Here is a 108,813-nt window from a genome sequence, read left to right on the forward strand (position 1 = left end):
TTATTTAATTTTTATGTGGTGCTAAGGATTCAACCCAGTGCCTCTTGTGCTCTACCACTGAGCCCCATCCCCATCCCCTCGTGTGTCTTTTTTTTGCACCGGGGATTGAACTCAGGGGCACTCGACCACTGAGCCACATCCCCAGCCCTATTGTGTATTTTATTTAGAGACAGGGTCTCACTGAGTTGCCATTGCTGAAGCTGGCTTTGGACTTGCGTAGCACCTGTGGCCTCTACTCACTAGACACCAGTAGTCATTTCCATCTCAGTTGCGACAACCAAAAATGTCCCAGGACATTGCCACATCCCATTTGTCCCGAGCCACTAGGATTACAGGCATGTGCCACCACGCCTGGCTTCATGTGTATTTCTTAATCAAGATAAATTCTTTAAGCAAACTTGAATTAGGTTTATGAAGGGAAGATTGCAAAAGCTTTAAGCAAGGACTGGCAGTTTCTAGGAGATGGAAATTGACTCATATAAAAAATATCTTCAAGGGCTCAATCTTCAGTTGAGCACTAGATAACGGCAGCTCGCGTCAGGAGACAGGCACTTTTTACAATACTAAAATCACTTTTGGCAGAATCCTTCACATTCCTTCTCCTCCTTCTTTTGCTGTGGACATTCCAGGAACAATTTAGATTCCCTTTCTTTTCTTTCGTCCTTTTCCTTTCCCTCCTACCCTCTTTATTTTTCGTGTGTGTGGGGGCTTGATGAGGATGAACCCCATCCTTGTGCATGCTGTGAGCATGTGTCCCATCACGGAGCTACACCTCAGCTCTCCGCAAACTTCTGAAATTCAAAAGCAGGCATACTACACGTTTGTCAAATTCAATGAACCATCCTGGTCTTCTGAAGAAATAAAATTTTGTCTGAAACATATTCTAGTTTGTTGCCAGGGTACAAATGCCGTCTAATACTGAAATCACCTTTCAAAATGCTAAATTGGCAGTTTCCTAAACAAGGCGGAGCTGGCCCTTTCTTAGCCAGAAATCCTGGGATAGTCTCCTTCGTAAGATGGCTAAGCTGATCTTTTTTTTTTAATAGGTAAGTCAAAGAAAGCAGGAAGTACCTGCCACAGACTGACTCTGGGCCCACCTCTGCTGCCAAGATGAACGCAGCCTTCTGTAAGGGTTTAGTCTGTTTAGTTCGGGGTTTCTCAGCCTCTGCACCCTGACATTTGGGCTCTAGAAATTCCTTGCTTGGGGGTTGTTTAGTAGCATCTGTGGCCTCTACCCACTAGATTAAAAACCACTGTTGTTGGCAGCAGGTTGAAGAACACTGCTCTAGACAAAACCCTGGCAATGCCTGCTCTGAAGACAGGGACTCTCTGCTGACCCTCCCAGGAGGGAGGACTTTTGTTCTGGAGAACAGTCCAGCAGAGATGAGCAGTTTTACTTCAAGGAATTAATAAAGATGACAATCAGTTGCAACAGTGCATTTTTTTTTTTTCTTTTTTTGGTACTAGGGATTGAACCCAGGGGCACTCAACCACCGATCCACACCCCCATCTGTTTTTTATTTTTTATTTAGAGACTGATTCTCACTATACTGCTTTGGGCCTTGCTAAATTGCTGAGTCTGACTTTGAACTTGCGATCCCCTTGCCTCAGCCTCCTGAGCCACTGGGATTACATGCGTGGGCCATCACACCTGGCAACAGTGGAATATTTTCAGTACAATAATGATTTACATATATATTTTTACATATATATATATATTTGGAATATTTTGGAAAGAATGAGTTCTGAATTCTAAGGCAGACAATCTGAGCCTTGATTTTACTGTCCTTATCTGTGTGAACCACAGAATTGCTCATCAGGGCCCTGCTGGCTCCCGTGCCAGGCTGCTGTCATCCACCTTCGTGCCAGTGGGGGGTTTGTTCTCGTGGACACCAAACACTGGTCAAACTAACTAATAAAGTGGATTCAAGCCATGACGGGGTTTTCTACCTCTTTTTTTTTTTTTTTAATGAAACTTAAGACCTTCAATTAATATTCTCCCATTAATAATTACATTTGTTAAACACACAGGCCAAATTTTACCTCCACCTGAAAACTACAAGCTTGTATCTCGAATGAGGTCAGACTCAAGCTAATCCAAAACTGTGGTTTGGTGTATATTTTTAATCACTACATTAAAAACAGGTTTACTTTTTAAAACTTTATTGATTTACCACCTGATCAAAGCATGGGATATTTTAACAGTATTATACATAATATTTTTACATAGAAAACTTTACATAGCATTTCATATTATATAATTCTGCTTTATTCTTTCAAAAATGTATACATCCACTGGGCAAGGAATGCTTTTCATTAAATTACCAATATTAAATGCACTTAATCATTGTGTATAGATTAACCAAAGTAGCTATTAACTAACTTTTAGGCATTTTAAGGAGGTAAAACATACATTTTGCACATAAAGAAATATTTGATGTAAATATGCAGATAATTTTTTTAAAAAATTAGAATACTGAGAAAAACTACACCTTTGATGAGTGTCATTTTTTTGAGAGCAAGGATTTCCAGATATATTCATTCTTTTAAAATAATTCAGTTTTGGTTTCTTTGTTTTCCAAACTGCAAAGCTACTGGTAGCAGAACTCCAGGGTTTCGTGTGAGTTCAAGCTGTGTCTACCTTAACAAAGGTACTAAAACAGAATTCAGAAGGAACCAGCTTCTATTGAAACCAATACCCGTTTGCATCATAACAACAAACGTCTGGATGCGAGGGCCATACTTGCATTTATTAGCAGATCACTGAAATAACCATAAAGACTATTAAACGTAGAGCCATAATCACCACAGAATAACAAAAAAGGTTTGGTTTTTTTATTTGTTTGTTTTTGCGTTTTGTACAAAAGTTACCTGTCAGAGGAAAATGTTGTTTCCAGATAATATTATACAATTTTTATAATGTATGTTCTTTGGTTGTACATGAAGAGTACAAGGAAAAGGTATACTTGACACTAAAGGTGCATATTAGAAATAAAATTTACCATCCACCGTTTGTCGTTAAGATGCCAAAGCTGGTGATTTCCCTAACAGACAATGAAGAAAAACAAAATTGCTCAAGCAGCAGTATTATAACAAAAACTTTTCTCTAGAGACCCAGCACAAATAACCAACACTTAATAAAGCATTCTGAGAAAGAAATAAGGCCTTGGAAATGCTTTGCTCTCCTCCGTGACTTTTTAAATACTAATAGCATCCTGGCCGATGCTGATGACTGCACACGCCCTTTTCACTAGTGTTTGTGTGGCCCAAGCCACATTCACCACGAGAGGACAGACTTATTCACAGAAAGGAACTTAGGCTGAATGGCTTGTTACTGGAGGTAAGGGATTTCCTCTGTTTGTCATTGTCCAGTGACAAGAAAAACTACCCTGAATGGTTTTACATCTAGTCTTTAAAAGGTCCATTGCTGGTACAATTTAAAGGATTCGTTCTGAAAATTAATTTTTTTTCTTGTGGTGCTGGGGATTGAACCCAGGGCCTTGTGCACGCAAGGCAAGCACTCTAACAAGTGAGCTGTATCCCCAGCCCCCAAATCTTTTAAATTAAAAAGAAATGCAAGCCTAAACGTTTCAGCAAGTCATAAAACACAATGACATATTTCCTAACCTGTGAGAGGCAAAAGTTAAAGAGAAGGCAGGAGGACCCTGGAGAAATTCTGACAAACAAAATGCCACCTGAGAGCCTCAGAAGGAAAGGAAAGCCACCTGTCGGGGTGGAGCTGTGGGCAGGACACAGTGACGAGCAAACACACAGATTCCCACCTACACCTCAGCACAAACGTCAGTGGGGACAAGTGACTTGCGGAGGTTGTGACGAGCAACACCGCGTGGCGCAGGTTTCCAAGTGCAGCATCAAGATGCAGCAGATCCCAGGACCAGTCAGTCGCGCTGCTCACGCCTCCCCGCACAGGCAAACCTCCCACAGTCCCTCCCTGCTCCACTGCTCAGCTCCTCCTACCTACGGACGGAAATAAGGTGAAAACCTAAGCCTGCTTTTGTTCTTTGGTAGAGAAATCAAAACACTTTTTGGGAAAGAAAAAAGTAGGTAAGAGTACTGCCGGCCAAAATCAGGACATTTCTCAAGGCTGTTAAAAACAACAACAAGAAACTTAAGAAATCGGTCTCTTAGTAATAAGCAAAAGCACCAGAAATCCTTCTCTAGAAAGAAAAAAATATCTGATTTTACAGATAAGATTCCCAAACAACTAACTTCTAAGGCACCAGAGTTGACATCGACACACCCCGATTTTCAGGACTAGAGTGCAGGTGGAAGCCTGAATGTCCCCAGCCACGCTGGAGACCCTTCTGCACTCCGCGCTGCCCAGGCCGAGAGTGAGCAGAGTTCTCTTCTCACAGTGCAGCGCGCTGCCCCTGCCACGGCGCTGCTCGACCCCCTTGCCATGCTGCGCACACAGGAGCCGGAAGCTCTCCTCGCAAAGGCATGCAGCTCCTCACGGAGAGCAGCCGGTGCCAGGCCTGCCGCCTGCGGCCACTGTCCCAGTTCACCTATGCTGGCCCCAGCTGCTCTGGTCCCACCGTGATGTCAGCTGAGGAAGCTCATGGCAGCAACCCTTCTCATGCACCGTTACTGTCCCTCTGTCTCAAGGTCCCTCTGATGAGGACCGTGCAAGGCAGCAACACGAACCATCAGTACACTCACTCTCCTGAGGTAAAAATAAAAGGTTTACTCAAAGGTAAATGAACTCTGGGTCAATTACTACTTCATATATTAGATTTCAGTGTGTGTGAGATGGACAATGTATTCTGGAAACTTTAACTGAACACCCATCCACAAATACTTACACCAAGGAAGGTCAACCATTTCATTAAATTGTTCACTTTTTCCCTAAAGACTTTTTCTCCCCACGTTACTAAAACAGAGAGCCACGAGGCACAACATTTTTTTTAACCTTGCAAGCTCTTAATTCTAAATAAACTCTGCCTTCAATCAAATCTTCAATAATATCTCTTTGTAAAATACTTTAAAAAATCACTCAGACACAAAACAAAACATAAAAACAATCCTCCTCTCCTACCTTTCCCCAGACTAAGCAAACGACAGCTGACTGGCACTGACAAGAGCACTCAGACTTATCTGACACACTCAAACACAACAAAGAACCCAGCGTATTTTAGGTGGCCGTTAGCCGTTACAAGAAATTTTATTAATATACTCTCTAATAGTCACGAACCTATACAGCTATGTTCAGTATTTTCAAGGAGAGTGACTTCCTCTGACAAAACATTGACAGCCAGTCATGGGACTTGGCTAGGAAATAATGGCATTTGCAGTGACAGATTTGACAGTTTGATCAGTAAAATGGAATGACCCACGAAACAGAATCCCCACCAACTGTGCTACCTGGGTATACAAGAACTTAATGAAATGCCACAAGCCTTAGTTGGGGACTTTGATAGGGCCAGCAGAGAGGCCATCCTTCTCCAGGCCATCTGAGACCCAAGGCGGCAGCTCCTTGTTTCCGTGTGACTCTTCACAAGCTGTGCCAGTCAGAGGTGGCTTGACGGATGTTCTGCAGAGCTGCAGCAGTGGCCTGCAGGGGTCAGGGCTACCACACTGGTGACAGTGTCGCTGCTACCTGCGATGGCTCTTCCGGGATCCATATTTTATACACGACACCTATCCGTAGGAAGAACTTTCGCAGAACTGCTCGGAGCTCAGGGATCAGGTCAAACTGCATAATCTCACACAAGTAGGGATAGTACATTGAAGCATGTGCTTTGAACTTGAGGTGGGAGAGAAGAGAGAAAATTAGACATAGGGCCTTTTTCTTTTTTTGCACCAAAGATGTAAAAGTACTCTAATAACACTAATATAACAATCACTATTATTATTAGTTTGTGGTACTGGGGATTGAATCCAGGGATACTCTGCTCTACCACTGAGTGCATTTTTAAATTTTAACTATTGGGTATCCTTTTTTGGTACCAGGAATTGAACCCAGGGGCACTCAACTACTCACATCCCCAGCCCTTTTTCGTATTTTATTTTGAGACAGGTCTCACTGAGTTGTTTAGGGCCTCAGTAAGTTGCTAAGGCTGGCTTTGAAGCCATAATCCTCCTGCCTCAGTCTCCTGAGCCACTGAGATTACAAGCTGCACCACTATGCCTGGCTTTTTATTTTAATTTGAGACAGAGCCTCACTAAATTGCCCCGACTGGTCTCAAACCCCTGTGATCCTCCTATCTCAACCTCCCAAATTGCTGGGATTACAGGTTGCACCACCATGTCTCACTTATAATTAACTTCTTTTAATTATATTAGTATAGTTTTGCTACCAAAAGTCAACAGCCCTGTCATTTTGTAAAGCAGGTTCCTAGGTTTAAACCAAGATCTCACAATCTGAACCCTCTCTTCCTGCACTGAGAATCACTGTGCTGTTCCCAACAGCCATACGTGTGACTTGAACCTTAGCCTTTCTAAACTGGGGTTCTTCCAGAGAAAAAGCCCTTCTGTCTGAAGGCATCAATGGTTTGTAATGAGTTAATTTCCCCTCAGTGCATCTAGAATGGTGTTGGTTATGTAGCCATTACTGGGAGAATTCAGAAAACAGCAACTTCAATTCGGAATGAAAAGCCACCCAGCCAGGTACAGTGGTGCACACCCATAACCCCAGACGCTTGGGAGGCTGAGGCAGGAGGATGGCAAGTTTGAGGCCCACAGCAGCAACTCAGTAGGACCCTGTCTCAAAATAAAAAGGGCTGTGGATGAGGCTTAGTAGTAAAGTGGCCCTAGGTTCAATCCCCAGTACCACACAAAACAAAAAAAGCCCCAAAGCCTCCCAAACTTCCCATCCTAGAGGAGCTATCAAGTTCACTTGTTTATTGTACCTTTTCATCATTTATTTTGAGGGTCTTGGTCAGAAGTAACAACAGGAGGCTTGTCCAGGCCTCCCGATGGCTTTCAGAATTCACCGTGATGAAATAGGCCAGCGCTTCGCTGCACACACTGGAGTGAGAAAGGAGAGGCGCACACCTGGTTAGCATCTCTCGGCTGGGAGGACCCCCCAGTGCCTGCAATGAGTGTTCCCTGAGCACCCACTCTGGCTGTGCCCTCAGGGGCAAATCACTGAGTCCTAGTTTCTTCAGCTGCAAACTGGGAGAAAGTGACTGTACCAAACCCAAGGGGTTGCTGCAGGGATGAACAGATACCTGTCAAGAAACAGCTCAGCTCTGGCTGGCACCCGGCAAGGGCTGGGATCCGGCAATGCTTGTAGCGCAATAAGTACAAGAACTGATTATTCCTAGTTTATTACATGATTGTCTTTCCTCTCAAAGCACATATAGTTTTTTTTTCTTTTTTAGCATGTTAGAAGTAGAAAACCCCGTCATGGCTTGAATCCACTTTATTAGCTAGTTTGACCAGTGTTTGGTGTCCACGAGAACAGACCCTCTCTCTTTTTTTTTTTTTTTTTTTAATGAAAATTAAGACCCTTTATCTCCTTTAGGGAAACTTTTATGAGCCTATATAGGTAATTCTCTTTTGGATTTGATTTAAGAAATGAACCAATAGTGTTTTCTTTAATTAATTCTTTTTTCAGCAATAGCTTATTAGTTGGTACTCTCATTGTAAGACAGTTGGGAAATGCATAAAGTTAGACAGGAGCAAAAAATTATAAAACAGAAAAAAAGTTCTGTCATTCTAAGGGATATATGACAATATTTTGGCATACTTCTGTTTGTTTGTTTTTTCCCTTGGGTCTGGTGCTAGGGATCGAACCTAGGGCCTCATGCATGCTGGGCAAGTGCTCTACCACTGAGCTTCTTCCCTAGTCCTGAGAAATTTCACTTTTACTGGCTGTAAGTATCCCATCAGAGGTTATACTGTAATTTAGTTATTCATTCCATTGTTTAAATTTTTTTCCTAAATTACACCTACAGTAAGTATTCTCTGTGGGAATCCTGGTTCATATTTCTAAAATAAAGAGATTCTATAATAATAGAACTACTGAATCAAGGAGAGTAAACATTTTAGGGCTCTTGGTATATAATCCCACTGCTTTTCAGAAAGATCATGTCACTGTGCACCCCCACCAGCTGTGCATTGGACTGTGGGCATCACCGACCCTGTGGTTCCAGTGCTTCACGTCATCATTTTTAAATCTTAAAGAGGCAAAGTGAGGCTGTGAGCCAGGGGGTGTCCGGCAGTGGAGTATGCTTTGCATGCACAAGGCCTTGGGTTCAAAGAGGCGCAGACATCATCATTTTGCTGATGGACAGGAAGTGGGTTACAAAACTGTACTTTTCTGTCTGGGCTTTTTTCTCTGGGGTGCCACTGTCTCCCCACAGGTGCATATCTACATTGAACGACTAGGCATCTCCTGGTATCCATGTGATTCATTTTTCTTGGAAAGGAGGAATGATGGGATGTGGGCTGACAACAACTCTAAAGAGGACCTAGTCCCAAGAGGGCACTGACCTGGCCAAGGCTAAAGGGCTCCAGCCAGAGTCGGGAACTCATTCCTGCCTGCAGAGCTTCTTGTTGCTCATGATTCTGTGCCTGAGGGAGGTCTGTGAGTGAAACAGGGGAGGCCCTGACCTCTCTTCAGGACACCAACAGAAGGACAGAGTGTGGGAACACCAGCCTATAGGTATCTTTCCCCTGCTCTTCAATTCACAGTGCTGTGTCATGTGTTCTGTACATGACAGATACAAATGCAATGGGAAATCAATCTTCTTACGTTAAAAGTCGCTGCTGTATTTCACCCCAGGAATCCCTGCGGTTCTCATCGACATACATCCGAAACAGGATCCTCAGACAACAGGCCAGGCTGCTGGTTTCTTGTTTGAGAAGGTTAGGTTTTGACTTGCCCTTAAAACCTAGAGATCAGACAGTCATATAAGCAGTGTAAACAAAAGGCAATGCTGAGAATCCTGTGAGCGCCGGTCAGCTATTCCCTTTAGGAAATACTGAAGCATCCCATGGCCTCAGTGTAGCTCAGGTGTGATCTTGGATGAAAGCAGTCACGACTCTCCAGAAGTCGTCCTCTGTAGGAATACCCTGCCTTGCTTGTTTGATGGTAAAACCATTGGCTACTTCTTCAAGTGTAACAGCTTGGAAGAACTCTAGCATTTTTCTAAGTTGCAAGATCCACGCCCCTGCCCCCGCCCCACTAAAGCACATATAAGAGGAGTTTTCTAGGGCTGGGGCTGGGGCTCAGAGAAAGAGCGCTCGCATAGCATGTGTGAGGCCCTGGGCTCGATCCTCAGCACCACATAAAAATAAAATAAAGGTATTGTATCTACCCACAACTAAAAGACAAAAATGTTTAAAAAACCCCAAAAAACAGTTTTCTAAACAAAGTAATACCAATCTGCCAAAGAGACACGTGCACACCAGTCTTAAAAGCAAAACCTCATTACAGACTAAGACATAAAACACCTGGATATTTTAGAATGACACTCCTTAATTGTGGATTAAAATAGCCATTTGGGGAAATTTTAAGTAATGGTAATATTACCCAAAAAAAGTGTCACTTTTGTGCAAATAATGAGACTATTCAAAAAAATGAGAATCTCACCACGGGGGGCGGGGGGGGGCAATGGGTTTAATATATATATTTAGGGGCTGGGGCTGGGGCTTGGTGGTAGTGCACTTGCCTGGCATGTGTGAGGTACTGAGTTCGATTCTCAGCACCACATATAAATATATAAATAAAATAAAGGTCTATCAACAAATTATATATATATATATATATTTTACCCTGGGATTTATGCGTTTATTTTTGGAGGCAAGATTTAGAGAGAAACTCTAAAGCCTCAGAAAACTGTATGAATACTGTTTCTTAAGACACCACACTTTTCATATCATAACTATTTAAAAATTTTTTTTGGTGTAGATGGACAGAATGCCTTTATTTTATTTGTTTATTTTTATGTGGTGCTGAGGATCAAACCCAGTACCTAATGCATGCTAGGCAAGTGCTCTGCCACTGAGCTACAGCCCCAGCCCATGTCATAATCAACTTTTAATGTAAAATTTATGACCACCAAGAGCAATTAAATTCTCCAACTTTCATTTTGTTTTTCCATCAAATACTTCCTGAGAATCTATCATGTGCCAGGCAGTGTTTTGGTACTGGGATGAAATCTACCCAATATCTAACATAAAAATATCTAAATTATTTGAGCTACATTTAAAATACCAGAAATATCTGGAAGGCTTTAATGTTTTAATTTGGTAACCAGCGTGGCCTCACCTGCTCGCCACAAGACAGTCCGCTGCTCATAGTTGGAGTTGAAGGCCTTTGAGAATGAATGGGACTCCTGCAAGCAGTCCAAGAGCTTGAAGAGGTGCTGGGAAGACATGTACTTGTACATGCCCTGATCCTCCGTGGCGATGTGGATATCTGCATCCAGTGTGTCTTGCTGAAGAGAGATGACAGAAGAACTCAGTGAAGTCAATGCAGTGGTTCTGGACATAGTGAGAGTGGACAAAGGCAGTGGGGACTGTCCAAAGGTGATCTTCTTGCAAGATGCCCTCTAGTCCTCAATGCCCCAACCATTTCCATCTGAAGCTTGCTCACAGGTAGGCGAAGGCATGTCCTGTGCTACTGAGTGATGGGTGACTGGCTGGCCAATTTTTTGGTTTTTTCAGTACTGCCTTTATTGAATGACCAGCGGTGTTGTGTCTCTAGATATTTCACTACAGTGTTGTATTTTTTCATTGCATGAAGAAAGTGAAAAATAAGAAAATAAAAGTGTAATAAATATACAAAAAGGCTTGCGTTTCAAAGCACAGTAACCAAAAGATAGAAACTGGTAAGCAAATCCAAGGGACATCCTGACCTTCAGTCAGATGATATATAACCAGTAAGCTCGATGACTGTATTTTTCAACTGTGAAAGAAAAAAACTACAAAACATGGATGAAATGCTCAAAAATTTTATTGAACATGTTGCCTAAAATCTGAGACATAATTAGGGTGGTTTTTTTTTATAATTTCTTGATATTTCTAGAAACAAACCCATCTTCCTTATAAGCCAGGAGTCACAAAAATGGACTGTGTAATACTTCCCAAACTGATCTGTTAGGTTCAATGTAATCCTTATCGAGATCCCAGATGATTCCATTGCAGACACTGACAAGCTGATTCTAAAATTCATATGAAAGTGCAAGTGACCCAGCACAGCCAAAACAATCTTGAAAAAGACCACCACTACATGAGAGCTCACATTCCCCAACCTGCAAACTCACTTGGAAGCAACAGCAATCAGGACAGTATGGCACGGGCATACAGACAGGGGTGCACCCACAGAACAGATGGAGAGGCCAGGAGCAAAACCTTACAGTTTATAGATCAAGTGGTTTCTAACCCAAGTGCCAAGAAAATTCACTGGGGAAAGAACAGACATTTCAATAAATGGTGTTGAGACAACTGAACATCACAGATGAAGAAAGCTGGATCCTTGCCGTGATTAGCAAGGATAAGCTAAATGCATCAGAGATCTAAAAGAGCCAAAGTTGTAAAAGTCTTAGAACACAGCCTCAAGTGTGACTCTGATTAGGCAATGCTTTCTTAGAACTGACACCAAAGCACAAGGGACTAAAGAAAAATAGATAAGGTGAAAGACTTTTGTGCTTCAAAGGACACCAGAAATTGAAAAGACAACACATGAAATGGGAGAAAATAGTTGCAAATCACACACCTGACAAGGGACTATTATGTTAGCATATATAAAAACTTAAAATCAACAGGAGGTAAGTTTAAAAATGAGCAAAGGATTTGAGTAGACATTTTCAAAGATACAGAGATGACCACATAAGTTGCCCGACATCATTAGTCATTAGGGCAATGCCAATCATCCACAATGAGACACCATTCCACATGCACCAGGACGGCTCTGGTCATAACTTTGTTGTTTTTTTTTTTGAGAGAGAGAGAGAGAGAATTTTTAACATTTATTTTTTCGTTTTCGGCGGACACAACATCTTTGTTTGTATGTGGTGCTGAGGATCGAACCTGGGCCGCACGCATGCCAGGTGAGCGTGCTACCGCTTGAGCCACACCCCCAGCCCCTGGTCATAACTTTAAAAGGGAGACAACCACCACCGAGGGGATGTGGAAAAACAGACCCTCACACACTGCTGGTGGTGATGTAAACGGTGTGGTTGCTGGCACAGCAAACTGGCAATTTCTCAAAAAGGCAAAGAACATGGCCAGACACCTGCACTCAGGATATACCTAAGACACACGTGTCCTTCGAGAACTTGTGCACAGTGCTCGTGATGGTACCATTTGCAACAACCACAGTGGAATCCACCCAGAGGTCTATTAACTGATGAGTCGATGAGCAAAAGGTGGCACAGACACGGAAGGTTGGTGCCCAGCCAGACATAAAAGAATGAGGTGCTGATACATGGAGACTGTGTAACGTGAATGAACCCAGAAACATTCTGCCAAGTAGGAAGCCAGACACAGATTGTATGGTTCTGAAAGTCCAGAAGAGGCAAATCTATCGAGACAGAAAGCAGCCAAGCAGGGGCTGGAAGGAGAGGGACTGGCCAGGACTGCTGGTGTGCACAGCATCTCTTCTTACAGCGATCAAAATATCCTCAAATCAGACAGTGGCAATGTCTGTACAACTTGTAAATATGCAAAAAACATGGGATTATACACCTAAAAAAGGGCCGACCTGGGTGTGGAGGGCCTGTGGTACAGCAGCTGCCCCCTCCTCTGTGGCAACAGGGCAGACCGGGAGGTGGCTGCTGCTCTGCCTGGTCTAGGAACTTGTGTGGCCCACCATCTCCACCCTGCCCACCTCCCCAGTCACAGGGTCTACTGCCCCTGAGGACGTTAAGGTATAATGTCCCATGGCATGAGGTTACTGTCCAACTTCTGGACTCTCCTCCTGTTTCAAGAGTCCCTTCTATAGAGAAAGCTGCATATACAAAACAGAAACACACTTTCTGAAGGAAAAACTGGGATCTTTATGTACAAATCTTCCCTCTCAATTATTTATGGTGAAACTGTATACCAAAGGTACAGAATAATGACAAGTAACACTTTCCTGTAAGCACCTAAGTAGGGGTGGCAACTAGGCAGAGATATGCTGGTAAACAGGCTTTAGGGGCATAAAAAAAGAAGTGTTTGCTGGTATCTGTGGTGTCAATAAGTTCCATTATGGCCAATTTCAAGTGACCGATAGGACATTTTTGAATGTAGGCCTGGAAAGAGATGAGGGGTATGGGGGTGGGAAGGCTGATGGATAGCCAGCCAGGCTGCTCCAGCACGCCACTGCCCCTGAGCAACCCCAGGGACAGTGTGCCCAGGGCCGCGGTGTTACCTGGGCAGCGACCATGTGCTCGGCGTCCTCCTTCTTGCTGGTGGCGGGGTAGAACACAATGTTGTCAATGGTCTGAATCAGTTCCAGCTGGACCACACACTTGATGAGGAGACTGGCAAACAGCTTCTGATCTACATCAGATGGTGAAGAGTAATAAAGACCCAGCCCAAACCACACGAGCAGTCAGCACGGCAGTCCCACCATGTGCCTGGCATAATTCTTGAGGCGGTGGCCAGCAATGAATGAAGTGGACAAACCCCCAGCTCCCACAGCACTGACTGACAGGTAAGATTTAAGGTGAAAAAGAGCATCAAATGATACTGTGAGGGAGAGGCGGTAGGAAGCAGCAGGGCCAGGCTGCAAGTTTAAATAAGCAGAAGTTTCAATAGCTTCAAATCTCCCTCTAAGACGTGGTCCCTGAGCAAAGACCTGAAGAAGAGGAGGCAATTAGCTCTGCAGGCTGTGTGTCCTCCAGCAAGTTTCTATCACCCCGGGGCCACCCCTATGAGCAGCTTTGGATTGTGCCCTGATCACATGGGTTTCAGGTCCCTGCAGTGACTAGCCTCTTTTGAGGACAAAACCTTAGCTCTGCACAGGTATGGGGACAGCTCTTCTGAGTTTTTAGTTTCTGGATCACTTTCTGTCCAACTAGAAGCAGGAGCAGCTTTTTCTGCACTTTCTATTTATTTTTTTGGTGGGGGGAGGTGGTTACCAGGGTTTGAACTCAGGGGCCCTTGACCACTGAGCCACACCCCCAGCCCTATTTTGTTTTTATTTAGAGACAGGGTCTCACTGAGTTGCTTAGGGCCTTGCCGCTGCTGAGGCTGGCTTTGATCTCGTGATCCCCCTGAGCTGCTGGGATTACGGTGTGTGTGGCTGCACTTTCTACTTCTGTATACTTCACAACTTTCACCACCTGGAGTGGTTAGCAACCTTGACTAGTCAATAATTCTCCATTCTGAATCTCCCCTGTTCAAATCAGCAGTGCAGTTTCTGCCTACTGACTAGACTCTGACCACTCATCTTTGCGTTCTCGATTGCCTGGGGATCAAGGGTATCCTATGTAGAGATCTTCCCAAGTGTTGGTTGACTTGACTACAGTAAAAGCAAGGGTTCCTTCTCACTTATTGTTATAGAATCAGAATATGGGAAAAGTTAAAAGTTTACGTGAAAGAAAACAAGATGGCTAAGCTGTTTTCAAGTTTTTGACAGTGATTATGAAATTACTTAAACATAACAATTCTCCTTGCAGAATGTTTTAACTTCTGAGAGGCTGGGGATGTAGCTCAGTGGTACAGTGCTTGCCTAGCATGTACAAGGCCCTAGTTCATTCTCTAATAGTGTAAAAGAAAATAACAACAAAAAAAAAGTGGGTTTTTTTTTTTTTTTTGTATTGGCTATTGAACTCAGGGGTGCTTTACCTCTGAGCTACATCCTCAATCCTTTTTTCTTTTGAAATGGGGTCTCACGAAGTTGCTGAGGATCTCATTAAATTGTGAGGCTGGCTTTGAACCTGTGATCCTCCTGCCTTAGCCTCCCAAGTTGCTGGGATTACAGGTGAGTGCCACTGTGCCCGGCTTAAGGGAAAAATGTTTTAACTTTATTTATATATATATATATGGTGAAACTACAGATGTTAAAAAGGAAGAAAATATGAACAGTGCAAAATTTCACCTACCTGAGCTCACACCCAGAAGGGAGCCCGAGATGGGAGTGAGAACAAAATGCCCATTCCCTGCACAGGAGGTGGGGCTTGAGTCTCAGCCCCGCCCCCCAACACGTGCAGACATCTTGCTGCATTGACAATGGCTGTCCTGTGAAAGACAGGCCTACCTGGCTCCACCCAAAAACTCACCACTTCATCTGGAGCTGACCATGAGATAGGCCATCCACCATTGGACCCCGGAGGGGACTGCTATGAAGCAGTTCCTAAGTGACAGTACTGCCATCCCAACACGGTGCCTTTTAAATGGTTTTCAAAGGTGACTACTTTACTCTAAAGGAAAACCTTAGAAGAGAACAGTGACCACATGCTGCTTTTGTATTGTGTGCTGCTTCAGAAATTAACTTCAATGTCATCACCTATAGCCTGGTGTGATAAGGATGGGGAAGGACCACTATGAAGACAAAATATGGGGCATGCAGCCTCGAAAAGACCAGCAGAATGCTTTAAAAGTTCTGCTTCCTCACAATGCCAAAGGGTGTCCGAGTACTTCACGTTGGCAAGTCACATTATCTAAATCCTGGTTCACTCTTCCAAGGCTAGTGTAAGGATTAAATGAGACACACATAGGAAACAGGGCACAGTGCCCGGCACACTGTCACTGTCTTCAGAGCTGTTGATACTATTTTTAAAAATAAGATACAGTAAAATACATCATAAGCTGTAACATTAAGAGAGACAAATTGCCTAAAGTAATTTCAAAATGTGTATGCAGAAAAAGGAGTTCCTCCAAACCACTAAGGATTAACAACCACTCCACTACAAAATGAGCAAAGATGAACAGAAAAAGAAATGTCTTTTTTTTTTTTTTTTAAGTGGTATTGGAGACTAAACCAAGGGGTGCTCTATCACTAGGCTCACACAGTTGCCCAGGCTGGCCTTGAACTTGCCACAGCCTCCTCAGCTGCTGAAACTACAGGCATGAGCCAACATGCCTGGCTAGAAGTGGTTCAAAAACATATTAAAAAACCCACTCTTATTTCAATCATAATTAAAAAATTGTAAATCCAGGTATTCACAAAGATAATGTAAGCAGGTATAGCCTTAATGAATGGCAATCTAGAAATACCTATCAAAATGACAAACATGCTTATCCACTAACCCTACAATTCTAAGAATTTACTATATAAACTAATAAGCAAAGCAGTATTATTTGTAACAGAAAAAACTATAAATGAAACAATAATAATATAAATGTCCACTATTAGGGATCTAATTTAATAGACACACCTACATACCAGAATAACAACAGTAAAAACTCTTTTAAGTACTGATTTTGAACGAGCTCTAAAGTATATTAAAGCAAAAACAGAATAATTCATGTATTTCATGATTTGCATAAGCAGGAGAGAAGAATTCAGATGGGCACCTATGGGCATGGGCCAATGTATATGTGTATATACTTTTTGGCATGTGAATAAAATGACCGCAGAAGGCACATGAGAAACTGGCAGCACTGCCAACACGGGGAAGGGCACAGGTCATCCACCATTGGACCCCGGAGGGGACTGCTATGAAGCAGTTCCTAAGTGACAGTACTGCCATCCCAACATGGTTCCTTTTAAATGGTTTTCCAAGGTGAAGGCCTAACGGGGAAAGAGGTTTACCCTGTTTAAATTTCTGAATCACACAAATGTGTTACCTGCTTCAAATAAAGAACAAATGAAAACAAACCAACATGGGAAGGGCCTTACTTGCGTATGGTCTGCCCTTCCAGCTGTCGTCAGTCGGGTTGGAGAGCTGGCTCTGGCCTCGCTCTGAGGCATTTTTATCTATGCTGCTTAAAGACTGGCGGTCCAGGTCCACATCCTACAGGTAAACCAGAGAAAAGCACCGGGTTCACTTCTCTTCCTACCTGGGCAGATGTGAGTTTCTGACACTGGAGGCCTGGCCTGAATTTCAGTGCCTTCTGGACAAATGAATTATGCTGCATGTTTCACCCAGACTCCTCAAGGCTGCCGGAAGTGGAGACTCAACTGTGCCCCCTGCCACTGAAGTTTCACGTTTTCCTGTTCTAATTCAGGACACTTCGCTACACACTGTGACGTAACAAGTGGGACAAATTTCCAATATGCTCAAATTCAAAACTTAGTGAACACTAGCTAGGTTTTGTTCTGTGTTGTGTTTTGACAGCAGAAAAGAATTTAAAAAACAGAAAATGTTAAAATAGTATGCTTCACTTTTAAGTCATTGCATCCTAAATGCCTTTTAAAATCTATGGGAATTTTATCAGTTATCTGGGAATAAAAGTTAATAAGTCAATTTTTAAAAAAAATTAATTATCTATTTAGTTGTTGATGGACCTTTATTCTTTATTTATATGCAGTGCTGAGAATCGAATCCAGTGCGTCACACAATCAAGGCAAGCGCTCTACCACTGTGTCACAACCCCAGCCCCGTTAATTCAATTTTTACCCCCCACAACTGCCCAGTAAAGAAAAATATCCTGTCTTTGTAGTCTCACATAAAAAGCAAGAACTACTATTTTCTTTGGTGGCAAGAAAAGCACTATTAATTTAGAAGGGCAATAAGCAAGGCTAGTCACACCAAGGAGCTATTTATTTATTTATTTAAATATTTATTTTGCAGTTGTAGATGGACACAATACCTTTATTTTATTTTATTTTTTACAAGGTGCTGAGGATCGAACCCAGGGCCTCACACGTGCTAGGTGAGCACTCTACCGCTGAGCCACAATCCAGCGCCAAGGTGCTATTCGTAACAGTGAAACATAAGAAGTTACCCAGAGTCCATCTTTTTAGGGAAAATCAAGGAATTATGACAACATGCAGCCATTGAAAAGACTATTCTCGAAGAACATAGAAAAATGCTCCCAATGTTATTAATGTTGTGTGCCTAGTGATCCCTTGCAATTGTGTGTGGGTCTATTAGGTGTGCATAGTGCACAGACACCCAAAGATAAAACCAGAAATGTAAGTTGTGCTTTCTTCAGTGTTGGGCCTTCTACATACTAGGCAAGTGCTCTACCAGTAAGCGCAACCTCAGCCCTAACCTGTACTTTTTGTTGGGTTAGAAGACTTATTTTTTAAAATACTTTCCTCTTCTTCATTTTTGAAATATGGAACACTTTATGAATTTGCATATGATCCTTGCATGGGGCCATGCTAATCTTCACTGTATCATTCCAACTTTCAGTATCTGTGTTGCCAGGGCGAGCACTACTTTCCTATTTTTTTAAGAAATAAGAAGAAGGAAAAGATACCAACAACAACAAAATCCTACCAAATGTTTTTCTGATGTGTCTTCCTCCATTCCTGCAGGTTTCCATGTCAGCAAACTGAAGGGAATGGAAGAGATGGAAAATGGTCAACCTCAAAGGAAACGAGGAGCTTTACGACACCAACCGAGTGTGTGAAATAAAGTGTAGCAACTGCATCAACACTTACACATGTGGGATGGTGGTTTTGAAAATATCCAACATACAGGTGCATGTTTCATCCCAGACGTCAGGACTGAATTTTTCCCCATTGGAAATTACTAAGTTTTCTAAGCAATTCGTACCTGATCGAGCCAACTGTTCATTATCTACAAAATAAATATTATCTGTCATTACACTTGAACTGCTGTTTGGATGCCAACCAGGTCCCAGATGCTTTTTATAGTGAAGTAAGAGACTGCAGCTGGAGGGTTTGTAGGATTTTAATTAATGAAACAATGCTATAGAGAGCATTAAAAGTTTTATAGCTTAATTATGCTACGAAGATATAAAATGATTTAAGCCGGGCATGATGGTGCACACCTATAAACCCAGTAACTTGGGAGGCTGAAGCCCTAAGTAACTTAGCAACACCCTGTCTTAAAATAAAAATGGGCTGGGAATGTATGTAGCCCAGTGGTAGAGCGCCCTGGTTTGAATCCCCAATACTGAGGAACTGGTGCGGGTGGGGGGGGGAGGTAAAATGATTTATCATAGTTTTTTTTTGTTTGTTTGTGTGATACTGGGGTTTGAACCCAGGGCCTCATGTATGCTAACCAAGTTCTCTATCTTTGAGCTATATCCCCATCCCTTTTTGAATTTTATGTTGAGACAGGATCTTACTAGGTTGTCAGGGTTGGCTTCAAACTCACAATTCTCCTGCCTGAGACTCCCAAGGAGTGACCATTGTGCCCAGCTTGACTTATCATAGTTTTATTGCTAGGAATAGAAGAAAGCAATCTTGTCACTTTAACTGACTCACATATGGAAAATAGTAAAAGAAAATGGAACAGCCAGGTGCGTAGCACACACCTGCATCCCAGAGACTCAGGGGTCTGAGGCAGGAAAATAACAAGTTTGAGGCTAGCCTCAGCAACTTAGTGAGATCCTGTATCAAAATAAAAATGGGCTGGGGGAGTTATTCAATGGTAAAGTACCTTTGGGTTCAATCCCCAGTAACACACCCTTCACCATAAGATGGAACACAGTCGACCAGTGTTTCTGAAAACTCAGTCACTTACACACAACATCTCCAATTTTTGTCATCTAAATAGTATCCATTAAACTGGGCGCAGTGGCACATGCCTAGGTGGGCTAAGGGAGGAAGACTGCAAATTCAAGGCCAGCCTCAGCAACTTGGCAAGGCCCTAACACACACACACACACACACACACACACACACACACACACTCCACTGTTTTTTGTCACGTATTTAAAATTTGAGTCACTTTTTGAAAGCCTTCTAAATTTAGCCTTGCCCTATACCAAAATTATCTATAGAATTCAGGTCTTCTTTTTATGATACACATTAAAACACACAACTACTCAGACCAAAAAAAAAAAAAAAAAGTTTACTGATGCAGGCTGTTGATCTTGACTCCAAAGTTAAAAAGCTTCTTTAATGTATATTTCTTCACCAGTCCTCAAGCAAATTAGTAAAATTACAAATAGAAAATCAAAACATAATCATCATATTATACAAGATATTTCATTTTCCTTCAATAACAATCTGTTTCAAAGCACTTCTTTCCAGAATGTGTAGATGCAACAAATGTGCATTTTAAAAAGTTATTTTAATACAGAAAATTTCAAACATAAAATTTTAAATTTACTAATATGTAAATTTGCTTTTTTTTTTTTTTTTTTGGTACCAGGGTTTGAACCTAGGGATGTTTAACCACTAAACACATCCCCAGACCTTTTAATTTTATTTATTTATTTTTGTGGTGCTGGGGATTGAACCCAGGGCCTTGAGCATGCAAGGCAAATACTCTACCAACTGAGCTATATCTCCAGCCCTTATTTTTTTATTTATTTTTAAAAATATCTATTTTATTTAATTATTTTATGTGGTGCTGATGATCGAATTCAGTGCCTCACGCATGCAAGGCAAGCGCTCAACCACTAAGCTACAACCCCTCAACCACTAAGCTACAACCCCAGCCCCTTATTTTTTTATTTTTGAGATAGGGTCTCGCTGAGTTGCTTAGGGTCTCGAAAAGTTGCTGAGGCTGGCTTTGAACTCATGGTCCACTTGCCCCAATCTCCCAAGCCATTGGGATTACAGGTATGCATGACCCCCACCCCTAGCTAAAGGTACATTTTTAAAAATGCAATAACTACATCACATTTTAAGTGCTTTACAAACTGCTTGAGAGGACTGTTTTATGTTCTAATTAAATTTAAAAACATACATTTTCACCAAATTATATTGTTCACTGGATTCCTTGGCATTACACCCACGCTTTTATGTACTGAAAAAAGTAACCTCTCATGAGGACTATGTAAAACGATACCTAAAGACTTAAAGAATACCTTGTTTAACACACCACTGCAATTGTGCAAATACATCAGAAAGAAGCACTTCATTCAAAGCTTCATAGAACTGGGTAAATACGTCACAAATAGCATAAAGTGCATGATTGCAGGTTGTTGTCATCCACTCAGATTTCTGGAAGAACAATAAAAAAGATAATTCTTAAAGCCACTCTCTCAGCAACAAGAACAGTATTCTTGTATCCCACTGGCAAAACTACCCTGGAAAGTGATTTAGCAATACTTATCCGTAGTCTTAAAAATGTCCACACCCACTCACTTAGTGACACTGCTTCCAGGAATCCATCCTAAAGAAATAATAGCACTTGCCTCGAATGTGCAAGGCCCTGGGTGCAATCCTTGGTGCCACCAAAAAGAAACAAGAAGAAGAAGAAGTGAAGATTTGTGGGTAAAAGTCTATGAAGAAAGGTGTTTACTGCAATGGCATCCCGAGACTGAAAACATGGTACACTTGACACCTTGCAATGTGGGCATTAAACTAAGTAGACCAACATGAAAGAATATTAAACAGTCATTCAAAATGGTAGTTTTAATGATCAGTAAAAAGTGAACAAGAGATTATACTGAACACTTACACCTGACACCAAATATCTAAATATTAAAAATGATGCCATGAATTTACCAGAAAAATATACAGGGATATTTATGAAGACATGGTAAAGGGAAGGGCCTCTAAGTGTGATTCCAAAAGTGGGAGCCAGAAAGGAAAAGCTGGGAGAATTGGTTATTTAAAAACTAAATTTTTTTCCAAGTAAAAAGGAAATAAGAAAAAGTGAGCAAAGTCAGTTGCAGTTTATAGAAGCATATTACGACTTTCTTAGAAACCAACCAGTGGGCGGACTCATAAAAGAAGGAGAAATAAACACTCAATGATACAAGGAGAAATATGAAGCTTGCTAACAACTAAGAAAACTTTTCAGTGTGATGTCTTGGCCTATCAGTTAACCATAATGGAACAAATGAGAAGCTGGAGTGGGTGTGGAGAAATAGGAGCGCTCGACTTTGCTGGACAAGTGCAATCAGCTAGATTTATTTGGAGGTCAGTTTAGAAGAACATATCAAAAGGCTTAGTACATTCATGCACAAACCTGGCAGTGAGGCTACCTGTCCTAAGGAAAAAGAACTAAAGAACACAAATACGAGCATCGCTGCAAAACATGTTCCTTTTAAGGGCTGGGCGTGGAGGCATGCACTTATATCCCAGAGACTCTGAAGGATGAGGCAGGAGAATCTAAAGTTTGAGGCCAGCTTCAGTTACTTAGCAAGACCCTGTCTCAAAATAAAAAGGGCTGGGGGTATGGCTCTGAGGCCCTGGGTTAATCCCTGGCACTGCCATAAAAAGTTCATTTCAGTGCTATCTAAAAGAAAAACTAGAAACAACCTAAAAGCCATGGAATATTTATAACTTGGAATATTTTGTAGCCACAACACAGTCAGAGGGCTGGGAATGTAGCTCAGTGTGCTTTTCCAGCGTGAGACCGTGGGCCCAGGGTTCAATTCCTAGTACTGTCAAAAGGAAAAAAAAGTTACAGTTGCAGGAAAACTCTCATGTATTAAGAAAGCAGAGTACACAGGGGTGCTGGGAAATTGCTTTTGTAAAATGAAAAAAAGGTGTCTGTCTCACACAAACACAGCATCTGGAGGAGTTAATAAGGGTTGCCCACAGAAGTGGGACTGCGGGTGTTTTATTTTTTCTATTTTCTGTAATGAATATTATTTGTTTTATAATGGGGAAAAACTTTATATTTTAAAACTAAAGAAGATCAGCTGGGCAGTGGTGGTGCATGCCTGTAGTCCCACTGACCCAGGAGGCAGAGGCAAGAGATCACAAGTTTAATGCCAGTCTCAGCAACTTGTCAAGGTCCTAAGCAACTTAGCAAGATCCTGTCTCAAAATAAAAAATAAAAAGGGCTGGGGATGTGGCTCCCCGGTTAAGCATCCCTGAGTTCAATCTCTGATACCAAAAAAGGAGGGGGGAGGTGAGATTAGAAAACTCCGTACTATGATTTCAACCATATTTTAGACCATGTAGAAGATGGAGCAAATTTGCCAAAACGTTAATTCTAGTGTCTGGATGGCAGAAGCATGAATTCTTTCATATACCCAATATTCCATGTTATGCACATACTACTTTCATATTGGGGTGAGGGAGAGAAGGTGTTCTTGAAAGAATGGTTCAGAGAGCCTTATATCTTCTCCATCTTTAAATTCATGACAAACAGAGGGGCCAAATATACCCCCTCTCTACTGGTGGCCCAGAAGTCTGTGAAGGAACAAAACAACTAAGACAACCTGCTAGGAGCTGCTGAGCTGGCAGACAGTGTCCACAGGCCAAGTGGCAGACTGTGTGATGTCCCTCCCAGGTGGGGAGTCTCTCGCGACTAGCTGACGCTGTCCAGGAGGGCCAGGAGGGGAGGCTTCTGTTTTTAGAACCCCTTGAGAAGCCCAGTACTTCAAAGGCAGAGGACAATGCAACCCCATGAAGGGGACAGCCCTCCAACCCTCAGTCCCCAGGCCCACAGTGCTGTCGCTGTCACCTACCTCTGACTGTTGTTCAGGCAGCTTCATGTTGTCAAAAATCCGAAACACAATTCTGAACAGGTCCTGCCACCAGTGCTTTTCAAAGGTGTGGCCATAGCTCTTCATGATCTCAAACATGACCGTGAGCCCCCTGGGGAAGCAAGCCAGGCACAGAGGATGGGCAAGGGGAGAGCAGGAGGAAACAGGGTCAGGAGGGTGGGCCAGGCGCACCTCACGCCCACGCTGGGGACCTGCTCACCTTGTCCGCACATCCAACTTGCACCTATTGATGATGCAGGAGAGCTCAAATAAGATGGGGAACCAGCCTCGGACCCAGACTCTGTCACCAGGAGCAACATTCATGTCGTCGCTTGTATATTCTTGTAGCACCTACAGTGACAGTCACATCTTAGATGTGAAGCAAACAGGAAGAAGGAACCGAAGGGGACTGCACCAAAACTGAGGGTCCACACATTTTCCTCTCCTAGAATTTCCCACTCAGCAGGGTACCATGGGGAATCCCAGAGACAGTGACAGTCACCTGTCTGAAGGAGAAGTTTTCCCAATGAACCTATGGATCTCTGTGAGTTTTAGAACAAGTCAAGGGGGGCAGACCCCAAGACCCCTGGGGACGGGAGGTGTTTCACAGGAAGATCACTAAAATCAAATAGTATCAGTAAAATATCCAGGATGATGCAATACTGTAGGTCTTCTGCACAGAGTTTTAAAATAATAGCAGCAGGGTTGGGCGTACCCCTATAATCCCAGCAGCTTGGGAGGCTAAGGCAGGAGGACCATGAGTTCAAAGCCAGCCTTAGCAACTTAGTAAGGCCCTAAGCAACTCAGTGAAACCCTGTCTCTAAATAAAATACAAAAAAAGGACTGGGGACGTGGCTCAGTGGTAAAGCGCCCTTGGGTTCAATCTGTGGTACTGGGAAAAAACAAACAAATAAATAAAATAATAGCAGCAGTAGCTACTATTTACTAAGTGCTTATTATGGGCCAGGAACTGCTCAAGGGCTTTTCGTGGGTTAACAATTCTCAACAATCCCCAACAGGCAGATAAAAATAATGTCCCCACTTCACAGGTGACTCAACAGGGGTTCCAAAAGCTTAAGTAAGATGCCCAAGATTCTGCCACCAGGGCCTGCAGTCTTTCCGCATTCTAGATGCAAACCCCTACTTTCCCTGTCTCTGGGATTCAATTACTCTGCTCTGTAACTGTTCTTAAAATGGTATTGGAATTTCTTTCATCCCTCTTCTTTTTCTTTTTTTCCCTCTAGTACTGGGCATTGAATCCAGGGCCTCTCACGTGCTAGGTAAATATGCTCTACCACTGAGCTACAGAACTAATCCTTTTATTTTTTATTTTGAGACAGGGTCTTGCTAATTTGCTGAGGCTGAATTCCTGCCTCAGCCTCTGGGTTGCTGGGACCACAGGTGTGCACCACCACTGCGGCAGGTGCCACCCTTGGTCTTTAAGACAACATCTTGCTTCTGTTCTCTGGTCCCAATTTAATCACCTGTATAATGGGAACACTGGCAAAGTAATACGTAGAAGAGCTCCAAGTCCCCCGACCCTACTGCTGGGGACTGAACACAGGGGTGCTCTACCACTGAGCCACATCCCAGCACTTTTTGAGACAGGGACTAAATGAATCAACCCACAGGATGCATCCAGAATGGTGCCCGACAGGTACCAAGCACTCAGTCACCACTGCCTCTCACTGTAACCACATCTTACTAAGTGGCTATCGGGACTGGACAGGGTGGACAGTTCTGTACAGAATTCTTAGGGGAGCTCTGCACAGGCCAGCGGAGTTCAGGTGTGTTTTCCACCCAGTCTCCTTGCTTTAGGCTGTTGCTTAAGCCAAACCATTCAGAAAGCTGAGACAGGACAGAAAAGCCCCAGACATTTTCAGGAGAAAGTGCAAGGTGATTTTTGTTGTTGTCCTCGACATCGGGAATGGAAACCAGGGCCTTGGTCATGTTAAGCAGGTGCTCTGCCACTGAACCCCCGACCCAGCCCTAAAGGCAGGAGGCTTGTTTTCTTTCAAAAGAAAGGTGAGCTTCAAAGCTGTTACGAAATACAAAACTCAAAGTATTATTATCTTCTATAACTTGCAATGCTACATAAAACTTTGGTATGAATAAAATACTTTCACATACAAACTATATTGAAAGGCATAACCATGCAATAGCAGCGTTTGAAACAACACCTAGCCCAGGGCTAACACGCCTTCTAAAGCTGTCCAGGAAGCGCTCTGCCAGGAGAATGGGGTTTGCCCCGACCTGCACCCCACCCAGAAGCTAGGAGGGGACGCACTCGCGGCCTCTCAGAGACGTATTTCCCGCAGGAGCGGATGAGCCGGATAGCCTCCATGCTGGTGTCGGGGAAGGCGGCGTTGCAGGCGAACTCCGACAAGCACTTCACGGCGTCCTGGAAGGAGTCGATGGCTGCCGGGAAATGGTGTTGGAAAATGGTTGCTGGGGAGACACAAGGCACAATTGTTTGTTTTTTTAAAGAAGCACAAGATTTAGAAATGGAAATTAAAACACACACACACACACACACACACACACAATCAGAGACTCACCTATGTAGAAATCTAAGAAAAGCATGTCAGTATCCTAGAAGACAACTTTTCTTCCTAAATTACTCAAGAATGCAGTGCTGATTCAACTTGGGTTAAACTATGTCCTGAACTGGAGCAGAGATGGAAAGGCCCAAGTAGCCACTCACTCAACACCTACTGAGCACCAACTATGCACAAAGCTGACAAGAGGGCCGAACGATTTCCAAGTGAACTTTGGTAACGTGATCAAAGGCAGGCCAGGGCCTCCCGGGCAGTCCACAGTGAGTGACACTGTGACACTGCACTCACCCTCACTCCAGGCTGATTGCTGGGTGGGAGCCCTGGCTCCATCCCTTCCAGATGTGTGACTTGGGCAAGCAGTTCTGCTTTAATTTTCTGTGCCCTAGTTTCCTCTTTGGTAAAGTGGGGGAAACACGGTACAGTTGGTCCCTGTTAGTCACAGTAGCTGTGATCTTTACAGCTGTCATGAACACTGAATTAGGAAGTACTAACCTCTGTCCCCAGGAGAAATATGGGTTCCTCCAGGTCTCTGGTTGTATTTTCATCAACCAATCACTATACAGCTTTGTTGCAGGTGTTTCTCTTTAAAGACACCTTCCTGAATAGGTGCTGTTGATGCAGTAACTAAACTCACAGCCAGTGGCACCGCAGGCCTGAAGGGAGCACATCTAACGCAAGCATTCTCTCCGAGACACACTGCAGCCCCTCTGTGCTCAGAACACTAGTTGGCACCCAGCACTGTTCTCAGGGGCCAATGTAAACAGTGAAATCGCCAACAAAAAGCAGGAGAATCTGGGAAACTCGCACTCAACAGACTGCAGAAAGGACCCTGGCTCCTGCGTGACTGCTGAAAACAGAAGGCCTTGCTCCTCCTCAGCGGGAACACACAACGCGGGGGCTATGTCCTCTGCTGCTCTGTGTATGAATGCCTTTGGAGACGACCACAAAAGCACCATGAGCACTGGTTTTGGGGTTACTCGAACACTTTGGTGAGGCAGCAGATTCCTAAAGATGGGATCTGCCAGCAACGAGGCCTGAGTTTCCTTGCAGGGCTGCCATGAAGCACCCAGAACATGGCCCAGCTCCCATACACCACCCAGAGGCAAAGCTGGGAAGCCCCTGCAGGTAGCAGACAGCACACTGTGGGGACCTGCAGTGGACATCTGAGGAGGAAACAGGAGCACTCACTGACGATGTGGCCTGTAGTCTGGAAAGCCAGCTCCACGATGTTCCCGTCGTGGTCAGAGGCTGCCTGGTGGAACACGGCAAAGATGTTCTTCCAGCCTGAGCGGATGTTGGCTGCCTGGGAATTCACCATCTGGGCGACACAGCGGATCACCATGTCCCGGATGGTCGGAGACCTGAGGGAGAAACGGGACGGCCATGTCATCTGTGCTAAAGGAGGGGCTGTGGGAAGAGAACTGGGCACAGCTCGTCGCTCACAGGCAGCATGGGTAAAAGCACATCTGGAAGCAGATGGTGATCACACTCCTTTAGGCTCTGCCCCTTTCCTCTTGCTCCATCCTGAATCCAGCAAGATGTCAGCACCAGTGCTACTGTCCTGCCACCAGGACACACTTGACGAAAAGCCGACCCTGTGGATGGCTGAAGTAAGCCTGGTTTGCAAAGGCCACCAGGGCTTAGGAACCAGAGCTGGGACTGCCTGCCTGACTTTGTGAGTCAACAGTGTACAGCCTGTGGCTGAAGCCACTATTGGTTGGGTTTTCTGGTCCAAAGCATTAAAGCTAATGTACTTAGAGTTCTGCCACCCAGAGAGAACTGTTACTAAATTCTTGGTCTCTATTCTCCAAGATTTTTTGGGCAGGGATATCATCAACATATAAACATGGATTGGAGCACACATATACATAATTTAAGATGCAATATTTTAAATTATTACCAAACAACACCTGAACATTGAAAAATGGCCCATATCCTCAAACAGTGGCAAGTTAAACACAGTGTGGCCTGAAGACACGCCGCAGATTGGCATGTACATGTACGTTCTATTTTATTTTTGTGTAGTGCTGGAACTGAACCCAGGATTTGCATAAGCTATGTCCCCAGCCCTTAAACGACATATATGTTATAGCAGATTTTGCCCACTTGTTAAAAGTGATATATGACAACAATAAGTTTTTAAATATTTATTTTTTAGTTGTAGTTGGACATAATACCTTTATTTATTTATTTTTATGTGGTGTTAAGGATAGAGCCCAGGGCCCTGCATGTGCGAGGTGAGCGCTCTACCACTGAGCCACAACCCCAGCCTCGATAATAAGTTTTTTAAAATGCAGATAAAGTACAATAAACTAAGAATTTCCCCAACATTTTTCACAGTCAAGCAATATACCTGGCTGTGGCTTTAATACTTGAACAGTTAGGTATTTTGTTCTTTAAAGAACTATTCTGTGTGATTCACAGTGTTTTACTGTATCTCCAACTAAGTCCTTGAGAGAGCTATGGAGGTGTGGGACTGCTGTGTCAAATGGCACAAGACGCTAAGGTTTCTGATGCACTTTATCAAAGTGCTTTTGCAAATGCTACAGCAAGACGCAGTCTGAGTGACAGTAGCTGGCTGCAACGTGAGATTCTAGCTCATTCTGTCCCTCTGAAAATGCTGGGTGGGCAGGAAAAGGACAAGGAAGGACATCAGGGCACAGGGGTTCTGGAGCCAGGAGGCTAGAGCACACTGCTTAGCCATGGAGGTCTCCAGTCTCCCCAGAACTGTCTGTGTTTCCATGCAGAGAAGCATATTATTTTGTGCACTTGGCCCAAACCAAGGGTGACATCAGATTCTGAAATGGGCTTGACTTGGAGTCTCTTAAAACGAGAAATAAGACAAGAACACAGACCCCATGAGAAGGACACGCCAAGGAGACTTCTGCTGTCTGAGTCACGACCCCACAGTCCCATCTGGCCTCAAGCCTCCCAGCTTGTCAGCTTCCTTGTCTTTGCAGACATGCAGCATGATTTTTGGAGGAGGGCGACTCAAAGGGCCATGCCCCGAGTCACCCTGATGACTTTTCCTCTCATACTCTGCAGCCAACCCATCAGCCCGTGCTGGCGGTTCCCCTTCAAAATGCTCAGAGTCCAGTCCAACACCACCACCGCCCTGTGCAAACCTAGAAGTCTGCGGTGGCCTCCTAACTCCCTCTGTTGCTTCTCATCTTCATGGATAAACACAGGGGGGCTTTTAAAACGTGTCACACCACTTTATATTGCTCCTTAGAATCCTTCCTCAGCTTCCGCCTCTCACCCAGAGCAAGCCAAAGTGCTTGCAAAGGCGGTCAGTTGTTACATGATGCAGGCACCCTGCTGCCCTGGGAGGGACTTCATCTTCTATGACTTTTTGCCGTGTTCACTAAGCCAGCTGGCCTGCCATGGGGCAACCGCCCTAGCTCAGCGCCCTGACCCCACCCTCTTGCCAAGATGGCACAGAGCTGCTCTGGGCTTGCTCCTCTCTTCCCGTAGGTCCTGCCTAAGGGCCACCTTGCCAAACAGAGCAGAGCTGACTGCCCCGCAAGGAGGGCCGCACCCCGATTTCCTCGCCACCATCTAACGTTGGTCACAGCACCCGTCCACTGGCTTGCTATCCAGGTTTGCTTATTCCCCTGGGATGTAAACAGAAATTTGGTTTTTGATTTTATTATGGAAAATTTCAAACATGTAGGAAAATGGACAGGATAGTACATGGAACTCCTGTGTACTCACTGCGTAGCTGCAACTTTCATCAATTCAAAGCCCCCCAAACTGAGAATTTTCACTGTTGTGTTCTCTGCACTTCATGGTACCCAGCAGAGTGCGGGCCAACAACACATGTAAATGACTGCTTCACAGGGATGGGGGACCTGCCCTGTCTTATCGTCTCCCTGGGGCAAAAACACTGGGTCACCTAATTCCTGAACTTCTTCCAGAGTGGCTTTCTCTAAATTCTCTCAGCATTGGCCCCATAAGAGCATGTGACGTATTTCTACCAGTTGTATAAGTGTCACCTGTCTTTCTGGGAGGGGATACTCATAGACCTTGGTGACAAGTGGTATGAACCACAATCTGTTCAGTCAACAAGAGAGGGATTTTTGGACCCCAATGGGGAATGTGACAAAGGGTTTTCCTTAGCAATAAACATTACCTGTTCTTCTTCATAATATGCTCAAAGGGCCTCAGAAAATCTTTCTGGAAACGGAAGTTGGCTAATTCACCCTTCTCCAGAAACTTCATGGAGAGTTGCCGTAGCGAATCAACAGCAAAGATGGCCACATCTTCATTGGGGTTGCAGCCAACCTGAGCAGGAACAGGAAGTGCAGTGAAAGAGGGACAGTGTCACAGTGGCTGTGGCTCCAAATGTCAAAGATGGACACCCTACCCGCAAAACAAGCACTCTGGGAAAAGATACCCACGGAGAAAGAAAATGCAATTTCTTGGCCACAATCTATCCTATTTTATCTAAGTACAATGATGAAAAGAAAGGCCAGCATCACATTTTCTTTTAAATAAAACTTTTTTTTTTTTTTAGTTGTAGATAGACACAATACCTTTATTTTATCTATTTATCTGTCTGTGGTGCTGAGAATCAAACCCAGGGCCTCACACACCCTAGGTGAGTGCTCTTCCACTGAGCCACAGCCCCAGACCCAGAATTACACTTTGAATTAAAGTGCTGGCAGGCACGGTAGCTTATGCCTGTAATCCCAGTGACTTGGGAGACTGAGGCAGGAGGATCCCAAGTTCAAAGCTAGCCTCGGCAAAAAGTAAGGCGCTAAACAACTCAGTGAGACCCTGTCTCTCTAAATAAAATACAAACCCCCTGCTAGAGACTGAACCTTGATAAGCCACACCCCACCAGGCCTTTACCTTAACCATTTCTAAAGGTCTAGTTCAGGAGCACACATTCGGAATAAAAAATCTCTAGATTTCATCTTGCAAAATGAAATTCTGCATCTAGTTTACAACTCTCTAGGTACTATTTAATTTTACCCAAAAATATATGAGGGGGTCAAAAGACTTTACAGTCTATAGAAAGCTCCCTGTCCCATACTCCAGTACTTGGGATTGAACCAGGGATGCTCTGCCACTGGGCTACATCTATTCCTTTTTATTTGTAGATGGTCTCACTACGTTGCTAAGGCTGGCCTTGAACTTATGATCCTCCTGCTTCAGCCTCCCAAGTAGCTGGGATTACAGGTGTGCACCACATACCAGGCTTAGAAAGACTTGTAATACTTTCCCAGTATCTGCCACTTAAAGCAAAAGACTATAAGTGAATACACCATCAGCCCTGGAAAATCCTACAGAAACACTAAGCTTTTCAATTTCCTAAGAATTATACTTATTTCTGATTCACCTCCCTTTAGAGACTAGAGTTATGGGCATATAGTCAGTTGGGGTATTTCAGACTTTCCCCTTGAGAAAAATCCCTAAAAGCAGAGCAGGGCAGTGTTTCCCACCAGTTCCACTGTCAAGGGATCTAGGGGCATCCTGCAGACCTGCGTGAGAAATTTTGCTAATATGTGGTCTGATCTGAACAAGGCTGTTTTTGTTTTGTGGTGCCTGATAAAATCCAGGGCCTCATGCATGCTAGGCAACTGCTGAACGACATTCCAAGTCCCTGAAAGTGTTTTATTTTTTAACCAAAGTTATATAGCAACATCGTTGTTTTCCCCCATGCTGGTAATAGAACTCAGGGGCACTCTACCACTGAGCTAAATCCCCAGCCCTTTTTATTTTTTTATTTTGAGAAAGGGTCTCACAAGGTTGCCTAGGCTTGCTTGAACTTGAGATCTTCTTTCAGCCTCTGGAGTGGCTGAGATTATAGGCCTGTGCCACCAGGCCCAGTGCAGCATATCATTTATACTCAGAAAAACTGGAAACAACAATATGAAAACGGCTACTTAATGGTATGTGCATATATGCAGACTACTGTCTGATGGTTAAGACAGTAAACTCAGCCTTAAAAAGGAAGGAAATTCCTGGTGGCCGCCAGGGGGTAAGGGGAGGGGAGAATGGGGAGTTTGTGTATAATGGGGACAGTTTCAGTCTCACAAGATGTGGAGTCCTGGAGACCTGCTGCACAACGTGAACCTCCTGAACACTGCCGAACAGTGCATTTAGAGTAAAGAAACCAAGACAATGCTCTCTATGCTCCCATCAGCACACAGACATGTATGTGCATAACAATGTCTGTCGGGGGAAAGATATTTCCTGACTTGATGAGAATAATCCGCTTCAGGAAGGGCCTGCTGTGTGTGCGGGTGGTCAAAAGTATTTTCAGTTGTAAGTTCTTTTAAAGGGACCACATTTTTATAATGTTCATGCAATTAGAGACTATATATAAGAATATTCTCCTCCTAAAAATTTATGTAAAACAGATGCCTTGGCACAGGCCACGCTCACTGTGAAGCTTCGCTTGGCCCAGGCTGCAGCACCTGCTGCTACTTCTGACGAAGAGCCTCACCTTGTTAAGTTACAGCTGTACTGAGAGTTAGGTTAGAGCTGTGTTCCACCCCCACATTTCTTCAGACCCATGAGAATGTTATGTGGCCTAGTTCATAGCAGGAAGCAGAACATCTTTCCAAAAAGTAGAAAAACTGAGAGTCTCTCAGTGAGGGACTGAGTTTTCCATGACTGGTTTACCAGCACTGATTAGATGGAACAGACATTTATAATGAAGCTGACAACCATGACATATCTAATTACTACCCGCCAGCCTAAGTCTCAAGTTTGCCTGTGAGTGGCCCTCGGGTAACTGAGAACTGCACACATGAGTCCTGACAGGTGGGAAGAGTAACTTGCTCAAAATGACGTTCCTTCCCAACAGAATCCCAATGAAAACGATATCTAGACTTGGAGGAGTTGGGAGAATGTTCATCAACGCTCTTCTGGACAGTCGTTCCTGAGAGGACAGCTGTCAGCCAAAACATCTTGTGGAATGAACGAGCAGTGTTTGTTCTGCTCAGCTGCCACCGGCCTGGACCAGGCACAGCAATGGTGATGATTCCCACTGTCTTCCTCAAGCAAGCTCACAGCTCCTCCGTGGTCCAGCAGGAGCCTGTGCACCCTCAGTGAGAAAGCTGGTGCTGAGGGGCTACTACCTTAGATGCACATGTTCCCTCTGACTGAAGCCATTGCTCAGGGCCACCTCCAGAGAGTGACCATGCCACCCCCAAGAACCTGACCCACTGCATGGCCTGACCCTTTCCCATCAGCTACTGTATCATAAAATGTGGGCCAACCCACATAGGTAGAGTCCACTGCCCCAGGAGACACTTGAGTTCTTCTGTTACACAGAGGGGTCTTGATGTGAGCCAATAAGGAAACACAGACTGCCAAGAGCTGCTGTAAAGATAAAATGGCCACAATGGATGCTGGAGCAGGTGAGCAACCGCCTGAGAACGAATGGTGCCCCACACTTCCCTATTCCACGCTTACTGGCATTATGCTGCCAGCTTCAAATCAGCCACAGGGAGACCTTCACACCATGAAAATTGGTAGAGGCTACAAATCATTTACCAGGACCCAGTGATTGTTATAGCTATACCCCAGTGGCAGCCTACTTTTTTTGACATTCTGTTTTTAATTGCTTTTTAAAAATTTTTTTGTAGTTGTAGATGGACAGCATGCCTTTATTTTATTGGCTTATTTTTGTATGTGGTGCTAAGGATGGAACCCAGTGCCTTACCCATGCTAGGCAACCACTCTGCCACTGGGCCCCAGCACCAGCTCTTGAATTGTTTTTTATTAAAACTATTTCCAAGCATCTGTTATAACTCTGCATTTCTAGGCCTGAAAAAATTTCAAGATCATGAAATGTGTTTTGGTAGGAAAACAGTATTAGTAAGCAATTATATCTCCATTAGGAAGCAAATGACATCATACACACCAACACACTTAGATCCTTTTGACTGTTCCCCCTCCAATTTTTTTATTTTGGAAAAGTATATATTTGAATTTTAAATTTCTGTATGTGCATAATAAAACCTGTAGCAGAGAGAAAGTTCATTCTGGCTTACTCCCAGCAATCGTGAGTTTTAGAAGAGTTATCAATTGGTCTTTTGTGTGTTTCTGATTTAAAAACCAATGTTTGGGCTGGGGATGTGGCTCAAGTGGTAGTGCGCTCGCCTGGCATGCATGCGGCCCGGGTTCGATCCTCAGCACCACATACAAACTAAGATGTTGTGTCTGCCGAAAACTAAAAAAAAAATAAATATAAAAGAAAAAAAACTTAAAAAAAAACCAAAACAAATATTAATTTTTTCCAACAAAAGTTTCAAAAGAGTAGTGGTGACAGGAGTCAGAATACAAGAAGTTGTGACATTTGAAGGTAAAACTATATGGAACATAACTCTCAGATCAGTAAGGAGGGATTCCAGGATTTCACAAAGCTTTCGAGTACGGAGATATTTGTCTAGCAACTTAATGCTGTCTGCCTCCATCCCAGATGTGGGATAAAAGTTACCTTATTGAAGTGATCTCCAATCACATGCCATATCCGGGACCACTGTAGTCGGATCCGATTCATGTTGTAGTAGGATATCTCCACGATCTTCTGCAGGCTGAACATGCGAGGATGGTGGGGAGAAGCCAGTTCATCCATGGACACAGCACACAGCCAGCGGACAAAGTCAACTACAGGCCAGAGCCAACAACACACGCAAAGCCTCATTAGTAACAGTGGGATGGTCACACATGAGGCTTCTGCAGTGTCACAGGCGAGTCACGTACATACCTATTGCATTTCCATCCAGTCTGGTAGAGCCAGTAAAAATTCTAGGGAGACAAAAAAAAAAAAAATTAGATACGGAAGTTTCTCAAATACTTAGAGCAGGCAGAGAGAAAAGACTTCAAATCTGGCCCTTCACCAAAAATCAGTGATGAGGAATCAAAAAGAACTGGTCAGTGAGAGAGCAGAAAAGTCTACCCCGAGTACAAGAGGAAGAGACACCTCCCCAGGGAAGGGAGGTGACCTGGTGGCAGTGGGGACTAGTGGAGTGAGAACCTCCCCAAAGCTGCTCTTCAGTAAGAGCAATAAGAATGCTGGCCAAAATTATCAAAATTAACTTTTCCACAGTGAAACTTTTAAAATTAACTGCAAGCTAACAAAAATCTGCGGGGTGTTTTTATTTTTGTTTTTTAAGAAAATGGTTGAATCTTGATCTGAATGGTGAGTGCTGTGGTGGCTCAGCCCCCTCCATTCCTACCCTCACCTCCCCAGCTCAACAGGAAGCCTACAACCAAAGCGTCCTGCACAGCCACTGGAAGGAGCAGAACACGGTTCTCAAAACACATTCTCAAAGAGCTCCCATTATCTGACCTGACCTAGTCCTTACTCGGAGCAGCCAGCTCTTCGCCAGGAGGCAGCAGAACAGTCGGGACAACAAGCACCTGGCCAAAGACTTGCAAGGAAAAGCAGGGGTGGGACGGCCACAGGAGGCTGGGAAAAGCTCCCACGGGCTGCTGGGAATGCAGACTGCCAGCATGGGTGCAGGGCTTGGCACACCCAGGAGACTATGATAAGAAGGGGCTCTCATCTGCAGGCGGCCTTGAGTCCTGCATGAACCAGAGGTGAAAGCAAAGGCAGAGCATTTGAGGAGCACCCCCAACATGTCCAGAGTCCTCAGCACGCAAAGGCTGGGAGACGTAACCAAGGCCCAAGGCAGCAAAGGGAATCTGAGCATTAAAGCCAACCCAGTGGAGACTTCAGAGGCCACATGTGGAAAAGAAGACAGACTTTACACAGTTAGTTCAGGAAAGTCACTAAACAAATTGCACTGATGACAACAAAGCCCCTGGGCTGGGAGCTGGGAACTGAGCCCCAAAGTCGCCATCATGTTACTATAATGTCCAATTTTCAACAACAGAAAAATAGGACACGCAAAGAAGCAAGAAAGGACGCTGGTTCATAGGGAGAGGATCAGCTCTCAGAAAGTGCCCCTGAGGAAGCCCAGACGTAAGATTTTCTAGACAAAGTGCTTTTATTTTTGGTACCAGGAACTGAACCCAGGGTTGCTCTACCACTGAGCAACCCAGCCCTTTTAAAATTTTGAGACAGTTGCTGAGGCTGGCTTTGAACTTGTGATTCTCTTGCCTCAGCCTCCCAAGCCACTGGGATTAAAGGCATGCACCACTGTGCCTGGCCTAGAAAGATTTTTTTAGGTTAGTTATTTTGACTATGTCTCAAGAAGTAAGGATATTATGTCCAATTAAAGAAAGACGTAAGGACAATCTCTCACCAAATAGAGAATAGTAACAAAGAGACAGGAAAAATGTTGATTAAACCTTCTGGAGTTGAAAATAATAAAGCTATAATGAAAAATTCACTACAGAGGCTAAACAACAGTTTTCAGCTGGAAGAAGAAAAAAAATTAGTAAACTGGAGGATGAGTCAAATAAGACTGTCTGATGTCATGAGCCGAAATAAAAAATTTAAAAACCAAACAGCTTCAGAGTCGTATAGGCCACCATCAAGCATACCAACATGCACATAATGGAAGTTCCAGAAGAGAGGAACTAAAAGAACATGTGAAGAAATAACGGCTGAAAACTTCCCACATTTGATGAAAAATAATAATCTATACCTCTCAGAAACTAAACAAATTTCAACGAGGATAAACCCAAAGAAAGTCACACCCAGAAATATCATAATCAAACCTCTGAGAGCCAGAGACGGCAAGAGAATCGTGAAAGCAGCAGGGCCGCAGATCATCGCAGACAAGGCTCCCTTGAGAAGATGAACAGCTCGTTTCTACAGGAGACCACAGAGGCCAAAAAGCATGGGATGTAATGGTTCAAGGGCTGAAGGAGAGATCATCAACCAAGAATCCTATATCCAGCAAGACTACCCTTCAAAAATGAAGAAGGAAGACATTCCGAAGTGGGGGGGGGGCTCAAAAAACACTGTGACAATTCCTCACCGGCAGACTTACCCTGTGAGAAATACTCAAGGAAGTCCTTCACGTGGAAAGGAAACTAGAGAATAACTTAAGACTGTATGAAGAAATGAATGAAGCAAAAAAAAAAAAAAAAGAAGGAATTAAAGAGAAAACAGACAATTCAAATATTTAGAACAGGAAAATCTATATAAAATAGAGCAGTGGCCAGAGGCATGAGAAGATGAGGAGGGGGAACAGAAAGTGGGGAGCAAACGCGAATGAGCATGAGGCTTGTCTGTGGGGTGGGGTGGTAACTGGTAGGGAACTAGACAGGGGTAATGGCCACACGACTCTGAGCACACTACAACACTCTCTAACCTGTACATTTTAAAACAACCATATCCAATGGCATGGGAGCTATGGATCAAAAAAAAAAAGGTACAGCAGAAAAAGGTACTGAGCAAGATCTCTATTGTCTACTGTCTGGCTAAGGCAGAGAAACAGGAAAACAAATAAAGATAACGGGAAAACCCACTTCACCCATCAGGTGCAGGGGCACGAGCCTGTAGTCCAGCTACTTAGAGGCTGAGGGAGGAGGCTGACTGAGCCCAGGGCCAGCCTGGGCAACACAGTGAGACCCTGACTCATAAAAATTGATTTTTTGTTGTTGTTCTGTAAGTCTAAATTAAAATAGGATTGGGGGAAAACTGTCAAAATTATGTCACAGACAATATTTTTGTTGAAAAAATAAAGCAAAGAAGCAACTGGAACAAGGTGATTAAAATATTAAAGCCTTTATTTGAATGCTTTTCTTCATTTAAGGTGATTAAAATAAGCAGACAAAAGTTTATAACAGTAAAAGATTATTCCAAGAATAATCCAAATTATTTTAAAAATCTGTACTGCTAACACCCCAGAACTAACTATATTTAATGTCCTGGAAGAGGTCATTAAACAGGATAAGCAGTGGTTCCTTTGATATTCATTCAATGTAATTTTTAGGAGTTTGTTGATTTTAAGGAAATCCCTATTTTATTAAGCAGTTGAACATCACAAGTATCTTCAAATAAGAATATCTATCTCTCTCCTGGATTGTTAGGCCAAGTTTCAAGTAAACAAATAGTGGAAAGGCTTTGAGGAAGAATTCATGGAAACTCAAACTTGGGCCAATTTTCACTCAGGAGTATGCTTTCAATCCCAAACTCTTCTGAGATTTTTTAAAAGTAACTTCCACTAAGAAAACATGGTAATTTAAACATCAGTATGAGCAAAAGCAAAAAAAAAAAAATTGTGATGTTACAATGTTAAAATTATAAATTTTTAAAAAGGCACAATGCAATTCAAGGTCAAAATTTGAAGAAAGGTAACAGTTACTGATAGTTGGGTCATGTGCACCATCTTTTTAAAAAATATTTTTGTAGGTGTAGGATGGACACAATACCTTTATTTGTTTATTTTTATGTGGTTCCTGGGATGGAACCCAGTGCCTCACACATGTCAGGCAAGTGCTTTACCTCTGAGCTACAACCCCAGCCCCGCCATCTTTTGTCTTTCTAGAGCCAACAGCATAGCCAACAAATTAGGAGTCATCATGCCCAGTCACTACACAGAGGACCCCATTCAAATCACGGGGTAGTCCAGCCTTACTAGAGAAGAGAATCATTACCTGTCCACGGCGACAACCACACTCTGTGAGCTGGTCTCACCCACAGACTCCTGGAAGCTGGCCATCTGTCTTCTATCCACGCCACCACTCACCAAATTGCCTGGAACACGATGCACAAAATTAGCAAACTTCAAAGAGGCACGGATTTACAACAAAGTATCCTTTGCATCAACATGCAGACAAGGGGCAGAAATGAGAAGGTTCCACAGGCAAAAACAAAAACCCACTGATGACAGAATACAATCACACATGTTTTGGTATTTAAAACACGCCCTTATTACAAGCTCTCTTGTTTGGTACCAGCCACCTCCCAATCTCTACAGTATTTTACCTTTTTATAGTATTGAAGGCCCATGTTTAAGAAAACTAAATAGATTCAACGGACACTCACGCAGAGCTCCGGAACCCGCAATGGCTCCCATCTGCTGGATGCCTGGCGTGCTCTAGTGTCAGTGCAGCCGCCCTCACAAGCACCCTGAGAGGTGGGTCTGTCACATCCCTGCTTCCCGAGAGCCCAGGCTTTTATCTGCTGACTTGTGCTGCTCCAACCCCTGTGCTCTGGAGCCCGAGGCAGGAGGATTGCAAGTTCAAGGCCAGCCTAAGCAGTTTAGCAAGACCCTATCTCAAAATAAGTGGAGAGGGGCTGGGGGTGTGCTCACCTAGCATGTGTGGGTTCAATCCCCAGACTGGGAGAGGGTGAAGGTACAGTGAAGACAAATTACTCTCATCTTCTTATCAACCACACACACACAGGCTCTAGCAGCCTCTTCCCTGCATTTGGATGGCGAGGCTTGAACCCTGCCTCTGCTACTTCCTTGCCATGTGACCTTGCTCAAGTCACTCACCCTGGGCTTCAGTTTTCTCAATCACAAAACAGGGAGAATAAGACTTCAAAATGTCACTGGGTTGTTAAGAGGATTAACTGAGTTAAAATATAAACAGAGGGGCAGGGGATATAGCTCAGTTGATAGAGTGCTTGCCTCGCATGCCCAAGGCCCTGGGTTCAAACCCCAGCACCAAAAAAAAGAAAAAAAAAAGTTATATACACACACACACACACACACACACTCATATATACATAGAAGCTGAGTGCTCAGAACTTGACCATCTGTTATTCTGTACATCACTGACAGAAGAATCTCTTAACCCACTGTGGAGCCAGAAATAACTCCACTTGAGCTAGCACCCTGTTTAACAAAGCCCCCAGGAACATGATGAGATGCCGGATCTACTCTCCAAGTTCTAGAGACCCACAGGTGTGGCCTCTCACACTAGAAACTGGCGTGGGCTTCAGAAAGCACGAAGGCTTCCTCCCGGGATGTTACAGGAACAAAAAGAACAGTAATGCACCCTGCGGATTTTGGTAAAATAGACACTTTACTCAACATTCAAGCACAATCAGGAGCTGAGGCAGCACGTCCACCTGCGTTCACAGACGTGCTGTCAGCGGGCGCGTAAGGAAGAGACGGTTTACGGGACAGTCCTGACGAGACAAGAAGGGCTTCATGCCGGTTAGTTTGCAAGTCTGTGGCGGCCAGCCGTGGGGCTTGCTGTCTTACCGAGGCCGAGGCCCATGAACTCTTCTCCTGCCAACACGTGGCCTTTCAGGCTCCCTTCTCTTTCGCGCCCAGTCCCAGACAGGTAGCGGGTCTTCACCCCGGTTCCTATCAGCTGAGCGAGCTCCAGCTGGCTGATGCATTTCAAGATCTGAGGAAAGGGCAGTGAAGACATGAGCTCCCACCACGCAGGGCGCAGGCTGGAAGGGCGCTGCTAGCTACGCCAGCCATCCAGGCATTCTCTGAACCCAGCGCCTTCCACGTGAGAGCAAACTGAGGGCTAAGGGTGTTTCCCCTAGAGGGCAAAAGGACTGGCCAAGCAGCGGCAAGTGTCCTGTGAAGACGGACCACCAGTACGCTACCTCTTTCTAATTATTAAAAACAGACACTGATGCACCAAAGTTGGTATGCTGGGATTCCGCCATACTGAAGTTTATATAACTTGGCACGGATTCAACAGAGGAAACAATTTGAGTGGAGCAGAGGATTCCATCCCGTCCACGTAGTCTGCCCTGCCCCCACCCCATCCGCTGCCCTGCCATCCACAACACACCAGCCTCCCTGGCCTGCACAGGACTCTTCACCTTGCCACCGCTGGTCCCACCCAGGGCCTTTGCTCCTGCCATTCCTTACATGGAGTGCCTACATGGATTCCCAGATCAGCCCCGGAGAGAGCTTCCGGCTCTCCTGACCCCGCTCCCATCACCACCCCCTGGTCCTATGTAAAGGTCTCCTGAGCACTCACCACTTCTTGGCATTGCACCCTAGTTGCTCATTCTTCCCTGCGTTAAGTGTAAGAGAGCATTATTAACCGTCTTCCTGGCTATCTTTCAGATTCATGAGGAAGTTAGGCTTGCTCTCAGGAAAAATGGAACAGACCCAGAGGAAGCAGCCCTGGGAAAGGCAAAAGACCCACCTCGTGCCAAGAGTTCCCGAGGTAGTTGCCGTCCGTGTGAGCCACTGTAATAAGTGTCTTTATGGTGTCGATGTTTTTTTGCTTCATCTCTGTGATGCTGGAGCTGGCCGTCAGCAGGGAGAAGCGAGCCAGGGCCTGAACGTAGGCATCTCGTTCCAGCTGCAAGAAACCCAGGAGAACCCGAGTCCAGCCCAGTGCAGCCACCTTCCCGTCTGCGGGGCTGGGCTGAAGGAATGTCCACAAGCACACAGCAGGCTTTCTGCACATCAGCACACCATCCGTGCTGGTGTCCTGCTACTGGACACCCCTGAGGCTCCCTGGGCACTGCCACATGCCTGAGAACTAGCTCAATCCACCTGACCTCAAGCACGCTGACCTGTCCTGTGTTCCAAGATTTGTTGAAGGCCAAGAGCCAATATATAAATTCTAGTATCTACAACAATCCTGTGAGGCAGTTCATTTTCTCAAGTGTACGAGTAAGGATATGAGCAATGTCTTACAAGTTAGCTGGGCCAGGGCACAGGGCCAGAGAAGCACTAGAGCTGGGTTTGAAACCATGACTGTCTGACTTTAAAGCCTGGCACAATAAAAAACCTAACTGTAAAATGAAGGGGAATAGAAGACTGGGTTTTATTTGTTTGTTTGAAACAAATGGGTAAAACTATTACTGACTTAGAAAGTAATGCAAAGGACTGACAACCTTCTATGACAACTTCCATAACAGTTTTAGAATTGTATTTCATCTATTCACTGAACTTTTTAAGATTCCAAAAAGATTTACAGACATTCACTTTGCATTCAACTATGTTTTGCCAGAGAAAAAAATGGGAAATTATAATAAAAATGGATTTTAGGAGGAAAAAGCAATTTTGCAGGAGGTGTTGGGGCCTGAACCCAAGGTCAAATGCATACTGGCAATGCATTCTACCATTTAGCTACATCCCTCAGAATAAACGTATTTTAAGTGCCAAGGCAGTAAGTCAGGCATCAAGTAGCCTGGGTCCTATTCATGGTTAAAAAAAGTTTTGATCTAGGCTGGGTGTGGTGGCACACCCTGTAATCCCAATAGCTTGGGAGGCTGAGGCAGGAGGATCGTGAGTTCAAATCCAGCCTCAGTAAAAGCAAGGTGCTAAGCAACTCAGTGAGACCCTGTCTCTAAATACAATTTAAAATAGGGCTGGGGATGTGACTCAGTGGCAGAGTGCTGAGTTCAATCCTCAGCACTGAAGGAAAAAAAAAAAAAAAGGCTTTGATCTAAATCTCCAGCATCCTCCCCTGATGGGGTTGTGGTCAACACAGAGCGATGGGAAGAAGCCAGCAGTGTGCTAAGATGCTGGCTCACCGAGAAGTTTCCGACAGTGTCTGGCTTTCGCTGACTCTACAGGAACAGAGCGCACACACACTCCACTCACCTGCATCCCAAAGATGCAGGCAATTCGGATGGCACAGCGGATGCCTTCCAAACACAGGGAGGCCACTTCAGTGTCGTCACAGTTCTGCAGTCCAATGCTGTAGGCTGCCAGCAGCGGCGTCCACACCAGCTACCAGAGAAGGCAGGTTTCAATAATAGCCAGAATGTCAGCGTGGGAAGTGTTCTTGCAGGACATGTTGTAGGTTAGGGGGAGAGCTGGGGTGTCAGGTTCACTGCTATTTAGATTTCAATCTATCCCCCTCCCAAGGTAAGATAGTCCCCCCTATCACTACAAGCTTGCTAGTTACTGAACACTCGATTCAAAAGGAAGGATGAGCACCACTGCCCCTCCTGGGTATATGGCAGACACCACTAATTAACCAAAGACCCCATTCCCTGCTGAATGTCTATGGAGTTCAAGAATCCCTCCTCACACAGATACCAGCCAGCCATTACCAATGGTGCAAAATAAAACCTGCAAGAGACATATGGACTATAAACTGAGTTTACTGAAAGGCTCCCACTTCAAATTATCTAGACTTTACTTTTTTCCTCCAACTTTCATATGAATTCCTTAGAAATAAGGTCATGGAAGTCCAGAATTAATTACCTAACAGGACAGTAACAGTTTTTATAAAAACTTATAAAAAATGATGTGCTATGTAGGCAGAACATGTATCTTCTAAAGATATATTTAAAATACAGATTTCATCTACTGTCTTTTTCTTTCACCTAAACTCATCTGATAAACTGAGGCCACTGAGGTGAGATGTCCCAATTACACTGTCCTTTCCTCTACGGCCCAAATAACTATTTATTAATTCACTCAACCCACTCCCTGGCTGCCCTCTCAGCAATCTTATATGTCCCCATTTTACAGATGATGAACGGGGAGGGGGAGTAAACTGGCCAAGGTGATACAGTGACAAAGTGACAAAGCCAGAACTCAAAGCCAGATGGTCTGATGGCAGAGTCCAGTGTGGTGCTGGAGCTTTCCCAGCATCACCAAAGGACAACACGAGAGACTTGCGTTAGTTCCTGCTCAGACAGGAAGCACCCCAACTGGGCCTTTCCTCCTGCCATCTCCTTAACACTGGGATCCTGCACGTCACCTTCCAGCCGGTCAAGTCCAGCACTGGGTCTAGCCAGACTCGCCTAACCCCTCAGAACACTCACTTTGAACATGGGCCGGACGTGGTCCAAGTGTGTGGCACTGGTGAAGGGGGCTTTGGCGTGGCTCACGGCCTCCATCAGCGCTTTGGCCGTTTTAGCCATCTGCTCCATCTCCAAGTTGTAGAGCAGCCGCCGCTGCTTCTCACTGGCCACGTCTGCAAAGAAGCCTGAGCGTGAGCGGCAGCTGGCTGGGGACAGCCCATGCCAGGAGCCACTTAAAAGGTGCACAGCAACCGCTCCGTCTCATGGGCCTTATAGATATCATCACCACTTTACAGTTGGGAAAAAACAAGCCAGAGAAGTTGGGAGACTTGCTCAAGGTCACACAGACACCACTAATTAACCAAAGACCCCATTCTCTGCTGAATGCCTATGGAGTTCAAGAATCCCTCCTCACACAGACACCAGCCAGCCATTACTGGGACTTGATCCAGCAGCACAGGTCCAAGGCCTGCACTCTCCACCCTGCACTCCACTGCCACTCAGAGAAACTGACAGCTTCACAGGTCCCTGATTAATCAAATTCTAATCAAGTATGGCACAATCACCACTGAAATTAAAGCTAAGTTTTAAGGAATATGTTTTTGGAAGGTAATTAAGTTCCCTGATTACTTATTTTAAATTCCTTTTTGTTCCTAATCAAAACTTAGGAAGATAGTGATATTATGAAAGAACCAACATAATCATAATCATAATAATTAATCACACTTCCTACTCAGATACTTCCTACTCAGATATGCAAATTAATTCACCACCAACCTAATTAACCACACCCCGCAGAGCTAGCGTAGGGGCCCTGTTGCCATTGGACCTTACTCTGCTTGGTGGATTTGGTCGCCATGGTGTGCTCTTTTGTTTCTTTCATTGCAATTTTCTTGCCTTCTATCTCTTCGTAGATGCTGGAGAGATATTCTTCTGGTAGATCTTTACTATCATTAATACCCCGATTCATTTTAATATACTGTTCTTTTGTCATTTTATTTTTTACCTGAAATTTTAAAGAATATAAAGACCATTTAAAAAATATTCAGTTGCCCCCAAATAATACAAAGTCCCTCCCCCCAAAAGTCGTTAGCCCAAACCTCCCTCCTTATCTGCCACAGAACCCGGGCCCCTGGAGCGAGTACCTGAGGGCTGTGCAAGTCTGTCGTGAGCATGATGATGGAGTAGGCCAGGACGTACGCCGTGTCGGCACTAGCAAACAGAGTTTGCCTGCAAGGAAAGAGCCTCATGTAAAGGACAGTGGCACGGACGCTTCTGGAAGGCACAGTGCTCACTGGAGGCGGCCCGTGCTCCACCTGGAGCCTAGTGTGTGACAGTAGCCATGCTTTCACCATCACGAGCACGGAAACAGCTAACTAAGGATATGTCTTAGTTAGAGTCTAGGCTTCTTTGAAGAAAATTGCTTCAATGTTATTTTATTATTATTATTATTGTTTTTGGTACTGGGGATTGAACCTGGGAGGTCTCTGAGAACGTTTCCAGCCCCCTGCTTTTTAAATTTTAGTTGTAGATGCACACAATACTTGTATTGTATTTATTTATTTTTATGTGGTGTTGAGAAGATCAAACCCAGTGCCTCACATGTGCTAGGCAAGCGTTCTACCACTGAGCTATGACCCCAGCCCCTCCCAGCCCTTTTCATTTTTTGTTCTGACACAGGGTCTCACTAAGTTGCTTAGGGCCTTGCTAAGTTGCTGAGGCTGGCTGTGAACTCTCAATCTTCCTGCCTCAGCCTCCTCAGCCACTGGGATTACAGGGCCACCATGCCTGGCGCAAATTAAAAAAAAAAAAAAACCTTGCAGAACACCCTGGGCCATGCTTTTTTTGCCTTACACAATAAGAGAAAGACACAAAGAAGTTGATGTGTAGCCTCATATAACACGTGGCCAGCAAAACTGGTCTGTCCTAACTGCCCCAATAGGAAAAGGAGGGGTGTCAAGGATACACAATGAGACACAACTGGGGCACATACTTGGAGCAGGGATAACAGAGCAAGGTTTCCAGGTCCATACAGGGTGTGACATCTAATTATGCCTTCACAGTAAAGTGAACCAGATGCCACCTTTGCTGCTCAGGTCATCTCCTGAGGACAGCTGGCCACACACTCAGAGGAGGGGACCAATTAATATGAAAATGGAATTGAGAGGCAAAATTATTATCAGAATGTTCCCACTGAATAATTCCTCATCATCCTCACGTAATCCAGTGTGTTCAGACATCCACTCCTGGAGTGGTGGGAAGAGCACGCACCTCTGAGTTAGGACACACCCAGGCTCAGCCCAGCTGCTTACTAGCTGGTTAGTTTTTGACAAGTAGCTCATCTATAAAACAGGGAGGCCACCCAGGCTTGCCACTGACCAGGTGCAGGGCATGCAAGACAGCCACCCATCAAAAAGAACTCAAGATGCAATCACATACTTGTGGGGGTTGAAATTACTCAGCCATTTCTATAGCTTGTTGATCAGTAAGCAACCAAACAAAACCAAAACCTTCAGATCTAGTCCATACATTAAATCAGGGAGCTATTCTTGATTAGAAAAGAGGCACCCAATTACCTCCTCTCAACTCACAAAATTATACTTTTTAAACTAGGGTGGCCAGTTCAGGAGGCAGGATGACCACAAGTTCGAGGCCAACCTCAACAATTTAGTGAGACCCTGTCTCAAAATAAAAATATAAAGGTGTGGCTCAGTGGTACGATGCCCCTGGTACCCAAACAAAACAAAACAAAAAAACAGTGAAGTAGTTAATATTAATAGCCTGGGCTTTAGCTGTGTCATCTCAGGTGAGTTACTTAACCCCCCTGTTCCCCAATCTCCTTGTCAACAGAATGGGGACACTACAAGGCTGCTGTGAGACAATCCCTGAGCACAAAGCCAGGTCTGCAGTGAACAGAAACCTTAGTTGCTTGGCACTGTTTTAGAAAGTAAACCCACACCCCAAGCAGATCAAGACTAGTGTCCTGAGGCAAAAAGCTGAGGCGCCAGGCTGGAGGGCGGGCTCACCCCTGGTTGCACTCTATGTATCTAGCAGCAAACTTCTCCATCAGCCGGTCAATCTTCTGGGCTTCCCCAGGGAGGCGGAAACCTTCCAGGAACGTCCGCAGGGCAGAGACGAACTCCTTCTCACAGAAGTCCAGCTGGTCCACGTAGGCGTACATCACCTCCTTGTTGAACCTCGTGCTGTCTCCCAGAAAATCACCTACCTGGGTCTGAAACACGCGGAACACACTCGCTCACTTCAAATAAGAACCCACAGCAGAGGACACTGCCCCCGGGATCAGGGCCTGAATGTCCACAACAGGCTGAACTGCCTCCTGCTTCCAGACCAGGGCTGCTGCCGTGGAGGGAGGACGAGGAGGACGGGCAAGAGACTCAACAGTGCAGGGAGCCCTCACTGGGCTGCCTCACGAGAGGGGCAGGGGCAGATGGGGCTAGCTAAGGGACATTTCTGACAGTTCCACCAAATAAGCAACCGCCTGCTGGGCGGCTCGTTTCCTCTCATGGCTGTGACGAGGAACATGTGCGACACTGGTGGAAAGTGGGCCCAGCGGGCCGCAGGCAGTGTCAGCTCATCCCGAGGTTCCGGCTAGGAGGGCGCAGAAGCACAAAGCAGAAACTCCTGCAAGCTCAGAGCCCCAGACTCACAGAATCCAGGCGCTCCTCCTGATGCAGGAACTGGGCGATGTCTTCCACCATCGTTCCCAGCATGCCCTGCTCCTGGAGAAACTGGATGCCCCTCTTGGGTTTCTTGTTGAAGCTGTTTCAAGAAGAGATGGGACACAGGAGGCTTATTTCAAAACCCAGAGCACAGACAGAGCTGGTACCTGGGGTAATTACACACATCACCATGAACAAGCCATCATATATAGTTAGCAAGGTCCTGTGCGTCCCAGTAGCTTTTCCAAACTCCAACTTCGTTTCTGACTGAGCGACAACAGAGTCTGATGGCTGTCACCCCACCGCCACTCTCCCCTTCTTCACCAGTAACAGGACTCTAGCTGTTCAGTGGAAGAAAACCTGCATCTCCCTGGCTCCCTAGACATGGAACATGGAAGTTCAAGCCAGCGAGATAGAAGCAGAAATGGTGTCAGTACTTCTGGGAAGTCTCTTTAAACGAAGCTGACCACCTTCCTCCCTTCTTCCTCTCTGGAATGTATGTGTGAAGGCTAGTGCTCCAGCAGTCATCCTTATCCATAAGGCAACCCTGAAGATGACAATCATGTACCTCGGGTGGTAAAGCAGACAGACAGAAGGAGGCTGGATCCCTCCCTGAGATTCACCGCAATAACACAGACTGTCCACTTTGGGATTTCCTTTTCTTTGTTCTTTTATTTTTGATTTTCCTTTCCTTAAGAAATATATAATCTAGGTACTGTTACTTTATGTTTCCTATTAAAGGAAGGCAAAGCTTGCTAATGTAAACTAACTTTATACCTGGCCTTGCACTAAAGAGTGAGGTTTGTGTCAGTGCAAAGTGGCGAGTCTGAAAGACACAAAGGGGGCGCAGGCGGAGATGGCCTCAGGGCTTGTTTAGAAGGTGTGGTCCCGAGGCCTCTCTGAGGGGGAACTCTGCCTCATCTGAGGGGTCAAAGAGCCCAGCATTCCAAGGAGGGCTCAGTGGCGAAACAGATGGAGGTGTCTGAGGACCAAGAGCCCATGGTGTGGCTCAGGGAATTAGTGGGAGTGAGGTCACCAGGAAGCCTGGTGTGATTCAGGTGGTGGTGACAAGACTAAAGGGGGTTGCCAGAGCGGCAGCCACACTCACAGCTCGATGCCATGTTCGATGATTTCCTTCTGTTGCTTGATGACCTCGAACTGCTCCGGGTCATCCTGAAAAGTTGTCTGGGTCCCAGAGGACACCGTGGACTCCATGGACGTCACACTACTCCTTCTTGCCATGTCCAGGCCTTTGCCATCCCCCATTTCCTGATCTGTGAGCCTCTCCTGACCTGCAGTGACGTAGAAACAGAGGACACCAGGTGAGCAGGTGGGGTACAGCCATGGCCCCACAAGTACTGGGCAGGGTCCCCCATCCCACGTCGAACAATCTCTGCTCTAGGATCACAGCACGGACCTTAGACCACCAGAAACGTTTTTCATGGAACCTGAAGAACAAATTCAAAACTTCACACAAAAAAATAAGAGGATGTGAAAAGTGAATAGAGAGCAGAACAGGCCCCACTCCCCCAGGCATCCAGACTGACACAGCTCGGACAATTTAGAAAGCGTGGCGTCCATGCGAGAATGAACAAGTCAACAGAATAGAATAGAAAGTCACAGAGGCAGACACACTCACAGGAGAACCTGGCATGTCAAAAAGGGACCCTGGAATCACTGAGGGAAGGGGAGCTACCAGCAAAGAGGAACAAAAGCGTCACACTGCTCCTCCAACACTCCAGGCCCATGAGACAGCAGAACCTTTAAAACACCACGGGTGTGAGCCGCAGAGTGTGTGCCCGGTTCCAGGACCACCTACCCGACCCTGCGGGAGGAGGCAGGCGGGGGCTCTCACCGAGGCTGGCCTGGTGGTTGGGATTCACGTAGAGGTCCTTGCTCCACTCCACCATGCACTTGAGAATGGACACAAGGCACTCCAGACCTTTCTTCCTCAGACTCAGCTCCTACAGAACAAAAGTGACACAGCACAGAGGTGCAGGTAAGCCAAGAACAGGCGTCCAGGGGCTCACACATCAGAGAATCAGTGGTATCAGTACTGTGAAGGCTGAAACCCAGGGAAAGACAACAGGGTACAATACGTGTTAAGTCACATAAGCACCTGGCCTCTCCTCCGGTGTTCACTGCGAACATCCCAGTACAACACCAGCTGCACGCTGTCCTAAGGCCAACAAAGTTTAAGAGAGAGTTCTGGGGGGTGGGAGTGGCTGTGGCTGTGGCTCAGCAGTAATGCACTTGCTTGGCACGTGTGAGGCACTGGGTTTGATTCTCAGCATCGCATATAAATAAATAATAAAGGTCTATCAACAACTAAAAGAAAAAATCTTTAAAAAAGAAAAGAAAGTTCCCAGGGCTGGGGCTGGGGCTCAGTGGTAGAGCGCTCACCTAACACATGTGAGACACAGGATTCAACCCTTAGCAACATATAAAAATAAATAAATTGAGGTATTGTGTCCATCTACAACTAAAACATATTTGAAAAAAAATAAGAAAATTCTCATTCACTGCTTGTGGAATTAAAAGAAAAACCTGAAAACTTTAAATAATAGGGTCTTAAACCATAACCCTGAAAAGAGAGAAAAAAACCTGGAATTATGCAGCAAGGGAGTTATTTTGAACAGAATTTATCCCCTAAAAACTTGCAGATGTATTCTACTTTAAGGTTCACACTACAGGTAAATGAAAACACCGATTTTTAAAAAAAAATTTATTTCTTAGATGGACATAACATCTTTATTTAATTCATTTATTTATATGTGGTGCTAAGGATCAAACCCAGGGCCTCGCACATGCTAGGTGAGCGCTCTACCACTGAGCCGCAACCCCAGCCCCACCCCCCGAAAACACTGATTTTTAAAAATAAGTAGTATTTTTTAAATAAAAAATTACAGGTTATAGATTATCTTTTTTTAAAAAAAGGCACATTTTAGATTCATAACCACATTAGAGGCAGCACAGATCTGTCAGTCTGATAAAAATTATGACCTTATTCAAGAAAAAAGCCAGAATCCTGTGCCCCATTCCAGGGTGCAAAGACCCTGTGAACCCACTGATCAGGGGCTCTAAGAACCCCTCTTTCCTTGATGGCACGCCAATAATATGGCAACTTCCTACCAACAGGCAGTCTCCTCTCCCATACATAGGCTGGGGTCCTGCTCTCCACACTACTGCTGGAAGGTGATTGGGGGTCTCAGGTCAATGTCACCTTCTCAGGGACACCACTTGATGACCCCTTCACTTATCCCAACCCCCCATGTCCAGTGCTTCTTCTCGATGGTCCTGCTTATTGCTCTCTGCAGTGCTTGTCCCCTCTGGCTGACTGTCTTCCTCCCAGTAACCCCACGACAGCAGGAGCTGTGTGCGTGCTCATGTGAGCTCCGTGCTGTTCACGCCACGTCCCCCCATCTCCTCGTCCCCTCACTCCCCGCCAGTGCCTGGTGTGTGGTGGTGCTCAGTAAATGTTTCGTGAAATGAGAGAATATATCTTACCTGCAGAGGTGTCATTCCCAACTCATGGCCACTTCTTCCCTGAGCAATTTTGGATAAATCATTTACTAGACGCTCGAAAATGTTAGCAGCATTTAGGTCACAGTCATAGTTGACATAAATATCCACAACACACTGGGCATCTTGGAAAATAACATACGAGTATCAGAATTCTGATCAAAGACAAATAGCAGTTATACTTTCTTATTGTTTAAACAAGACTTCTTTGCCAAAAAATTTTCCGAGAACTGATCAGGTGGCTAAGCCTTATTCAGTAAAGACACAGCAGAAGTACTAGGATGGGGTGGTTTCAGGCCTGCCTCTACACTAACCAAAACCTCAGCAGTTGGTCCCAGCAATCCAAGGTTGAATTTCCTCTTCAGAAAAGGAGCTACACCAGGCATGATGGCACACGCCTGTAATCCCAGCGACTCGGGAGGCTGAGGAAGGAGGCCTGCTTCAATCATTTAACAAGGCCCTAAGCAATTTAGCAAGTCCTGTCTCAAAATAAAAAATAAAAAGGGCAGGAGATGTGGCTCAGTGGTAAAATGCCCCCGGGTTCAGTCTCCCACAAAAAAAGCAGGGCTAATGGGGCTCAGGAAGTGGTTCAGTACCTGCCTAGAACACGGAGGCCTTGGATTCGACCCCCAGCAGGGCAGAAACAAAAAAGGAAGGGGCTAATAACTGCCCTACCTATAACTGCCTTACCCATACCCCTAGAGTCACTATGGAGCACAGTTAGGTTAGATGGCCGATAAGTACGATGCTTAGTTTGAAGTCCCATACCTAACTGCGTGGCGTAAGGCATTCCAAATTTACCTCACACCCAGTCACGGTTGGCCACACAACAACTTGCAGGTACGATGGCCAGGTGTCCCAGTGTGCTGGGATTAGGAGGTTTCTGGGACACAGGACTTGTAGTGTCAATACCAGAAAGTCCTGGGAAAATGGCTGAGCTGGGGCTGGGGCTCAGTGGTAGAGCACGTGCCTAGCCCGTGTGAGGGCCTGGGTTCAATCCTCCACACCACATAAAAATAAATGAATAAAATAAAGCTATAAAAAAAAGTTACCTCATTAAAAAAAAAAAAAAAGAAAAGAAAAGAAAAAAGAAAATGGACTGAGCCAGTCATTCTTTAAAAGAGGAGGAAGTGGGCTCCCATCAGGCCAAAGTGGCCGTTCAGGGAACGACCCTCCCAGCACCTCTTAAAGCTCCGCAGAGCGGGTCAGGGTCTTGGTCTGGCTTTGGAAGTGGCTCTGAGTGCTCTGAAGGAAGACGCCTCGGGGGAGCGTACCTGCACAGATCCTTGTCAGGGTCTGAATGACCATCCACCTGTGCTCAAAAGAACTTGTGGACGTTTCTAGAATGTTCAGGAAAATTTCTTTGAAAAATACCTAAACAACATGGAGACAAAGGAGGATGCTAATTAACAGTTTGGGTTAGGAGTCAAACACCCTGATCCTGTACGGAAGGTGGCCTGCACAGAGACAAGAGGCACACACTTCCTGCTCAAGAGCCTGGGAATCCTGGCCTGACCAGGGGGCAGCTCACAGGGCCAGGCCCCGTCGGGAAGCGGCCAATGCTAGGCTCCCGCCCAGAACTGCCACATGCAAACCCAGGACCATCTGTGTTCCTGATTTTTTGAGAGAAACCAGAAATGTGGATTTTTGTGTAAAATATGATTTCTCAATTTGGCAACTAATTCAAATTATTTCAAATGATCCACAGAACAAACAGATGGAGGGACTGAGCCCAGCACACAAGCCACACACCTTAAACCTCTGATCAAAATGGATGGTGCACAAGAGTTGGGGGCAGAACTGTTATGAGTGAAAGATATTCTCTCACTGATTCAAAAATTCCTCTCCCGAGTGCCAGCAAATAGACTGTATAACTTTAGTGCTGGTGGGTTTCTCATCTGGCACAAATGTCATCAAGTAAGAAAAAATGAATTTGGAGTCCGTACCTCTATCTGCATTTTCAAGTGCATTTTAAAGTTTGAAAGAAGAGTAAGAAAAATGGCGAGAGAGAGCTCAAAGACATCAGGCACTGAAGAGACGCCGTTTTTGGACAAGGCCACACAGAGATACTGCTTGATTGCATTGATGAACATCTCGTGTGTCCTGAAGACGGGACCGGCATTCTGCAACACGGACAAGAGCAGCTGCAGGGAAACCACCTTGGACCGCAGCTCGTGGGATCTGGCAAAGAGAGCGGAAAACAATGACAGCTCTAGAAGAAGAACTGTTCCAGGTGTCTCCTGGGAGGCCCTGCCTGCTCCTCCACCGTGCGCAGGACCTTGTGAGGCCGAGGGTTAAGTTAGCCACTGCACCTGAGAGGGAGGGCAGAGGGCAGAAGGCAGAGGTCAGAGGTGGGGGCTCCTGGCACCTGCAGGCCCTTTGGGAACAAAAGTGGCCAATTCCTATTCTTTTGTCTCCTAACAGAGAACAGGAGCAAAGTGAGTGACCAGTGCGTCTGGAGAGCCAGCTCTGCAGCTGAGGAGCCGTAGTCAGTACCTCGCATCATCTGTGAGAGGTAGAGACCTCGCCCACCCTCCACTCTCTTCACCCAGGAGGATGCTGTTCTCTCCACCAGCCTCACAAGCCTCCTTCCACTCCTCCCCTGAGATCAGGGATGGTAAGAAATGGAAGAATATGGTAAGAATGTTATGGTAAGAAATGTTCCTAACATTTGTCACCATACCAGCAGCATTCTATTTTAATTTTTTTGTTGTTGTTAAGTTACAATGGACCCAATAACTTTATTTATTTATTTTTATGTGCTGGGGATCGAACCCAGTGCCTGACACATGCTAGGCCAGCACTCTACCACTGAGCCCCAGCCCCCAGAAGCATTCTTTCGTTTTGTTTTCAAAGGCTGGCTTTGAATTTGCAATCCTCCTGTCTCAGCCTCCCCAGCTGCTGGGATTACAGGCATGTGCCACAGCACCCAGCCAGCAGCATTCATAATAAAAGAACTGAGGATTATTAATGAGCAGTACTAATAACGGCAGTAATAACAGTGACTATAAAGCGCAAGGGCCTGTGCTCAGGGCAACACCCATCTCATTTCACTTAATCAATCCTGCAGGCTGATTCTTGGTTTATAACTTAAAAATAGTTGGTATATAGAAGATGTACCTTCTTTTTTACTTGCTAATAGATTAGAGCGGGGGTCCTGGGAATTGAGCCTAGTCCGCCACTCCTATGGAGGAGCTCTCTCTGGCCAGCCTCTGTACCCTTCACCCCACAGCAGGCACGCCCTGAGGTTTGTGTATTCACTACAGAGAAGCATTTGGCTTCCCTGGGTTGAATCTGGTGCTTAAATCTTTATCCATGAAACCCAAGTTTCCAAACAGGGCAGGGCACATATTCTACAAGCACTCTGTTCCTCCACATCCCCATCAGAAGATTAAATTAGGCCAGGTGTGGTACACTCCTGTGATCTGTAATAACGGCAATTCAGGAGGCTGAGGCAGGAAGATTCTGTTCAAAACCAGCCTTAGCACCTTGGTGAGACCCTGTCTCAAAAAAAAAAAAAAAAAAAAAAGGGACCGGGGACTTAGCTCAGTGGCAAAGCACTCCTAGGTTCAATTTCCAGTACCCGCTCCCCGCCAATCTATTAGTAAGTTAAAAAGAAGGTATATCTTCTATATACTGATTGGTTTTTTTTAATATTTATTTTTCAGTTGTAGGTGGACACAATACCTTTATTTTCATGTGGTGCTGAGGATCGAACCCAGTGCCCATACATGCCAAGCGAGCACTCTACTTCTGAGCCACAACCTCAGCCACAATATACTGATTGTTTTAAAGATAAAAACCAAGAAAAGAAAAACTAGGCAAAATCTTGGTTAGTGGAGACAGACGATTCAACAGGAAAGGAGGGCAGGGCGGCAGGGCCTGAAGAGCTGCGGAGCCACGGACTTGTGGGAAGCCAGGAAGGACAGGCACAGAGCCTGCACTCCTGGACCCCAGGCACCGACACGGACAACTGCTGTGCACTTACTTGGGGTCTGGGGGGCCTTCCCCAAGGGGCTTCATGGACAGCTTGCACAGGGAGCGAAATACCAAGAAGGCGTCCTTCTGCAGGATGTGAGAGAACCTGGCGGCCACGTGGTGCCCTTGCACATCTGCCTCCTAAGGTGGAATCAAGAAAAGAAAGGGAGAATGAAACTGCCGCATAAAAATTTAAACTCCTATATTATTCAAAAGGGAGGTGAAGGGGTGTTAGGGGAGGTTAAAATATGGCAAAATAGGTGCTGGGGGAGTCATCGGAGCAGCTCTAAACCTTGTTTCTTATCCTTCGAAAAGTTGACATGGATGGTTAAAAAGAAGTGATCAAAAGTTTATCAAAAAATCTAAAATATAGTCAATTATATTAGCTTGCGTGAGAAAAGTTTTCTAATAGTGCTGCAAGATAAAAAGAAAAATCATATGGCATTTTAACAAACTATCAAAAAGAGTAAGCTACATTTACAAATTAAAAGTAGACATATAATAAGGATTAGTATCCTTCACATATAAAAGCTCTTCAAATTTCTTTAAGGAAATATGCAAACACTCCTCTCAAATGCAAAGCATTCAAAACCAAAACAAATCAAAACACAAATATGCAAATTTACCAAGAAATGCAAATGACAAATGAACTTAAATAACTTTACTACCAATATCAAGGCAGGATTTTTCTCCTATCAAATCAGTAAAGATGTGCACAAATGTTATAGCTCGGTTTTAATAAAAGAATGAGAAAATGGGTATGGATAAGTAGGGATTTGAGTAGTATCTTCCCAGAAGACTAATTTGGTGGTAAGTATCAAAAGCCTTAGTTCCTATCTCTTGAGCTGGGGATGTGGTCAGTGGTAGAGCATTTGCCGAGCATGCGTGAAGCCCTGGGTTTCATCCTCAATACCACATACACACAAAGAGGTTTCTAATTTTCTTTCATTTATTCTTTTTATTTTATTTAGTTGTAGTTGGACACAACACCTTTATTTTATTTATTCATTTGTAAGTGATGCTGAGGATGGAACCCAGTGCCTCGCATGTGGTAGGCGAGCGCTCTACCGCTGAGCCACAACCCTAGCCCCTCATTTATTCTTTATTTTACTCACTCATTCATTCATTTTTGTGGTGCTAGAGATCATACACAGGGCCTTGCACATGGCAGACAAGTACTCTACCACTGAACTATACCTCCAGCCCCAAAGTTTCCTGTTCTTAACCCAGACATATGCTATAGCAATTTATCCTTAAAAAAGACATATGGATATGCACAAGATTTAATTATAAGGATGTTTATTATGAACTGCTCTATGGTGAAACTTAAATACTCTAACAACCTACTATCCATATAGACTTTACATGGCCATTAAAAAATTTAATGAGATCCACTGCTTCTTGGCCTTTTGGAAAAAACTCAGGTAGACCTCTGTGTACTGATACAGAAAGACGTCCATGATGGAGGGCTGAGAGAACAAAGCAAGTCAAGCTAGTGTATCAGACAGGAGGTCCTGTGTGGGATTTATGTGTGTCCTTGAGGGCATTCATGGGAAATGATACACTCCAAGGGGAAAGATTGGTCCTGGGGGGAGGATGAAAATGTACAGTAAACACAGGCATCCAACTTACTGACTGCATCAAAATTTCATAGTGGGGGATAATGATTAGGAGAAATATCTAAGAAGGTTCCTAGGGGCAGGAAGGGTGCAATTACGAAAACAATTGAGAAACAATGGTGCAAAGAACAGAAAAGCTCATAGCATATCACTTCCTGTTCTGGATGTTTACATACACGATTTTTAAAGGGAAAATGAAGCTATTTAAAAGTAATGGTAATGCGGTAGACACATCTATGGGCCTGAAAGGACCTTCAAAACATACTTTAAGTTTTTAGCAAGTTACCAGGTAGCATTTTGTGGTCAAGGACAAGCCTAGCAAGAAGGAGGCGCTGGGTTTGATTCCAGCATCAAAAAAGGAAACAAAAGCAGATCAAAAAATAGCACAGGGCTGGGCTGTGGCTCAGAGGTACAGTGCTTGCCTAGCACGTGTGAGGCACTGGGCTCGATGCTCAGCACCACATAAAAATGAAATAAAGGTATTGTGTTCACCTGTAACTAAAAAATAAAAAATGTTTTAAAAAAAGCATGTATACTATATCATTCTCTTTAAGCAGGAAAATAAAATGCAAGAGGGAGAAAAGTCTAGAAGGATACTGACTTTCCCAGTCCTTCTAACACAGAGAGGAAAAAACAGAGGGAACTATATTCTTCTCTGTATTTTCTTTTTTTTTCCCTACAACAAATGTGTATTATTTTGAGAAAGAAGAAAAATGGCAGGAGGGCTGGGGTTGTGACTCAGTGGTAGAGTGCTTGCCTAGCATGCACGAGGCACTGGGTTCGATCCTTGGCACCACATAAATGTAAAATAAAGATATTGTGGGCCTGGGCTGTAGCTCAGTGGTTGAGCACTTGCCTCGCATGCGTGAGGCACTGGGTTCGATCCTCAGCACCACATACAAAAAATAAATAAATAAAATAAAGATTAAAAACGAAAATTTAAAAAAAAAGATATTATGTCCACCTAAAACTTAAAAATAAATATTAAAAAAAAAAAAAAAAAGAAAGAAAAATGGCAGGAAATTTAAGGTCTTAAAAGTGTGAGTAAAAAAGTTTAAGAACAATGTCATAAACAACAAACATTAACATATCCCAAGAACTGAACCTGCAAATAAGAAGAGTATCAGACTAATAACTGAGTAGAGCTTGCTTATTTTGTGTGTGTGTGTGTGTGCACACGTGCGTGCATGCATGGCAGGGGTACTGGGGATTGATTAAACCAGGGGGGCTCTACCATTGAGCTACATCCCCAGCCTTTCCTTGTTCTGTTTTGAGACAAAGTCTCACTAGGTTGCTGAGGCTGGCTTTGAACTTGCAAGCCTCCTGCCTCAGCCTCCAGGGTCACTTGGATCACAGGGTGCACCAAGGTGCCCAGCTTCTTGCTTCTTTCACAAAAAAAAAAAAAAAAAGACTGAAAATGGACATGCAAACTGGGCAGGGGAGCGTGTACCTACAGTCCCAGTCCGCAGCAGACAGAGGCAGGAAGATGGCTTGAGCTCAGGGGCAACAGTAGCCCTTTAAAATAACTAATGAACAAACAAACGGACAAAACGGAAACCTCTGAACAGGTTGACAGCCGACGTACCAGGTTATCCGCTGACGACAAGGACTGTCTGTCATCTGCTATGCCATTGGTCTGTGAGTTTTCATCAACTGCAGGGGGGATGGCACATTCCTGGCACTCCAGTTCACCCAGGACCCTGTCGGGGTCTGTCAGACCATGCTTTTCTGCTGCTTCTTAAAAGACAAGTGCAAAAGTCATTGCCAATCAGCAGATACCCCAAGAGGCTGCCTGCACCAGATACACACTCCCTCAGATGCTGCGTTTGTCCTGTGCCTCTCCTGCTAGCTCTGATGGCAGGGCATTGGGCCTGGGAGGTGTGCCAGTCTGTCCTCCACAGCCTCACCGCCAGGGCCACAGCAACGCATGATGCACTGGTTCAGTATCACAACCCACAGGTGGAGGCTCTGAAATTGTGCCCACCCTGCCCACTTCTGAAAAAGACTAGAAAGAGCTAAACATAAAAAGCAAAGATTTTTTAAAAAATATTTCATCAGTCATTGGTGGACCTTTATTGATTTTTATGTGGTGCTGAGAATCAAACCCAGTGCCTCACACATGCCAGACAAGTGCTCCACCACTGAGCCACAACCCCAGCCCCAAAAGCAAAGATTTTTTTTTAAAAGACTATTAATACAGGAATCAGAGAAGAAAGCCTTACAGAGAAAAACACAGGCCTAAACTTCCTGGCAGCCATATGAAATCAGAAAGAATTAAAAAGATTTCATCATTTACTCAAGGAAAGTATATCTGGTGAATAGCAGAACAATGAAACTAAGAGGAATGAATCATTTGGCTTTTTATACATATGAGAAACACTAAAGAACTTAATGAGCAAGTCTTCAGTAACTGTTTTCCAAGCATATATTCATTCAACAAATATTTATCATGTGCCTATTGGGTGACGGGCTGTGGCATGGGTTGGGGAATATAGCAATGAATGAGAACAAATCCTGATTACATGATGACTTCCTGTGCAGACCCAGAAACAAACCTAAGGGTATGAAATAAAACTGTGCTATTTTAAAGATATTTCCACAAGGAGTTAAATGAATATGGAATCTATAAATAGCTTTGTGGCACCCTAACTTAATAAAAGGATAGGGCTTATACAAGTGGATTCCAAATCATGACCAAAGCATGGGGTGTGGCTCTGGGGTACAGCACTTGCTTAGCATGCATGGGGCCCTGGGTTGCATCCCCAGCACTGCTAAATAAATAATTTTTTAAACTAATTTTTAAAACTGAGTCCCAATGCAGATATATGCACATAAATAACCAAAACACAGTACATGAAATAATACTCAGCATCACTACCCGGGGTGTACTCACACCATCGCTACTCTATTTTTTTTTCCTTTCACTTAAAAAAATGCTGATTGCAACCCACTAAAATGTTTTTATTTCTTACCCAACTAGTGGTTTATTGTCATTGCAATCAAGTCAACACATACCAATAAACCTGAGATCTGGGGCAAAAAAAAAAGACAAAAACCTGTCATTCTGAATTATGCACAGGTAACACCACTGAAACCAGACCCGAGACAGAGAATGCTGAAGGGAACCTAACAACATGGCCCACTCGGTACCCACTGACATGTGGGCTGTCCCCTGGACACATCGATGCTATCTGAGAAAATTTAGCAGCAAAGGACAGGGATTGTGGGCTCACAACCCCCAGCCAGAAGAGCCTGGGCACCTGGCTTAGTAGGCACAGGGAGTGCTGCTCTGCGTGTCCAGGGGAGCAGGGACTCTAGCACGATCAGATGGCGTTCTCTGAACCCCGTGCAAGTGTGAGCAGAACCAAGCTACTCCACGGAGACCAAGCCACTCGAGAACCCCATGTGAGAGGTGGGCGGGCGGCAGGCGGCTGGCGTTCCCAGAGCTCCGTGAGTTTTCTGGACAGGGAAGAGCAACCACCACCCTGAAGCACTGGCCCGCAGACCTCCAGGAGGAATTAGGTGCTAGGAAGGGCGGGTGCTCCTTGGTTCTTACCTTTCACAGCAGAGGTAACTACATCTTCTAAGATGTCCTTTACCACCTCCTGGGCTCCATCATCAGTCCCTACACACGCCCAAACACACAAGCACAGGCGAGGGTGTTTCCAGAGAAAAGAAAGGAAGGGAAAAAGGAGATTACAGCAATGTTCCTCTAAAGTCACCAGGCAAAGGGCGCTAGTGAGTTCTGCCGAGGGCCTGATCCCACCATGGCGAGGCACACATCCCCTCCAGTTCCAAAATCCTCAGCAGCATCTGCTCTGCTTCCAAGTTTTGCTTCCCGGAATGCTGAGACCCCTGCCCGTACGCTCTTCCTTCCTGAGTCCCAGCTGTGGGCCCAAGGCCTCCCTACCATCCCCAAACAGAGCCTTCACCTCGGCTCCCAACAGTCTTGGTAAGTCACACACCTTCTGCTGCTGGGCCGTCCACGTACGTAAGCCCAGAATGTAGCATGAGATTTTCAAGACAAGAGTTGAGGATTTGCTAAATTGTAAAAAAATCATTCTGTACAATGTTAACTATTTAAGTGGAAGAAGTTTGGCACCTCTTTTCACCCCCATATTTTTTAATTGGTCCATTGTAGTTGTACATAACGAGTGGGGTCTCTTGTTAAATATTCATACATGCACACAATGTAATATAATGTGGTCAAGAGCTTTTTTTTGAAAATTAGTCTTGGGAAACAGTTTATGAAGCAAACCACTTTGTCTAGACTCTTAGAAGTCCACGTAACTGGGGCAGGGATGTGGCTCAGGGTACAGCGCTGGCCTGCCATGTACGAGGCCCTTGGCTGAAACCCCAGCACCACAAAAAAGAAAAAAGTGAATATTATTGATTTACAAAATATCCCACTGACGAGAAAGGCCACCACCTTAAACAGACAAAACAACCTTTTACAATCGGCCTGGAGGAGGATTTTCAGTCCAGCTACCATTTCAGAGAGTTGTGCTGGTCCACCAGGCCCCGGAGGGCGGTGCCAGGGTCTTCTCTTCAACAGAGCACTCCCCGGCCACCTCAGTGGCCGAGCGCACTGCGGGGGTGCCGATGTCACACGCCTTTCTTAGGGGGCACTAAGAACTGAAAAGAAACCGGGGAACCACCCCCCCACCCCTGGCCACAGCCGCAGCCACACTAAGATTCTTAGTGCTGAACTTCAGTCCCTCTCATGCCACCCCGTGTTCTTGCCACATTCACTCACACCACTTAAGATTTTTTTTGGATGTGAGGGTACAGAGGATTGAACTTAGAGGCATTTGACCACTGAGCCACATCCCCAGACCTATTTTGTATTTTATTTAGAGACAGCAACAGAGTTGCTTAGCTTTTGCTGAGGCTGGCTTTGAACTTGCGATCCTCCTGCCTCAGCCTCCTGAGCTGCTCAGATTACAAGCATGCGCCACTGCGCCCGGCATCAAGCACCACTGAGGTTCATATAACAGCGCTCTTTAAATTAACGCACCTTATGCAAAAAAAATCCACAAAGTAACAGTTTGATGTACTAATCACGTTTTCCAAATGCAGGTTTAAATAAACATGTAACTATTAAAAACTGCTCACCTGTGAACCACCTAAAACCATCTCACCCTACACCATGATTGGTAAACACATGACTAAGTTCCTTTCCAGTTCCAACATCCTCTGATACTATGATTTAATAAAGGCTGTTTTTTAATCTGTATTCTCCTTCTCAAAGCAGCTTCTACATGGCACCTTGCTTCCATGCAGCATCAAAACATCGATTCCTTTTATGAGAGGTGCTAGCAAGTGAGCCGGGGCCATTAAGTGGTGGCTGGTGGGCACACCTGGCTTGCAGACCTCGGGAGGGGCCCTTCTGGATGCTAAGAAGTCCACTGTGTTTAAGTTTTAAGCATGCAATGACAGTGTTTGACAACCAAATCAATTCAAATACTTGAAAGGTGCAGAGAGTACACTTAAAAAACACTGGTTCTGCTGGTTCCCTGGGGAAGTCACCACCTTGCCACTGCTGATTAGGCACCATGTGTTTCACACACTGTGTCCAAGCAAAACAGGACGGTCACCTTGAACAGGTTCGGGTGGGAGACACCCTGGGTGCCATTCCCTCTCTAGCCAGCAGGGGCACCCCCCGCGGCCGGCACTCCAGTTACCTAAGCCCACCCTTCCTAACCAACAGGTCCTCATCTTATTTTGGAAAGAAATGTGACTATATTTCCCAGCCTTCCTTTCAGGAAAGGATGGCCATATGACCAAGTCCTGGCCACTGAGGAGATAGCGTAAGTTCTTGGGAACGATCCTGGCTTCCAAGCAGGCCTCTCTTTAGGAAAGGGGACGATTCGGCTGAAGGAATCCTCTAGTCCTTCCCTCTTCCTTCTCCCTGCCAGAAAGAAATGCAACATGCTGAGCCATAAAGACAGAGGTCACATGCTAAGAACAGGACAAAACCCGAAGGCATCTGAGAGGAGGCCTTCCCGCTCCCTGCTCTGTTCAGCCAGGCAGGGAGCAGGCGGGCGGGCCGGGGTGGCACTCCCACCTCGGTCAACAAGCTGAGGGCCTGTGGCCTGGCCCTGCCCCGAGCATGTGGAGCACATCACTGTCTCCAAACAGACCGTGTCCAATGTCCAAGCACTTAGTAAATGAAAGAATAATGAAGGAAACACGGGGGCAGCGAAGCTGTCCTCTGCCACCTCCACCACACAGCAGTATGGTTCTGTGACAGGAGAACAGCCGCTGACTGAGAGGCCCCCGGGGCCGCTGACTGCCGGTGCAGGTCCATTACAGTGAGGGGACACCCAGTGAGGGGACGCCAACGCGGCCGACTCCTGTGAGGCGACTGTCGGCACCAGTGCAAAGATGTGGGGTGCACTTGGCTACTTTTGTCGAGCGTCAGCCTGAGACTTCTTCCTCTTTTGGCCAACAAAACGTAAAATTCCTACAGCAAAAGATCTCGTATGAGCACGCAAAGGAGCCAGGCTCATTTTATCCTACCGCATCATCTCCCCCACCTTCTCACCTGGTTATCATCTGAAATATTTACTATTTTTCTTTAAACCAACTCATTTTTTAAGCTGAAATGAATTTATGTATTTATTTATTTTGGTATTAGGAATTGAATCTAGGGGCACTTAATCACTGAGCCACATCCCCAGGGTCTCACTAAGTTGCATAGGCACCATTTAGTTGCTGAGGCTGGCTTTGAAATTGTAATCCTCCTGCCTCAGCCTCCCAAGCCTCTGGGATTACAGGTGTACTTCACACCACTAAAAGATAATCATAAACTGGACATGGTGGCATATGACTGTATTCCCACCACTTGGGAAGCTGAGGCAGGAGGATCACTTGAGTCCAGGAATTTGAGATTAGCCTAGGCAACAAAGGGAGACTTCTTCTCAAGGAAAGAGAAGAAAAAAAGAATAAAAGACTTACATAGTCCTAAGTGCCAGGCCCTGCCCTTATTTAATCTCACAAACTTGTAAACATTAGCTGTATCCCCATTTTAAGATGGGAAAACTGAGGCCCAAGGGCCACACAGTTACTAACAAGAGTCATGATCCCACAGAGGCTGCCTGATCAGGGCCTCTGTATTAGCTGAGGGAAGATAAGTCTTCTCTGTTTCTAGTACTTAAGAGTGGGTTGTTTTTCCTCTAAAGAATGAGATGTAATAAGAAAAGGTGAGCTAAGAAATTCAGAAACACACAGGCAAGTCTGCACACTGTCTGTATGGCGCTACTGTCCAATTCTGGGAGTGACAAGTGGAAGAGGAAGTGCTGAGGGACACAGGGTTTCTTCGGGGAGTGATGAAAACGTCCTGAGACTGACTGTGGCCACTGCTGCCCGCCTGAGGCTCGAGCCAGCAGCACTGAGTCGCACACTGTCAAGGGTGAGTCGATGGCGTGTGGATTCCATCCCAAGAAAGCTGCTTTCTAAAGGACGGACAAGAACAGCTGGGGAACCAGGAGGGTGGTGAGGAGGTAATGGCATGGCTACCCTACGGGAGTCCAGATGGCCAGGCCCCCAAGTTCACACAGGCAGGCAGGAGTCTTGAACTCAAAAATCTCATTTTGTGAATTTACAAAGAGCAATCTGACCCACTTCTTGGATGGGCAGTTGAAATGGACAAATCAACTACTGATTTATTAATGTAGGATGTTGAGAGCCACAGCCGAAGGGGCCCCAGCAAACTTCCAGCTGCCAGCAATCCAGCTGCCGGCTGATGATTGGCTCACAGCGGCCCCAGCAACATCTAGCTGATTGGCTCCTCGGCCCCAGCAACATCTAGCTGATTGGCTCCTCTGCGGTGATGCTCATTGGACTGTTTCCCTGCCCTTTCAGACCACGGAGCTGCTCATTGGGGGACTTTTTGGCTCTGCCCACGTGACCCAGCCAATCGGCCTCAAGAGCAGGAGGTTTGTGGGAGGTGGAGAAGAAGCTTGGAGGGGGAGAGAGAGGCTTGAAAAAAGCCGGTGGTGGCAGTTGAGGCTCTGAGGATTTTTCCTGAGGAGCTGTTTTGTTTGGTGTGTGGTTCTAAAAATAAAGTTAGTTTCTTTTGACAAGTGGCTCCTGATTGTGCCCAGCCAGACTGCGGCAGTAGGATAAAAAATTAACTGCTAAAGGGGAAACTGCTCAGGTCTATTGGTGTCTTCACTCCACCTACGCAAGGTACCCGGGGGAGCAAACGACCCCGGGAAGGCCCTGGGAAGGTCCTGGTTCATCAACAGGAGAGTGTGGCGAATGCTGGGTCCGCAAGCACAGGGCCTGGCAGTGAGTGGCCGGGGGGACTGGCTGCAGGAGGGCTGTATGTGACTGTCTCTATCAGAGAGGCACTCGAGTTGACCCCTGGACACCAGCTCCCCGGGGCAACACCCCCACCATCTGCCATGGCTGTCCTTCCTCCTCGGCTTCTTGGGCTGCTCAACTCGTCTCCAAAGGACTTGTTTTTCCTTTACAGCCAAATCCTGAGAACTGGAAGCGCTTCTAAAAAACACTGTGCACCTCTGTTCTGACCACTCTTCACAGGTTTGTGGTCTGACTCTCGAGCCCCTGGGAAAAGCCCTCAAGTATGCCAACAAATGTCCAGCAATGACAAATTTAGAACCATCAACTTACACTTACAGTAGTTTCAATAATAAGCTTTATGTTACAGATGTTTACCACAATAAAAACTGATTGACATAAAAAACCCACAGCATCTATTAATCTACAAATCATTATCTTTGCTAGAACTTCAAGTTGCCCTATTCAGAACCTGAAACTTAATTCTAGAATTCACATTTTTTCGCCATTATTAAAAGCTACGTACAGAGTGTGCACCAGGCCTGCCCAGGTGTGGGTGATGCAGTGCTGAACACGGCATCCTACAAGTGACCACAGCACTTCAGTAAGGGACGAGGCGACAGAGAGGACAGGGAGCCGCAGGGGTGATGAGGAAGCCTCCTGCAGTCTGAACCAAGAGGCCTGAAGGAACGAAGGGGAGGGACTGAGGAGGGGACATTAAGCAAAAGGTACTGGCAGAAGTGTAGAACCTTCTGGAACCAGAAAAGCACCTAGGCACTGGGCAGCAAAGAGGATGTAAGAAGGGGACAGAGAAGCGAGGGCCAATCACACGGAACTTGGCACACGGTGGGGCAGGCAGGCGTGGGCCTCACTCTGAAGGGGATGCAATGAGGGGCGCTGAGTGGGGGGGGGGGCTGTGATCTAATTCATGCTTTTGAGATCACTTTGGCTGCTGTAAAATGAGCCAGAGAGGAAGCACTTTCACACAGCACAGAACTGCTCTTCTATCTGCACGGCTGTGCTTACCACAGTGTATTTAAGTATTAATATTTGCAGATTAACCACAGTTCGATAAGGGTTACAGTAAACCCTGGTCCTCACCCTGACAGTTATCAAGGCAAAAACAGTGACCTGGCTGGGGTTCCTCAGTGCCTCCCTTAGGATATATGGGAGCAAGAGTGAGTGCTCAGCACACACAGCTCCTGTAGCAACTTCTCTTCTGTCCTTCCTTGAGTAAACGGATACAGAACAACATGCCAGCAGACACATATTCTATTCCAGCACATTCCAAGTACTGGAATAGAAAACTTTCAGAAAGGAACAAAAGCTGCTCAAATATACACACTCTAGCCGGGAGCAGTGGCGCACACCTGTAATCTCAGAGGCTCAGGAGGCTGATGGCAGGAAGATCGCAAGTTCAAAGCCAGCCTCAGCAAATTAACAAGGCCCTAAGCAACTCAGTGAGACGCTGTCTCTAAATAAAATACAAAATAGGGCTGGGGATGTGGCTCAGTGGTCAAGCGCCCCTGAGTTCAATCCCTGGTATCCCCCTCCAAAATATGCACACTCTAGAGGGGAAGACCCTACCAGCAGACATCATTACTAGTTGTGTGACCCAAGAAGGAAAAAGAGGTCAGTCGCAGAGAAGGTCAGACACTGTGGACAACAACCAGCCTGAGTGAAGAACTATTTGACAAAGCACTAGGTAAACACTAAGAAAAAATAAGACCTTTAGGTCTGGTTCCTACAAACCCAGGATGAAGACACAAACATTCAAAAGCAATCTCAGGACAACTAAATCCAAGATTTCAGGCTTACTATTTCATTTACTTTAAGACTATAACTAGGTGCAGGATAATCTTGTGTTTAAAAAGCAACAAAACCAAGCGATGCATCTGGTGAACAGAGGAAGGAAAAACGCAACCTGCCTCTGCCGTCCACTCTCGCCGCCTGCCTGCAGGCCCACCCACCCTCCCAGGGCTCCTGCTGCTCCACACAGGTCCGAGTGGCTCAGAGCCACCAGGCTCTGGGCAAGGAAGTGAGGCAGGGTAGGTGAGGCCCCCCCCTCAGGGCGGATCACCTGACGAGCCCCAGTGGGAACAGTGCCCCAAGCTGAGCCCACTGTACTGAGGCTGGCGTAAAGATGCAGCCAGACACATTCCAGGAACCACTTAGGACTGACGCACAGCTCCAAGGGGCAGTAGCATGGAACCTCACGCCTGCGCTCCTGAGAGCAAAGACGGGAAGGCCCAGAAACAGACGAGCTGCCGCAGGGGCTTCCTCTCCGTTAGCAGAACCTCCTTTACTTGTCCCCAGCCACTGGATGATGCCTCTCGCCGTGTGGCTCAGCCATACCTGAGAGTGATGGGCCTCTTTCTCTGGGTGCGTCTCCGTTCTCTCTGCCAGGCCCACCTCTGGCCTGCTCGCCGTTGGGCAGGTCTGTTTTCTCAGGAGTTGTTGGTTTGCTTTGTGCCTGGGTCTGCTTTAAACGGCTGAACTTTGGGGATACTGCTGCAGCTTGAATCACGGGGGACTGGGGTTTTGACTGAATTGGTTTTTCCAATTCTCTGGCTTCCTGCAACTAGAAGATAACAGAAAAGAAATCAACCTGTATGGTCAGAGCATATTGGCAAGAAACAATTATATTAGCCTATGGCTTAAACAGTTTCCAACCAGCAGGATTATGTATTTACTTATTTGGTACCAGGGATTGATCCCAGAGGCACTCAACCACTGAGCCACACCCCCAGCCCTTTTTTATATTTTTATTTATAGACAGGACCTCGCTAAGTTGCTGAGGCTGACTTTGAACTCACAATCCTCCTGCCTCAGCCTTCCAAGGATTACAGGTGTATGCCACCATACCTGGCCAGGATAAAATTTTAAAGGAAATAAATTCAAAGCCAACTCTGAATGTGACAAACTCAAAGCAAATTCTGAATTCAAACTTCAAGACTCGCACTAGAGTCTCTCTGATTTTAAAATGAGAACAAAAATGCAGTACAGAGAATTTGTGGGAAGAAGGGATGAACTTTCAAGTGCTAGTGACCTTCAGGGCCCTGAGGTTCACATGAAGAGCTCACACATGACAATGCCCTGCTCTAGCGGTTGGCAGTGCCACTCACCACTTGGTTTTCCATGCGGGTGAAGATGACATTCAGCATCTGGGTGAGCGTGGCCTTGGCAGTGGTTTGATTGATGAGATTTTTGCTGGCCAAATAGATGTTGTAACATGTCCTCACTGTCTGCAGGATGGTGCCCTCATGGATTTCAATGTGTGGGGAAGTCACCGCAGTCAAAAGAGCCTGAAATGTAGACCCCAACCATCAACTTCATGAATACCCACCTCCCTGTGCCTTCCCCAACCCCCAGCCAGACTTTTCTAGAACAGCTGGCTTTGGTTTTTCTTTTTTAATATTTTTATTAGTTGCTCAAAACATTACATTGATCTTGAAATATCATACATTTGATTTAACTGGGGTACATAATCCTATTTTTCCACGTGTACAGATTGCAGGATCACATTGGTTATACAGCCATGTTTATACATAGGGCCAATAGTGTCTATTGTATTCTAGTACCCTTCCTATCCCCCCCTCCCCTCCCATCACCTCTTTCTACCCAGTTGACTGAACAACTGGAAAACCTAAAGATTACATTTCTCTCTCTTTTTTTTCTTCCCCCTCACACCATCTTATATGCAATTTTGCATAATAATGAGGGTCTCCTACCGTGCAATTCCCCTTCTCTCTCCCATTCCCACGCACCTCTCATCCCTATTTAATGGTAATTTTCTTCTCATGCTCTTCCTCCCTGCTCTGTTTTGAGTCACCCCCCTTATATCAAAGAAGACATTCTGCATTTGTTTTTTAGGGATTGGCTAGCTTCACTTAGCATAATCTGCTCTAATGTCATCCATTTCCCTGCAAATGCCATGATTTTGTCATTTTTTAGTGCTGAATAATATTCCATTGTGTATAAATGCCACATTTTTTTATCCATTCATCTATTGAAGGGCATCTGGGTTGGTTCCACAGTCTAGCTATTGTGAATTGTGCTGCTATGAACATTGATGTAGCTGTGTCCCTGTTGTATACTCTTTTAAGGTCTTTTGGGTATAGTCCAAGAAGGGGAATAGCTGGGTCAAATGGTGGTTCCATTCCCAGCTTTCTAAGGAATCTCCATACTGCTTTCCAAATTGGCTGAGCCAATTTGCAGTCCCACCAGCAATGTACAAGTGTACCCTTTTCCCCACATCCTCGCCAGCACTTGTTGTTGTTTGACTTCATAATGGCTGCCATTTTTACTGGAGTGAGATGGTATCTTAGAGTGGTTTTAATTTGCATTTCTCTGATTGCTAGAGTGGTGAGCATTTTGTCGTGTATTTGTTGATTGATTGTATATCCTCCTCTGAGAAGTGTCTGTTCAGACAGAATTTTTTTAATATTTATTTTTTAGTTTTCGGCGGACACAACATCTTTGTATGTGGTGCTGAGGATCGAACCTGGGCCGCACGCATGCCAGGCAAGCGCACTACCACTTGAGCCACATCCCCAGCCCTATTGTTTAATTTTTTGAGTTCTTTGTATACTCTGGAGATTAGGGCTCTATCTGAAGTGTGAGGGGTAAATATTTGTTCCCAGGATGTAGGCTCCCTATTTACCTCTCTTATTGTTTCTCTTGCTGAGAAAAAACTTTTTAGTTTGAATACGTCCCATTTGTTGATTCTTGATTTTAACTCTTGTGCTATGGGTGTCCTTTTAAGGAATTTGGAGCTCGACCCCACAAGATGGAGATAGGGTCAACTTTTTCTTCTATTAGATGCAGAGTTTCTGGTTTGATTCCTAGCTCCTTGATCCATTTTGAGTTAACTTTTGTGCATGGTGAGAGAAAGGGATTCAATTTCATTTTGTTGCATATGGATTTCCAGTTCTCCCAGCACCATTTGTTGAAGATGCTCTCCTTTCTCCATTGCATGCTTTTGGCACCTTTGTCTAATATAAGGTAGTTGTAATTTTGTGGATTGGTCTCTGTGTCATCTATTCTGTACCACTGGTCTACCCACCTGTTTTGGTACCAGTACCATGCTGTTGGCTTTGGTTTTTCTTATTTGCTTGGCTTGTTTTGTTTTTTAGTTCTAAGATGGCTCTGCAAACTAATGGATGATTATTGCCAAGAGCCAACTTTCTATTATTGTGAAGAGTTTAAAAGCAATTACTAACTCCATAAAATCCAAATTTTCTGAAGTAGGCTTCTACTGGTTTACTTTCTAAAAAGCCAAACTTCTGAATGTTAATGTTGATTGAACAACTGGAAAACTCAGAGTAAAGATTACAGACACTTGATCTCACCCACACCAATCCCAAATCATACGTCTCAGTAGGCAGCTGGTCTCCCCGTTCCCGATGGGTTTCAAGAGGACTTTAAGAAAGTTGTGGCTGACACAGATACTTGTCACAAAGCCACAGCATCCGGGACCTAAGCCCTGGAAGGCTGGCCACACCCATCCTGTGCCCGTTTCCTGAGAAGCAGTTGGCACCATCCCATGCCAAGCCACTCCTGGCAGCAGACACAGAACAGAGAAGCAGAACGGGGAACCAGGGGAAGACCAGTGGGTGACATGAGTCTTGATGAATATCTGCTGACAAGTGGCAGTCTGGGAACTCAGAATTTCATGGGGAAAGACTAGAAAAAAAAAAAACCCATTTAATTCACAAGCAATTTACAGTTATATCAGCAGAATGTTTACTTTGGAAACACACCTGGTTCTACTCTCCTTGTCTCAGTCCATGCTAAGAAATGCTGACACTTGACAAAAGATCTAAGTGATGTTTAAATTTTTCTGTTCCAGCTCAGCACCACCTGAGACAACTAACACATGGTAAATTAGGAATCCAAATTCCCAAAGGGGACTAACTCTGTAATTGAAAATCCAGACAGGGTAACAGGAAATACCTTAATTATTTGTAACTGAACCCCTTCATCCGTCTGAGGGCCCTGAAAACAATTGCAAATGGTTTCCACAATCCTGTCAATCAGCCGTTTCCCAGGGGCTCCACTGTCGGGGGCATTGCCAGTGATGTGCCCGTAGGCGATGAGTTTCTAAACACAGAAAGAACAGAGATTAGACGGTTCTGCCTGGCCAGGACTGAGGCTGCCCACGACAGCAAAAGAAAGGCAGTGAGCATGGCCCGTCCTGCTGGTTCCTACAGACGCCTCTGTCCGAGCAGGCAGGCAAGACCACTGACATGCGGCCTTCATCCCATGTCTGGACAGCAGATCCAGGGACAGTGACACACTTTCAATGCCAGCAGCAAGGCCAGAATACTCCTCGGCACACAATCATCTGTGCAAAATACTGAGGGATTAAAAAGCACACTTCCAAAGGCAGTGGATTAGAGCGACCTGGAGCTCAGGTCAGAAGGTGGCAGAGGAACGTGGGAGTAATGATAATAAGTCTGAGGTTTAAAAAAAAAAGCCTAGGGCTGGGGCTGGGGCTTATTGGTAGAGCGCCCACCTCACATGTGTGAGGTACTGGGTTCGATCCTCAGCACCACATAAAAACAAGTAAATAAAATAAAGGCATTGATTGTGTCCAACTACACCTGAAAAAAATGTTTGAAAAAAAAGTCTATTACACTGTGGTGATGACTGCACACCTCTGTAGATACACTAAAAGTCACTGACTTGTACACCTTAAATGGGTTAATCCTATGCTAATTGTATCTCAATAAAGCTGTTAAACATATTATGTATTTTTTAATTTAAATGTTAAGATATCTAAGAAACTAAGGATGACATGTTTTGCTTAAAGAAAGAACTAGTAGCTGAGGCCGGGATAAGACTAAGGCTCTTCTTTTCATTTTCTGGGACTATTGGATCATGTCAGTATACTCTCTATTCCAAAAACTAAAGTAAGAACAGTGGCAATATTCTGTACCCACATTATCAAACAAGATGTGTCACTCACATGGCTGGAGAGACCACCTCACCCACAGCCTGGATTTCCGCCTGGAGAACCTGAGGGCTGAGGGAACCTCAGAGGTCAGGGTGATTTACAAGCCCAGGTGAAATTCAGGATCACCTGAGGGAGCTCATTAAAAACAGACTCCTGGACCCCAGCCCAGACGTAACGAACTAGAAATTCTGGGGTAAAGTCCAGGATCTTCCAACTACAAAGGTTATTCTGATGGCTGGCCATATAAAGGACAGGGGACTTCTCAAGTGCTTGATGCTTCCAGCGAGGTCCTAAAAATGCTGCTCTGTTCTTTATCCTTCCAGGCTGTCGCTGGCCACACTTCTGCCTCTGCCTGCACAAAGTAGACCCAAGCTACTGAGGCCATCTACAGGGCCACCACTGCCACGGAAGGAAAATGGGCCACCCTGCAGAGGCCTGACGTCACTTCTCAATGGCTTTTCCCTACCACCAACTACAAAGCACCGCCATTCAATAAGCAGAAACCCAAACTCAGAGTGGTCGAGTCGAAACACAGCAGCGCTGTACTGCGTGATCAAGGAGCAGTCTGCACACTCTGCCGCTCAGGAACAACCCTGGGCCCATCTGGGGGTGCGGAGCCGTCGTCCCCACCTCACTGCTCACCTGCAGGCTTCCTAAGACGCACGGCTGGCTGCTTGGGAGTCGAGTACTGTCTCTTTTGTTTTGGTGCTGGGGACTGAAGCCAGGGCCTTGTGCAGGCAGAAGCAAGCACTCTACCAACTGAGTCCGTGAGTTCTGTCTCTGAGGCTGCGTGCTCTTCCTCCTAACAAGTTTGTTGTGAGCACTGTGATTTAAGGATGAGGTACAGACTCCTGAGAAGTGAATGTTGAACAGCAGGTTCCCAGGGGCTGAGGATGTATGTGGGTCATGGTAGTCTGCAAGCTTAGGAAGCACCAGGCCCTGGGTTCCATCCTAAGCACCAAAAATAGAAAAGAAAAGTAGATTCCCGCCAGGTGCAGTGGCGCACACCTGTAATCCCAGCTACTCAGGAGGCTGAGGCAGGAGGATCACGAGTTCAAAGCCAGCTTCAGCAAAAGCGATGTGCTAAGCAACTCAGTGAGACCTGTCTCTAAATAAAATGCAAAATAAGGCTGGGGATGTGGCTCAGTGGTCGAGTGCCCCTGAGTTTAATCCTGGTACAACCTCCCCACCCCCCGCAAAAAAAAAAAAAGTAGTTCCATATAACCAAATACAGATGCTGCAAAGTAAAAATGGAGATGTAGTACTGGATACTTAATTAAAGTACAAAAAAAGGACTAGACAGGTTCGCCCCGCTCAGATTCCTCAAAGGGCAATACCTTCCAACCTGAAAAGGGTTTTCAGTATGATTTTACCCCTTGCCTGTACAGGGAGACAGGACCACAAGAAAGCAGAGAGCCTGCATTCTGGGAGTCTTTCTGGCTCTGCCATCTAATCCTTTTCTGTGCCAGACACTGTCCCAGGCACTGGCGATACAACAGCAAGTAATATAGATGTGACTCCGTTTCTCATAGTTTATATTCTTGGCAGGGTGTGACGGGGAGGCTCACACCAAATCCTGAACTGACTGGGACTTGCAGGGCTCTGGGTGATTTGCAGACATACGGTGGATGTTCTTGCCTTAGTCTTTGCATCTTTGCTGATACAATGGGTATCAGCAAGTGTCAGTTTGGTACAGTGGGGCCACTGAGGCTCATGTGCAAGGGGTTCACAGAGGCAGGTGCTGGCATGGAGGGAACACTGCGGAATGTAAAACGCAAGCTCTAGCAAAATTTGTAAAGGTGATAATATTTACAGAAAAAGGAAAAAAAGATGAAAGAAAATCACACTTCTACGTAAGCAACTGGTTTTAAGGCTGGTGGCCCGAAGAACTTCAGCCTTATCTGTAAAGTTCTAAAAACTTTTAGAGATCGATGTTACATTCAACCAATATAACTAAAAATTCATTTTAAGTGGGTATTTAAAAATCCAAAGTATTCTAGCAATAAGAGCTAAAAGCTAACCTTTGTGGAATGAATAGGACAGCTCAAACCAAGGGTCCCTACAACCATCACTGGTGTAGGAAAAAAACATTATTTGTAACTGATATTTATCTTGTCCTTTTAAAAGTTCTGTTTTTGTATGTTTAATAACGTATAAACAGTAATATACGTACATAATTTTAAATTGAAGAAACATATAACCAGAAAAACATCAGCTTAGGCAGGACTGGCCACAACCCTTCTTACCTAGCCCTGGTCATGGGGAATGTGTAGCAGATGAGGTGCTGAAGGAAAGGAACAGGTACTTCTTAGGGCTTGACAGAAGCCAGCAGTGGGGGAAGTCCCCAGGCTTCTCCCAGTGGGAAAGAGGACATGACTACCCATGCGCTTAGCAAACCAGGTCCCAAAGCACCATGCCCTCAGCACTTCTCCACACTAAACAAATGACCAGACACAGCACAGATGTGTCTGCAACTGATGTCAACTCTGCCAAAACCAGTCTTCAGCCATTGACGCCAGCCTTCCATTTCTAAGACAGAGGTTTCTTCCCGTACGCTGGGAAATTCCAGTCCAACAGGCTGAGCAAGACAGCTGCCAAGGGGAAGTGCACTTTTCATTCAGAGTCCAGAGTGCACCTAGTCACCTTCTAGTACCATAAAAGGATGACACATTTTGCATCTTATATACCAAAGAAATCCCAGTATGCCCATTAAATTCCAGAGAACTGCATTTTACATACAGAGAGAACCATATACCATCACCCTCAAGACCAGCAGTGGCGGAAGGCAGGCAGGACATCAGCATGTCCATTTGAAATCACCACACACACACACACACCAAGCTCCAAAACCAAACAATTCCTGTTATTACAAAGGCCAGAACCAAAGGGTGATAGTTAATAGCAAGGGTCAGCAGTTTTTTCTGTAAAGGACTTCATTCTAGGGCTGGGGGGGTAGCCCAGTGGTAGAGCACTTGCCTAGCATGGGCAAGCCCTGCGCTCCGCTGCCAGTACCATACACTCCTGCCCATGCACAAAAAGACCACATGCTAACTGTTGGACTGCGGGTCACGAGGTCCCTTCAACCATTCACCTGGGCTCCAGTAGTGGGGAGCAACAACAGGTAACGCATGAATGAATGAACACAGCTGTTGCTATGGACTGAACGTAGGCCCCATCCCCATCCACAGGATGAAGTCCTAATCCCAAGGGGATGGTGTTAGGCCTTTGGGAGATAATTAGATAAGTCACTAGGGTAAGGTCCTCTTGATGGGATCAGTGTTCCCTAAGAAGAGACCAGAGAGCTAGCATGCATGCACACTCTCTAGAACACGAGGAAACACTGGGAGTCCTCAAAAAGAACCAAAATCAGTTAAGACCTTGATCTTGGACCACTCAGCCTCTACAACTCTGAAAATTAAATGTCTGATGTTTAAGTCACTCAGTCTATGGTATTATGTTACAGCACCCAAACTAAGATAGCTGTGTTTCAATAAAATCTTATTTACAAAAGCAGGCAGCAGACCAGATTTGGCTTATGGAACGCAGTTAACAACCCCTGGTTCAGAACACAAATATGGCCAGGTGCTAGAATCCCAGCAACTTGGGAGGCTGAAATAGGAGGATCACAAATTAGAGGCTAGCCTCAAACTTGGACTTTGTCTCAAAACATTAAAAAAAAGGGCTGGGGCCATAGCTCAATGGTAGAGTATCTCTAGGTTCAATCCCCAGCACTGTCCCCCCACCCCCCAAAAACCCCAAACACCATACATGGGGGTTCTGTGGGGTTAGAAAGTCCTAGATACCCACCTAATTTCATCACTCCCTGGCTACAGGAACTTGGACTGAGTTGGTAACTTTGTTCTCTAAGCCTTGGTTCCCTTGATTCTAGACTGAGGACACCTCAGAGGGCTGCTGTGGAGATTACAATAGTAAAGAGTTTGACGCGCTTGGGGCCTGGCGCAGGACAGGAACTCAATGTGCTGTAGCCATCACCTCAGCCCTCAGTGCTGCTGACCGCCAGCACCAGCCCGAACCAGACCTTATCACAGGGAAACAACTAAAATTAAAGCTATGCTACATTTCCTCAGAAACATTCACGGCATCAACTATTTTAGGATAGAAGCAGGACTTGGCCTGCCATTTAAGAATCCTTGGCTCATTAAATGTTCCACATAGGACAATCTGTACAGAATTATCTTGAATGAGAAAAATGTTTTTTTCATTTGGAAAACCTGCTTCTGTGAAAAAACTGTTGTCAATTCTCAAATATATATATATCAAAGAAGGGAGATTAATAGAGTAAATATTAGACGAGGGGTGCCAAGACTGTGGCATGCCCACTGCCACTTTGCAGTCCTGCCCCAGCAGACAAACCAATCAGCGAAGGCGCTCCTTCTCCAGCTCTGCATGAAGCTGCACGTGCCGTGTAACGCAGCTCGCTAAGTGATCGTCATGTAAAATCTAGTCACCCTTTTTGTTCTAGAAAATACTGGTAAACTGTGAATCCCTTTAGTATATTTGAAAGACTTCAATGAAATGGTTTTCATTGTTGTGTGTTCCCCACTGAGGCCCAGAATAAATATTCTTTAAGGTAATCAGAAACTTCAGGACTAAGTCTTCAGAAAATACAAGAATGTGGACCGGGGAAAAGAAACGAGCCACAGTTCTGCTTCTGTCTTTCACCTCCTGCACCTCCCTGGACATGTCGCCCTGACTTCATCACTCCTGCTTCTTCGTCAGTAAAGGGTGGCGGGTAATGAGGTTCCCTGCAGCTCTACATACAGCCAGTGCTCATTATTTACAGATTCTGTATCTCAGATGCACCTACTCCCTACATTTGGAAGCCCCGAGTCAGTACTTGCGTCTCCCGTGGTCATGCGCAGCGCAGGGAGACCTGGGTGCTCGCCTTCCAGCTGCGTGAAGGGGCGACACCTGGCCTTCTTGTTTCAGTTCTCCCAATCGCTGGGTACATGGTGCCACATCTTTCACACTCCTGTCCTCTCTGCTCTTTAAGATGGTCCCTGAGTGTGTGCTGGAGAGCCTTCTCAGGTTTAAGAGCAAGAAGGCAGTGATGTGCCTGGCACAGAAATCAGAGTTAGATAAGCTTTGTTCAAGTGTGTGCTTTGTTCAAGTGCAGTGCTGCTGGCAGTGAATGGGACACCAAGGAATCAACCACGCATTTTAAATGAGGTGCATACGAACAGAAACACACCAAGAACAAAGTCATTTACTAACCAACTCACTCAAGAATGGCAGGAAGCTGACATAGGAGGAAAGGTTCAGCATTCGCTTATTTCTACCAATAATACGAACTGTTTCTACCCAATATTATGAATAAACGTCATCAAGAAGAGGTTTCCTGGGCTGGGGTGTGGCTCAGTGGCAGAGAGCTTGCCTCGCATGTGTGAGGCACTGGGTTCAATCCTCAGCACCACATAAAAATAAATAGACAGATAAAAGTATGGTGTCCATCTACAACTAAAATAAAAATACAAATAAAGAACAGGTTTCCTGTGCCAGGCATTCCACGCACGCACTCCTCCCCTCCTTCCTGCGACTCAGAGAATAAGCTGTGCTGCTCCTCTCCCCCCCACCCCAAGGCCTCCCCAGTACCAGGGCCGTCACTAGCACAGCTCCAGGTAAGGAACACCTGTGGGTGGAGGGGACCCTTTAGATCATCAAGTTGAAACGTGGTACCTGCAAGCAGTCAAGAGACGTGCTGACCACCCGGGGGGACTTGGACTGGCAAGCCAGCTCGAAGGGAAGGAAATACTTGTCAGCTTCGATGAAGCTCGCCTTTGGCGGTGCTGCGGTGCCAAGCCTAGGGAGAGAGCGGGGTGGAGAGGTGAGAACCGGCAGCCCACTGTCCTTGCGCCTCACTCGGACTTCCCACTCCACTTGCTTCCGTTTATTTAATTAAAAAGTCCGGCAAGCTGTATCTTGGGGCCAGCCAATTAAATGCTGAACACATGCCACTTTAGGGGAAAAAAATCCAGTGCCACATGCAGACAGAGAGATCTCTGACAGCAAGGTGCATCCAGGGCACCCAGACTGAAGCCTGGCGGCAGCTATGCCAGAGCTACATTTCTAAAATGTGACTAACTGGCTTCATTACCATGAAGATCAGGGGCGGCCACTTACAGGGCCAGCTGTCCTTATGCTTAAGCCAATCAAACAAGAGACAATGGCTCTGCTCTTCTCTCAGGACAAGGTCTGATGGCATTATCTTGACCTTTCCTCCACATACCCACGTACTCAGGTGGTCACCTGTTGACCTAGCGCTGGTTCAGACACACAAAGCTCTGCCGGGTGCCCAGGACTGTGCTAGCAGCACGACGTCCCTGTGATTAGAAATGGATGGCCACACTGCTACCACCCCCTGTGCTGCAGGTCCAGCCAGGAGAAGGTGCGTTGCTTACCTCTGCTTCTCTATTTCTGCTTTGATTTCATCTGGTGGGGAAGAAGGAAAAGCACGTTAGGGCCATGCAGCGTTTATGGAGAAGACAGCTTCACCACGTGGTATTCAGAACCATTAAGAAGGATGTCTAGGGGCTGGGGCTCAGAGGTAGAGCACTCGCCTAGCACATGCAAGGCCCTGGGTTGGATCCTCAGCACCACATAAAAATTAATAAACAAAATAAAGATATTGTGTACAACTAAGAAATAAATTTTTTAAAAAAGGAGGATGCCTAGGAGGCTTTACACATTCAAGTTCTGACGTGAGGACAGGAGAACAGCAAAGGCTCCCGTGGCAGGCAGGCGCCGGGCTTCCTGCTCTACTTGCTGAACTCACTTAACACTCACAACAAGCCTGTGAGGCTCCACCTTACTATGGCATGGTTTCTCAGCCTAGGCGTTGCTGATATTTGGGGACATCTAGTTCTTTACTACAAGGCGTCCGGTGCATGGCAGTTGCTGAGCAGCTTCCCTGGCCTCCACCCACTGGATGCCAGTAGCACTCCCACCTCCCTGCAGTCTTCAATGCCAAACACACCTCCAGCACTGCCAAGTGTCTCCTAAGCAAAACTCCCTCTGATGAGAACCAATGGTTTCGATGAGGAAAACAAGGCAGAAGACAAGTGGGTAACTTGCCCTCTGTTACATTAAGATCTGGAAGCCAGTGCGGTGGCATACACCTGTAACCCAGGAACTTGCAGGCTGAGGAAGGAGAACTGCAAGTTCAAGGCCAGCCTGGGCAAATTAGCAAGACCCTGTCTCAAAAGAAGGCAGGGAGGACTGGGGATGTAGCTCAGTGGTAGAGCACTTGCCTGGCATGTGTGAGGCACTGGCTTTGATCCCCAGCACCACATAAAAATAAATAAAGTAAAGGTACTGTGCCCATCTACAACTGAAAAAAAAAAAATTATTTTAAGAAGGGGGGAACCATAATTTGAACCCACGCATTTTGGCTCTGTAGTCCCTGCCTACCGACTTCCCCACTCAGCATAACATATATTAGTGACAGCTGACACAGTATCATGGTACTATAGCAACAGACCCCAAAAAACAAAGAACAACAACAAAAAAAAAACACTGAAAGTCACCTAAGTAGTAGTTGGTGGTTTTTCCTTCTTTTTTCACATTTTCTATGATAAGCATATACACTTTTAAAAACAATTGTGGTAAAATATACATAACCTAAAATGTACTGTTTTAACCATTTTAAAATGTGCAGTTCAGTGTTGTGCTAAACCATATTATTCTAATGAGTTAAAATAATCTTAAAAATCTTTATCATGGAGGTTACAAGAACTACACAAAGTTAAGGAAATAAAATGTCATGATTCAGAAACACAGAAGAGACCGTCTCGTTTCCAGGAGAGTAAGGCTTGGTGCCTCTGGAGCAACACCCCCATGTCCACTCAGTCGGTCGGTCGACTGTCCCCATGTGTGGTGCCACTGGCTCCAGGTGCCTGCACACAGGTGAGGGGAGAAGGGACACCCAAGGCTGGCACTCGGCCTCTTGCACAGACTCCTGAGAGCCTGTGGTCTGGACATGGTCGTCAGTTACCCTAACAGCCTCAGGACACGGTTCTGGAGGTGACAAGCTTCCTTTTCTTGGGCTCTAAGACCACCTCTGTTGGGAAGACCGCTGCTGCTGACCCACCCCGATGACGCCATCACAGGATGGCTACCTGCCACCCACGTAAGGCTCCAAGAGTAAGAAAACCACATGCAGAGGTCACTCGCTCAAAGGACTACGAGGGCCAGGAAGGAGACACCAAGAAGAACTGCAGCAAGCGGTTCCCTGGACCAACAGGGCAGGGGTGCAGCTGCTCCTCAGCCCCAGCTGACTGGTACTGGCACCCCCAGAGACCCTCAGTCGGGAGGGGCCCATCATTCTGATTCTTCCAATGGTTAAAATCCAGATTTTAGGTGAAAACTCAAGCTTGCGATTAAAAACAACTTCACCCATTTTTAAAAATATTATGGCTCAAGTAAGAGCAGTCTGCAGGCTGCCCTGGCCCTGAGCCTACTAGTCTATCACCTTTGTTTTAAGGGACAGGGAAGAGCCTGGCAGAGGTGCTTCACGGATGCACAAAAGGCACTGCAGCCAGCACTGTGAAGACAAAGCATCAAGTTTCAACCAAGCCAGATGTCACTCAGGCAAAGGGCAACCAAGGAGCAAGAGGCCCAGAGTCCAAGGCCAAACAGACACAGGACTGAGGGGTTACCAGGTGGAGCTGGGACCTGAGCCTAGAAAACCAGACTCAGATTCTTTGCTCAGAACCTCTTGGGTCTCTGACTCTCGAAAAAGCACACAGAATTAACTTGTAAACTACAATGCAGAGCCATATAAAGCTGTGGTTTTGCTACCACTTGTGCAAACCATGAGCGCCGCAACTACCTGCAGCGCCAAGTGCCAGCGCTCTTCACTCTCCATGAGAGCTGCCGGCAGGGAAGGTCGCCAGTTGCAGACACCTCAGTTTGGAATCTCCTGATCCTCCTTTCTGGCCTGCTGTGGCATGACCACGCAAAGGTGCACCCTGGGTAGCCGTTTTCTTTTTTAAAAAAGTTGCAGTGCTGGGGATGGAATCGCTGGTCTCCCACATGCTAGGGAAGGGCCCCCCCACCCAGGGGCTACATCCCAGCTTCACCTGGCTTCTGAGTGGGAATGAGCAAGGACAACTAGCAGAGTGGCAGGACAGGGCGACTGCTGAGAACAGCCCTCTCCCAGGAGCTACCAGGGAGTTCAGGAAACCACAGCTGCAGATTTTCTGTTGTTTTCTTACTTTACCTTTACTATTCACAAAGAATTCAGAATTGTTGCACTTTTAAATTATTTGAAGAAAAAAAAATCTCTAAAATCCTCTCCATGGACACAGCAGAGGTCTGGGTGTTCCAGCACCTTGGTATAAAGCAAGGGAGGAGCCCCAGAGGGCCTCGAGGGAGCGCTGACCCCACCTTCCCTGAACAGCTCACTCTGGCTGCTGCTGTGTGGAGAGGAGAGGGCCAGGACAGGAGCAGGAAGCCATCAAGGAGCACCTGCTGATCGCCCAGCCAGCAGGAACGAGGGCTGGCCCAGGGTGAGCTGTGCAGGCAGAGAAGCACCAGTCTGAAGCCAACGCGGGAACCATGTTGACAGGCTGGGAACGATCAAAGAGTAGCACTGGTGTCATACGGCCCCACTAGCAGGCTCCCGATATGCTGGTAACACAATGCTTTCCCAGCTAAAAGGAGGGAGGAGATGAGCCTGAGGAGGGGGTGCGCGGCCTGGTAAGGGGGGAAGCGGGAACGAGGCGTGGCCGGACAGCTGGGCTCCAGGCCTGACGGGGACGCCTCCTGGCTGAACAGGACAGTTAAACTTTGCTGAACCTCAACTTCCTACTCTAAAGACGATGGAATGGCAAACAGCAGCCCGCATGGTGCAGAGACCATAGGGGGATCTGCGGACAGCTGGAGAGAAGCCTTGTCAGAACAACGAGCAGGGCCCGGGCTGCCACCCACCAGTGGCCTCCAGACAGGAGTCAGCGAGAGCAAAACCTCTAGGCCATCACGGAGCCAGCTGAGGGAAGAAGGAAAACAAGAGGAACCGCCATCACCAGCACCGCTGTCACTTGTGACTGGCCCAGGGCTCAGCCCGTCCTCACTGCAACCCAGGGTGGCGAGAAGATGGCCATCATCCGTCACACCCCCACCACGGCACAGATGAGGAAAGTGAGCACAGAGAGGTTAAGGCACCAGCCGCCAGGCACCCCAGGCCAGCAGGCAGAGCCCCACCCTGCAGGAGGGGAGAGGAGCAGCTGGCGGGCCACCTGCCGCACTTCACGGCTCACATCTTAGCAGGAGCTGCTCTCCCAGCTGCCACCCGGGCAGTCAGCAGCAATAAAGGAGCAGGCTGCAGGGAGGAGAGGGAGCCGGCTGGGTGGGGCTGGACGGCTGCAGCTGGAAAGCCACAGGCTTCTCAAGAAACCATCCTGAGCGTCACCATCACCTGCAGGAACCCCCCCCCACACACACTCCTCAACAGCTCACTCTGTCCCTTCCACTCCCAACGATGACATCACCATCTTCCCACCCGACCCTGCCCAACCATCCAGAAGGGCCAGTGCCCCCAACACCACAGAGTGTCCCTTCAAACATCTGACAGGCACAACTCTCCCTGCTCTGTAGAGCAGAGGGGTCCTTGGACTCTCCCTCCTCCACATCCTCCTCCACCCCAAGCCAGCCTATGGGGCCGGCCACACCCTGAATCTGGTCCCCATGTGCAGCTGAGCTGGGTCTCCCAGCTCCCTCCTGTCCTCTGCCCACGACCTCCCTTCCTTCACACAGACCCTCTCCAATGCTCACAGAGGGCGTTTCTTTGGTGTGAAACCTCGCCCTGGCCAGCACGCCTCTCCCCTCCCTGCGCTTGCCAGGGCGGCCATCGGCAGGACTGCTGTCAGGATGACAGGATCAACAGCAGGGCCTCTCTGACCTTTGGTCTTGACTTCTGGCAAAATCCCAAACTCTGAATGTACTACTATCCTCCTGTGACCTGTCTCCACCCGAGCAGAGGTGGCAGGCAGCCTGGCCACCCCCGAGGCTGTCACTGCCAACTGTGGGTACCAACTAGGGATGTTTCCCTCCTCACAGCCCCCCTCCTGTCACCTCCACGACTCCTTCCTCACAATCCATGGCACAGCCTCCTGCATCCCTCAGAAGTCAGAGGCTGCCTCCAAGGGACTCCCTCAACTTCCTGTTCACAGACCTAGAAGTCGCCTACTCTGGAGCCACCCTCTGCTCTCACCTGCTCCGAGAGCTGCGTCCACCCTCCACCTCCACAGTCCCCGGTCTTGGAACTCCCTGCTCTCTGGACTACGCACAATCTGACACCGCTCACCATTAGGCCACCACCACGGCCCACCCACCTGGACCATGACAACAGCCTCAACTGTCTCGCTGTCCCCCTCTTCCCTGCCTCAGGCCACCCCACAGCAGCTGGAGGGATTCCCCCGAAAGGGAAATGAGAAAATAACACTCCCTGCCGACACCCCACACTCTCCGTCTCACCACCCGAATCCAGCCCTGTCAGCAGCCCTGGCCCGGCCCTGGCTCCCCTTCCTCTGGCCTCAAGGTTCACTGGGGCACCCTCCCTCCCCAAGATCCCCAGGCCTGACCCCCTTCAGTTCAGGGCTCGGTGTCACCCCTCAGAGGCCTTCCTGACCTCTGCAAACCGCCACCTCTCCCCTCCCGGCGCTCTGTCTCCTGGACACCTCTGCTTTTCATTTCACTGTTAGTTTCTGATCTTTCTCCAGAGCACTTATCACCGTGACCTACTGCGTGCCAGCTAACTTACCATCTGCCTTCAGCCCAAATCCACAAGCCCCCCCACCTCTGCCGGGTCCCAAGTCCCACTCATATCTGTTAAAGACACCAGTCAATCCTTCCTCTTTCCTGCATTATTTAACCTCTCTCCCTCAACGGGCTCCCTTTCAAGTGACATTTAAACCAGTCCAAGTATCTTCTACCTTTCAAAACAAGACAGACAAAACAGAGGCCCCTGAGCCTCACCTCTCCCCCATGGGCTGCTGAGTGGGATGAGGCTGCCTGCACCCCCTCCTCACCTCCCACGCGCACCCCAGCCCACCAGGGTCTGCCTTTCACCTGCCTCACACCACCAAACAGCTGGAGCGACAGCCACCAGTGACCTACACGTGTGACTTGAGCCTGCAGTGTGGGACCTCCTTGGCTCTGTGCGCCTCCACACTCCTCTGCACTCTGCTCTCTGCGCTCAGCCACCTCCGCCATCCAGGGCCCGGGGCCCTCTACCGCCACTAGCCCTTCTCCATCCCAGCCCAGGCCTCCGTGCACATCAGGCTCAGGGATCCAGCGACTTCCCACCAGGACGCTCACAGGCAGCTCCAAACCCCGACCCAGACGGCCTCCTCGCCTGGCGGGGCCCATATGGCTCTCTCGCCACTCCCACCTCCAGAACACGCGTCCCGCAGTGGGCCGCCGGACGCTCCTGTCGGCTCTCCCCCAGTTGTCACCAGGTTCCCCAGCTTTCCCCTAACCCGACTGCGAACCCACTCAGTTTGCTCTTTCTGCTGGTACCATGAGAGCCCACCAGTGGCTTCCGCTGAGATTCAGCTCCGGACACGGCGGCCAAAGTGATCTTTTCAAAACACAAACCCAGCCACCCTGTCACCTTCCCCATTTCAAACCCGTCAGCATCACCCGCTGCTTCTGACCTGAAAATCCAAACTCCTCACGATGACCTCAAGGGCTCTGCGTGGAAGGGCTCGACCTAACTCTCCCCGGGGACCTCCTAGCGCTCCCCCATGTCCCTCTGACCACACGGTGGCCTCTTTTCGTCCTCCTGCCACAGGGCTCCTGCTCAGGATGTCCCCTTGGCTGAAATACCTCTCGCTCCGACCTATTCCCGTCTTCTCATCAGCCAGGTCTCACAACCCCCTCTGGGAGTCTTCCCCACTCCTTTCCAAGGCCCTTGCAGGACTAGGTTTCTCTCCCAGGACCTGTCAAGTGGAGAGGTGACGCAGAGCTACAGGCACTTCAACAACACCCGACTCCCCCAGCAGATGGCATCTCCATCAGAACAGGCTGTCGGTTCTGTGCCCCTGCTACACGGCACCAGGAGTGACACTCCAACCTTCAGGGTGAGGGTGGGTCTGTGCAGTCAGCGACAAGGACTACATACCAACAAGCAGCAGCACACCAACCGCTCCCAGGACTGAGGGGAAACTCATGTCCCAGCAAAAGAAGGCTGCTCCCCCCACAAAACTGTAAACCTATTAAAATATCAAGCTAAAAAGCTTATTTACAACCAAGACAGTGAACCAGAGCAAGCCTCTTTCAGGAAGATTACAGGAATGAATCAGCAAACATAAACCTATTTTCCAAGATAACTTCACTGAAAAAGTAAGCAATTTCCTGGCAGCCCGCAAGCCGGACAGGGTGAGAACACACACAGCTCTGAGCTATTCACACAGAAGGCTCCGTGTCCTTGTGATTGAGTGCACGTTTTCACATGCTCACTCTCTTCCACACAGAAGGGCTTGCTGTTCTCCCCAGCTCTGCTTCAGAGTCTCCCCCGAGACTGACAGGTGCAGGCAGGGCTCTCCATTCCTTCATCCAACCCCCAGCTGCACGAGGGCCTCAAAAAGCCATAAGCCAACTCCTACATGGAGGCAGAGAGGCCGTGGCCTCCACTCCTTCCCCTGTAAGGAAAGTAACCAAGGCCTCTAAATGTTACTCAGCAGCCACTGAGGTGCAGGTCTGCCAGTCCTCTGCACTGCACCTAACGTTCGTGACAATCCTGTGATACAGACAGCCCGGCTTTATGGTCTCAAGAAACTGAGGCTCAGAGAAGCTAAGTTCGCAGCCCAGTTACAGACCCACCAAAGGTGAGGCTCCAAACTCAATTCCCAATAAATTCCTCAGCAACCCATCAATACATACTTTTCAATGATCAATGATGAGCCATTTTTTAGGTGCTGCTTCTAGAGAGATGACATCTCCCAAAGAATCATCATAAAGCTTTTCACACCAGGGTCACCAGCCCTGTATTTCTCAAAACTTTTATGAGGTCAGCACTTGTAGACAAATGTCTCATCAAAACACCAGAACTCGCTAAAATTAAACGCTTTATTATGAACAGTATTTAAATTAAAACCTTATTTTTTTGATATGTCAATTTACAGATATTTTTTATAATTTTTAAATTTCACACTTAAGGTTCTTCCTCATTTTAAGAGGTGTGTGTGTGTGTGTGTGTGCGCGCGCGCAAATGTGCATGCTCTGGAGATAGGAATTAAGTTCTTTTGAACACAACAAACTAGAACAACAACAAAAGTAATATATGGAGAAAAAAGCGATCTGTCACATAGAGTGGACGTGTAAATGACGTGTGTGGTTCTGGGACGGAACGCAGGGCCTGGGGGTGCAGGCACATGCTGCCCTACACCCAGCCCTAGACGCTGATTTTTTTTTTTATTATTTATTTTTTAGTTGTAGATGGACACAACACCTTTATTTTATTTATTTATTTTTATGTGGTGCTGAGGATCGAACCCAGGGCCTCGCTCAGGTGAGCGCTCTACGCTGAGCCCCAGCCCCAGCCCTCCATGCTGAATTTGGAAGCACCTCACTACACAACGCAGGTGCATGACATAACCAGCTCTTCTCAGTGACAGCTAGCCAGTGTGTGTGTGTGTGGCTTAGGTGGACTGCAGCCTTCACTGATTTTATGTGGTGCTAAGGATCGGACCCAGTACCTCACACAGGCTACGGAGCCCCAGCGCCACAAGCTAAAGTCTTTTTTACCTTTAAACAAACGTGTCCCTCCCCGTCACAACACAGACGAACCTGGAAAGAGCTGCCTGCGCCCTGCTCCCGCCTCAGCCTGCGCAAGGCCACAAGACAGCTCAAGGGAAGCCAACAGGACCCCATCTCTAAACCCCGAATGTCAACAGAGCAGCGGGCCTCAGACGGGACCTCAGGCAGGCAGACACTGACATGCAGTGGCTGCGGCTCCCCACCTGGCCACGCCACGTGGGCAAGTTACACCCCGAGCCTGGGTTCCTGCTGTGGGACACACCCGAGACAGACAGAATCCCAGTGAAGGAGAGGAAGCTGCCTGCTGCTGCGACCTGCCAAAATCAGAAAACTCAAGTGGAATGCAGCTCTGTGAAGCCAGTTCTGCAGCCTCATTTCTTTCTTCTCAGTTCCCAAATTAAAGTAAACCGAGGACATATGCAGCAAAAAGCTGTGATCTTTTTGAGAAGAGGCTTTCAAATATATCTCAAAATTCAGCTTCAGAGAACATGGTCTCTAGCTGAAGCCACACGGCAGCCTAACGGCTGCTGTCAAAGGCTCACTGAGCATTTCACTCGCGAGAGGTAGGAAGAGGAGGGTCATGGACTGTGCTGTCACCCCAGCCCACTCACTTCACTTCTCAGGGACTCGATGGGGATAATGATAAGAAGAACTTAACTAAAGCAAGTGGCACTGTGCCTGGAACTATGTCACAGATACACAACTGCCATTAGAAAGTCACCTGATTCCACATGAACATATGAAATATACACATCTGTACTACTCGCGCCCTTAACACTTCAGGCATGTTAATTACGTAACAAGACACTATATCTACTATGTCTCTAACCAAACACATACGAAAAGTGGATTGTTAGCATGATTCAACTAAATTTTATTTTCCTGCAGTAATGGGGATTGAACCCAGTGGTGCTACATCAAGGAGCTGCAGTCCCAACCCCCACCCTCCGGACCCTGCTTTTAATTTTGGGGGGGCAATAGGGTGGGTGCTGCAGATTGAACTCAGTGGCATTCAACTCCTGAGCCCCACCCCCGGCTCTTTTTTGTAAAAGCAGTGATAATCAGGATGAAACAGGTCTGCAGGAATCTCAGTGATTCATCTGGGTCTCATGCAGTTGTTTAGCACTCACGATCCTCCTGCCTCAGCCTCCGCGGAGCCACTGGGATTACAGACATGCACCACCACTCCTGGCCCTGCTTTGAAGACAAGGTCTTACTTAGTTGCTGAGGCTGGCCTGGAACTAGCATCCCTCCTGTCTCAGCCTCCCAATGTGCTAGGATTACAGGCATGTGCCACTGCTCCTGGCCCAATTCAGTTAAACAGTAGACAAATTTTTCTATATTGAATTTAAAAACACTTAAGATTTTTTTTTTTTGTCAAGCTTCCAAATTCCATATTAAGAGCAGACATATAATTTAAAGAGACATCACAGGGGTAAAAAAGGGGTCTTAAATAAGACCATTATAAAAGGGAGATTTTAAGAATGTAATTATCATCCCCAAAAGAAGGCTCAAAGTTTGAAGATCATTAAGATATATCAAGGTGAGGCACATCAATGCCCAGGGGCAATGAACACTTTCCCAGGTTCTCCTGATCTCTTCTGATAAAGGTAGAAAGCCATCGTCCCCTACCTGGACAGTACCTATCTGTACACTTGGTATTTAGACCAGATGAATCCCTGAGATTGCTGCAGACCTGTTTCACCCTGATTATCAGTGCTTTTACAAGGAACAACTCCTGTGCCCACTGAGCTCAGCACGTTAACACTACAGGAAACATGGCCCTTTGGTCATGTAATTACCTTCTATAAACCAAACACAGGAATAGGTCATTCCGAAAGAACAACTGAAGTTAAGAACACCAAGTCAGAGCACTTGTACTTTCTGTGTTTTGTCACAGCTTAAAATAATCATCGCAGCAGCCTCTACTAAGTGTCTAATACACACCAAGTTCTTTGTATATTAATGAACTTAATCTTTACAGTAACCCTGAGAGGAAGGTCTGAGATTAGGCAACCTGCCCACGATCCTAAACACGCAAGTGGAAGGCAGGGGATTAACCTGAGTCCCAGAGGCCAAGCTCCTATCCTCTAACATCCCAGGATCTGGCCCCTGCCGCCCTGATCCCCTCCCTGATTCTGAGGAACCGTTTTCTGTGAAAACTAACAGAAAAAACGTTTCCTGTGAAATACTCTCTATCATCCAAGCCTTTCAACCCCAAGTGGTCACCTTCAGTTCCTCTAATCAAAATTAAGACAATGTACAAATAAGTAATCTCCAAAATACTAACCACATCACAACATGTTTTACATATTGGCTTACTTTAGCTATTTTTCCAAATTTCTTCTCTTAAATGGGACTACTGGACACAAGACTGGGCCTCAAGAAATCAAGTGAGGACTGGGGCTGTGGCTCAGTGGTAGAGCACTTGCCTAGCAAGTGTGAGGCACTGGGTTCAATTCTCAGTACCGCATATAAATAAATGAATAAAAATAAAGGTTCATCGATGTTTTTAAAATTTATATACATTATACACACACACACACACACACACACACACATATATATAGGAAAAGAAATCAGGTGAACTTATCACCAGGTACTCTGATATTTTCCATTGTTTATAAGGCAGTCATTTTTTTCCCTCTCTCCCCTTCCCCTTTTTTTCCAATGCTGGGGATTAAACCCACAGCCTCACACTGCATGCCAGGCAAGCACTCTACACTGAGCCACATCCCCAGTCCCTACGGCGGTCATTTCTGTCAACAGCAGTGACATGTGATTACTCTGTTAAGTGACCACCTTAAATCAACACTATGTACAGATTCCCTGTGACCATTCCCCAGTGGAGTGCTGGCTTGTGATCATTAGCGGTTAAGGACAAGCCTCCACTCCAATTTGCTAGTCCTATAACCTGCAGCCAGATTACTTCCATCTAGGCCATTTCCTATAATTTAGTACTTAAAACATGCATCTACCATTTTTGTGGAGAAAATCCAAATTTCTGAACAAAAAACTACGATCCAAAAATATCTAATAAACTCTCAATGTTATGGCCCTTTAAGGTCTGTAAGACAATTTTGTAAGTAGGTTCCGAAATGTGACATACAATTTTGTGAAAATTTTATGTTAAGAAGATATCTGAAGGAGAAATGAAATTTTTTTCTGCCAAATAACTATTTTGAAATGTTCACAACACTCTTAAAGTGATGTTGAAAGGATAGAGTCCAGGCAAATTCATTGTGGAATCATAAATACCAGACCTCCACCTAAGAAACACATGCTCTGTCATGCTCATCCTACATTCTTGATATCTGATAAAATAATATCCAACAGTTAGCCTTAGTTATTGGAACAGTAAAGCCCCACCGCCACCCCAAGTACTGAGGATTGAAGTCAGGGACACTTTACCACTTAGCTATATCCCCAGCCCTTTTTATTGGAGACAGGGTCTTGCCCAGGCTGGCCTCAAAACTGAGTTCCTTTTGCCTCAGTCTCCCGAACTGCTGGGATTACAGACATGTGCCACTGTGCCCAGCTGGAAACAGAAAAGCTTTAAAAGTCTTAGTAAATTCCTTCCACTGATCATGAATTTCATGAGACCAGCAACTCTATCCGGATTATCTAAGCAACAATGACCTCCACATCAATCGTTTTTGATCCTTGAGGGAGTCTTAGATCCTTCTGATGAAAGCTGGGGACCTTCTTCCCAGAGTTTTTGCAAAGTTCACAAGCCAATCTCCAGGCCCTAGAGAAGAACTGTGTTCTTTACCTTGCACCAAATGAAAGAAGAAACATGATGGCAATCTAAAACTCTGACAGAAAATCAACCTTTCCATTTACTCAATTTGTTAGAAAAACAAGCCTCTTTACAGATTCTAAACCAAAGGCATTAGGGTGGTGAATTCGTTTGAAGGCAGCTCTGATCAAATGTATTGATCCTATGCACCCAGAACTCTTTCTCCTGAAACTTCACATAGTGGATTCTTCTTGCCTTTCAATATTCAGCTCAAATGTCATGTCCTCTGAAAAAAATTACTTTCATGACCATCCTATCTAAAGCAATCCTCAGACCCTTTTAAAACACTTCTTGCTCTTTTACTTTCACTGTAGTACTTATTAGCATTTAAGAATGTCTCATTTATCTTACTTTGACTGTTCTGTTAAGAGTATAACTCCACAAGAGCAAGGACTTTGTCTTGTTCCCCATTGAATCCTAAGTGCCTGCCACAGTGCCTAGCACACAGTGGGCATTTGATAAATAAAAGGGAGACCAATGCTAGTGTCAACTATAGATCTTTTAACTAATTATAAGTTAGATTTCTTTTTCCCTTTCCATAGTCTTCAGGTCCATTTAACCAGCAAATATTTATCGAGCACCTACTGTGTGTCAGACACTGTTGCAGTTGCAAGGAATACAGCAGTGAATTTCGGACAAGTATCTTTGCTCTGTAGACCCTATGTTTTAGGAGACTGCCCAGAATAAGCAGATGTCTTGCACACTACTGTGACACATCACCATCCACACACCTTCCTGAGGGAAAGAGCTAAGCAAAATCCCAAATACGGGGAAAACATTCTCCAACTGGGCACTTCCAAAGCAAGTCTCAGGGGCTTCCCAACTGGGACGCTCTTCCCACCTGTTCTGCTCACGTGGGGGAACCCCAAACAGCAGAGCCCAGGTAAAGGAAAAACTTAGGGCAAGGACAACTGCTTCTGAGGACTTGGAGGTGGTGAGGGCAGGAACCAGGAAACAGAACGCCAAGAGTCGTGGCAAAAGCCCTGAGCATGGAGGCTGGAGAACCAGCCCTAGCTGTCACCAACTTGCTAGGTGACCTTGGGCCAGTCCCGCGCTGCCCGGGCATCCGTTCCCCCGGGGGGCACCAGGGGAGGAGGCCGGGAGGGTGGGATTTGGGGTGGGGGTGGGGGAAGCGGAGGCCAGGAGGCCGGGCTGGTAACGGCCGGCGCGGGGCCGGGCCGGGGCGGCTCACCCACCGAGCGCCACCTGGCAGGCCCTGCGCAGCTGGGAGTGCTGGGGCCGCTTCACCTCCTTGTCGGCTAGGATCTTCTCCAGGGCCCGGGACACGAACATGCTCTTGGTCTGGCTCTCCTGCATGGCCCCGGCCCGGAGGGGGCTGGCAGCCCCGCGGGCGGGCGGCGCGAGCGAGCGGACTAGCGAGGCTGCGGGCCCGGCGTCCCGGCCGGCACCGGCCGCGTCCGTGCGCGCCGCCCCGTCAGGAAGCGACGGCGCGGCCCCACGGCGTCGCCATGTTGGAGCGCGTCACGTGATCACGTGACTGGCGGGGCCGCTACGGCCGCTGCGCGTCCGTCGACCCTGTGACCCGAAGGGGCGTGGCCTACGCGGGGCGGGGCCAGGGAGGCGAGGCGAGCACGTGGGTGAAGGGGAGCGGGACCTGGGGACCCGGAGAAGGCAGGTGGGAGGGCCGAGGCGAGGTGCGGGCTGACAGAGGAGCGGGACCGGAGATGGAGTAGAGATGAGGGAGGGAGCGGAGTGGAGATGAGGGAGGGAGGGGCGGGGAGAAGATCCGAGTGTTGGGGCAGAGGCGGGTCTGAGGGCGGGGGAGGTTGGAGGAGGTCGACGGGGAGGAAGGGGAGGAAGAGGAGTGGCGGGTGACAGGAGGGAAGAGGAAAGGGGACGAGGAAGGTGAGAGCCGGAGAGAGGCGGAGGGGAAGAGTGACGAGTGGAGGAGGTGAGGACGCGGGAAGGGACGATGGGGCGGAGGGAAGCCCGGGAGGAGCGGGGAAGTGGGGACGGTGCGGAGGGGCCGAGCGGAGGCCTTGGGAAGGACGCGCCAGGACGGGGAGAGCCGAAGGCCCAGGGGCGCTTCACGGGACAGGCACCGGCCACGCAGCTCTCCTGTCGCCACGGTGCCGCCCGCTGGGGCAGCCAGCGCAGGAGTGGGCCGCGCTGCCCTCTGCAGTTTCTGGTCTGTTTTCTGCACCTGTGCTTCCTCGCCGTGCAGTGGGCACGAGAGGCGGCTTTGGTGCACGTGACAGGGGAAGAAACTGACTCAAAAGACTAGCGGGTAAGAAACAGAGGTCCTGGCCCCAGGGCCACTTCCACTCAATCCCAAAACAGAGTTGCTGTCACAGCAGCCATAGTGCTGTCCCCAGCCCCCTTCCTCTCACACCACCTGCCTCCCCGTGGGCAGCCTTGCTACTGAGGGTCACTCAAGGACAGATGTCATTCTTGGACATCATGGGAAATTCTCTCATAGGCGTGTGCAGATGCTCGGGCCTCCAGTGTCTTTTGTCGGCCCTCCCCAGCCGCTTTGCCTTCCCGGGTTGGTGTTTTTCATGGTATTTACTGGCCTTTTTGTTTGTGGAGTCACTAGAGTGAGCCTTCAGAGGGGTCTGCTGGGTCCCCAGGGCCTGATCCAGAGCCAAGTGGAAGGTTTTATGGCCATGAATTCCCTAACTTCCACTGACTTTTAATGTGCATTGCTGCTCCTCCCAACAAGGGGTGGAGTCCTCCTTAATCCCCTGGAACTGGGCTAGCCTGTGACTTGCTTGACCAGCAGTGAGTTGCTTGTGCACCAGAGCCTGGGTATCAAGAGGCCTGGCCCACTCCTTCCTTTGCTCCTGGAATGCTGCATGATGCTCCGAAACGGTCCTGGAAGAAAACCCACATGGACACAACCCAATTTCCCCAGCTCCTACAGTCAGGTCCAGTCCCCAGCCAACATACAGCTGAACACAGCAGCATGAGAGACCCAGGGACATGAGTAGAACTTGCTGGACAACTCATAGAATAGTGGACAACACACAAGTGCATAAGACAATGCACTTTGGGGTAGCTTGTTACACAGCAGATCATGGACAACCCCCCCACCACCACCATATCCTTGTGTAGTGAATGAGCGGGTGAGTGAGTGTGTGTAATTCTCAGAATTACCCTGCAGTCTACCTAGTGGGCAAACAAGTTTTGAACGTTGGCCTACAGCAAGGTCGGACCAACTCATTCCCCTGCTAAACACCCAACAGTGATTTTCCATTGACCTTGGGACCAAGTCTAAGTGAAAGTCCAGCAAGGAGAGGTTGGGGTCCTGCTGATTTCTCCCACCTCATCCCCTCCCTTCCCCCTCTTCAGGACCCTTGGGCCATTTTAGATTTCTCTTTGTCCCTTCCAGGATTTGGCTTACATCCTCTGTGCCTCTGGTTCAGCACTTCTCCATGAAGGCAGTCCCACCCCAGGGACACTTTGAAATTTTATGGGAAGACTATTTTTTATTGGCATAACGGGGAGCAGGGATGCTAGACAGCACCCCACACACAGCTGGACAATCCCATCTAGCAAAAAGGCAAGCCTGTGGGTGACTGCCCAGCCCAGACCCTGAAACCACTTGGCACATAAACAAAGAATCAGCCAGGCACAGTGTGCACGCCTGTAATCCCAGCAGCTCCAGAGGCTAAGGCAGGAGGATCGAGAGTTCAAAGCCAGCTTCAGCAACTTAGTGAATTAATACACACACACACTTGCGCACGCACACACACACACATATATACACACGTATGGCTGGGGATATGGCGCAGTGCCCCTGGGTTCAATTATCCCTGGTGCCAAAATAAATAAAAAAACAAACACAAAGAATCTTTGCACTGTTTTAATATTACTAAGTTTCACCAGACCCAGCAGGGCTCACCTATAATCCTAGTGGCTTAAGAGGCTGAGGCAGGAGGATCTCAAGTTGAGGCCATCCCCAGAAACAGTGAGACCCTGTTTCAAAGTAAAAAATAAAAAGATCTGGGGGTGTAGGTTAGTGGCAGATTGCCCATGGTTCAATTCCCAGTACCTAAAACAAACAAAACCCCCTATTTTCCAGAAATGTAACTGTCATGGTAACTTAAAGAAAAATGCACTCCGGCTGGGCGCGGTGACACCTGCCTGTAATCCCAGCCGCTTGGGAGGCTGAGGCAGGAGGATCACGAATGCTAAGCCAGCCTCATAAATGGCGAGGCACTAAGCAATTCAGTGAGACCCTGTCTCTAAAATGCAAAATAGGGCTGGGGATGTGGCTCAGTGGCCAAGTGCCCCAGTGCCCACCCCCAAATGCACTCTGTGCTGGGACCTTACCAAACACGCCCATTTGAAGACCATAGTACCCATGCTCTTGCAGCATCTGAGCAGCCACAAGGCTGTTCTGTTCAGTGTGCACTGCAGCTGTCGCCGTTGAGGGGGCTCCCCTGTTGTTCTAGGGGACATGCGTGAGCGTTGTCTATTGAAATAAAATTAGCAAATTATACATCGCTTTCATTTTTGTTCTCTTTGGTTATTATCTTTTATTAAACCTGTGTGTGGGAAGGTTTTATTATCTCTGCATTTCATTTTAGATAGTTACCAAAGGCGTTTATTTATTTTTAAAAGGGGAGGGTGTGGTGCCTATGAGGTTGGTGAACACACTGGCTGTCCCCTCCCCACTAACTGCTCTTGGTTCAGTGTCCCTAAAAGAGGGTCCTCGCCAATCTCCCGTCCTCTCCCTCCTGCCCCACCTCCTCCTTCCACACATCTTGATTTATTTCTTAACTGCAGTAAACTTAATTTGGAAGCGTGGTGTTATTTATCTGTGTATCCGTTCCCTATTGCCTCGTAACAAATGACTCAATCACCAGCTGGTTCAAGTCAAGCATTTATTGTTTCCGTTTCTGAGGGTCAGGAATTGGAGAGCAATGTGTACTGGGTGGGGGGGGGGGCTCTGGCACAGGGTCCCCTCTGAGATGGCAGGCAGTGTGTATTCTGGGGCTGCCAGCACCTGAGGCTCCTCTGGGGCCACAGGATCGACTTCAGAGAGGCTGCTCATGGCGTTGGTGGGAGGTCTTCATCCCTCCCATGTCCACAGAGTGCATGAGTGTGATCAGATGTGGCAGGCTGGTTTTTTCATAGTGAGTGATGGGGCAGAGAGAGAGGGGGGAGGGAGGAGGGGACTGGCTATAGGAAGCAGAAGTGGGTTTTTGTGTGTGTGTGTGTGTGTGTTTACTTTATCTCCTGAGGTTCACCATGAAGACTGATCAGAAGTGCTGATTTGGCAGCTCAAATGCCATGGTAGGTTGGTGCTGGAGTCTTAGAGTAGTGAACACTATTTTTTTTTTTTTTGAGAGAGAGAGAGAGAGAGAAAGAATTTTTAATATTTATTTTTTAGTTATCGGTGGACACAGCATCATTGTATGAGGTGCTGAGGATCAAACCCGGGCCGCACGCATGCCAGGTGAGTGCACTACCGCTTGAGCCACATCCCCAGCCCTGTGAACAGTATTTTTTTAAATACTTTTTTAGTTGTAGAGGGACACACAAAGTCTTTGTTTGTGAATTTATTTTTATGTGGTGCTGAGGATCGAACCAGTGCCTCACACGTGCTAGGCAAGCACTCTGCCACTGAGCTATGGCCCCAGCCCAGTAGTGAACAGTATTTTATAAAAGTTCTGCACTTTGCCTGGATGGCCACATGGATAAGCAGTTAGTGACTAGGTCGGGTCCCCACTCAGGAGGAGAAACATCAGGTTTTAGATGGACAGGAATGTCCCACGATGTGTTAGTCACACACCATCTTGCCTTCCCAGGTAGAGCGGGATTCCCTGAGGGCAGAGACTGGCTGTCTTGTTCACAGCTCTATGTTCACAACACATAGTAGGTGCTAGGTAATCACCGAGGGGTGATGGATGGAGAGGCTCCAGTGAGCTCTAGAGAATTAAATACTGAATCAGCAGGTATGGGCGGGCAACTTCTGGTCCATGATAGGCACAACAGAGGTCCCCTCAGATGCCACAGCTCCAAGAACCCATCACCCTTCTAGCAAAAATGTTGAAGAGACCACGTCCGTACTCCCTTCCTGAGTAACAGAAACTCCAATTTTCTGCTGGATACATGATAATCTGGAATAATGACCACGTTTATCAGCCTCTCTCGGGGGGCTCTGTGGCCCTGTGACTAAGTTCTAGCTGATTGGGTGCAAGCTATAGGAAGTACCTATTATCTCCTCTTCCTTGGTTCTATTGACTGGAATGCAAATTAAATGGCTGGAGCTCCAGCAAAATTTTTGCTGTAAAACTTTGCCCTCTTCTTGCTGCTCCCGACTCTAGCACGGGTGGACTTTAGGCTGTGTGTAGATAATGACCTCTCTGGTTTTGAAGGCTGCTCCCATCTGGCCTGTGGCTGGGTCTGCCTTCCTCTGTCTTGGTTAGGCCACTCCCATTTCAACTCTCCTTGTCTCTGTCCCAGGACAGGGAGTGGTCTCCGGCTCTTCTCCTCCTGTGTGTGCCTGTGACCCTGTCTGTGGTCTGTCTACCTCGCCCTCATTCTGTTTCTGCTTTGATCCTATTTCTTTCTCTGCATTCTCTTGTGTCCCTGTCCCTGTGGCCCTATGTCCCCGGTCCCTGTTCTCTGTCTCTGTTTCTCTTTCTCCCTCAGTTACGGTGACCATATGTAGAATATAAAAATACAGGATGTTGGTTAAATCCTAATTTCAGACAAGCCACCAACACGTTGTGTTAGTATAACTGTGTCCCATGCAGTACTGGGGACACAGTTGCACTAACACAGCGTTTCGTCGTTTGCCTGAAATCCAAATATAGCTGGATGTGTCACAGCATGTATCTGGCAACCTCCTGCCCGTCCTCTGTGGGCAGCGGCTCCGCTGGGCTCATGAGTCTGAACACAGTGGCTGTCATCAGAGGCGAGAGAGGAGGCCCCTGAGTCCTTGCTGTTCCGAGAGCCTCCCCGACCCTGGTGCCCGCCTGTCCACTGCTACTGGGTCAGAAGCGCACGCCTCTCCTCAGTCCTCTGTCCCAGTCTGACCCGAGTCTTAGGTGACGCAGTTGGCCCCCAGCAGGGTCTGCTCTGACTCCTGCTTTCCCCTGGGTAATGCCTCCATGTGGCGACCAGAGCCAGTCATCAGGGCCTGGTGGGGCCGTGGCCACCTTGCTGGCTGCCCGTCAGGTTTCTCCCGCTGCACAAGGGCCCTCTTTATCCTCGGGCTGTGCTGGAGGCCTGCCCTCCTCCTGGGCCCGGTCTCCGCGGTCGCTCAGGTGGCCCCACCCTGGCCCTCGACGTGCATTTTCCCTGGGCACTGAAGGTGACGTTCAGGTGCAGCTCTGGCCTCCCCCTCAGTCGGGGCTGAAGCACCCCTTTCTGGACCTCGATTCAGGAAGAGCGTCAAATGAGGACTGGTGAGGTTCTCACCAAGGGAGGATCTACCAGTCCCTCTCCGTCTGTCTGCTGTCTCTCCACCCATCCGTCCATCTCTCTCGGTGGTAATCTGCTCACCTCCAGAGGCACCGAGACGTATTGCTGGGTTCAGCCTGAGTGGAGACATCTCTATTGGACCTGGCCCGCGTCTTTGGGCTCCCCAGGAAGAGGACCTTGAAGAAGCATGGAGTGTGGTGGTGACATGCCTGTGCCCCAGGACACATGGCAGAGGCCTGGGGATGGAGGCAGCCAGTAGCTGCACAATGGCTGGCCAGTGACCTCCCAGGGTGACCAGGGTTCCTGGCAGTGGGGAGCACGGGGAGCCTGGGTAGACCTGCCTCAGAGCCGCTCCAGGAGAGGGAGCCGGAGCCGGCTTGGCTCCCTGCGCCCCTCTGTCGTGGCCTCAGGGCTGCTTGTGGGTGTTACCCCGACTCTGTCCTCTGCCCAGGCTGACAAGCCCCAGGGCCCAACACCGCAGGTGCCCACAGGAAGTGGCCTCCTCCAGCCAGGGGGTGAGGGCCGAGGGGGTGGCTGGGCACAGTGGCATCTGCTGCACATGGTTTGTACCCTTGTTGTTTTTCAATAAGCCAGACTCTCTGTGCGAGGCCCTCATAGGCTGCAGACGTGCTCGGCGAGCCCAGGGAGGACAGAAGTGTCAGCTGTTGGCACAGGGGACCGCTGAACCTGCAGGCCAGGCGGCCATGCAGGGTCTCTGCCCAGCCCCCAGAGGTCCTCTGGGCCCTGCCAGATGACAATGCCCTGCCAGGCTCCTGTCCCCATTATTGCATGGGACTCAGTTATACTAACACAACATGTTGTGGCTTATCTCACTCCCCCGCTCTCTGCTGATGCTTTCTGGAAGCACCTCTCAAATAAAGCCCTTGTGCCCAAATATTTGTCTGAGGGTGTTGTTCTTAAGGATTTCCACTGTGGCAGGATAACAGACCCCGAAGATGCCCTAGGCACATGCTTCTTCGCCCTTTCCTCCTCTCCTGGCCAGAATGTGGGCGCAATGGCTGGAACTGGAGCAACTCTTTTAGACCATAAGGCAAGGCACTAAATGGAACCAGAGAATCAAGACTAATCAGAAAACTGAGAATGAGGCTCAGGAGATAGGTGGCAACGAAGCATTGGAGAGACTGGATATCACAGCGAAGCACATTCTGGAAAGGCTGCGGCTGCTGTGTCGGCCGGCGCTGCACCCCTTCTTGCCTTGTCTGCTTGCTGGCGGTGCCACCCTGGGTACCGCACTTGGCCATCTGAGCAGTGGGACAGTGACAGAGCCGGCCTCGTGCTCTGTTAGTGAGGACATGTGTTGATGCATATAAAGCACCTGGAGTATTCCCTGCACACAGTAGGTGCTTTGTATTTCCTTCTCTCCATCACTAGATGGTTCTCGAGCCCTGGTCACTGCAGTTATCAAAACACTTTATTGTCATGAAGCTCAATTTCCAGTGTGGGGAAGAGGACAAGAGATGGTTACGTTAGGGGACAGGCAGATGAGGAAGGGAACCCGAGGTTAAGGGAATAAATCTATAAAGTGGGCCCCTGTGCCGACCCCCACATCTTTCTTTTCCTAGAGGCAATTTGCCTGCACCCTGCCCGGTCTCAGTGGACAGGACATGTCACATTCCTCAGCAAACTACCTGTCCACTTCAGGGGAAATGCAGGCCCAAGTTACCCTGAAGGTAACCAGATCCTGAAACTCTGGGAGATAAGGATAGTTCCTCTGCATCAGAAAATCTGTAGGAATGTGTGATAAAGAATCCAGTTAGAACCAGTCAGCTTGGGCCAAGGTGACCTGGACTTGTCATGGCAGTGGGGACTTGAAGTCTGATGTCATCCTGCTGTCAGTCAAAAGTCAAAAGGTGGACTTGGGTGGGGCTCTCTGGAAACTTCTCTGGGATCCCCAGTAAAGCTGGAGTACAGCAGAGGCAGGCTGACCCTGTCCTCTCGGAGAGGACCCCTCTCTCCCTTTCCGTAGCCCTTCAAGAGACCCATGCCTGTTACTCTGAGCACGTGTCTGGAAGCTTTCTGACTTCATTGCAAGAATCGGGGTTTGCAGGAGGGTCTTCAGCTGACTCAGGTTCCTGGAGGCCCCCGCTCTGTAGCAGTCACAGCCTCATTGTATCCAACTTTGGGATTTCATCAGGAATTAGTTGTGGTCATTTAAAAATATGTCTACAAATTTGTTGGTGCTTCTCCTGTGGCTGGGTGAGCTGGAGACTGAAAAGCGTGAGGTGGAAGAGGGCTGCTGGGTGACTTCTGAGGCTGGTTTGTAGGAGCCGATTCACTCTGCCTGAGCCAGGTCAGTGGCCCGGAGTCCACCATGCTGTGAGGAAGCCCAAGTCACCCACCCGGGGAGGCACACAGAGAAAGGAAGAAGCCTGCTGCCCCCAGAGCCCCAGGCCCCGCTGTCTGCCACCACATGAGAAGTCTCCAGCCAGAAGGGCCAGCCACGGCCTCCCTGAATTCCTGTCCCACAGAAACTAGCAGAAGAAATGATTTTTTGTTGTTTTAAGCCCCCTAATTTGGGGGTTTGTTATACAGCAAGAGAGTCCAGAACAGTCATTTAACCAAAGCGATTTGAAAACCACAGAAGGGCTCCCCGCTGGTGAGGTGGCTCTGAGAGAGCTCCTCAGAGCTCCAAGCCCTGTGGAAGCTTCCAGCATTGCCCCGGGGGAGGGCGGCTTGGACCAGGACTGCTGCCTGGGAGGGAAGAGCAGGCAGGTTCGAGACAAGTGTGGACATTTAAATGAACTGTTGGGGAACAGGAGGATGCGAGGACAAAGCCTGGGAGGGAGTTTAGGGTGACCCCAAGTTTCTTGCTTGGCAAACACGATGGGTGGTAGGACGTTTCCCAAGACAGGGAAAAGCTGCTCTTGGGAGAAGAATGGTCCAAGAGTCCACCTGGCAATGCGCACTCCTCCTGAGCAGGCAGCCTCCCACCACGGCCATCGGAGCAGGAAGGAAGAGGGGCCCCCAACCCATTTCCTTAACCCTGATGCCTTTTGTGTCTCGGCCACCAGAGGGCGCCAACGTCGGGCGGTTCTGTCCACTCGGGCTGCTCCTGCGTCACTCTCAGAAACTGGGACGTCTGGCTCCTCTTGCCTCTGAGCTCCCCGAGGCCCCCACGAGGTCTGACCACTACCCCGGGCGCCAGAAAAGGGCTGCTGTTGGCTTAGTTGACCCCTCAGTGCTGACCAGAAAGTCTCCTCCCCACCCGAGCCCCTGCACCCCGCACTCCTGGGGATGTCCTTTATTTAGTTTGCACTGCCAGCCTTCGGTGACAAACCAGAGAAGTTCGCCTCTGAACCTGGACTCCGCCTTGCTCTCCTCAGTGACCGCAGTCACCCGCGCCCCTCTCTGTTGGTCCCTCTCCTGGCGGTTCTTCAGCTGGGACCGGAGAGCCCAGGGAGCTGTCTCCTGGGGCTGTCCCCTCCCTGCCTCGGTCTTCCTTCACGTGACTCCAGGCCCGAGCTGGCTTCCCCATGCCTGTGCCTGAGGCTGACTTCCAAGCTGGATCCTCCAAGGCCGTGAGTCCCAGAGCTCCAGGGCCGGGAGCAGAGGGACCAAGGCTCCAGGTTTCCGTGAATGTCCCATGGGGAAGAGATTATTTGGCGATAGAATCCGTCTGTTCCTAAAAGAACCAAGACCCTAGAAATCGCAGACCCCTCTGCCCTGGTGAAGATGGTTCCCAGACTGTGGGTGCTCCACTTCCTCCCTGCTCAGGGCTTTGCTACCCCCTGGTTTTCCCAGGGTCACAACTGGCTCCTGTTGCTGGTCCCTCCGGCTCAACCCTTGATTGAAGCCTTTTCCTGGTTTGGGTTTGTTTTGTTGTTTGTTGTTGTTCTTTTCATAGCCTGAAAACTCCTTAGGACAGAACCACTTTTTTATCCATCCTGAGTTCCTTAGAGCCAGGCCACCCACCTCCCCAGCCTCCCCGGTACAACCAGCCACAGTGCAGCACGTGCGCACACGCGCATACACACGCACACACACACGCACGCACACGCATGCACACTCGCGCACACAAACACGCACACGCATGCACACATGGCCTCATGCCGCAGTCCGGCTGCAGCAAAATAACCCGGGGGGGGGGGGGTGACAAGCAAGTTGTGTACATTGATACAGCAGGAGTGGGAGCCATTTATTGTAGGACAGGAGGGGTATTTATACATTCCACACAGCTTATCTAATTAACATAAACTAGATACAGCAGTCAACCAATAAGGAATCTCCACACTTAATGGCTCGCTGACGTTACTTCATAAACCACTCCCTCTGGCAAAATGCCAGGCGCCATCCTGACTTGTTTACAGACCCTAACAGCCTCACTCAACTGGAGTCTCACAAAAAGAGGTTGTGTTTGTTTATTTTACCAATTCATGGCACTTTAGGGGAAAACATAGCAATATAACCAAGTTTTCATGAATAAGTGCTGTTTATTCTAAAAATCTCCTTTCTTGGGGGGTACAATGTTCTTTTTTTGTGTTAAGTAATAGTGAAAATATTTATTTAGTGTTATTTTAGCTAAAGATCTTTACTGGGCAATGTAAAGAGTAGACCATCTTAGGTTGGTCACCCGATCATTGGTTTTTAAGAATTTTACTGGGTTGGAGAAACCCCGGAGATTGGGGGCCATCATCTCACCACACCTAGCACAGCCCCTAAAGTAGAGCCAGAAAACCCTGAGCTGCCCAATGACACAGTTTCACTTCTAGGTACAGACCCAGGAGAATTGAAAGCAAGATTCAAAAACCCCATACAGGACCGTCCAGTGCAGCATCATTCACGATCACGAAACAGTGTCGATGACCCAAATGTGCATCACAGGACGAATGGACAAGTGATAATATCCCATGCAATGGCATGGTACTTGGCCTTGGAGAAGAAGGATGTGTGACACACGTCATGGGTAGACCTCGGGATTGTCACACGGAAGACCCTCCAGTGCACACCTACATTCACATGGATTCCCAGAGTGGGCCAACCTCCAAAAACAAGGCAGATGGTAGGTGACCAGGGCTGGGGACGGGGTCTTTTTTTTTAAGAGAGAGAGAATTTTTTAATATTTATTTTTCAATTTTCGGTGCACACAACGTCTTTATTTTTATGTGGTGCTGAGGATGGAACCCAGCGCCCCGCGCATGCCAGGCAAGCGCGCTACCACTTGAGCCACATCCCGGGGACGGGGTCTTGATGATGACCACCCACAGGTACAGGTTTGGAGATGATAAAAATGCTCTGAAATGGATTGTGGTGATAGTTGCCCGACTCTGTGACTGTCCTAGAAACCGTCGACTTACGTGTTTTTAAAGGGTGAATGGCAGCGTGGGTGAATTATATCTCAGTTAAAAAGCAAAACACAGCTGGAATTGTACTCCGGGTTCCCAGGTCAGTGACAGTCACCTTCTCTAAGGGTATCACCACCAGGGGGCTGTGCTGGGCAGCTGCCTGGGTGACGGAGGTCCCGACCCCGGCTGCAGTATCTGCGGGGCACATGGCTGGTGAGTTTCTGGGGCTCTTGCTGGGGACAGGAGGTCCCTTCTTAGAGCTGCTCTGGTGTTCCGAGGCCTGCACACAACCAGGCTGTAACTATGCATTTGACGTTCTGAGCGCCTGCCCTGCTCGAGCCGCGAGCCGCGGAAGGCTCAGCCCTGACCTGACACTGGCTTCTAACAGGATCCTTCTGGTGGTGAGTGGAGACTATGGGGCCAGAGGGACTGGGAGTGAGAAGCACCAGTGGCAGGTACTAGTGGAGGAGGTGGGGAGGGGTCGGACTGGGAGCATTTGCTGATGGCTGGTGCCGTGGAACACTCCTGTCATCCCAGCGGCTCGGGAGGCTGAGGCAGGAGGATCATGAGTTCAGAGCCAGCCTCAGCAACTGCGAGGTGCTAAGCAGCTCAGTGAGGCCCTGTGTCTCTAAATAAAATCAAAATAGGGCTGGGGAGGTGACTCAGTGTTGAGTGCCCCTGAGTTTAATCCCTGGTAACCCCCCAAGGAAAAGATTTACTGAGGGTGGAGAAGGGGTTCCCGGAGGGTTCCAGGGTGGTGGCCGGTGTGAGGGGAGGCAGGAGGGTGGCGCTTGCTGAGGAACAGTGTGCAGGGACACAGGGCTGGAGGGCAAAGGCCCTGTTGGACAGCCCAGTGTGGTGTTGAGGGGCAGCTGGACATCCCAGCCCGGAGTCCAGGGGAAGGCCCAGCGGTGGCTGTGGAGTCCCCAGAGTCTAGAGGGTGCACTCCCCAGGGAGTGGGTGTGGGTAGAGCCAACAAGGGGACAGGACTGGGGACCCCTGGGTGCCTCGCACCTGGCATCTGGGGACAGGAGCAGGAAGGGCCGGGCAGGGAGCCGAGGCCTGGCCCAGGAGGCCCCCGGCAGCTCGGAGTGTCCTGGGAGTTGAGGAGGAAGGTTGTTTCAGGAGGGAGGGGGTCACCAACTCCACTCGGAGGCAAGGACACCTGTGTCCCTGCAAAGTCACCTGTGAACACTGTCAGCAGCATGCTCACGGCTGCCAAAAAGTGGACACAACCCAAATGTCCACTCCCAGATGAATGGACGAGCAGAACGAGGACCAAGACTCTCACGGGGCGTTCTTCAGCCGTGCCAGGGACGGGGCTCTGACTCACTGTGATGTGGGGAACCTCAATGACGTCTTGCTGCGTGAAAGGGGCCACACCCCAGGTGCCATGGGCTGTCTGGTTCCACCTGTGAATCATCCAGCCTTCGCACCTGCGTTGACACGGACAGCTGACCGGAGGTCCCAGGGCCTGCGGGGGACTGGGAGCCGCTGCCTGGCAGAGGCAGAATTTTATTGTGGGAAAATGGAAGGGCCCTGGAGGTGGGTGGTGGGGCTGGTCGCTCAACCAGGTGCATGTCCTGATGTCACTCAGCTGTGCGCTTGAAAGTGGCTAAAAGGCAGGTTTTGTGTTATATATGATTTTTTTTTAGAGAGAATTTTTTAATATATATATATTTTTTTAGTTTTCGGCGGACACAACATCTTTGTACGTGGTGCTGAGGATCAAACCCAGGCCGAACACATGCCAGGCGAGCGCGCTACCGCTTGAGCCACATCCCCAGCCCAATGTTATATATGATTTACCACAATTGTCTAGAAGGGAGAGAATGACCTTACCTTGCTGGCCACAGTTATTGGCTCAGAAAGGGTTGTGTGACCCAAGCTGACCCAATGCGAATCCTGCTTGGGACTTTGGCTGGGAATATTGACAGGGCTCTCTCTCTCCTGAAGTTGTTGGGCTGGTGGAGTAGAGGCCTGCAGGTGGTGGAATCATCCTTTCCCACTTCTTTGGAAGAGCCTGCTTAAGTGAAGCTTGTGCAGAACAAGGAACACCTGGAGATATGCACGTCCTGACAAAAAGCACTGGAGTCCCTGGATCAAACTGTGCCTGAAGCCATCACGTTTTTAGACTTAAACCAATAAATTCTTTTTTGCTGCTTTAAACATTTGGGTTGGGTTTTCTGTCACTTGCAATGAAGAGAGTCCTGGCTAATATGTCTATAAAGTGTAATATTTCTATAGTAAGGAGATATAGTTCATGTACCACCAAGAGCTCAATGTTCTGATCTCTAAGTACTTAGGCATCCAGGTGGCAGTCGAGTGTCCAATCAGAGAAGCAGCGACCCCTCCAGGCTTGCAACCCCCCAGCAGGTCTGTTCTGCCTGCCACCTGGGTTGTCAGGGCTATAGAAGCACAAACCTGACAACTCATCAGGCCGCCTGGTGACGAGCCTTGGCGGGAAGATGCCGCCCCTGTGGGGGGAGGAGCAAAGAGCGGCCACCTGCTGGAGCTAGCGCCTCTGCTGACCCCAGGAGCCGGAGCCAGGCCCGGAGGGTCTGCAGATAGGAGGGGACCTGCCCTGCGGGCCCCGAGGTCTGGATCTCCTTCCCCCTCCCTTTCCCCGCTGCCTCCTGTAGTGACACTCATAGGCCCAGTCACCAGAAACCAGAGAGGTGACCAAGTACCATCCTCCCCGTGGGCCGTGTTGGTTGAATTTGAAGAAAAGCCAGAGGCTGGTTTCTGCTCTCTGTCCTGCCGATGAGGAATCAGGGCCGGGCAGGCCAAGGCTGGACTCTCAGGGGGTGATTTACCCCCAGGAGGCACTTGGCCATGCGGTCACACCAGCTGTCACCCCACGGGGAAAGGGCAGCTGCCAGCACAGCGCCCTCGGCCGACTCATCTGGCTCTAAATGTCAACAGTGACCAGTCACTTTAGGGACCTGCCCCGAACCCCAGAATCCGAAGGTCTGTCTGGGGGCCTTGCCTACCCAGGCCCCCAGGCTGCTCCCGCCAAGGCCTGGTCCCCAGCAGGGGACCCGAGCACCTCGGGCTGCCGCAGGGGAGCAGCTTGCTTCCTTCCCCCAGTGCCTTCCTGCCCTGGCCCAGCTCAGCACTGCTTTCAATTCCCCACAGGCTCCTGGGAAGGTCTCTTCCTATTTATAGAGTTCGCTGGGCCCCTCCCAGCGCTCAGCCAGCCTGTGGCCCTCTGCAGGGAGCCGTTAAGGTGAACCTGATCCTTGCAGAGGAGAGGAGGCTCCCTCCTGCAGCCTGGGAGGGTCAGGCTAGGAGCCCCGGGCTGGGGGTCTCGAGGCTGCAGTGAGCCCCCTTGCCAGGGGCTTCCAACGCTGAGAGCCTTCAGGAGACAGAGAAGCACAAACGGGACAGTAAGGGCCGAACCCCAGCAGCTCAGCTGAGGATGCTCAGGGCGGCCAAGGGAGGAGCCAAGGGAGGAGCCAAGGGAGGAGCCAAGGGAGGAGCCAAGGGAGGAGCCAAGGGAGGAGCCAAGGGAGGAGCCAAGGGAGGAGCCAAGGGAGGAGCCAAGGGAGGAGCCAAGGGAGGAGCCAAGGGAGGAGCCAAGGGAGGAGCCAAGGGAGGAGCCAAGGGAGGAGCCAAGGGAGGAGCCAAGGGAGGAGCCAAGGGAGGAGCCAAGGGAGGAGCCAAGGGAGGAGCGGGGTTAGATGTGCACAGGGAGCTGGGAGCGTGAGGGGAGTGGGTCCTGGGGTGTAGGACGGGTGGGGTGCAGGGAGGAAGCACTGTATCCCCCGGGGCCGTTCACGTTTGGGAAGCCGGGCTCAACACCCGGCAAATCCCCAGGACAGGGTGCTCACAGGCTCCTAGGAGGGTGGCCTAGGGGAACTCTGGCTGGGACCATGATGGACGTGGCAGAGGTGCCCCAGCAGACCCTGGAGCAGGGGAGCAAAAACCCCCCGCCCCAGCAGGTCTCTTCTGCCACGGGCCCAGAGGACGCTGCACTTGTCAAACCCAGAAGAGATACCTGGGGACAGTGTCAGGGGCGGCTGGTGATGGGAGATGCTGCTTCAGACCGTGTGGTGGCTGAGAGCCAATCGATTTCCTTCCCTGGTATCAGCAGGTGCCGCCCAGAGGGCGTCTGGGAATCCTTAGCAAAGAGAGTCAGCCCATGGGGACTTCTCCATAGCGCTGCCTTCCCCTGGTGTCTGGGGTTTTTGCTGTACAAGTAGCAGCACTCTGTACACGAGCTCCTTCTGACCCCCACCCAAGTTCATAGCATAGATGGACCTTTAGAAAAACTCCCAGACCTGCCCTCACACTCCAGAGCAGGGCTGTGCCGGCTTGGCTCTCAGATCCCTTCTGGGGGCTGTTCCGTGTACCTCCAGCTTGGAGTCATCATGAGCAAAGTGCTCACCCTGCGCTCCTGTGCGGATTTCCCGGGGGCAGACAGGGAGGGAAATTGCTCAGCCGCAGCCAACAGTGTAACATCAAACTTCAAAAGGTGTGCTTCACTCAGGTGGGGGACCTGTGGCTTGGGAGGCTGAGGCAGGAGGATTGCAAGTTAAAGGCCAGCCTCAGCAACTTAGCCCTAAGTAACTTAGTGAGACCGTATCTCAAAATAAAAAATAAAAACTGGCTGGGTATGTGGCTCGGTGCTAAAGCACCCCTGGGATCAATCCCTGGTACCTTAGAATAATTCCAGGGGTCCCTGGGTTCAACCCCTGGTACCTTAGAATAATAGCAGGGGTTCTTCACGTATTTGGAGCACTAGTCTTTTGTTTATCTAATCACTTAGTCTTCAATGTGCTTTCTGGGTTCTCTTCTTGTCCAGGGGATATGAGTTTAGAAAGCTGTTTTGGGGGGACACAGTACTCCACCATTGAGCCTCATCTCCAGGTCTACTTGAAAGACTCCTTTTAAAAATATATATATATTAGTTGTTGATGGACCCTTATTTATTTCTTTATTTTTATGTGGTGCTGATGACTGAATCCGGTGCCCTACATGTGTGAGGCAAGTGCTCTGCCACTGAGCCCCAGCCCCATCCCTTTGTAAGACTCTTGACAATTCCTGGTGCACGGCATTGGACAAACAGTGGCCATGACAGCAGGTACTGAGTGCTCCTCTGTGCAAACCAGGGCTAGGGCCAGGGTGAGGCCAGCCAGGCAAAATTCAAGAGGACACCAAAAACCTCCAAGGCACATGATCTTTATACCACAGTAGCTGTAAGGATCAAAATTAATGCAAAAACATCTATAATGAATAAAATACCAACTCTATGTGGAGTTCTGGGGATGGAGCCCAGGGGGACACTACCAAAGAACTATGTCTCCAGCCCTTCTTGGTTTTTATTCTGAGACAGGGTCTCTCTATGTTGCTGAGGCTGGCCTCAAACCCGCAATGCTCCTGCCTCAGCCTCCTGAACCATGCCTGGCCCATCATTTTGAGTGGACTTTAAAGTGCCTTCCGTGTTGACTTGCCTGATTCTCACTAGAACTCCAAGGTGTGAGCCCTGAGACAGATACTAACTGGTCCAGGATCAGGCAGCTGCTCCGTCACAGAGCTGGGGTCTGAGCCAGGTCAGCTACCTGCAGAGTCTACGCTGTTTGCCAGGAGACTGTGGGAAAGCCACCTGCCCTCCCTGGCTTCAGCTGTCTCACGTGCCACTCCTCAAGGCCTGCGACACCCCACCTGCCTCACGTGCACCTGTGGGCCTAACTGAGATACTACTGCACGCCTAGAGGCGACCTCTGAACTCTGCAGCGCTGTGCGCGGGGTGGGGCAGGTGCACCTGATCAAGAGCACGGGGCCTGGAGGCGGCCTGCCTGTGTCCACAGCCTGGCTCTCGCATCCATCACAGAGTAACTGGCCACTGACGGCCTCTCTGTGCCTCAGTTTCCTCCCCTGTAAGAGGGGGAGGGGGAGGGTCACAGCTCCGTCCAGCCTGTGCTCGTGGGGGCTCTGAGCTCTGAAGCTCATTAGCTCC

The 108,813-nt window shown here is 47.5% G+C and overlaps 1 protein-coding gene, 1 long non-coding RNA gene and 1 other non-coding gene across 6 annotated transcripts; 1 reads left to right on the plus strand and 2 right to left on the minus strand.

Moving 5' to 3' along the window:
• Positions 1–2,146: 2,146 nt before the first annotated feature.
• Arfgef2 (ARF guanine nucleotide exchange factor 2) lies at positions 2,147–91,630 on the minus strand. Of its 2 annotated transcripts, none has more exons than XM_071609006.1 (39): positions 91,347–91,630; positions 77,993–78,023; positions 77,271–77,394; positions 70,571–70,717; positions 67,741–67,920; positions 66,971–67,196; positions 59,865–59,933; positions 57,894–58,042; positions 54,700–54,830; positions 52,658–52,892; positions 51,986–52,085; positions 50,697–50,836; positions 49,045–49,153; positions 48,298–48,481; positions 47,178–47,289; positions 46,536–46,741; positions 44,655–44,739; positions 44,344–44,515; positions 43,531–43,682; positions 42,356–42,484; positions 40,944–41,102; positions 40,031–40,178; positions 38,472–38,571; positions 34,663–34,703; positions 34,393–34,562; positions 30,070–30,221; positions 27,126–27,298; positions 25,667–25,827; positions 23,600–23,730; positions 23,362–23,491; positions 20,800–20,935; positions 18,455–18,593; positions 18,291–18,345; positions 16,742–16,856; positions 13,325–13,455; positions 10,238–10,406; positions 8,720–8,858; positions 6,870–6,987; positions 2,147–5,764 (listed from the first exon to the last, which is right to left on the minus strand). In XM_071609006.1, exons 1-39 carry the CDS (start codon positions 91,465–91,467, stop codon positions 5,588–5,590), a joined length of 5,346 nt encoding a protein of 1,781 aa, XP_071465107.1. In that variant the 5' UTR covers positions 91,468–91,630; the 3' UTR covers positions 2,147–5,587. The 2 variants fall into 2 exon arrangements, with proteins under 2 accessions (XP_071465107.1, XP_027802200.2); XM_027946399.2 differs by having other exon boundaries at positions 57,894–58,045.
• Positions 18,121–18,227, minus strand: LOC114101478 (U6 spliceosomal RNA). The gene has a single exon (XR_003584331.1). It is a non-coding gene; the product is annotated as a U6 spliceosomal RNA (small nuclear RNA).
• A 333-nt stretch (positions 91,631–91,963) lies between the features above and the next one.
• LOC117794857 (uncharacterized) lies at positions 91,964–98,443 on the plus strand. 3 transcript variants are annotated; one of them, XR_011706804.1, is made up of 3 exons: positions 91,964–92,016; positions 95,510–95,575; positions 96,939–98,443. It is a non-coding gene; the product is annotated as an uncharacterized lncRNA (long non-coding RNA). The 3 variants fall into 3 exon arrangements; XR_011706803.1 differs by having other exon boundaries at positions 91,980–92,062; XR_011706805.1 differs by lacking the exon at positions 91,964–92,016 and adding an exon at positions 95,322–95,412.
• The last annotated feature ends 10,370 nt before the right edge of the window (positions 98,444–108,813 follow it).

Source organism: Marmota flaviventris, chromosome 2 (genome assembly GCF_047511675.1).
Source record: "Marmota flaviventris isolate mMarFla1 chromosome 2, mMarFla1.hap1, whole genome shotgun sequence".
In the NCBI taxonomy this organism is placed as follows: domain Eukaryota; kingdom Metazoa; phylum Chordata; class Mammalia; order Rodentia; family Sciuridae; genus Marmota; species Marmota flaviventris.

Bases quoted from the DNA above. Each gene is read 5' to 3' on its own strand.
- Arfgef2 (XM_027946399.2), bottom strand. From the start codon at position 91,467: ATGCAGGAGAGCCAGACCAAGAGCATGTTCGTGTCCCGGGCCCTGGAG. The intron at 49,154-50,696 runs GTAAGATATATT...TTTGTTCTGTAG, and splicing joins TGGGAATGACACCTCTGCAG to GAGCTGAGTCTGAGGAAGAA. The intron at 41,103-42,355 runs GTGAGTGGAGTG...GGTTTCTTGCAG, and splicing joins CCTGCATCTTTGGGATGCAG to CTGGAACGAGATGCCTACGT.